The sequence below is a fragment of the Harpia harpyja genome, chromosome 3 (assembly GCF_026419915.1).
Source record: "Harpia harpyja isolate bHarHar1 chromosome 3, bHarHar1 primary haplotype, whole genome shotgun sequence".
NCBI classification, from domain to species: Eukaryota; Metazoa; Chordata; class Aves; order Accipitriformes; family Accipitridae; genus Harpia; species Harpia harpyja.
Genome location: NC_068942.1, coordinates 21,091,230 through 21,235,408, shown reverse-complemented (window position 1 = coordinate 21,235,408; position 144,179 = coordinate 21,091,230). Strand labels below are relative to the sequence as shown.

At 40.6% G+C, this 144,179-nt stretch overlaps 3 protein-coding genes across 14 annotated transcripts in view; 1 reads left to right on the top strand and 2 right to left on the bottom strand.

The window, feature by feature from the left end:
* Nucleotides 1-40,349: 40,349 nt before the first annotated feature.
* Nucleotides 40,350-67,343, top strand: NT5E (5'-nucleotidase ecto). Of its 2 annotated transcripts, none has more exons than XM_052781588.1 (9): nt 40,350-40,418; nt 45,773-45,995; nt 51,178-51,366; nt 55,906-56,103; nt 57,602-57,753; nt 61,001-61,109; nt 61,907-62,056; nt 63,572-63,772; nt 64,651-67,343. In XM_052781588.1, exons 1-9 carry the CDS (start codon nt 40,365-40,367, stop codon nt 64,806-64,808), a joined length of 1,434 nt encoding a protein of 477 aa, XP_052637548.1. In that variant the 5' UTR covers nt 40,350-40,364; the 3' UTR covers nt 64,809-67,343. The 2 variants fall into 2 exon arrangements, with proteins under 2 accessions (XP_052637548.1, XP_052637547.1); XM_052781587.1 differs by lacking the exon at nt 40,350-40,418 and adding an exon at nt 40,829-41,185.
* SNX14 (sorting nexin 14) lies at nt 67,344-128,000 on the bottom strand. Of its 8 annotated transcripts, none has more exons than XM_052781575.1 (29): nt 127,793-127,999; nt 127,551-127,671; nt 126,648-126,724; nt 126,457-126,535; nt 117,430-117,473; nt 110,905-110,992; nt 106,684-106,768; nt 104,242-104,398; nt 103,861-103,936; nt 102,962-103,006; nt 102,789-102,869; nt 102,525-102,639; nt 100,449-100,604; nt 100,038-100,162; nt 98,890-98,948; nt 94,361-94,387; nt 91,271-91,403; nt 85,780-85,981; nt 84,723-84,806; nt 84,490-84,590; nt 83,511-83,622; nt 81,629-81,669; nt 81,358-81,477; nt 73,935-74,058; nt 73,243-73,407; nt 72,106-72,201; nt 71,315-71,406; nt 71,103-71,159; nt 67,344-67,549 (listed from the first exon to the last, which is right to left on the bottom strand). In XM_052781575.1, exons 1-29 carry the CDS (start codon nt 127,939-127,941, stop codon nt 67,511-67,513), a joined length of 2,850 nt encoding a protein of 949 aa, XP_052637535.1. In that variant the 5' UTR covers nt 127,942-127,999; the 3' UTR covers nt 67,344-67,510. The 8 variants fall into 8 exon arrangements, with proteins under 8 accessions (XP_052637535.1, XP_052637536.1, XP_052637534.1 ...); XM_052781572.1 differs by lacking the exon at nt 67,344-67,549 and adding an exon at nt 67,562-69,883 and having other exon boundaries at nt 126,648-126,721; nt 127,793-128,000; XM_052781571.1 differs by lacking the exon at nt 67,344-67,549 and adding an exon at nt 67,562-69,883.
* A 15,221-nt stretch (nt 128,001-143,221) lies between these two features.
* SYNCRIP (synaptotagmin binding cytoplasmic RNA interacting protein) overlaps nt 143,222-144,179 on the bottom strand; it is a 41,915-nt gene continuing 40,957 nt past the window's right edge. For all 4 annotated transcript variants that reach the window (XM_052781581.1, XM_052781582.1, XM_052781584.1 and 1 more), the window contains exon 12: nt 143,222-144,179. This exon is cut by the window's right edge. The gene's annotated coding sequence lies outside the window, so the exon portion shown is untranslated.

Sequence of the window (144,179 nt, the reverse complement as noted above, 5' to 3'; positions counted from 1 at the left end):
TTCTTTCATTCCCTGTGATTTGTGTCTTCATAATTCTTACTGCACTCACTGACAAAGCCATTTAAACCATGAGATCACTTGTTTTCCAACAAATTAAGTCCCAATACTTGCCAATCATTCTGCTTCAGAGGTCAAGGAAGATAAAGTCCTCTCTTCCTTGCATAGATCCTTAAGACCTTTATAATTACATCTATTTGCAAGAAGTGCTCACAAAGCTAACAAGTTCCAAATGTTTCCTTTTCTTAACCACATGTTTGTTTCAAATCACATGTTTTTAATCTGTGTAAACTGCCCACTTTTTATCTCAAGTGTATGCCATCTGAGAGATACCATAACTAATACAAGTTAAGCAAATACTTTTGAATGGCCTACCGACACAGACTATCAAGCAAGAGGAAAAAACACTAATTTCTCATGAGCAGGTTAAGAAACCTGTAGCACCAGTAAGTAAAATACTAATTATAGAAGAGTATCATTATTAAAGCTTCTTACTTAAAATAGGCCTAGCCATGATTAAGACTGAATACACCATGGTAATAGGTTTGAATACCTTGGAGTTAAAATCACATTTACCTAAACAGTATAGGATCATTACATGCCATCTCAAAGTGATCATTCAAAGGTTAAATGCTTATTCAAAGCTCATCTTAAATTCTAGCTGTAGTGAAGAGAGGGAGGGAAACCCTTCCGAGGGTGGGACATCCCACCCTAGACCAGCTGTTTAAAAAGAGCAAGGTGAAACACAGCAGTGCCTGTCTCAGTGATAGAGGCAGTCTAGACTAAACTCCTAGCTGAGTTTCCCACTTGAACACCTAAATTCCGGTGAGAGAAATCCCAGCCAAAAGTAGGACAATCTTTTTAATGGTGCCAGGCAAAGAGTGTAAAAACAAACCAAAGCCAGCAGGTCTATCTGATAGTGAAATACTTCTAGGTCTCTACTTCTTTTAGGTGCATTGTTTGGTCATTCTTGCCTGGAAGAAAGGGCTTTGCAGCATTTTAAAACTATATGTTTTGTTTTAAATTTATATTAAAATGAATATGCTTTGTAGAATTGTGACATCATAAAAGAATATGGAGAAAGAATATGCTTCAACATGTGTCCAACAGTTCTATTGTAAAAAGGACAGTGTTGAAAGAGACAATGTGCAAAACGGGGTAGAGAAAACATTAAACTTCAAACTCAGGAGAAGCAGAATTCCATAGTGTGACCTCTGGTTGATGCAGATTATTACCATCTAGGTTAATGTCAAAGAAACACCCACTAGAGTTTGAAGACTTAAGATGGCCCCATGAAACTTGCTCTCTCAGTAGACATCATTACAGATTCTGGGCATTATTTTATTTTCATAGCATTGATAAGCCTTTTTTCCTAGAACAGTTAAAATACAAGTGTTTAAACAGGTGTTGGGCTTGGAGAGTTTTGAGGGGATTTTTTGGCTTTCCTCATGGAATAGTTAATAGCAAAATGTTCAATAAAAGTTATCACTTACACTTAGGGCTATTATATGTGAACCTGTGTCTTCCTAAGGGTATACTACAGGTTGTTTAACAATTAGGGTTTGAAAAATGAGTCCAGGTAAAATAGGGATAAACCAGAGTCTCTCTGGTGTCTCAGACTGATTCCAGAAGGTCACCCAACAGCAGCAATGGTGTATTTATTTACATGTTAAATTTATGGCATCTTGTCATATCACAGCAATAACCTATTTCATATCAAATGGAATCTGAAGAGATTTTGGCAAGGAAACAACATGAGATCCTCAGGACATGTAACCTGGCATGGTTCTAGTGGCATACATTCTTCCAATGAATTCATGGGGACTGGAACTAGCTGCAGAGCTGGGAAGGAAAGATAAAACGGTGATTATAAAACATCTTTGAGTAACATTGTTGGAATTATGCTTCTAGTCTGAGTCTGGTGTGAACTCTAATGAGGTTTCCCAAAGAAAGTAGGAAATAATTTCTTTTCCACTCCTGTTGAAATAGCTTCAGCAATTTTGCACTTGGCTCTTGCTGCAATGTCACGAGTTTCTATTCTTATCTGATTCTTAGAGACATTAAAAACCTAACAATGCCAAGTGCTTGAAAGATGTCTTCACAAGACAGATTCTGGCACATAGCATTGTCAAGGCTGTCTGGTCTCTCAGCCATTTCTATGCAGTGAATGAAATACTGACATGTAAAGATATCAATCCGAGAAGCATTTTTCCACTTTTAGGTTAAAAGAGCCTTACAATCAAACCCTGCTGTATGTCAATATCGCACAGGCAGCTGTCATTACAACCAGCTCTGTCCAGCTTTATTACTGTGATCAGAGCTTGATATGAAACCTGAAGCCTTTTGCCATACCTCTCAAGAAAAGAAAAGAGAAAAAAAACCAGCCAAAAAAATTACTTAGGTTTCTCAAAGATATAATTGCAGAGTAATGCTAGTCAGCAGGTTTCTAATGAATCTTATCTGCAATTAATCAGTTCCCTCTGAGGCAAAACAAGTCTTCAGACTGTAACAGTAACATTGCTGACTAGAGGAAGAGTTGGTTTTGGGGGGGCTTTAAGACAGTAGGAGTAGAAAACTGTAGGGACTGTTCCTATGGAATGCCATCACCTTGCTGGTACATGGAACTACAACATATGCTTCTTTCCTGTACAGAGAAGTCCCAACTTAAATATAACATTTTTTCCTTTGAGAAGGAAGCTACTAGAAGGCAGCTTCCACCAAGTGATGGGACCTCTCCTCAACAATCTCCTCCTGGCCCTGGCCAAACTGGCCCCCCAGGTCCACTGGAGGAGGGTATGTGACAGCAAGGATCCCAGCAGCTCAGGGGAGTGGGGGGGGCATGACATGTGCACTCCCTCCTCCACCCCATTTCTGAGTAGAGCCCTGCACACCAGGCAGCTTCCACCAGTTCCCTGGGCACTTGGTGTCCCCCACCCTATCCCTTAGCCATCTCTTTCCCAACCCTCACACCATGTCCTTTCAGTTTTCATCAGTTCTCCTCCTGACTTAATTCTTCTTCTTGTGTTTCCTGTTTCTTTGGCCCCTTCCCAATTGGTGAAGACTTGACACTGGTTAGGGCTGGGCATTAGTCCTAAAAGGAAAAGGACAAAATAACCACCATCTTGTTGCTCCAGTGGTTACAGATGCCCTTCTAACTTTCAGCCCACATGTATCTGCATCAGTTTGCAGCCCTGTGCCTTCCTTCCAGAGTTAGGTAAGACTAAGTAGTTCCCAATTGTGTTTATTCTCTGTTGTCCTAACCCACAAAATATATTTACAAACTATTCACATCCCTTCTCAACCTTCAACAGTCAGGCTAAATACCAAATTTTTTGAGTCTGCCCTCCTAAATCAGGCTTCCTCTTCCACCATTCTCTCCACCTGTACCAGTTTGAATCTTTTTTGTGTTTTTTAACACAGGCAGATAAAATTATGTAAGAATTTGGCTAAGGTCATATTCATACCACACAGAAAAATTCCTCTTTTATTTAATGCCTCTGCTAGCAATACTTCTCCTGAGATTTATATTTACTTTTTTCCCAGCTGTGCCACATCCTTGGCTCAGTCAGAAACCTTTGTCTTTCCCTGCTTTCAACTGCAGCTTCCTGCTTCACATAAAATTTAAGAGAAGCTATGGCAATGAATTGAAATGTGTTTAATAACTTCTTGTTTCACTTAATTTAGTCACAATGAAGATTAAATGTTATTTATAGTGCTATTTTAGTTGTTTAGATTAGAAGAATTTCTTATTCTTGAAATTCCAATAACTCAAAAATTATGCCAACAATTATAAACCAAAAGCAGGGTGAAGAGCAGGCATCTGTGCCAGGGTCTGGGGCTGCAGTTCCAGAAGCTTCAGCTTTGCTACTGTCAGCTTCAAAGCCTGACTACAGTTTCAAAGTTGTCATCATCTCACTGCAAAAAATTAAGGCTATTTTAAGAGGTTCCCCAGCTGTTTATAGGGATTCAGATCTCAGCACAGTCAATTCAAAGGTGGGAGCACATGTCTGAGGACATCTTTGGACTCCTCGTATGTGTGTTGGGCTATCCCTCAGTGCAAGTTCAGCATCCTGTAGAGCCTGAGAATTATCATGGAATTAGCAATGACTTGAGCACAGAAAGCCACAGTCACACTAACCTAACTCTGCCATGATAGCTGAAACATAAGTTTCTTTGTTTTTTCCTATTCCTTGAAAAGGTCATGGCAAAATGACTGATTTATAGATAGATAAGCTTTCTTCAGCTGTTGCTGAACCCCTGTCTCCTCCTATGCTTGATATGGCCAGTTAAGCCAGCATCGTGGCTGTGAAGCATCAGTACAGCAGCAAAGCCAGGGATCAAGGCCTTTCATAGATTATGAGGCCAGATAGATTATCTGATTTCCTTTATAATAGAGTCAATAAAAGTCCTCAAATCTATATATCTTGCAGTTGAAATAGCTTTATCAGTGTTATTTAACTCTTCCAGAAAATGCGTTATTTCCTCTATTATTTTACTGACTTGCTTTACTGATCACTGGAGTGTGTGCACATTATGAAGCTGGCCTTCCAGGCCATGCTCTCAATTCTGATTTTGCTTTAATTCAATGATTTTCCATTGGATAAAACAACAGAGCCCTGGGAACATGGTCCGGAATCCCAATTCTGCCCTTGGTCCAGGCACAGCCCACAGTGCAGGGCTAGACTCAGGCTCCCTCCTGCCTCCTGCTCTCCACCTCCCATCATGCAAAATGCAGATGACAGCATGTCAGGAGATGACAGTTGCTTTCCTGACCAGATCCAGTACCAGACTGCGTAGAATTTGAATATCAGCGGGAAATGAACTCCTCTCTTGAGTGAGTGAGAGATAGACTCAAGACTAGACATGAGTGGCTAAATGTAACTGTTCAGGCTGTCTGGGTTGGTGTCTAACAAATCTACATGCCTATGGGGTTGTCAGGCAAAAAGTAGGTAGATTGGGTCACAGCTTGGCCTGTTCCAGAATATTTCTGCCTCACTCCACTGTAAGGGTTAATGTGGATACGGGCTGTAATGAGCTGGCCAGCTCCTGACATGAACAGAATCTGATTGATTATATGCATAGTACACTAACTCTCTGCAGATGATAATGGCCATCCACGTATCATGCATTCAGCAATCACCAACATCTTTAATACAGATGTAAACCTTTGTATTGATGCCAGTTAAGCTACAACGAAGAGAGAAAGAATGTCAGAGAACATTCATTTTATTTCAAAGGGTCACTCCCAGCAGTGCAGCATGCCATTTTGTGCTGCCGTTGTTTCTCAGAAACATAATTCCTGGGAATGTACTGTTCCTAGTTTCAGAAGTAGGGACACAATTAAACTGAGAATTACTGCAAACAGATAAAAACCATTGCAGCACAGCTCTCATTCTTTATGTAATAACCCTTTGATTTTGTGATAAGACACCAAAGTGGACATGGCGACCACTGTGCCCCACTAGACCAGTTGTGATGAGTTAGCCATAAAATGAGTTTCGGTAGGTTTTTCTCACCTTCACTTCACAAAATCCATTTTCAGGTATAAGGCCCTGGAGTTTTCAGAGGTTCTGAATAACCTCAGATCCTCCTGGAATCAATGGGAGACACAGGCGGTATCACAAAAGAAATCTGCAGAAGAATAACTCAAGGAGGAATTTGTGCAGGAAATGGAAGAGTTTTAAGAGGTATGGGTGGAAACAAGGATAATATGCAAAGGCAACAAGAAATGTCCCACAGCAAGAGAAAGGAAAGAATGGTGAGATACCTGCATTTCCTAGTTCTCAGTATGGTGATGCCACATAAAAACATGCACGACAGACTAGAAAGGCAGGGGAATGGACAGCAGGGCTACACAGGATGGGTCATAACACAGACATCTGAAATTGCCAAGATAATTAGGTTGAGCTGAAAAGAGAGAGGGGAGCCAGATAATAGATTCAAATGATATGCTTCTTTGCAATATAAGCTGAGATCAGTACTCCGAAGTGCAAGCTCTACATCATATTGATAAATCCTAACTTTGTGTTGAGCACAGCCTACTGCTAGAGATGGCCTCGCAGACCCTGCCCCTGCTCATTGTCAACCTATTTCGCTCTACGCTCAGTTCTTTTCTCCCTTGCGCCAACACAAGCATTCAGGCAGCAACGCACCAAAGAGCTCACCTGGCTGAAAAGTAAGACACAAAACACAGCCATTCCTCACCTGCCTTGGTTTCCTGATCTAATTCAGTAGGAGCCATTACAAATGGTTCTGTCAGCATAGCACAGGAGTCAGCAGGCAGAGACTGGTACAAAGAACAAGCATTCATGGAATGGGGCATGGACAGGTGCAATGAATTACACCCTTAACTTGACATTTGCTGTTTCTGCTTCATATCTGAAAGAGGGCTTGTGGGCCTGAAAGCTTGTCTGTCTTATTTTATCAGTGAGTCTAATAAAAAATAACAGAGAAGGCTCAGAATTAAAATCTGGAGCAAAACCAGCTCTATTTTGTAACTAAAATAGTTGCTTCCTTAAATAATTAGTTTCACAAAGTTACCTCTGCTTCATCTGCGTGGTTCTGTAGACTATAAGCCAAGTTTTGCAGCAGTTAGAATTAAATCACAGAAATGGGATTGGTCAGAAAACAAATGACAAAGTAGAATAGCTTAAAGGTCAAAGCCCCAAAGAGCTAAGTATTCTTTGAGGAACATTTCCATCCCCTGATGTAGATGGGTGTAACGCTCAGACTTAAAGTCATTGGTAGGAGTGGCTGATTGCATCAGGTGCATGAATATGGTCCTCGAGAGGCCCAAGTATCCCATGACATCAAATTAAATAAATGGGAGGCATGCTTTCTCTTTCACTCTCCGCCTGGTATTTCTTGATTACTTCCTCTCCCTCTCTACCCTCCACCAAATGTGTAAGTCACTTACTTTTCATGTCAAAATGTCCAACAGGGCTGCTTATCATTCCAAGACCAGCTCACACAATATGATGTGCCATCTCAAATAACATGACAGATATTTAGCAGATTCACATTCGCTTACACTGTATTTAGGCAACATCTTCACAGGGGTCATTTAACACTGGGACAAGTGAGATGTTCTTAGGTGTCTGTATTATATGAAGGAGGGGAAACATATTTGGCACCATTATTTTTATACATATGTCATTCTGACAGATCTATGTATTCTGATGATAATTAACAGTCGTGTGTCCAGAAGACAAAGCAGCTACCAATTCAGTTTGTTCAGCAGTTCTTGCTGTATTAAGACAATAAGAAAAAAGAGAAGTGAAAAAAAAATTCCACATGCTGGAAAACAACAGCCCAGGACTCCAGAAAGACAAAGGAATTCAAGTTCACTTAATGTATAAGCAATTCACCTCAGTTTACATTAGGAATTAACCTCACTTCTTCCCATAAAGTAAAAAGGATGCAAACAGAAAAGTATACCTGATGAACGTATCAAGAACTGTCAAACTTTCCACACGTGGAAGTCAGGAGCTCAATTTAATTGGCAAAACACAATTAAGAAAGAAAACAGATGTAAAGACTTAGTGGACTTCTCTATTTGTATAGCTAATTCCTGTGTCTGGAAACACCTTGCAAAAACTATTTGGCCTCAAAGTGTCACATGCACAAATCAGAATTAAGTAGCCCTTCTGTCCCAATGATGTTGTTTCAGGAGACTAAGCTTCAGCATTTCAACTGCTCAGTAAATAAATTTGTCTGACTTCTTCTAGAGCAGATTACTGAAAATAAGATCAGTTGCTCCTTTTTTTTTTATATAAAACTACTATGGGAATTTCAGCCCTCTGTGTTTCCTCCTCAGGAAAGTGTCCCACTCAAACCTGGAATTCTGGCATGGCTTCAGTTGCCTGTATCTCAGTCCAGACCCTCATCCCTTCCACTCAAGTGAAGACAGATACAGCCTTCCTACAGCCACAAAGTTAATGCAGAAATCAGCTGAACACAGTCATCAGGAACACATATAGCACTCATATATAAGAAAACAGTGCTGGTGAACTTCCCTTTTTCTCCTGCTTCAGAATTAATCACACAGAAACTGATGACAATACTGCCCCTGCTGCTGCTGACAGTTCAGTGTGGTTACCCAAACCCAGCTTCATCTGGTCAGATGCAGACATCTATATGGAAACTCGTTGTCCAAGGTAGGTTTTCTAGACAATGGTGAAAAATCAGCATTTCTTGGGCAAAACCTATCTTGTAGGATAAACATCTAAAATAGGGAATTATTTGTATGACCTTAGTTGTCTCCTTCTCTTGACCTTGAGTGACTAGTTGAGATGCAGAAATCTAGAACAAGCTAAAAATAAAATGTAGACACCTTCAGGGCTTGGGATCCCAGCCAGTGACAGATTTTCTTGGAGCTCACACTGTTATTTTTCAGTGGCAATTCTGCCCTCCCCAAAACAGTGGGTAGCAGAACCCACACTGAGGTCTCTAACATTACAGTGAGGTGGAAGCTTGTTCCTCTGCTCTGCCATATCTCAGAGCATCAGTGGAGAGCTCCTTTGCTTACTGCAGGATTTGTTGAGCATCTCTTGTGGATCATTTTCAGCGCTACATGCTAAAAATGCAAGCCCAAATACAGCCGCTGAGCACCAGTATGATATCTTACTCTAACAGCTGTCCTCACCACCACAACTTTCTTGGCTAAACAGAAGGAAGAAATGCCCACAACCAAGAGACCTTAGACAGAATTTAGACACTAACATCCAAAATTGCAGCATGTAGTGCCTTTTACCAGCCGAAAATATGCTTACTTCTCCCCTGAAGTCACATGCCTAAAATCCATAGTTCCCTCTGCCCTTCAAACTTCATTTCGGGATAACCACTGGGAAACACACCAGGATGAACTGCCTGAACAGCTCAACACCTCCCTGAGGCCTGAACCTTGTTCAGATCCACAAACCAAGCACTCTCTGTCAGTCTCTCCTGAGACACTCAATACAGCAAGTGCTCTCAGAAACACTCAAAATGCAGCAGCAGCTGCCATCCTTTTTCAAAACAGCTCAGTTTAACCAACATCATTTCCGCTCCCTCTCTTGCTGCCAGCTATGGAGACCTACCCTTCCCTTTCACCAGCTCTGGCATTCATTTGACCCCTTAGAAAGTGAATTTAGCTCACTAAACTGGCAGAAATCTAACCCAACAAAACAAACAAAACAAATCAAGAAAAAGTGAATAGTTTTCACCACTTTAGTGAGCTAATGGTTCAGACACATCCCAGAGATGACAGAAGGGAGACAAATGGAGCATGTGTCCAGGAACAGGCCTGCCCCTTTCACCAGCAGCAAGTTCGTGGGCTGACTCAGCTGCCTCGTGAAACCTCACCCACAGGAGAGGAGAAAGCCTGTTGGAGAGGCCAGATACACTAAAGAGGACTAGGGGAGAGAGAGTGAGCTCTTTCCAGTCCAGCCACAGTGCTGGAGGGCCCAAGCTGCTAGAAAAGGAGGGCTAGGTAAGACTGCCTTCTCAGAGGAGTATTGTTGACACCATCTGGCTTCAAGTTTGGTCACTCATCAGCTCAGAAACGGAAGGAAAGGCAGGAAAGGCAAGGGAGGTTGTGAAAACCTATCAGATCCTGGAGAAAGGGTACTGCTGGACTAGTCGTGCCTTTGAAAGGGTAATGCTACGGTTGGCTGTGAGCACAAAAAATGTGTCCTATAATAAGAAAATTAAGGAACAATCACATCAAAGTTTACTACAGCAACTGAGGACATTAAGGACTGAGCTGAAAGAAAAGCCGATCTAATACAGTAAAACTGGATGACTTGCAACATTTTCTGGTCAGTATATACAATTGAGAAACATCAGAGAGTGAGAAGTCTGGGTTGACAAAGCTAGTAAATAATTTGTCAAAGAGAAGAACCTGCCCCATGTTAAATCTATGTATGGATATAATTGACCACATTTCATCTTAGGAGAAAAGAAAAGTTGTGGCCAACTTCAAAGGAAACTGAACAAAAGCATCTCTAATGATTAATGAATTAGCATCGTTGAGTAAATGAGCTATTCTGAATGCTTGCCCAGAGGCAGTCATGGGAAAGTTTCCAGAACTATTGTCATTTTTCCTGGAACTCATTGACTTTAAGGACTCCACAGCTGCAAGAATTGTGTGAGCATTTCAAGACTGTCAATTTCACCACTGATTTTCTGAAAAATTCTTCCTGAACTGAATTTTATTGGTTTCAGCTGGGGAATTCATTGCACCGAGCCAGGAAATGCCACATGCCTCCTAAGCTACTGCTCTATTCTTCTTGCACTGATACTATCAGAGACTCAAATTCACTGCAGGGAGAACACTGGGGGCCAAATTTGCCCTCTGATGTATGCACGCAGCTCCCATAGAGCTAATGCAGAATTTTTTCGCCTTTGATGCCTCTTATAAAATGCAGTTTAAAGAAGCCTGGAAGTATTGCATTAGAACAGGGAGTTCACACTATTGGTGGTCCCCATTGTCATTAACACAGTCAGTGGCATTCCAGTGAAAAACACAGAACAACTCTTTTGTTTGTTTGTTTTATAAGCAGATCTTTCAGGGTGGGATCTGGCTTGCTCAAATCCCGCCAAAGATGGAACTTCAGCGTCTAAAACCCACGTACACCAACAGTGATCTACTTTGCCTGCTTTCCAGAACTGCCTAACCTTTCAGGCGCCTGAATTCATCAGGCACTTCCCTCCTCTGACTGCAGACTCCCCAGGCAACTAATTTACAGTTACATGTTCAGCAGAGCCAACTGAGCAGACTCCCAAAAGGAGTTAGAAAGGGTGTCTCACTCCCCTTCCCTCCTCTCTTACTCCCAGACATGCAATGCCATCCCTTCTCTTGTGCTAGCTGCGATGCTCATGGGGCCCTTGCTGTGGCGATTTAACTCACTACACAGCAGAAAATCATCCACTTTGCTGGGCTTGTTTTCTGCCACTTCAGTGAGTTGAAGCAGCTCCCAGCAGTCTCAGTCCCACAGCCAGCCCAAGGTAAGTGGTTTGGACATGCAGGAGTGGGAGTGGGACCACTTTTCTGGTAGTGCTTTTGTCTCATGAAACCAGTTGCTCAGTTGCCAGTCTGTGTTCAGAAGCTCCATTTCCGGGGAGAGAGGAGCTCACTCCAGCTGAGATATCTGCTGCAACCTGTAAGCAGGAAACTACCCAGGATCTACCTCTAGCCCCAGAAAAATCTGAAAAATTAAGTAAGGCCAATGCTACAGTTAATGTCAGTCACTAACTCTTGGAAAACCTCCATCAGGCAATTTAGTTCAGTTGGCTTAGCTTTTCCTTTGATATACAGTTTAGATTTTTTTCTATGAAGTCTAATGAAGAAAAACAAATTAGAGTGAATCATTAAAGTAAATTAAATACATATAAACATAATTTCACATTGAAGGAAACATAAGCAAAGACACGTAACTTGGAGCAGAACTGAAATCCACACCCGTCCGCTGTACTCAGCTCACCTCTGCCTTCCCCCACAAGCACACACCCTGGGTGTGCTGCTCTGCAGAAGCGCCTCGGTCCTGTGTCCAGACTCCCATTTTCAGTAGAGCCAGGGAGCTTTGATCACAGCTCCTTCCTGAATGCATTCTTGTGTGCTGGAGCAGCCATGTGAGGGCCCTTGATGGGACTGAATGCTGAGAGCAGCAACAGAAATTCATTTAGTTTGATGTGACGAAACTGCTCCTCAAACAAATGCTCCATGGTGGTCCCATGGTAGGAACATGTGCAGAAGGCCTTGCCGAAGTAATAATACTGAAGTAATTTCATGCCCCCACCCACTTCCAGGCCTTTCATTAATACAGACCCTGGAAAATTGTCATCCTCAACTGGTATAAATGGATGCAGCTTCTCTGACTTCAGTGAAGCCATGTTAATTTACCTTTCAAATTTGCTGAGGATCTGGTCTTCATGGTCTTACAGTAAACCAGCTTAAGGAGCTTTATTCTGAGTCCTATTTATAAATAAAACTTGTTTTTCAGAAGTTCAACCTTCCTCAAGTCACAAAAATGCTTGCTTTTTTCTAGTCTGTGATTAGAGAACAGACCTACAGACTATCTGTATTTATAAATATCAAAATATTTAAACTTTCTTGTTTCCCAAAATTAGGGACCAAGTTCTGTAGGAGACATCCTGTAAAAGTATTCTTTCCCAGATCTACAGCTAGCCTTCAGGCTTGAATACCTACAAATCTGATATCCATAAATTAGAGAAGCAACATTAACACCTAAAGCAAGGAAATCAATGGGTGAACTTTTACATTACTTTCTGAAGTGCTATTACATTGCACACATTAAGTCAAGTTCTTATGAGCTCATTTGTTAAACGAACAGCTCCATCACTTGCATAACTGCCATCAGTAACCTCTCCTTCATTGCCACATACATACAAACCTCATTCTTGGCAGTCTACTAAACCATTGGCAGCATTTCTCAACAGGTCCAGCAATTTTTCAGGCACAGAGAGGGTCTAGATCCCCATGGCCACCACTGATACAGAAGAAGAGAGGATACAGCAGGCTCCTCTGATGTCAAAAGAGAGTGGCAGTGAATCCACCAGGTGCAGTCTTGAGCAGGACTCACAGATGAGTTTAGACTTGATTTGGGTGGTATGATCTCTAAAAGCACTCAGAATGCAACAGAAAAAGTTACAAAGAGCTTGATGGGACATGTAGGCTGAGATTGCAAACAGCTTCACCTCTTTGCAAGGGGCCAGTATAATCCCATATCTTACTTGCAAATCCAGTATTTGAACAATCGCCTGAAATTCTGAAATTGATGCAGAACATTAAACCCGTTAAGCTGTTTAAGTCTGATGGGATGCATTAGGTGGGGCCAGTTCTCTAGTAACTGGATATTAACTGAAATATATTGAAACAGTGTTTAACAGCTATTTTATTTAATGAAGTACAATCACAACCAGGTTTGCCATTTTTCTGACGCCAGTGGAAAAAATGAGAGCGTTAGGGAATTTCATTGCCTGCCTAGAACACGACATTTCACACTGGAGCAGGATGGAAATCATGCAGATCACTGCCAAGCATGCGGGTTTGTTCTTATAAGATCTCTCAGACTCATACTAATTTTAGAATGAAGAAAAACCCTGCTTCAAACTACTCTGCAATACAAAATTTCCAGTGAGAAACTTCTACTCTCTTCTTTTATATTCATATACGCTATCAAGTTCCTCACTACTACACTGTCAAGTTCTCTAAGCATCAGCATACTGTGAAAGAGACTGGGAACAAACCACAAAAAAAACCCCCAAACAAACAAACCAGTTTTACTAAAATAAAGCTGATTTTTTTTTTCCTGTGAGCCGACTAACATTTTTAAAAACTAGCATGTTATTTTACTTTAGTAAAGAGGTTTGCCAGAACTGCAAAATTTTGGACAGAAACTTGATTTTTTATTTTGGCCTTCAAATTTCTGGTGAGAAATACTTTCAAAGTCAAACAGTTTTAGGCTTGTGTTTTGACCTCTTCTGCATGCTTTCTCCCCAGTGGCCTACCATCTCAATATCCTCCCTCACATCCTAAGCTTCCTAGTAACAAAGAATATCTTTGCACACTGGCTTGCTGACATAATGAGCAGAGTTTTAAACCAGAACTGGTAGAGACTAGAATTTGAAATTCTCAAGGTAGGGTTAAACAAGGGCAGCCTGCAGGAGAGGCTTGAAATCATAAAAGATAAAGTTACACTAAGGTTACAGAAGGCCAAAGAGAGGATGGTGGTCACTGAACCGTATCTTTTCCATGAACAAAGGGGAAAAAGAGCATTGAGCCCAAAGTCTTATACTAAGATCAGAATTATGACTTCATTGACACGGCAGAATTAGTTGGACAATATATAGAATTGGCATATTTATAGGCAGTTACAGTTCATTCAAGCAGGAGGGACAGGAAAAGTCTTACATATTAAGCACACATACACCTTCTCTGAGGTCCAAACAGAGGAAGACCTGCTGCTTTAAGGTCTTTGGACAATGTTAGAAGGGGTACAGGACTATTGGGGCTGTCTTGGATTAGAGCACAGCATAAGATCACTTGGGAAATCCACATGGCAAAGCTTGTGATGATCGTAATCAAAATTACCTTAACTGTATAATTTGGTGTTTGGTAAAATCTGTTAAGATTTTCATTTCCCAACCTTTAGTTGAAAAAGGAATATTGCAAGGCCTGTCTCATCCAAGTTGGCCAAATACTCAAATACTTTTATAGTCAATGAAGAGAGATAAATACTTGACATGAGTTATTAATCCTAGGCTGATATTGTAGAATGGAGTCAATCACTCCTGGATGTGCCCCTATGTATCCAGTGACTGGAGAGACAGCCTGGACATCTGGCCTGGGTACTTAATGTCTAGATGTCTACGATCTGTGAGCTGACTCCTCCCCAGAAAGTTCTTGGAATGTGTCCATCCTGGGGCAAAAGGAGAGGAATTCTCTGGGCTCCACTCCAAGGAGCAGGGAGGGATGGGGTAAGGAAGATGGAAGTGTAACTGTGACTGTGGATTCTTTAGAAGAGAAAGAGGCAAAGAGCAAAAAGGACAATGGACTTCAGGAAAAGAGCCATCAAGAAATGCCATTTTAACAGGTCAGAGGGAAAAAAAGAGTCCAGGAGAACTGGCAGTTCTTTAAAGAAGGAATGATGAGCGCACTGTCAAAAAGCAGTAATTCTTCCAGTCCATGTCTCACTGTCAGATAGCGGCACAGCACTTTGCAAAAGATGTGAGCCTCCTGTGGGGAGTCTGGAGAATATGTCTAGAAATATGAAGAAAATTTGGAATTACTGAAGGACCTCAAGCTATTTAAGTCTAGAAAAAACCAGACTGATTTGCAAAAAGATGATGGTACTTTAAAGATAAAGTAGTGCAAAGTGAATGGGATTAACCAGTTAGCATTAACATGGTTCATTTCAAATTGGTCAAGAATGTTCTGAATTTACAGCAAAAGAGGTTTAGTTTAGACATTAGAGAATTCTTTCTCTGGCAAGACTAGGGAGGTAGTGCAGTGGAAATTCAACAGTCCCAATCCATTAACAAAGAGTTTTAAGAACAGCTTTAATCCATGCCTGCAATAAATGTTGTAGATAATTGCCTTGAGTAAGTGGTGGAGTAGATGAGCTCTCTCAGTCATTTCCTACAGCAGACTATTACTCCATGATTCAGGCAGGCTAATTTTAGCCTAGAGATGCTAGTTCCTCTTGGCTCTCTCCATAGTCAGCAGAGAACAGCTCCTTTAGATGCAGATTGAGAACAGGACTATCCTCACTGGTCTAACTAACATGAATAGCCCCAACAGTTCCCAAAATCTGAGTACGCCCATCCTGGTCCCCTCCCTCCACTACTGCCACAAATAGCTTCATGCTCCTCCCAATACACTTAAGATCTCCCCTTCCTGATGTCTTCAAATGCTAGACCTCAGCCTGTGAATTCCATGTAGATTCACATTCCTTCTCACTGATATCCCTGCCCCTAATTTCCTACTTTTGAACCAGCACAACTTATCAAGAAGTTTTACAAAACATCTCAGACTTCCAGGGGTGTGTATGAGGAATGCCATGGTCTTAATTACAGCCAGGTCCATTATTCAGGAAGTGTGATTACAGTATCACAAGTATCCTTCATCTCCAATCTTTTTAATCAATGCTAAATGATTGGCAGATATTGGCGCTCTCTGCAATATTCCCTCAGGTTTGAAAAGTAGCAACAAGTCAGCAGTCATTCTTAAATACTTGCACAAGAAAACATGTGATCTCTTTGCCTTCCAAAAAAAACCTCTGAGCCTCTTCTGAATTAGCTATAGATTAGTAGGGCACATTGCCCAATAGTAAAAACAAAACGAAAACATAATCCCTGACAGACAGAGGTCAACAATAACAACAGGCCCACCGACAGTCTCAGGTTTCTGCCATTGATAGGTTTCAGCTTTCCCCATACAGGTTTCTTGCAGGTTCAGTGACCACAGAACATGCCCTTGAGCCACCCACTTTCCTAAGAATAGGCTGGCTGCAAAGCATTTTGCCTAGTCCTCTTGTGTGCAGATGCTTCAGTCTCTATTGCATGTGCAGGACTAACTGACAAGTGACAGGGATCATTCAGGGTAAGACCACAGGCACTGCACGAATCTCAGATGCATGTGTGCAACCCCCATCGCTTCTCCCAGAAACAAGGAAAAAGCCCACTGTGGCCACCTGGTCATTTCATAAATTGCTTTTACTTGTTAAGAAGCTCTTGGGAACCCCTTGCTCAAACAACCCTCAGTTTAGAAATCAAGATTGTATCTAAAGCCTCATGAGATAAAGCATAGCACAAGGTGATCCAAAGAAACATGCAGGTTTCAAAATTATCAGAAGAGTTAACATTTAAATCAAAAGTACTACTCAGCCTTTAATATCAGTCTTCTAACTCCAATGTTATTCAGCTTAAGGTCCTCTCTATCATTCGCTTCTGTGTTATAAACTACCCTGCTGGGAGTCCCTAGGTGAGTGCAGCAGATGAAGTGGTAAGACAAGGCCACAGACTGGTATTGACACAAGACAGAATAGCACCAGTACTGAATCCAGCTAATTTGCCATTACGTTCCCACTAGTCTGCTGGAGGACAAGAAGGGTTCTGAATATACTAGTGGGGCTGTAATGATTTGGAAGGAAGCAAAAAGGATGTTTGAATGATCAGAGAGGTCCACAGGTCACGAGTTCTTCCTTGGGAGATACTAAGCAGTATCAAGCCAAGGCAGACCACCGGACTGAAGTGATGCTGGCGGGAGAGACTTGAGGCTTGGCAGAGGGACTCAGCTATTCAAGAACTGTGAAGGGAGCAGAGTGAATGAGCAGCTACAAACTCAGCCACATTAAGAACACTAATTCTGAGTAAGATACCATGCAAAGTTAAAACAGCATACTTGCACACAATCAGACAACCCTACTACGCCATAAAGAAAGGAAAAAAGAGCCTGAAAATGGCAGAGAGAACACGTGCATTGCTCTGTGTAAAGAGCAGAATGAAAGACAGGAGTGATGGTTTGCTGAAAGTAATCAGACAGTGGCCAGAGAGAAGGAACTTCCCAAGAGAGAAAAGTGGAGCAGCACTTGGTGAGGAGAAGGTACACGCAATGGCCATTTTTATAAATGCCAAAACTAAGGGTCAAATACAGAAGTGAGGTCAAGACACAAGAGATTAATGACACTGTCATTATAAACCCCCAGCTGGAAATGGGAGACTGTTCAGGAAAAAAGTAAGAGCAGCAAATAGGTACAAAACATACTAAGAAAAGTAAACAAACCAGCATATGTCATTCAACAGACACACCTAGTTTATTTTTCTGCTCATTGAATTGAACTCCTTTAAACAAGTTAAAATTATGATAAATACTAAGACCCATTCTGCCTAAGAAAACCAACAATGTATTAACATAAGCCATGCCAAAAGACTACTGAATGCTCCATAGGAATGCTATTGAATAAGAATGAATAAGAAATATTGAATGCGCAGAGATTATTATCTTGATGATGCCTCCATTATTCATGTCATGACCAGAGCTGAACATCCCTATAGACTAGCCCTGCATACCTCCCAGCAAACTTCTGTTTCTTTCCTATTCCAAATTGTGAATTTTTGTCTCAGTGTTTTAACAATGTTTATCCATGAAGGACAGATGACACATCTTGCTGAGGTATATGATCAGCCATTCAGTCTTCTGTAAATACTCATCATATTTATGTAATTATAACAAAATTGTTTTGGGGCATTTTCAGGTGCTGGTCTACAGTTTTCCACACATAAATTTTGGATACAAATAGCAGCAGAATCCAACACTGTACCAGCATTTTCAGTAGTCCATAGTCATCAAACTGCCAACCCTACTGCACCAGCAATGCCACCTGTAACTTAAGATGCAGACGTAAATAAACAATGGCGTAAAAGTAGTCTGACAGTTTGTTTCTGAATATGAATGCTACAGAGCAAATCATTGCAGTCCCTTTTCTGAGGTGATTTGGACTTGTAAGGAACAAATTTCTCATGAGTTCTCAGAAAGTATGCAGACAACTCAATGTTAGCCAAAGCTCCAACACAAAGGTAGGCTGAAGCACAGGAAGAGAAGTGTAATAGTAGCAATATATAATTTATTCCAATATCCTAGTTACACTTGTATCTGCTTTCATCTCTACCCAGATATTTTCCTGCACCTTATAAAGAAATGTCAAGCACATTCCTAATCTGGTGTTGAGTGTAATCCGACATTTGGAAAAGTTTGGTAACTAGAAGGTGAGGTCACATACACCCCTGAGAGAATCTGGATACTTCAAAGGATGGAGCTACCAAGCAAGCAGAAATTATTTTTGCAACTTGCACCACAATACCAAGGTCACATCTTTCTCCGTTAATACTGGATGGAAAATAATCTTTATTCAAATACAAATCCTCAAAGACAGGCAGCCAGAGGTCCACAGTAGATAGCAGGGACTTTTCACTTAGCACCCAAAAACATGAGAAAAAAAACCCAACCAAACCCACATACATTTCTAAAAGAGGAGGAAGAGAGGTTCTCCATACAATGCCCCAAATAACGCTCAACATAGGAGGGGAAGAATGGCTGTTTATGATGGCAGAACAGCCCAGCTCCTTCCAGTGGGACCACAAAAATTCCAGTAGATCCAAAGTCTTTCCCTGGTTCCCCCTCGCCATGGCCATGCCTGACCAGCAATAGTGCTGTGGTCCTCACCTTTAAATTATCACCAGGTTCCTGCTCTCCCTTCCCTGAATACAGGCTCCTGCCTCTCTCCCTCAGCACCCTGGCATGGGAACTTCACATACGTTAGTTTTCAGTCTGGCCAGCACTTTCCACACGCACCTCATGCTCTTCCTTGGTAGCACCTCACAGCACCATGGGCCTTCCTTAGCCCCTTTCCCACCGGAGGCCAGCTCTGCACAGACTCCCTTAGCCATTCTTACCCGTCCCTGTCTTCTGGCCCTTTGTGAAAGATCCCTATCCCACTTGATGAGAGTAAATCATTGAGTCATCACCATTTCTAGCCTGTCCTTTAGTAGAGATCAGTTCATCTGCCCCTGCACTTCCACAGCTTCATCTCCATTCCCGTCTTCCCTGCTCACTATTTCTTTTGTGCAGCAGGCAGCTTGAAACGTCATTTTTACCCCCTGGCAGACAAGACAGCATGCTTTGAAGATTTTCCCTCCATCATACTTAATCCAAATCCTTTAGCCTTCTAGGGATGAGTTGGTTTTGTGGGTAATTTGAGTAATAAGAGCACAAACATAATTGTCAACTGAGCCAAGCTGTTCCTAGCTTTCCTCAGTAAAATTCTTGTCCTAAATCACAGCTCCCTGTGTTTTCGGAGCTAATTGCCCACCCTCTGGCCCTGCCTTACAACCAGGATGGAGTCAGTGTCTTACACCTGCCAAATAGACAAAAGATTGCAAGAACCCAAGGGTTCAAAATTCGCTAAGAGGGGTTGTGAAGAAGAGCCGTGCCAGCCTGCTTTAGGCATTTTAACAAACAAGATCAGTCCAATTTATACTGGCCTTCCTATTTTCTCTTTCAGATCTATCCCTGCAGTAGATGAGAAATACTTGTCAGGAAAGATATTCCTAGCTTCTGGTTTGGAGTTGGACCCTATAGTTAATATTTTTCTTTAAATTCCATTGCCTGTTTGACTTCATTCCTGAAGACTTTTTTTTTTTTTTTCAAAGCTTATGAAAGCTGTTACTAAGCGTTCATCTGAACACACACATTAGATCTTGTGTGCTGCCTTCTAGCAGAATGCTTTTAATTGAAAGGAAAACCCTGCCTCCTGCTAGGTTTGGGTGGGCTGCAATTAGTTCCATACTACTTAGTTTTGCCAGAAAGTCATATAACTCTTCTACACAGGCATTCCTACTCTGGTCCAGCTGCAAACAATATGCTGAGTCAGCAAAAATGAGGCAAAAGGAATTTTTCATTGAATTAAGAATCCAGTCTGTCCTCAAATCTTGTAAAATATGTGTTGAATTCCATCTGTCCTGGAGGATCCCCACTCTGATCGTGCCAGCTACCAGGACTCACACGGGACCCACATGCTTGTGGCGACACTGCAAACTGCCCCGCTGCGAGGAGGCTTTGGACTCCATCGACCAGGGGTGTCATCTTGCAAGCTAACGACATGGGGCAGTGTGGGCAGTAAAATACAAATGCCCCCTTATGCCCCAACAGCCATACTTCCATGAAAAAATGTTTCTTCTGTTCCTTACCTGCAAGGAAAACAAAATCCACTGCCCTACTAGTAAGATGCAGTGACTGAAGCCAAGAGCAAAGCGTGCAGAACGTCTGAATTTTGGCAAATTCAGATGCAGACAAATGAAAGCTGGATGAAAACTTTTTCTGGGTACTTCTGGTTTATTTGAAGCCAACGAAGCATGAAATGGTCTTAACAGTTTGTTATGTTTTGGTGTAACATGAGGATCTAGAATCTCTTGACAAGTAGAGTATGAGCTTGAGTTTCAGTTCACTGATTGGTGTTTTTTTGGATTCGTCCAAGAAATGTATTTAAACAGTATGTGCAGGGCAAACCATTTTTAGTCATGGTTGTTCAATAGTACACATCCGAAAGTGGACATAAGATAATAAAAACAACAGATGAGTAATTCTTTAAGTTTAAGTAATTTCCAAAGTGACAATTGTTGTAATTGGGAGATGTTTATCCTTTCCCATATGCCCAGGTATCTGCTAAGATTATCCTACGTTCTAACAGAAATCCCTGAGCCGCAGGTACATTCAGGAGCTCTCATTTGCCTCTACTAAACCTAAGAAACACTTACCTTGAGACCCATGAATTTTGGGAGTTTTCACATCCACGACTTGGATGGGCGCAGTCAGTCTTCTAATACAACGACTACTGCATAAAAATTCAAAACAGTGAGCCCATATTGAGGGCATTCCGTCACAGGCTTCTCTTGGTAGTAACAAAAGACACCAGGTAAATTCTACATTGTTAACTAGAAGTAAATGGAAAACCACTTTTTCATGTGGGAAATGTTTTATGGAAAAAAATCGTTATTTGAATTTTTTCCTTTGACATTGTAGGTTTTCATCATGAACAATTTTTGACAATTTTAAAGGAGTGTTTTAGTTTCACTTTGACTTCAAATATTGTTATCTTTTCACCAAAAACCCCAACATGCTAAATAAAAATAATTTAAAAATATTTCATTCTGAAACACTGATTCAATATGAAAAACACTTTTGGATGTATTTGCTGCAGGGAAATTGAAAATTTCCATTGGAAATAAAATAACACTATAAAAACTCAGCTTAAACAAAATAGTATTTTTGGTAAGAAAATTTTCTGCACTAAATACTGTGGCCAACAGTAATTACAACTTGTCCAAAAGTCTGGGAAAGCTATGATGTTTTTTTGGGACCTTTTAAATATCCCACCTAATGCAGTAATAACGTCACACAGTGGAAGAGTGTGAAAGGACTATAGTGAAAGGCTTGTATCCCAACAGCACCTGATTATAAACAATATGTTTGTTTAACTGACAACAGCTTCTTCCATACCCGATTTTAAATTTGCAGAAAACTATAAACAGATAGCACTTTCACTGAAAGCATTAAATTAGCCAACTGGGTACTCGACTTTGTAATGTGGAGCAATGTGGAGTGATAATGAACACCATGTGTGTGTGATAATGGGGGTTGTAGAAAATAGATCTGGCCAGCTGAGTGAAAAGGAAATGCTAAAGAAGAAAAAATCTGAAGTCCAAGCCAAAACAAGTGACCTAGAGAAGCAAGTAAAGGTTTGTATTTGGGGCAGGCTAGAGGCCTGAGAGATATCAGCAATTCAGCAGGGTATTTTTAAGCATATGCTCAAGGCCCTCCTTATTCGGCAGGAAACTTAAGCATATGCTCAGAGGTTAAGCATCAGCTAAAGTCTCATTGATGTCAATGGGTCTTAAACACATGCCTAGAGATACATATGTGCTGAAGTGCTTTTACAAATAAGAACGGACTGGGGATCAGGGCCTCAGTCCCCTGGTATTTCATAGCAGGCTAACCCTGCAACCTTCTGGCTTTCCAAATTCTTCAGAGTAGATCTCATTTATTATACACATAGGACCAGACTTAAGCGTGTAAGAACTTGCATTACTGTACAGAACTGCCATTGGCCCTTTGGTACTGAAATAAATAGGAAAGTACAGATACATTTATAAAACACCAGTAATTTCTACTGTAATTTGCCCAAAGAATTCTCCTAATGATAACAATGAAAGCATAAAATAAGAAATGCAACTTTTGAGCATGTCATTTAGCCTTTTCATTACTGATGTAAGAAAACTTCCACAAGAATGAATTTAAAGATAAACCTGAATCTTAACTGAAACCTCACTTAAAGTAACTTACTTTGAAAGAGTGCATGGTGCTCTTAATTTTTGTGCAACCAATGGATCTGTACTTCCTTGTGACCTTCTGTACCTGAGCAGTCCGCTTATCAACTGCACAGCTGACTGGGCATCACTGTAACAACAGAAAAGCCACTTTCTCTGCCAATCCAACTTCATGTAGGCAAACTGCAAAACATTAATGTGCACTGACATAAATTTAGAAATCCACAACAATTATTCTCTGAATCTGAGATGGCAGGTTAACATTATGAAAAAATCTTCAAAATTTTTAGATAACTTATGTCAGATTCAACATGGCTTCTCCTTCTTTCTCCTTCTTTAAAACTACATGAAAATATACCATAAAGTGGCAAGGGGAATTATACGGTCAGATTACTAATGATATTAAATATTTTTTCCATGCAGTTAATACAGGATTTGAAATTATCGGTAAAAATCCTTCCTGTGCATTTCAGTGAACCTGAACAACCACTTGGTCTCTACATTTTGTAATTCTCTGAGGATAAATATGTGGTGGAGGAAATGGTCATAAAGACGCACTGCAGGGCCAGCTGAAAACTTCTTTAGGTGGAATCTGTAAATGATGGCTCACTTTAAAACACGCTTATGTGACAGCAGCAAACTGGGGTGCGTCTGAGCAGCAGGACATTGCCAGAGTACTGCTGTATGCAACCACTGTTGCCGCTCTTCTCCAGTGATGCCACAGTAGCAGTTACCACCCCACATAAATTATACAAAAAAGCTGACTTCAACAAACCAAAAAAAGCTAATTTCTTCATTAAAATTTATTAAAGCAGGCAGAAAATAGAATGTAAAGCCCAGTCATCAGCTTTACATGTGCGTTTTCCTTTTGTCACATGACTCTCATGTTTTAAACTGGAGAGCATTACTGTTTGGCATTTCCTGCAAATGCACTGAGGAAAAGCCACAGCAATATAGTGTTACTTCCATAGATGTTAACATTTAAAGACTCACAGAAGTGGCTAACGTTCAATTTCTGGTCAAAATTTGCTCACCTTCTTGCTTTGTTTTTTCAGATGAAGACAACCTGGTGAAAGCGTTCCCACATTCCTCTTTGCACTTTTGCCATGACAAAACTTAGCTGACGTAGGCAAATTCGAGTTCTAAAAACATATATCTTAGTCCGATTTTGTTTCAAGTTCCTGCCTCTTTATTAACTATGGAAGAGCACCTCTTCCTTCTTGCCCAAGCAAGCTGCTGGTTATCATTCCCATCCCTCCGGTCGGTTGAGTAACATATGACGCTGGCCTAGCATAAATACAAAACAGGTTCCTATGGAATCTGAAATACTGTTTGTACATCCTACCACTGACCACAGCGGAACAATGGTGTGCCAATGATATGGAAAAAAATAACTCTATTTGCTCACTCTTTCTGTGCCTCTGTCTGAAATATACCTAGCTCCAAAGCTATTATTTATAGTTATGAGGTGACAACTGAGAGCTAGCAGTCTGCTGAGTGAAAAAATGTTTGCGTTTATGCTTTTCAGAGATATCCTATATATACACGCACACATACATGTGCAGCAGCTATTCATGCTGCATAAGGAGATGTACCTAATCAACTACAGTGCTTATTCAGTGGTATGAAAAGTAAAGGAGTTATTTTATGTGAATTAAGTGACAAAACTTCATTTTTAAAGACTATTCGAAAAGAAAATAATTTTTTAGCAACGCCTACAGCTGCACTAGCATTGTTTAAAACACTGAGAAGCAGTTTTGTAAGTTTTCTGTGAACACTTTTGCCTATCATTTTTAATATAGAAAATCACGTCTTCCAAGTTGCTTGAAAACAATGTTATTTTAAAGTCAAACTTGAGCAAAATCTTTACATCTTTCACACAATCATGGAAATGTTGATGTTGGGGGGTCTTCTGGAGGTCATATAGTCCAACTGCCTGTCTGCCTGCAGGACTATCACCAGCACCAGACCAAGTCAGCCATGGTTTTGTTTAGTCAAGTCCTGAAAACCTTCAGGGATAGACATTCCACCTCCTCTCTGGGTAGCCTCCTCCAATCCTGCACTACCCTCCAAAGGCAAAAGTTTTTCCTAACTTCCATTCTAACCTGCAAAGCCACAAGTTGATGCTGTGGTCCCTTTTTTTTCCACCTGAAGCCATCTAGAAGGGTTTGGCTTCAACTTCTCCATAGCTTGCCTTCAAGCAGTTGCAGGCTATTAGAGTGCCCCATAGCTGCCTCCTCACCAGGCTCTACAAGTACAGCTCCCTTCACCATTCCCTGAAGGGCATGTCCTCCAGGCCTCTGACCGCCTTGGTAGCCCTCCACCACGTCCTCTCCAGCATTTCTACACTCCCAATGTTTCAACGAACCTCAGGCATCACTTCTGTAGTACTGAAGAACAGGATGATCTCAGCTTTATTAGGGTTGCTCAAAAGATTGTCACTGAACAACCCCTTTACTCTCCATGGGCTCTATGGATCAGCTCTGCCAGGCCCAGCTGAGGCAGTTGAAGACACCAGCACCTCACTGTGTGCCTTTCCCCAATCCCAGAAGTGACCACCCCTAGTGCTGAGATGGCAAAAGCTGGTATGTCCCCACACCTCTCTTCAGTTATCTCTGCTCTGGGGGCAGCAGGGGATAGCAGATTGTGGGGGCTATAATGGCTGCTATCACCACACCTAAATGCCTCGCTTGATGTCCATTCTCAGATGGACTTTATATCTGAATTTCAAACAATCTCATTATTCCTGGAACATTTTTCCCCATGAATGGATCATTTCAAGGCAATATAAAAACCAGTCCTATGATCAGATGCAGCGTAAGTCCTATGACTGCTGCCCTTGATTTAAGAGGAGCAGAAATCCCTGCAGAACTCTTTCCAGCAGATGGGCATTTAATAAATCTTGTGAAAGTGTGAGGAAAATATGAAAAAAAAGGAGACACTGATAAGAGAAATACTTTCGAAATGGACAGTCAACACCAGAATTTTAAAGTTATTTTCCAGCCAAGTAATTACAATTGCTCTCTGTCATAATTTCCCATGGGTGAAAAAAAAAAAGTCAAAACCAAATATGTAGTAATCTGCAAGTCTGAACTACAGAAAACCTGTTGTACTGTCCTTCTCAGGGAAGGTTAGAAATGACGTCAAAACAGGAGGGCTGTGCTTTTCTAATCACACAAAGCTTAATGGTCCACATCAGTTCTTGGCCCCTGACTGCCTGGATCTTGAGACATGTTGGGTATTAACCCTCTCACAAGTAGCATGACAGGTTTTGGCCTCTTCATCAACAGTTCAGCTGTGTACTTCCCTCCTTGACGTGGAAGAGACAACTACTGAACAGAAGAACCATATTTCTCGATTCCACCCAAATCTCAGTTCTCCGCATGTAGGGACATTCAGTCCATGTTTCCTATTGACCAAAACCAACTCCTCTTCCCTGTTCCTTTAGATATCTCCCTGTTCAGTGTCTTGTTTAGACTCTCTGGGTTGCTCTCCAGAAGCCATCAGAGCTGCCCAGCTCCCCATAGACTAGGCAGACGGGCTGAGATGGGATTTAGGTATCTGACCGCGGCCTGAAGCAAAGAGTCCAAGTATCCTGCCAACAGGTGGCAATTGCTCAACTCTGCTCACCTTGGCCATCATGCATCCCTGATCCAACAAAAACTCACCCAGTCCAGGCTATCTGTGCCTACAAGCTTCCAGTAAACCTTTGGGAGTGCAGCGTATACACACACACCCCTCAGGCAGCTCCCCCTAAGTGTGCCAAGCCATTAAAAATGTATCTTGTTCCCAGCTTGGAAACCTTTGACCTGCTGAAGAGAAATCAACCTTTGGCATGTCCTCCCTTAAGTCCTCCCAACCCACACTTTGTTTTCATATTCTTGCTATCAGTGAAGACATTTTAACAAGCCACAGAAAAGCTCTGGATGAATTTGCTTAGTTAAAAGCATTTCTGAATCTACAGTGTAAACAGAGAACTGATTCAACAGCACTACTTCCTAAAACCCCAAGTACTCAACGGTAAGTTACATACAGGGAACAAGATGGTTTTAGTCATAAAAAAACCCAACTCTACTCTTATATTGGTATTTCTGTCATCTATATGAGACAGTAAAAAGTAATCAGACCTCTTTTGTGTTATTTGCCCATTGCCTTAGCATGCAAATGAATTCTAGAAAAGTAAAATCTAATTTAATAAGCCTATTATGACCATACGAAGGAGACAACATTCCCTCTTGTACTCCAGGCAACTTAAAAACTCTGAAACTGCCTCTGTATGTTAGCTTTCCAGCCATCAGCTGACACAGGATGGCAGTGGCAAAAGCCAGCAAATTCTCTCCGGAACTCTTCTGGAGACCCATTGATTTGGGCTGGGACTTGGGATTTTGAGTTAAGCTAGATGTCAACCCTGTTTGCACCATCACAGCAGCATAGAGCAATTTCAACACTGTTGAAACCACATGGACGATGAAGCTCAAACAGCAGAGTACTGGAGCTAAACTGAATGGCACAACAGATCTCTGAACACACAGTCCAAACTATGCAACAGGATCTGCCCAATTAAAATGGAAATCTTTTGCCGGGTTCAAGTACCAGCATCAGTGTCAGATAAAGCACAGATGGAAACACTGGGACAAATACAGAGCCCAGACCAGAGACCAAACGAGAACCCTACCGCTGAGGTCTTCAATCATATATGTAAGCAATGCTTGCTGTTCCCTCCGCTTGGATACGCTCCTATTTCTTGCACTGTTAAAAGGAGAGTGTGTATAAACAATTGCATGAAGTTGCCTGTGCTCAAGGAATAAACATGCTAATATGCTGTAGGGGTGAGGCTGGGAAAAAAAAAAAAGTATGACAGGTTCCCCCCACTTTCCATGCCTGTCCTAAGAGTCAGGGGTTGCTATCAGGGCTTATAAAACATTGGTAAACAATATGCAAAGCATCTTAAAGGCCGGGGGAAAGGTTTGGTAGTTGATTTGTTGGTTTTGTAAGTATTCTGTTATAAACTCAGAAATTGAGCTGTTTTCAAGGTTTTGCTTTTGCAAGGAGAAAAAAAGTGCTCCCTTTCAAACAGAGGATAGAACTGCATTGAAAAAAAAGAAATGCATACTTTACGAATGTTTCTCACAGGAAAAAAAAAAAAAGACTATCCTACAAAAGGACATATAAGGCAAAATTTGCAGCGGTGTAAGACTGTATGAAAGGAAATATTAAAGCTCACCACACTTCTCTGCTAAGCACACACCTAACCTATCTGACTGCCTCTCCTCTCACATACAGCCAAATAAGCTGCTCCTAGGTGAATGTTAGTAAGAACATACTATACTATACCAGACACAGCTTTTTGACCTGGACTAACACTCTTATATGGACGCTAAGGACATTGCTGAAGAAACACAGGCCCTATTGTTAATAATTTCTTTTAGCAAACTTCCTCCACAGCCTGAGCTAAGTACCATATTAAATTGTGAAGAAATCACTAGAACTACTATGCTGCAAGTAACTTTTAAATCAAGTGCATCAGTTATACAGTATTTAGCACTGTGCTGTAAAGGGTGGTAAATGGAGGTGTCATAAATATCTGATTTTATCATCTGTTGACTCATAATCCAGATGCCAATGGGATATAAATCATGTAAAGCATGTTTCCAGATTAGGAAAGTCTGACTGTTCACTGTTGTTCTAGCAAACCACATTATTTCTTTGTAGGATCAGGAGTGCCCTCTGATGGTTAGTATCTATTACTGGGAAGTAAGAGTTGACTGGAAAGTGGCACATCCTAAATTGTCTACACAATACAAAGTGTTCTCACTTCCTGCACTATACATTCACAGTCTTCTGTATGCTTAAATATTTCGATAACCAACCTTGTTTTGTTGGAAATAATTTTTTGCATATTTCTCTTTCCGTTTCAGTCATTTATATTGCTACTTAGGGGTGCACACAGACACATATTAGGGATGCAATCAGAGAGCACTGCTTATGCATATATCTAGTTTTAAAAGAAATAAGTTGAAAGAAATTTCAGACATAAATTAGAGAATTTCTACAATAGGCTCCAAGAAAGGCCTTGAAAGGCTCTGACAAATTCAGACACCCAGAAATTCAGATATTCAGCTGAATATCAGAAAACAGGATATAACTGGAAAAAACAGGCAACCTCTCTTAAGTGCTTATGTGCCCAAGAGCTTGTACATATTTTTCCAACTGTATAAGCTAACCTAATAAAACATGTTAACTCTCTCTACACACCTTGCCTCACTTACATCCTTAGAACATCACATCTACAATGGAACTGTGAGAAAACAGGAAATCAATTTATTTTTTCCCCTCAACTGTGACTTTACCTGTCCTTCAGGTAATCAGCATCTCAGTGTTACTTATAATTTTAAATTTTATCACCTGCAATATCAACTGTCCTTTCAAAACAGAGTTGGTGGCTGGAAGGGAGCCACAGACTTAGAGCTGTCTGTGAAGACAACCACTATGCCCACTACATAACAGATTCATGTCTCTCCCTTTAACTGAAGGAGTAGCAGGACTGAAGCTAACGCCTTTGGTGAGACAAAATCTCCCCGAACTGGTATCAACTGCACACTTTCTCTATTATACACTGGAAAAAAAAATGCAAATTTGCAGTATCCAAACCATTATAATATTCATACACTGCATCTTAGGGTTAATACTAGCCTGACCACCTGAATACCCTTAAAAACAGTCAGGCGAAATACTAAGAATTGCACATTGTTTAGTAAGTTACAAATGCAAACATCCACAAGTTTCAGTGCAAAACCCAATACCTTAGACTTGCAAAGGAGGATGGATAGCATCAAGGGATGTAGCTGGGGAGCAGATAGCTGTGTGCATTTTCCCTACTTTTCTATTGCTGCTGCTGATGTGCAAAGGCAGCAGCCATTTTGTTCGTAGGTCTGTTGCACTCTGTTAGCAGAGACAGACACACAAACTCAGCTCTCTCACAGCTACTTTATCTGTTATTTTTTGTAACCTAAACCAAATGTAATTTTTAGATTTTCTCTCTGACGAGGAAAGCAGAAAATAACAGCTTCTGATGAGAGACCAGCGGCAAGCCTTTTCCATGCCAGCTTTTACTCCATTTTTACACTCACTGCAGAACCCTAAATATTTTGAAATATGGCAATACTTGGGAATTATGACTGGAGCGTCCCTTTTCCACCCGGGATGACAATCGACAGAGACTCAGACTGGGATTATCCCGACACTGACCAGGAGTATGAGGCATCTCCTCAGCAACACCCATTTCTAGAGATCTCTGGCCCTCCTGTGTGAAGCCCAGCAGCCTGGCTAGCCCCCACAGGAGAGGGCATGCTGCCGGGAGCTCCTCCGGACCCGTGAGGGCTCTCTCCCTCCCCAGACCCGGGCCCGAGGCAGGCCCAGCCGCGGCCCCAGAGGGGAAGCGCCCGCCGCGGCCCTCGCACGTCACAGCGGCTCCCTTGCAGACGGAGGTTCCTACCGCTAGTTTTGCCTCCTTCTGGAGGAAAAACTACTCCACCTCTTGTCCCTGAGGGGTTTCTCCATCCCGAAGGGGGCCGAGGGGGTGCTCCGAGGCGAGGGTGGGAGGAGGCGGGGGCCCTGCGGCAGCCGAGAAACTCCCGCCGCTGCCCGCCCCGGGTCCGGCTCTGCCCGGCGGCCGCTCCTGCCCCGGCACCAGCCCCGCAAGGAGGGAGCAGCAGTTCCCCCGCTAGAGACGGGGAAGGGGAAACCTCCTGCTGTTTCCTCTCCGCTGCCCACGTCCCCCAGTTAGCCAAACGCTGCCTCGTGAAGTTTCACACTAACGCTCCCGCCTGACATTCCGTCCCGAGGCTTCAGCCTCGGCCGCGGACGCCCGGTCACCCCGGGCTGCAGGAAGGAGGCAGCGGTGGGAAGACTGAGCCACGAGAAGAGCCGGAGCTCTTCAGGGAGGTCGGGGGAAAAGCCCCCCGAGGGGCAGGCTCTCCCTCCGCCGCCCGGGCGCCCTGCCGCGGCTCGGAGCCGCTGTGCTCCGCGTTACGCAGAGCCATCGCCTTTCCCAGCCACACGACGCTCCGCCTCGCCGTTGCCAGCTGGGGCGCGGGGACTCACCGCCGGGAAGGGTGAGTCGACTGTTGCCCGCAGTGATCCACCCCGCGGGGAGGCCCACGCCCGTGACCGCTGTGGGACGCGGAGTGGCGGGGAGGCAGCGGGCGGGAGGCAGGTGTGCAGGGGGCGGTGGAGCGGGCTGCGCCGGTGAGTTGGGCAGCGGAGGCAGGGTCGGCGCTTGCAGGGAGCCTTAGGAGCGCCTAAAACTAGGTGCGCCTCGGGAGCGCGCAGGGCAAGGGGCGTTGGAGCCGGGGCGCCCGCCGCCGCCTGGCGCCCTCCGTGCCCGCAGAACCGTTAGAAAAGGCGGGAAAACGGCCAGGGAGGGAGCTGACGCCAGCGCCGCCATTTCGAGGAAGCTGAGGTGCCGTGCCAAGCCTCGGGGCTTTTCTGTGTCCTTGGCACCTCCCGGGACTCGATCCAAGTCTGTCTGAGTCCACATCCTGCCTCGTGGCCTAAATGCTTCTCCGCATTTATTTTGTACTCTCTTGCATTCATCCCAGGCGGGGTTGTTGTCACCCACAGGTCTGCTGTTGTTGGTGGGCCTCGTCAGTAAATTGCACATACCCACCCCTGGCAAGGGGTGGTGTAGCTGTGTAGGAAAGGTTTATAGCACAGAGCTGGAAGTCCTGCTCTAAAACCAGTCCAAGAGGCAACGCTATAAACATTTTTGTGAACCAGTAATCTGAATAGAAAATAAACCAGGTCCACTGAAAAATGGAAAGGATGTTTTATTTGGAGCTTAACACTTCTCCACCCATTTCAGCATAAATTAGCTAAAATTCCAAATGAATGTGCACTTCCAAATTAAAAAAAAAAAATTTCAATTTAAAATGTGAAACAGGTTATGCTGGTAACTCTTAGCATCTTTTCTACACACTTTTGAGTCGAGATTAATGGGAACTGATCCTTTTAGCCTGACATTTTGATCCAAAAGTCAGCACTGTTTAGTGGAATAAATAATAATAATAATAATAATAATAATAATAATGATGGTGATGATGTCACCAACACTATTTGGCATCACAAGTACCAAGAGATCCCAGTTCTCTTCTGAAATCCCAGTGTCTCTGGTATCTACACTTACCAGTGTGCAATACTTACTGTTACTCTTTAGCTATAGCGGTAGCATCTCAACAGGCAGAATAAGCACATAGCTGCTTAGAAAAACTGTTTCTGAAATGTGAGATGGATGGTGAAAGGGATGAGCTAGGGGCAAATACTTGTAATTTTCTAAGAGGAGTCTCCTGGCAGTCATGCTAAGCTGTATGGGACTAGCTCAGAAACAGCAGCTGGTTTATAAGTGTGCAAAATAATATGGCGAAAGAAAAGGTCTACTGGGTCCTTCCTGTGTTTGTGGCCTTTGGGGATCAGGAAGTGCTTATGTTATGGGCAGCATCAGAAGGAAAGTACCAGAGCTGGAGCCAGGGAAAGAGAGTTACAGATTTTTGAGATTGTTCTACAGTGAAGTCTTTATCACTTGAAATTGTCCTGGGCTTCTGTAGAATAAAATACTGCCTTTTGTTGCTGCATAGCACTGGAGGCGCAAAATTAATGCCATTTACACTTTTAAGGGATCGGGATATTACCAGCTAAGTAGTATGATACCACTCCTGTGTGAACACATGGTTTAATTTTTTAATCCAAAGTTTGACTGGACTTGCTCTTTATAGATGAGGCCTTTCAGATCCTGCATCACCGTCTCTGCCATAAATAAGGAGTCAGAAGTGCAGTATTGTACTTTTGTTTTGCTTGTCATTCCACTGATGGAATCTTGCTTTTGCTTTGCTGACAATTCAGGTCAAACAGGAATCAAATGTATTAGATATGAGAAATACAGAATTAAACACAGTCCAGAAACAGAACTCCATGGACCAAAAGCTAGTAAAGTCCCTAGCCACTGGGATGGATGGACTTTAATTTGTCAATAATTCATCAGCGTCATGGAGGAGACGTATCAATAATAAAATGGTACAAAAATACTAGTCTTGTTGCCTTATGGACAAATTGACCTAGCCAGTCCCAACACCTTGAATGAGGGGAGACTGACATGCAAACCACAGTGTACACATCTTTACCCTTCAGGCATGCCGAGGTGATGGCAAGATCAAAGAAGCTTTTGAAATGCCAAGTTCTGAGAAAGGAAATTGGGAAATATAACTCCAGAGTTAGCTGGAGGGGGCAGGGATGAGGGTCATGTTAGAAAGTGTTAACCACTGTAGAGAGAAAAGAGACTCTTATCCCAGATGGTGCAGACATTTCATTGTTGAAATATAACTGCGACCAGCCCATGTTATAAGGTAATGAAATCTGTCACAACTTGAACATCAAAAGTGGTCACAGGCTATAAAGGAATGGTGTTCATAGGAGCAGTAGGGACAAGAAACGTTGGACACTAGAGGCTGTGTCTCTGAGACGCTGTAGTCAAGAGGATCAGAAAGGAGAGGAAGGAAGAGATTGTCTTGCTGACAGCTGCCCGAGGATAGGAGCAGAGGACAAGTAAGATACTGCTTCCTTTGTAATGAATCCAAGATGTACCTCCCTAGCCTGACATTTGCTGAGTAAACTGAGTTAGTTACTCAGACAAGTCCTTTCGGTCCACTCTGATTTTCCTATACATTCTTGCTACATTCTGTTTTAATTAGACCAGTTGAGTCCTTGATTGTTTGCAAATTTCATGCAGACTTTTTTCCTTAGCGGTGCTTCTAAGGAAGAGGAGCTACAGAAAGATGCCTGGAGCCTATCATAGTTGGGATGTTTGGTCAAAGGGGCATGGACTATGGAGACCTCTCTCACAAGAGATGGCACTTGTAGAACTGAGGTCTGGCAAACACAAAGGAAACACCTGGATGGTCGGATGTATTTCCACCCCTTCATCTTTTTTTCCTCCTCTAATTTTCTTATATCTTAGGATTTGAGTATAATGGAAGCCAAATCAGAAAGAGGGATGTCAGTCAGTTTTCATGAAAACCAGTGCTGCAAAGTAGAGATGATTTGTGCTAAAACTAGTTGTACTGAAAAGTGCTGAATACAAACTAATTGCAGGAAAATAAAAAATGCAAGTGACAAACTAGCCGCATCCAGCAGAGTGCAGCATCACCCTAAATGAACAGTGCATGAGCACAACGGCTGTGAACTGTTTGCCTTCTGATTAAATAATAGGTGTCAGCTGCAAATAAGCAGATCTCCCAGAAAAAGAATTATACCTTTCCCTTTATGCGTTTTGAATAATACTTAGATGCTTTTAAGTGATTGACTGTATTTTTTCAACATAATTGTTTTGGGGATGGAAAGTAGGAGAAAGAATCTGGGACTGGAATTGGAAGTGGGAGCCAGGAAGATCCAGGCTGGGTGTGGGGAGAAGTGGAGGATTAGCCAAAGAAATCAGCTTGGTAGTAGGGCAGGATATTGAAATCAAATGAACTCAAAGGAGTGACAGAGTGGAGTATGAAATGAGAGGTAGTACAGACAAAGAGAATGGGATTAGTACCTGGAGCCAGAGACAGGGAAAAAAAACATGCTGGAAGAGATGAGACAGGAGGGATCAAAGAGGGAAGGAAAAAGCAGGAAGTGTATTCTGTTAACCAGTAAACAGAGGCCTTGGGATGCGTATGTGACACTATTCTGCTTCCTGCAAGTCTCTGTGAAACCCCATGTCTGACCTAGTACAGTATTGCACCTCGAAGGATGAAAACATGCTATCGCTGTCTGCCATTTTGGCAGGAGTCAGCAGGAAGAGGTCTATACTGTGGATTTAGAGGTTCCAAACCAACTGTGGTACCATGGAGATAATAATATGCTGCCACATGATAGAACTTCTGGTTTTGTTTTTGTTCTCATTTGCTTTTTTAAAAACCCTAGGACATTGCAGGCAAAATGATTTTTAAAAACCTTGTTAAGGTTGTAGAGTCAAATCTAGGAAAATCGGGCAATGCCAGCATTAAAACTGTTTTTACCCAGTCCCCTGTGAAAAGGCATTATGATGGGGTCTTGAAGTACATGGCCACCTGCTATTTCTCTACTGGAATTCTGTTTCATTCTCTGTATGGAAAAAAATTGGTTTAGAGGTGATCAGGTTTGTACAGTGAAGGAGGGTGCTTTCCCTTCCCTCATACCTCATTTGATGCAGAAGTACAAAGGACATAAGGCATGATACAGGGGTTTATAGAAGGAAGGATGGTGTCATGGTTAGAGTCACTGGACAAACCCTCAAGAACAGCACTTCACTTCAGCACCTCTTCACCTTTGTAGGCTTGCCATGGTATTTGGGAATTCACTTGGTGAAACTTTTGCTAGTCACTGCTCACTTTTGTTTTCTAAGTGGTAATCATGTCATCTGGTGCTTGACTTGAGGATCAGTGGTCTGCAGTGTGTAGGACTACCAAAGGCTACAACTGAAGTTGTACTGTGCTTGAGAAAAGGACTACACCCACCCGAGTACTCTGAAAAGCCATGTTTTAGGAGACTGAGGCTGGGGAAGATGACACTTCTTATCTTAATTTCTGTGCATCATAAATCCCTGATTTGTGAAACAGTGATGACATCACTACGTTACCCCAGAGGGGTGGCCTTGGAATTGAGTAACTTTCTGGTAACACTGAGGTACAGCAGTGAGGGGTTCCATAGTCCATCCTGCACAGTACATGAATCAGAAGTCCAATTGAAAAGCATATTTTATGATCTTATAATTAAAACCTGATCATAATACATATGCACAATAAAGTCAAATTAAGATTGTATGGCCAGTGTTGGTTGTGAGATTTCCTGTCTTCTAAGATTATTTTACATCTTTATCCTAATTTTATATACCACTATGATGCATTTTATGTGAATATAAGATTGCGTATGTATGTTGAGAGGTACACTTACATCCTGTATGCACATGGGATTCGTCTGACCTAACTACAGTCATCTAGATTTGCTCCAGTCAATAGAGATTTTATTCTAAAGTAGGTGCCCATGACAGGTAGGATGCCTGTCTCTCTGCGTTAACTACTTGTTAGCTGTTTCCTAGGAAATGTATTTAAGAACTAGGTATTTTGCATCATGGCTTAAAAAACAGTATGATATTTCAGATTGTTAGTGACAACCAACATACTTTATTAATGGCAGGTGCAAAATATACAACTACCCAATTTAACAGGTCAGGCAAGAAGAGACCCAGCTAGTCTGTGGATTTGATTTCTAAACTGTATTTTCTGACCAAACAGTAAATGCGTAAGTAAAATCCAACTTTGATCTCAAAACATTTTTCAGATTTCTACATTATCTTTCCCAGACCCTTTTTTCCATCTGATACTTTTCCCTACCCAATTAGTTGTTTAACAGCCTGCTCCGTGTACTCTTAATCTGGACTGTAAACTCTGGCCTAAAGGCTCTTTTTTTATGTCCTGCCTCAGTAACACCTAAAATCTGAGACACTTCTTGGGTTGGAATCCAAGCACTTCTGTAGAACAGGCAATAAATACTCATAATACCAGTATCATAATGGTTTCCAGTCAAGTAGAAATGAAGCACTATATGCCAGAGATACATGGCTGAATCTAGGCACTGCATCCAGGAGGTCTAAGCAATACTGGTGAAATGCACTTTGTTTACAGTGAACTGTGGCGTGCAGGCACCATGGGAATGGGAACAGAGGCTGAGGAAGTTAAATCTGCTTTCAGCAGCAGCACAGGGCTCAACCAACCACATGTGGTTGCTGTTTCATTCTAAGGGAAGAAGTAATGACTGTTCCTTACCAGGTGGAAGAGATGGTATTAGTCACTGGCCCCTTTCTACTCCAACTCTACTGTGGGAAGGAAGGAGCCTTTTTTTCTAGAGAGGGGTTTTGTACATTTCTGACTAGCCATACTGCTTGAGAAACCTGTGTATAGAGCCCCCCCAAAAAAATTTATGGGTGGTAGATAGTGACTCTCCTTTTCCCTATCCCCTCAATCACATGCACAGAGTAGTTAGTGAATTATTCTCAATAAAAGCAAAGAACTTCACCTTTTGATGTTATTAAAGTAAAATCATTATACCAGAGATAAAGCAGTAGATACTACTTCAGTTAATGCCATGAGTCCAAGAACAATTAGTGATATCAAGAAAAGAAAGAAATATAGTTGCATCAAAAGGGACTGAGTCTGTTTGGACTAAGCATTACAATGAAAATTCATACTTGTAAACACAGGAGGGAGAGATATGGGATGAAGATCCCCACTCCACCAGGATGGAAATGAGAATGATGTCCAAAGGATTTACTGAGGGAAGGAGCAGCGTGGGGGATTGTTCTGTCTTCTAAGGCATACCTAAGAGCCCACTGCCACAATGGTGGGAGTATACCCAAGGAGGAAGTGCATCTTGTTCAGCCCTGGAAAAGCAATGGCAGCATGTCTCAGAGGTTATGTGAGCTGGGGCAAAGTGAAGCCGTGCATGGAGGTGATGAGCTGTATGAGAAGCCAATGACGTTGTTTATGACACTGACAGTCTTCTGAAGTCCGCTGAGACAGTTCATTGTTTCCGGGTTCTCACTCTTGGGTAAGAAGTGTCTGACCTCAGTTTAGACTCTCAATCGTCCAGCTAGAAGGATAGCAGAGAAAGCCCCTTTCTATGTAAAGGCCGAAGAGGGAAGTCTGGTTATTCCTGTAACACCTCCAAGCAGAGAACTGCCAGGGACCACCATTCCTAGCAGCAGAGTTGATTGCTGAGCCAGAGCACCCTGGAGTGCTTGTGGTGGGGCATGAGAAATTCCACCTCTGTGGGACTTGTACCCAGCTGGCTGCCAGAGTCTGTGACAGCTCTTAGTCATCCTAGAGCCAGCCCCTGAAAAGAGGGCTCCCTTGGCCTCAGTGCCCTGAGATCCTCTAGAAGCCATCCAGCGCAGATGAGTGGCCCATTCTTGACCCATTCCAGAATATTTTGAAACCAAATATGTTGCAATGCCCGCTGCTGGGCTCTGCAACAGAGATGCCAGGAAGAAATACAGTGGCAAAAGAAGCCTTTTAGTGGAAGCCCTCTGCAGAAACTCCAGAAATTATTTCTAGTAACATTTAACCCAAAAAGTCAAGACATATTCATTATCCTTTGTTCCATGCTGGCTTCCAGAGTAAGACCAAGAGCTCATTGCCCAACAGCTCTGCTGAGTGACCTAGAGGAACAACACAGAGCAACCCACTTCCTAGAGGGAAACCACAACGAAGGAGAGGTAACACCCATGCTCTTTCAAGGTACTGATGGCTGGCTGTGTAATTCACCCTTGCCCAGCAAAGGTTTGCAACACTTTAGCCCATGTCAGAACCAGTCCTGTGTGAGAGCTTTGGAAGTGATTAAAGAAGCTCTGGAAGAGCATTCCTGAGATACACGCCAGTGCTGAATATGAAGACTGATCTCCACTGTCACGGGATGTGCCACTGACATCCTGGAGCATGGCTTAATCGCTTCTTTCAGAGGAGCAGAAGGGGAGAAAGGAAGGAGTCAACTAACAGTTATGCATGAAGCACTTTTTTCCTCTCTTTAGCCCTCTCTCATAGACTTGTTAGACACACACTTTCTGGTGCTCTCTTGTGTTCTCTAGCTTCAGTTCCAGCAGCCTCAGGTGTATTTCTGTGCATTTTCACAATGTTATACTTTTCCTTAAAACATTAGTGGTAGGCTGGAGAGGCTGCGATAGTAGCAGGATAAGGTACCTGGTGGACATCCTGTTTTAGTAGCACATCCCTTGGCTCAGATATCGCTGCTCTGGGCATCCTGGCATGGTTCTGGAGTAGGCCTTTTTAGCACAAGGCTCATCCCACATATTCTCCCTCTTCTTGCCTTAATTAATATCCAGGAAGCTGCTTCCCAGGATAAAGGCACTGTCGTCAAAGAGCCCTTCCCACAGCAAAAGGATGCCTATTTATGTGTCTGATCACCTTGTAAATGCATGTTGCATGGGATGAGATCTTCGCAGAATCAGAATGAGAAGCTTGATAAGGGAGATGTCATGAACGGCCAAGGCCAGGAGGCACAAGAGGCAGGGTGGCCCCCCATTGTCCATCCCTGATATGTGAGGTGCAGTGTCTTTTCAGGACAGCCCAGGCTGTTTTTGCTACACCCTCCCAGACCAGACTAAAGCATGTTCCGGACATGAAGAGCTCTGCGCAGTTTGGGGTAGGGCTGTGCTGTAGAAGCCAAAGACAATATTGTGTATGCAAGAACATTCTGCTTTCTCTGGGTTTTTGCCATGTCTCTGTGTTTGCACAGAGCTGTGGCGGGCAGAACCGGCATCTGTTTAGAAATGGTGTGGCTGGGGACAGTGATTGATGAAGAAGGAAGACAAGGCCAGACAGATACTAACGAGGTAAATGGTGTTTGGTGCACACATGCATGCAAGTTTGGCTATCCAGAAGCAGAGTGACTGACCAGAGTTGTCTTTGTTTTTGACACAGCTGACTTCGTAGCAGATTTGGGCCACTTGGTAATGCTGGCATTGCTGTTTGTCTAGCAGGTTCAGAGCAGGGCCACTGGATCAGGATGAAGTATCTGTGACTGAACTCAGGACTGGTGTTTACTTTCTACATGTGATGAGCTGTTTAAACTCATGAAGTCAGTGGAGATCTAGGCAGTACAGGAAATGCACTCTAAAGAGCAATCCAGCAGACCAGTCGTGGCATATGACACTCAGTTGCCCAAAAAGAGACATCCAGACATCCAAGACAGCCACATGAGGCTGGCAGATAGGACACAAGACCTACACAAGATCATCTTTCTGGAGGGAGACCTGGAGACCACCAAACAGCACCAACACCTTTGTTTAGGTGGTGAATCCCAGCCGGTGTTTCTACATCAGGGTGACTGGATCACTCTCTTAAGTGCCAGCGACTGTCCTGACGAGATTTCCATTGGCCACAGTGAAAACTTAAGCAAAGTAGAGCGCATGTAGGCACCTACTTGTGGATACCTAAATGTGTCTTTGGCTCTGAACTGAATCCCAGCCAGGCTGTCAGCACAGGCCAGTGGAGGAAGGAAGCACAGCCAAAGGGGATGCGAAAAGGAGGAGAGGAAGCACAACTCCAGATTTTGCTAGCGCAGCTCATGCCATTAGGGATTACCCCAGGCTGGGGTAGGCAGTGCACAGCGCAGTCAACCAAAGGAATGACAAGATACCACGCAGCTGTTTCAATTCAAGTCGTGTATGGGAGCACAGGGACAGTGGTGCATAGCCATCACAGAAGAAAATATAGGTTCATTCACTTTCCAGCCATCTGAGGAGACAGACCAAGTGAGTTCAGATTCCATCCTGCAGACTTTGGGTACCCAGGAAACTGGGGCATGACATCATCCAGCGGAAGGGAGACAGCAACTTGTACAGTCTCTGTAATGCTGTAAGAAACGGTCACTTCTCTACACAGTGGGGAAGCTTCTGTTTTTAAGAAGAAAATCAACCAGTCAGTCACTGCTTACAATGTGCAATTGTCCAAGAGTTGCAAGAAAGTATGCAGAAGTTACAGCACTTCAAAAGCTAACTTTGAAAAATTTCTTTCTCCAGATAATTTTGTCATTTAATAGCAGTAGAAGATGTGGACCCACGGTGGATGTATGAGTTAAAGGAGCAGTCAGTTTGATTTCCTGAAGTGGTGATCAGCCCATGCCGTAGCCCTAAAGGACTCTTTATTTAAGGCATTGGTGGGTTTTCCCCTCAGCTTGCATATGCCAAACTGTGACTAAAAGCTTAGCATTCAACCATGGAAGGAAAATCTTGAAAGCGGTTCATGGATCTACGCTAAAAACACTAGAGCTATAATTAAATCAGCTCTTAAAGTAGTGTAACTCTTCCAAGGGCTGAGATAGCACTCTTTATTTTAAGCGTATTTGGAGAAAGAGGAGGAGAGAGGTTGAGTGGAACCCTTAAAACAAACATTTTCATGCAAAGGTTTGGGAACTCCTTTCAGCGTACTAAACATTCACCAAGGCTTCCTGTAAGCATTGGAGTTTGTCCTTTCGCTGCTGGCTCAATTTTCATCTCGTTTGACCTCCTGCAGCCGCCTGAAGGCCCGTCTGCAACCCGGCGGCAGCTGTGCCCTGGGGAAGGACGGGACGGCGGGGGCTGGGGCTCGGAGAGCCCCGAGGACCGGCGGCCAGCGCTGTCGGCCGCCCCGAGCCCTCGCCCACGCCCGGCAGACGCGGAGCACCTGCGGCTTCCGCGCCCGACGGGCGGCGAGGGCCCTCTCTGCGGGCGGCTTCGCGGCCAGAGGCTCCCCGGGGCAGCGCGCAGGCTTGCGCGGGTTGCCCGGCGGCTCGCCCGCTCCCCTCCCCGCCCCGCCGCGGCGCTCGTCGTCCCTCCTCCCTTCCCGCAGCCACCCCCTCTCCCGGTGCCGCGGAGCGGCGCGGAGCCCCCCGCGGCATGGCGGGGCGGGCGGGCGCGCTGTGGCTGTGCGCGGCGGCGGCCGTGCTGGGCGCGGCGGCGGAGCTGCGGCTGACCCTGCTGCACACCAACGACGTGCACGGGCGGGTGGAGGCGCAGGGCGCGGGGACGCGGAGCTGCGCGGGCGCGGAGGCGGCGGCGGCGGCGGGCTGCTTCGGCGGCGTGGCGCGGAGGGCGGCGCGGGTGGCGGCGGAGCGGGCCGCGCACCGCAACGTGCTGCTGCTGGACGCCGGGGACCAGTACCAGGGCACGGTGTGGTTCTCCCACTTCAAGGGCCGGGAGGCGGTGCACTTCATGAACCTCCTGCGCTACGATGCCATGGTAAAGCGGGCCGGGGGCGGGCGGCGAGCGGCGCGGCGGGGGGCTCCCACCCCCCACTCCCCACCTCGGGTGCTGGGTCTGTTCCTCCCTTTCCTCCCCTGCTGCCGTTTCTTTTGCATTGCCGCCTTTGGAGTGCGTAGCATTGCATCAGAGAAGGCTGTAGGTTAGGCTAAAACCGTGGTCGAAGGCGGCCGGGAGGTAAGCAAGGAGAAGAGGAGCTATGTGATAGGTGACGGCCGAATAAAGTCGTGAGCTGGCAGCCCCACGGGCAGCCAGGGACCGGGAGCCAAGGCTGCACAGAGGAAAAGACAGTGATGCAGTGGCAGAGCTCCCTTTGGGAGAGGCAGGGGCTTGAGGCAGGCAGGGGGCTGGACGGGCTCTGTTAGGGAGGGGTAGGCAGAGGCATGGAAGCGAGCCCAGCAAAAGCTGGGCAAGGAGCCTGCCCTGCGATGGAGGGACTAAGCTCGGCCGAGGCTCGCAGCCTGTGCTGCTGGCTTCGGTCCTACGGGAAGGGACAGGTGGCACATGTTGGCAGCGCTGTTTTGGAGGGTGAGGATTTTTAGTTTTCATCAGTCCCACCCTGGGCGTGTCCAGTCCCACCAGAGCTGTGGTCATGGTGGGGTGTAAGGGGCTGTGTGCGACTGGCCCAGGGACTGTAACTCTGAGACTGTGCCAGACCCGCACCTTTACTCTGTCTCTTTTGGTCATCTGAGTGCTGAGAGGAAAGTAGAAGTATTTGAGACTGATATTGGGGGATGTCACTCCGTGTCCTTAACTCTTTTGTCTCAGGGCAACAGCCTGTTAATATATAAAGAATTATCATGCCTTATTTTGCTTGTGTACAACCCCAGAAAGGAGGAGAGAGATTAAAGTTATGTTTGAGGGTGAGTGCTGTTTGAGAGTGACTGCGTGTTTATTTCATCCCACTTGACAGCTTGAGGGGAAAATCTTCAGTGCATATCACATCCTCTGTCTTCATCTTTTTAGCCTTCTCTGGAAGGGACTGCACTTTCCTTTCCCCGGTAAAAATGGCTTCATCCGTTTCTTTCCCTCTGCCTCAGAGCTGCTACAGAAGGGAAAGGGATGCCCTAGTGCACTCTCCTTGGCTAAACACACTTCATACCAGACAGACAGGTCTGAGAAGGATACTGCTCCCTGTTCACATGGCCTAATGAATGGTTTTCTAACCGTAAAACTAACATTAACAGGGTTTTTCCTCCCGATGGTGATGGGGAGGAGTGTGTGCATTCAGGACTCACCCTCACTGACATCTAGGGAGCACTTTGGGGTTCTGCAGTGCAGAAATAGCTCGAGGTGTTTTTTCCTACCTTTCTTCCCAAAGCTTACTGCTGGCTGTCATTTCTTGTGATCATATCACAGGACGAAATTCTTTCAGGCAAAATCAGCAATGTTGAACTAGTGCTCAGTTTCAGCAGCACGTTATGTAGGAAGCAACTGCTGACTGTTTAGGAGATCCCATGAGCTTTTTCATCAGAATAAGATTAAAAAATGATTCCACACCATACTGGATAGCCAGAGGCTTGTATTGGATGCTAATGCCTTAGGTGAAGTGGTCAGCCACTTGCTCTCTGTGGAGGTGCTGCATATTATAATTGGAATATTGTCAGTGGATAGAAGGGGATAGGATAGACTGAGAAGCTACAGAGTCTTTAGCACTTTTCTCTGCTACCCAAGAGCCTGAGGACAGATGCCTAATGTTGGGCAGGACTGCAGCATCCTTTTTGGTTCTTCTGTCCATGGACCGTGGGGGCCATGCAGTGGGGATGGTGGCCGGGGGTGGGCACAGGGAGCAAGGTAAGAGCCACACTGCAGAAGGGTGAGCAAGTGTTTCTTTAAGCAAAATTTGGGAAGTCACATTCCTAACAGAAGAGGTGGGGATTACTGAATTGGTTAAAAGTGAGATACAGGAGTAGGAATACAAACAAGCTGAAAGAGGGAATGTGAGTCATAGAAGTTGTTACAGGGTGGGGGCAGGAGCCATAGGAGGATTTAGGGCAGCCAGGCAGAGTTAGAGGTTTGTTCCATGAATGGGACAAATTTCCTTTTTCCTTTTTTAGGTTTCCTCTTTTCTCATTTATGCCCATTATCACCTGAAGCCTATTTTCTCCTGTTTAGCTAGGTATTGGCTTCCAAATTTTCTTGGCACTAGCCTTGCTCTTTGGTGTAATTAACACCAAAATCCAAATTAAGTACCACAAAGGCAGTAATTGGAGGGGTGATAGAAGTCTTCTAATTTTATTTTTAAGTTGCATCCTTCTGTTAATTTGTATCCTGATTTTGCAATATTTTTAGCCTGGTTTCTTGTGAAAAGGAGGATTATATGGTCACATGCTGTGTGCCTGAATATTTCTGTTTTTTCCCCCTTGTGACTTACACTTACGTTGGCCAATGGATTCAGATTTGGTGAAGGTATATTGCGCAGGTACAGAGACCTAGAAAGAAGCTCTGGACATGAGGGTAGTTAGGTAGAGTACAGGAACCGAAAACGCTCCACATCCTCCTCCCAAAAGGAGGAGCTGCATCAAAAATAAAACTATTATTAGCCACCAGTGATTTCTCATGTACAAGAGACTTTATAACCACCCACACCATGGGAAAAGTTTTGATCAAAGCTTGTAACCTAATGGACGTGAAATAATCCAAATGCAAGATACAAAGCCAAGAGAAACAATGTTTCATAAGTGGTTGGTTGGGGGATTTTTTCCCAACAAGCTAATGGCAGTTATAGCCAATTCAAATTCTTATTTCATTTGCAACCTTTTGGGGGAGGTTTAATTGCATATTTAGGAGGAACAGAAGGCATATGCATCAGCCAAAAGGAAATAGCTTGATACCATTCTGAGATGCCGTACCAGTCCATGGATGTCTTTTAAGAACATCAGGCAGCATCTCCTTAGAGTGTTATTATTTCTTTAATTATTTTTTACAGCAAATTAGACTGCAGTTAGAATACAGTTAGAAATGGAATATAATTGGAGTGCATTGTGTCTTCCCAAGTCAGGATTTTCTTAAAGATAGTTCTCGGTTCTTTTGAAAAAGTGCTGCAGCAGCATGCAAATAATTTGGCTCATTTCCCGCGGTGTGAGTAGTGTTCTCACTAGTGTCAGAAGGAGCAGTTGGTTGCCAATGCAAGTTACTGCCGATACCCTGATTTTTCCACAGGGCCATTGACTACCTGCCTGAGGGAATTAGAGGAGTCAGGAGTCTTTGTCTCCTCCAAAAGGATGACCACTGCCCATCAGTTGATTGAAATACTGAGCTTCCATGCCTGTAGTGGTTTCACGGTCTTGCTGGGGTTGGAACATGATCAGGGTTAATGTAATCTGTTTGGGGAATAAAAGTTGGAACAAACACATAGGGGTTGTTTATCTAAGTAGACCAGAGAGGTATATAAGTCTTTTTAGATGATGAATGTGACTTTTCTCACTTAATCTTCAGAATGAAATTATGAGCACACTTTTGTCTGGAATTTTTGGCGCACTTTTGGCCCACTTTTGGCCCATTGGCTTTAGCACCCCTTTCATGCTTTGCTCCAGTTGCCACCTGAAAACTTGTACCAGGTTACCATGTACCAAGTTACACTATTACCACATTTCTGTAGATATATCTTTTCCCTCATTAACACCTAAATATGCTACAAGGTTCTTGTGTATATTGTGCTTCTGCAAAGTTGCTGTCTGTGGAGGTTTTGCTGGCTATTGCCAAACTTGCAGGTACAGGCATGTGGCAACTTAGGCCAAGCATGAAAAAGGGGCGAGTAGGAGAAACTTCCATGGTCCCTTAAGGTAAGTCCGTTTTTGTCTGCTTAACCAACTTAGAACAACTAAACATTCTCATCTTGTTGGTATTACCTTGCTAATAAATAAACTGGGCTGCTCGTTTTGTGTGATAGTCTTAGCACTTCACAGTGTTAGGCACACACCTGCATGTGTGCACACACACCTGCTATGGACTGTCTATGGAGATTCTCCCTAGCTGATAAATGTTAGGGCTTCCACTAGGTAATGATACTGATGATGGCTAGAAAATTATATTTTCTTGTTACATGTTAAAGCACACAAGAACTCTTACAAATGTGAATTAAATATGTTTAAAAAACTGTAGTCCAAGCACAAACTCTTAAAATGCATGTTTTGTTTAAAGATAACAAATATTGTCATTGGCATTTAACATATTCTTCAGTATTTTTTTAAACAATGTATTTTCCGTACACAAAATACATGTTTTCCTTTGTGGTTATTGTTAATCCTCTTTCTTGCAGTTACAGGATGAAAAAACAGTGGGTTTTAATCTGGTATATGATTACACTTATTTAGATAGGTTTTAGATTTTGACTTTCACATCTGTATTGATATAAGAGAGTCTGAAAAGCAAAAACCTAAACCTAAAAAAAAAAAACATTTCTGTGTTCGTGAGAAACAGGAATGTGCTGGTTTAGACAAGATAGGGTTTTCTTCCCTAGAATATAGACTTTGTTTTCTCAAACATACCTTGTATACTATTTATGATAGTATTTAGACTGAATATTGGTGGTAGGGTCTTATATTTTCTTCTTCCTTTTCACAGGCTTTGGGGAACCATGAGTTTGATGAAGGTGTGAGTGGATTATTGGATCCTCTTCTTAAAAATGCTAATTTTACAATCCTGAGTGCAAACATTAAGGGGAAAACCCCATTAGCAAACGAAATGATGAATTATGTTAATCCTTTTAAAATAGTACATTTTGACTCAGAATCAGTAGGAATTGTTGGCTATACTACAAAGGAAACTTCTTTTCTTTCACAGCCAGGTATGTTTTCATTAGTATATAAGTTTATATCCTTTGTTACTATTTTATTACTTGCCCACTTGTTTGAATCCAAAGATGAATGTTTTCAGCTGAAAAATGAGAAGTTTGTTGTTTTATCAGTATTTACTTGTATTATTCAACTTTGTAACTGCCTGATTTTTAAACTGGAGAAGGCTTGTTAACATTAAAAGCCATTTTCATACAGACCTGAATTATTTAGCATCACTGAATTATCTAAGAATAAAAGAAGGTCAGTGAAATTGCAGGAGAGCTGGGGGTGGGGTTTTTATTGTTGTTTGGGTTTTGAAATTTATATTTTTTTATATTTTATTGTTATTTATCCATTTTAACAAATGTTAAAACATGAATACAGCTTGTCTCCAGAGTGAAATGTGTTCAAACCAAGACATTTCTGTGTGTGTTGAAATTTTGCTCTTGGATGCCTCCCTGCTCAAGCCCTAGTAAAAGCAAGGAGAGCTTCATATGCGTTTTTGAAGCAGAAGTTGCCCAAGATGTTTTTAGCCTCTCAAATATTTCCAGAAATTAGACTACAGAAGGAACACCCATTCAGCTTTTACCACAATTGCTTCATTCATGAGTAAAATTAGAATTGATGAGGAAAAAGACTTCTCAATTTCTGACTATTTTTTCCAAAATTTAAGGGGTTTTGGTTTGTTGAGTTTTGTTTTTCTTTAGTAAAATAAAATAGTCTACGGGAATGAGAAACACATTTAAATCAGCTGTAGGAGATCTGAGTCACTGCCTGCTCAAAGCTCAGCCCTCCTCTGACAAAATCAGACCTTCTTCCGTGGTTTTTGCAGTAGTGATGCCCTAAGGACTGGTTTAAAACATTTTCCACGTTGAAAAAGGACTTCATATTATTACTTCTCTTGCTATTGCTTAGTAATAAAGAAGTAATGCATAGCTTTCTTGAGAAAAGGAATATTCAATACGTTGAGGAAGTATTAGAATATAAAGGTGTTCTTTCTATGCTTTTTAATTCCTATGCTGCATGTTTAAACTATCAGGAAGTGGACGTCTGAGGTCAGAATAGACTTCTGTATCTCACTTCTATTTTACAGTGGTGTGTTTTTGGAGTCCGTCCTTTGTCTCTCCCAATGAAAAAGTAAATTGATCTGTATTTTGTGTAGGCAATAGAATTTCACCTGTGCTTGAGGGCATGAGGGTAGATATCATCTGACATCATGCTAAGTTTGAAAAATGGACAGATGGCCAATATTGTTCTTCATTAAGGATTAATAAAATAGATCTCAGCTCTTCTTCCAAACACCTGTGTTGGTGCAGTAAGGTCATCAAATTAACTGTCTTGCAAATAAATGTACTAGAGGAAAAGCCAGATAGTGTTGGAATGATTCTCTGAAGCATTTAAGTACATTTCTAGTAACATCTAGACATCATACTGAATGCCTTAGTATGCTAAGACATTATAACAGAGACCACAACTAGAAAAAACAGTGTTAAAAGGGAAGGCTTGTTAGGTCCATAGATGGAGCTGAAGCAGCCCTAAGCCAAGTATATCCCACAGTGTAATTGAGCAGCAAGCAGGGCAAATTCTAACAGCAACATTTATAGTGATCAGAGTTTTTATAATTTTCCACTTTGCCTTCTCAGTGTGTGGAGGAACATTTGGAAGCTTTGAAAATGTGAATTTGGGATATGTTAATATAACTCAGTGACTGTGTATCACCTGTGACCTAGCAATCCTTCAGACTGATAAAATCATGCACTGTGGGTCGGTGGCAAAATAATTATCAACCTAATTCCTTAATTCAACGAATAAGATACATTGTGAATTTTAAATTCAGCACCTTGCTTATCTCTACACACTTCTTCAGATGATTCAGTTTTCTCAGACTCTGCAGCAATTGCTTTGGCATGCTGTACACTCTTAGGGCATTCTCAAGGCAAATAGGAAGCTTGAAAATGCTGAAACATGTGAATGCCTACAGGACTACATTCCGTGGAAATCTTTTGAGTGTGATTTCTTCTATTGTTAAATCTCAATAACTTCCACACAATTACAAAATTACAACTTGTACTTTTCATAGTCTGCTTAAAACAGCTATCAACATGCTTGAGCAGAGTATAAAGCCCTTCAATCTCAGTGTTTCCATTGTGAAGGAACAATTAATCTCTGCTGAAGGTACTGTTAATGTTACTGTTTAGAAACCATAGGGATGGGGAACTCTTAGCACAATTTATAAATTACAGCCAATTGGCAGTTCTTCTAAAGTTCTCCAGCTGTATACAGCTATCTCAGCTGAATGCCCAACCAGTTTTTCCACATCCTGCAAGGTTTGTTCATAACTTGGCACATAGACTGAGTTGTCTATGATTTGCTTTGCACTGATAATCCCAAGGCCATCTTTCCAGTGTTTGATGGTACCAGCTCACTTGCTTTAGTTCTGCTATGATGTTGTAAACCCCACAAAATAGTTAATGTCTTTATCTGTCCTCAGAGATGCTACATACACATTTGGTGCTGTGAAATAATAAGTCTCATTTTGTCCACTGTCTTTTCATATAAGGTGGAAACCCAAAGCTGCTTACTCTGTAACCCTACAGGAAGCAAAATATTTACTAAAACTATCAATTTGGCAGAGTTTTCTAAAATGGAATTTTAAATTCCATTTATTCCACTTTATTCTGGCTAGCTTGCATAATATTTTTAACATGCTGCCAGTTCTTTCTCCTCGTTCATTTATAGCACAGTTTGGATGTTTTACCTGAAACTCTACCCCATCTAAAAAGAGAAGGGGATGTCACATCAATTTATGGCCTTGAAAGAGAACTGAAATACTGACACGAGCAATAACTAACTCTTAAATAACCACTTTATTTCAGTTCAGATTGTTTTGAAAAATGTGCAGTTGAGTACTAAGCTTTTTGCCTGGTTTCTTACAGAAATGAGCTCTGTGTAATTGCTCTTACAGTCCCCTGCTGTATAACTTTTGAACCTTTTGGCCCATTTCAGCTCAATTAGATCAAATGCTGAGATGACTAGGATATGAAGCTGTGTGAGGTGCCACGGCTGGGTCACAGAGAGGGGGTGCAAGAAGCCCCTGCAGCCCCCAGGCAGGAATCCCTTTCTGAGGGTGAGGTGGGCAGCAGGCAGTCGCTGGGTGGGTGAGGTTTGTTTGTTTTAGTGTGGGTTGAAGATTAATAATAATATGTCTTCAGTGTATGGTGCATTGTAGGCTGCAGTGGCGTAGAGGGGTAAAAGAGCTGGTGTTGATGGGAAGAGCTTCGTTATCATGGGCCACCTGGCTGCATGCCATGGGTGAAGTTAGCCTGCAGGCAACTGCATACTAGCACAGGTAGTCAGCGGCTCGCCCTTGCTTTTCGTTTAGAGAGCTTTTTATAGAACTGGTCCCCGGACCATGGTGTGCATGGCCACTGTAGCTGGTCCATGGGTGGTGAGATGAGCATGGGAAGGGCCTACGCTCAAGGAGCATTTCTTGGACTTCCCCTTTTGCCAGTAGCTCTGCATCAGGCCCAGCTTCTGTCAAGCATAAGGATGTACAAGGAGGGGCTGAAGCCAGTAGCTTCCTTCAGCCTGGAGAAGGAAGGCTAAGGAGGAACTAAGTGCAGTCTTCCATTGTCTTAAGGGGGTTTATAGAGAAGACAGAGACAGACTCTTCCCAGAGGGGCACAGAGAAAGGACAAGAAACAATGGGCTCAAGTAGTACTACAGGAAATTATGTTAGGATGTAAGGAAAAAATTTGTCACGGTAAGAGTGGTTAAGCCATGAAACAGGTTGCCCAGAGAGGCTGTGGAATTTCAGCTTGCTCGGACAAGACCCTGAGCATCCTCATCTGGCTTTGAGTTCCTGCTTTGAGCGGGTTTTGGACTAGATGGCCCCCAGAGGTCCCTTCCAACCTCAATTAACTTATGACTCTTTGATTCTAAGAAGAGGTCCACAGGAAGAAAATGTGGGGATGCACTGCACAATTCACTCTGCAATGTGCAGTACAGAGATTCCCTCTGGCAGTAACAGAACTATTCAATGGGTGTGGTGGTGAACCAGTTTATGTAACCCTCTTTTATCTCTTCCATTGTAGCAGCTTCCTCTTCATTTCCTGAGACATGTTGCACTGGATTGTGAATTTGTTTCACTCCTCCCTTTATTATGAAATAATGTAAATCTTTTGACTTTAAAAGCATATTGCAAAATGGTTTGATCAAAAAGCTCTGCAGGAAGGAGAGGAATTAGGTAGAGAGGGAATTGGTAGAAATGTTACTTGGTTGTCTTCACCGGAAATTTTAGGATTACAGTTTGTTGACTCTGTTTTTAAACTCTATTCTTAAAACTTTGTCAAATAAATTAGCCTCTTATATAGGGAGTTGTTTTGCACAACCCAAAACACTGTGCCCAGGATAAAAGAGCATCTTTGTCTAGGGCTCTTCTGTTTGTCATGCTAGAATAATATCAGCAGTCACAGAAACGTTGCAGAAAGATTGTGAGTTGCCCAACATTGTGGTCCAGAAAAGGTTTCTCCGTTCTAGACTTTCTGTTCTTTATGTTCTCGTTTCAGGATGGTAGCTCAATTGTGTGCTGTGCTGTATTGGTATTACTGAGAGTGGTTCACATTAGGTGAGATAATTTGTGTAAAAAGGCAATTCAGAGTTTAGTGCAGGACTTTGAAGAAGCTGCTATTTAAAGCCTGGGGGGGAGGGGGGCGGGGGGAGAATGAGATGAGTGTGGAGTAAAAAGAGAGAGATTTAACTCAGGAGAAGATCTTAAAGAAATAAAATTTGGGAAGAAAAAAGCTTTATAGTACAATACAAGTGTTTATACTCAAACACTTACTGACATATTTAGTTTCCTTTCTCTGCTTAAATAATAAAAGCCATTCAATTTTTGATCCCACAGTTGGTGTCACTGGAATTTTTTTATGGAGTTACAAACTTGTTTAGTATGGGCAAGTACATACAGCTCAGTGCAGGAATGTTGTATTAGTCTAAGCACACAGGTGCTTCTGAGAGACTGGACAACATCAGATCAGATCAGGAGTTTGAACCAACTAAGGGCATTTGAAAGCCACTGACATTCAAAGTTCTGATAGTTATACAAAATAGTATCCGATATCAACTACTTTTTTTTTTTTAAACTAGTAATGTACTTTGTAAATACATTCATGTTTGTTTTTTATTTTTAAGGGGATGATATAATCTTTGAAGATGAAATTGAAGCACTGCAAGTACAAGTCAATGAACTTACTGCTATGGGAGTGAACAAAATAATTGCGCTAGGACATTCTGGTTTTACTGTGGACAAAAATATTGCCCAGAAAGTGAAAGGAGTGGATGTTGTAATTGGAGGACATACAAACACATTTCTCTATACAGGTATTTTACTTCTTACTAAAGTGTTGCTTCTAAATCAAAGCTGAAACTGTTTCTCTTTAAACTCGGAGAACTTTCACAAATACAGTTTACTTCTGGCTGTACTGGGCCAGATTCATAGCTGGTACCTACCCATAACTACCATGGAAGAAATTAATTTAAAACAGTCTGTGAGCAAGAAGTGCCCTAACTCACTGAAATGTTCCTTAATGCTGTGGATGTTCAAGGTGATCTGTACAAAGCAGGACAGAGGAATAAAGGTAGTAATACTGGTAAATTACTACTGGGTATATTGTACCTATTTCAAGCTCACACATATAAAGGAGTAAATAAGATGTTTACATTTAAACTTGTGTGTGACTTAACCAAAAAAATCAATCATATAAGACTTCAAAAGTGATACAGATGTTGATTTTCTGTAGAATCTAATTCTGTATTCGTAGGTCTCCATTAGCCCTGCCATTAAAAAACTTTTCCCAAGTTTCCTCTTTTTCAGTCCCTCTTTTAATTTCTGACTTTATTCTTCTTTTCCCTAGAGGTAGACATCATTCTAGAGATAGACATTGTTGATCTGACTTCTTCCGCAGCAATGCTACTTTAGGCAAAACCTGCCATCAGCAGCTTCTCCGGTGCTGCTGCCTTCCCTGTGCCAGTGTGTAAGGACACAAGTAGAAGAAAGGCTGGGTTTTTTTAAACCATCAAAGATAGCTCATTAAATTTAGCAGAAACTTCATTAATTGGTTGAGACTATAACAGGAACTTTCTGTAATTTTCAGTGAAATTTCCCTTGTGCCGTAGTCACAGGGGTAGCACCATGTACCCTAGGAACTTAATCACTGTCCATTTCATGCTCTTCTCTCCCTGCTCATCTCCTCTCACTTTCTCATGCCTTTTTTGTCTCATCCAGGCTCTCACCTTTTACTGTCCCACTTGTTAAAGAGAAACAATCACATGCTACATTTATACATTAAACAGTTTGGAATATCTCTTGAATTTGGCCCTAGGGAATAACTTTGATCACTAAGCTGGAGCCACAAAGCATTTACACACCTAGCTACAAGTCAGAGGCCACAGACACTTAGCATAGGGGTGCAGCAGAGAAGTGACCGAACTGGAACAGATGACAGGACCATCCATCCCAACGTCTTGTCTCCAAGAGTGACTGAGGGGGAACGGTGAGGGAAGAATGGACAAGCCTATGGAGATGCTGTACTCAAATCTGGCCCCGTCTCCTACCAGCTTGTGGCTCAGGGACTTCTCAAGCCAGCAGTGGTGTCTTGGTATTTACTAGCTCCCACTGGAACTTCTCTTCCCTGAACTTGCCCCATCTCCTCTTGACTGCCTTCAGCCTTCATGACAGCCGGTGGCAGGGCATTCCACCACTGACCTGCACGTCCTGCAGAGACCTTGGTCTTTTGTCTGTGTGCAGCCTGCTGCTCATTGGTGGCATTTTTCAGCAGTTTTACTGAATTGTTTTTGAGATGGGAAAACCAAGGATGCACACAGTATTCAAAGTGTGCATTCATCGTGGGTTTACACAGTGGAATCCAGATTCTTATGCACAGGCTCGTTAGTCAATGCCTGTAGAGAGTTTGTGCCTCAAAGTGGTAGCCGTAGTAGTCAAAATGCCTTATTGGTGTGCTGCAAAGAGGTGCCACTGTTCACACTTTGAAATCGTGATCTGAAGTGCTCCAGGAGTTGGGGTATCTGAGTTCATATCCTGTCTAGATCTGTAGTTCACATGCACATCTCTTGTCATCCCAGGGAGTACCCCACTGTCAGACTTCACTAGGTCAAGCTGTTCCATCTCTCCCCATTTGAAGCTGTTCAAGATTCACAAGGCCAGAGAGAGCACACAGGATGGGACTCTGCAGCCTTCAGGTTAATGTCCTCAGCTGGGAGTGGGTTCTGGTCCCTTTTCCAAAGGCTGTACTGTTTTGATAAAACAAGTCTCTCTTACTTTTTTATTAACACTGGAGAGGTGAGAAAAAAAATAAGAAGAAATATCTGGGGGAGATACACCAAAAAATATGTATCCACTTATCTAGTCAAAATATGTTTTTTGACAGAATGTGGTCTGAGTCTATAATTTTTATTCCAAGTGCTGAGAAGCACTTGCTAGTCTGTCCAGGAGCACCATGAGTGCACTTGAGTCAGAGCCGTCAGCCAACATTCTCAATGAAATAGCCACATCTCTGGAAGTGATTTGACTGCAGAGTAAAACATCTAATTTTAAATGTCTGCGTGTGTGTGTCTATGTGTACATATAAGCTCTCATTTAAATCAAGAGATGTAATCAATAAATGGCAGCAGAATTTGGGAGAATGTTTCAGCTCAGTCTAAGTGGAGACATACCAGCTGGTCAGCTGAATCTCTGGCTGTCATGGGAGTTGAGAGACATACTGCCCATTCAGACACCTCCATAGAGATATCTTAATATAAGGGCCTAATCTTGGAATAGTCCAACCTGTCTGTCTCTAACACATTTGCAAATCTCCAGTTTCTCCACAGATTATGTGGCAAATGTTGTCTTGACTCGTTCAGGTGTGCTTTGGGTTTGTAGAAGTGATTCAAACACTAATGGTAATTTTAGGCTAGAGCATTTTAATTTCTGGTTTTCATCAGAAAGGATGTTCTGAGAACGTAGTGTGTTGGCTAAAACAAGGTGAGAAAATAGGAAAGTGTTACAGGTTCTTCAGTTACCCGGTGTGAATTTGTGCATTTGTAATGAAACAGCATCTCACAATTTGACTGAGATGCGTGCGTGAATTCTAATGCTGTTTTCTTTGGCAATAAGATGCACTGGAAAGTCTTTTCATTTCAGAAGGAACACATTTGTCTTACAATGGAATAATGTCGTAGTGATAATTAATCCTGCAAGAAGTATCAGTATCACAAAGTATTTCTTTGAAAGCAAGAAATGAATAAGGCTCTGGACAAGCACTTAACCGTGTGCAGCTGATGTAAACTAAAATGATGACCAGAAAGCATGACTTTCTCTTGCTAATGCTCTGTTTATTCGAGGACTACACAAGGGCAAGAGATCAAAACTGATTCCTTTTTCAGTTCCAAAAAACCCAAAGCCACTTTTGCGTCCATAAATCCTGCAGTGTTCTCATTAACTACAGGATTTCTTAAATTCTTCCCACAATAAATATCGAATAGTGAAGATGCACCACCAAGAAACCAACTCTGTCAGCCAGGCTGAAAGTAGAAAAACTGGTTCTCTGGTAAATTTGTTTCAGCTTGTAGTTTGTTACAGCCATTCTCCCTGGAGTAAGAGGAGGGATCAGAGATAAATAGGAATAATGTTGGAATTCTACAAGGAACATTTGTCATGCTGCTTATCCCAGGATTTCATATTAGGTAAACAACTTTAAATGGAAGGAAACCAGTTGTTCTGTGAGCAGTGGAAGTGAAAAGCCTGCTTTCTTCCAGATTCATGTCCTCTGTGCCTGCTTTCCCATGCTCCTGTCCTGCTGGCACCCCAGCTCTCGCTGACACACGGGTGGGAAACGCTGCTGGCTTTGGGACAGGAGCGAGCAGCAGGCTTTGGCAGGGCTGTGCCGTGGGGCCTGCCGCGCAGCACGTGATGCCTCTCAGAGCTGCCCGACCTTGGTCTTGGCTGACGGTGGGGTAGAAATACTGACGGGGAATAACAGGAGGGAGTGATACTACTCAGATAATATTATCAAAGAGATACAGGGAGAAGGCTGGTACCCTTGAGACAAGAGCTGTGCTGCATAGTTTTCTCTGCCACTTTCCTCCCCTGTGTGGTTTCTAAATCCTGTGGTAGCCTATGCCAATTGAGCTGAGATCTCTTTTCTCTGTAAATGCCTTGCTTTAATCTGTCTGTTTCCAAGTCCTACATCTAATCACCTTTCAAACTTTGCAGGTTGATAAAGAGTTTTAAAACCATGACCACATAACTCTAATGCTAATGAAGTTTCCTTCTGCAGAGGGTTTGCAGCCTGTTGGAAATTTTGGAGGCTGTTTGGTGTAGTGAAAAAAAATCAGTTGAGTGTATGCACAAATTCACAGAACTGCTTGTAGGTATTCCAACTGCGTATTATCAATAAAAATATATTAGACTTTCATATCAAGAAGTCCTATGTATGTTTTACTAACATTCTCATTTTCTATCTGATGCAGAATAATGTAGTGTGAAGGCTTAACAATAAACTTTTCAGCCAGAGGCTGGTGTGTGTGTGCATTAATTACTGAGAGGTTTAGATTGAAATAATTGGAATGAAAAGTTCTTTTGTTACTATTGTGACATGATGTCATGGAGGAGTGTGCTGTCACAACTTAAAAAACACTGTGGTGGTTATTATAGCTCATGTCCTGAAAACAACATTGTCTCATATGAAATAACAACTGAACAATCAAATGTGTGCTTGTCATCCAATACATTCATTGTTGTTTCTGCTTAATATCCTATTTGCTTTTTTTTAAGGCTGAGAAACATTTGAAATGTCATTCTAATAATTCCTTGAAGGTCATATGAGCTGAAGACCTGCTTTACATGTTTGTTTCATGCAGGCAACCCACCCTCTACTGAACAGCCAGCTGGCCCGTATCCTTTCATGGTTGACTCAGATGATGGGAGGAAGGTGCCAGTTGTACAAGCTTATGCTTATGGAAAATATCTTGGTTACTTAAATGTTACATTTGACAAGGAAGGAAATGTAGTTGAAGCAGTTGGAAACCCCATTCTGCTGGACAGCAGTGTTCCTGAAGGTATGTGGACTAGACATTTGAATTTGCCTGCAGCACTCTACTACAATTCAAGTGTTATTATGTTAAATACACAGTACAATGTCAAAGAAGAATTAAGCTTTCTTCCTGAGCTTGCAGTTCTCTTCTGTGTAGGGTTGTGTTACAATTGTACCCATTTCCCTCTATTTCTCTTTCTGAACAGTGGCCTTTGAATATGTACAAATTCGGTGTATGTTTTTGTCCATTTAAAATCACTGAAAGTCCATTTGTAGGAACTCCAGTGGTACACTACCTTACCATTTAGCACAGCCAATTTAGCTAGCCTTGTAATTATGATTTAAAAGATTATGAGGACTAATTTACACTCTTTTGCCAGAGGGTGGGTTCTTCAGAACAGAGTTTAGGGCAATATAGGAAAGTGGAAATGTTCCAGAAAACAATTTGAATACTCTGGCAATGTGCAAATATAATATATAAACCCCACGTCTTCCTGTTTTCAATGCTGAGTGTGTTCAGTGTTTCAGCTCTGAGACATTTAAAGAACTGGGAGGAGGAGAGTCTTTCTGTTGCTTTCTGTTTGTAGCTCTGTCTGAGCTCTGTTACCTGTTTTTTGTCAGCTCTGTAATTACCCATGGCTGGTTCTCTAGTCTTTGTTTCTTGTCCAGTGTTTGCTGCATGAAGCTCTGAGGTTTTATCACACTTTCTAGGTTCTACCAGAGTCTTTATAAAATAAATCCTTTAAAAATTACTTGTTCATAGATACTCTTATTTACTATGTTATTCTCAGTGATCTATTTATGTAATGAGATGATGTAAAGAGACTTTACATTCTCTCTCTGATGCCAGGAAGAGTAAAAGTTCAGATACATAGGTGCTCTCGTTTTACAAATTATGTTGCTGACAGTTACATGGCAAATTGCTTAAAACGAATAGCTGATACAAAACATTTGTGACATTATCTGTCTGTATATACAAGTATCTTTGTATCTGTTTTTTTTTCCTGAAAGAATTAGATTTGCATCTGGCAGAGAGATATACATAGAGAATTAATTTCTATAAAGGGTTTATTCCTTGACGTTGATATTAGAGCTAGTATTCCTTTTAGCACTACATTAAAGGGGAGGAAGCTATAAATAGAAAAAAAATACTATGTCAAATAAAGACCAAGCTCACTTGCATATTAAAAATTCTCTCACCTGTCAAGGTAAGTGCTACAAGCCCCATCGGTCAGTGGTCAGAGAGAACAGGACTGGGTAAAAATATTTTTAAGTGTTATAGAAGAGATAGCCTTGCCTAACAGGAATAGCTTGTTCACTTCATTGTCCTGTCCTGCCTGCTCCCTTTCCAGGCTTTGTTTGAAGTGAGTGTAGATGTCATGTTGCTTGAAGAGCCTTTAGGGAAAGTGTAAAATTTTAGAATCATGAAGAACAGGGTTTTTTCCTAAGCTTTGTATTCACTGAAGTGTCACTAATATGAGATACGTGTGATGCTTATTTTACACTTCTATACTACTTTATAGATGAGCACATTAAAGAAGAAGTGGAAAAATGGAGGAAAAACCTGGGCAATTATTCTAAAGAGATTGGAAAAACTAGCGTTTACCTGAACGGTACAAGCCAAGCGTGCCGTTTCCAAGAATGTAACATGGGAAATTTGCTTTGTGATGCTGTGGTAAGACGTTGCCACCACAGGTGGCAATCAAATCTAAGTGTTACTCCAGAGCTATCAGATGAAATGCTCCCAGGCTCCAAACTATCAGCGCACAGGCTCTGTGCCGCTTTCCAACACCTTAACATCTAGCACGCTCCTAGAAAGATCTGGCAGAAGCGAGGCTGTAATGAATCTTCCTGTGTAGAGTAAGGAGCGGTTTGTTCTTTGTGTATATCCTCCTATAGAGAACGGCTTGTTCACAGCTGGCTGAGGCTGCAGTTTTGAGACATGGCAGTCTGATCTAAGAGCCCATTTCTCAAGCAAGGAGGAGAGCTCGGCTCTCCTGCCCCTCTCCTGCCCTGCTGTCAGCCCCCTGCTCACAGCATTTGCCTTCTGCCCTGTCATTACTCACTGGGCTCTGCTGTCACTTTTTAATGCACTAGGCCAGGAAAAAGAAATCTGGGTAGTTTCCTGCCATGTTACTGATACGAATTGTCCCCTTGAAGAGCCCAGAAGGTGCCAGCTGAAGCAAAGGAGGGGGAGAGGCCATACACAAGGCTGGGCACAGAAGAGGTAAAAACCCCCAGCCCAGAGGGAGCCACTGGCCCCTGCTGCATCCTGACAGGTATCACTAGGCTTTAACAGTCACATAACACCAGAAGGTCTCTTTATGAGAAGTCACTTCCAGTTCTTAAACTAGCTGGTTTTGATTGTTTTACTGTCCCACAGTGGTACCATTTCCTTTGGGTGCTCCAGGGAAAAATGTTCACTAATGTGACTGTTTCCAGAAAATGAGCATTGCTATAAACGTCCCGCCGCATTGCGGACAGGAGCCAATTAATAATCATGAGTTTTCATTTAGATATGTCTGCAAAGCTATTTATCCAATCCATGTGATTCCTTTTATTGTAATCCTTAAAGTAATTCTTAGTTCATGGGATAATTTCCAAATTAGATTAAGATTTGGGTATTCTGCATACAGTTCTACTAAAATTGCAGCACCTTGCTTTTTTTTCCTGCTAGACTTTTTAATATTTTTATTTGAAAAATGTGATCAAATGTTTTGGTACTTTTCAAGCTTAAAGAAAGTAAGTGTAATCTTTCAGAAGTCTGTAGATTTTCTTGCTATACATTTTGTCTTGGGAGGTCACATTCTACTTTAGTTAAATAGATGTCTCTAGACAACCACCTGCAGTCATCAGTAGATACATGGATTACCCTTCACGTTCTTTGCCTTGCAAGTTCTACACTTGCTTTCCTGTCCACTGCCATGCATTCAGGGGTATGAAGGTAAAAAACAGACCTGCCTGTTCCACAGACTTTCATATTTAGAGTTGTCCTGGGAAATGCAGAGATTGCAAAACGTAGAAGATTGATTGATTGAAAGGTTGTACTGGGTCAAAACAGAAGTCCATTTAGTTTGGGGATGCTTCTCCAACAGTAGCCCAAAATCTCCGAATAAAAGGTTTACGGACCCAGATGGCATTTTACAAAGGACTTTAAAGGAACTCAGACATGAAAAGGCTGTAAAATTACTAACAGCACTGTGTGAGCTCTTGTTTCAAACTGCCTCTTCTCAGGACTGGAGAGTTGCAATCCATTCATTGATTATGAGTTATGAACTTAAGAATATCTCATGGATCTGGCCATAGGGAATAACTTTGATCACTAAGCTGGAGCCACAAAGCATTTACACACCTAGCTACAAGTCAGAGGCCACAGACACTTAGCATAGGGGTGCAGCAGAGAAGTGACCGAACTGGAACAGATGACAGGACCATCCATCCCAACGTCTTGTCTCCAAGAGTGACTGAGGGGGAACGGTGAGGGAAGAATGGACAAGCCTATGGAGATGCTGTACTCAAATCTGGCCCCGTCTCCTACCAGCTTGTGGCTCAGGGACTTCCCAAGCCAGCAGTGGTGTCTTGGTATTTACTAGCTCCCACCGGAACTTCTCTTCCCTGAACTTGCCCCATCTCCTCTTGACTGCCTTCAGCCTTCATGACAGCCGGTGGCAGGGCATTCCACCACTGACCTGCACGTCCTGCAGAGACCTTGGTCTTTGTCCATGTGCAGCCTCTTGCCCCCTGGCTGGATGCCCGCTGGAGGCCAAGGAGTAGTTCTTGCACTGGAACACTTCGTCCCTGTCCAGCCTCTTCACACACTCATGATTCTCAAATATTTTCCTTCCGTTGTCTCTTTACCAGGTCAGACAGTCTGAGCCTACATGATCATTCTACGTTCAGAAGCTTTTCTCTGTCTTTGATGATCTTTGTCACCCCTCTCTGAATCTTTCTTAGTTTTTTTACCCTTCTTGAAATGACAAAACACACGGATTCCCACCCAGCCTCCACATGCCCTTCTTGATTTTATAGACTTCTGTCGTGTCCTTCCTGTATTCCTTTCTTTGTGAGACTGAAGAGTCATAACCGTAGTCATTCCTGTACGGAAACCTATCCCTCCCTTCCATTATCCTTGTTTCTTTTCTCAGCCTTTTCCTGTTCTACTTACTTAGTTATTTCTGAGGATTAACACTGTAGGATTATCATCCCTATGCAACTGAGTAAATCCCTGGTCTCCATTTTCTTTACTGCTTAGAATGCCATAAGCAAATATTATCTTGTCCTTGCATTTTGTCAGAGTCTTGCCACTGTTGGAGACAAGATGCTGTGCAGAGTAGACTTTTGGGTTTGATCACGTATGCCTGTTTCCTGTTCCTCCACTCTTCCACATCTTCCTAGTTTGCCAAGACCATTTCAAACAGTAAAAAACAATCATCTCAGAGAAGCTGAAAAATCTTAATTCCCTGAAACATAAAACAAGGGCTAGATTTATTTGGACATTCCCCTACATGTTTTTAACACACAGCTATATTTAAGGTCCTTTTCACTTCTTAATTCTCCAAATATGCTCAAATCATTTGTCTTTATCACAATCGCTGGAATAAAAAAAATCATCCTTCCTTTGTTCAGCTGGCCTGCCCTGGTCATGTCGTATACACGCAGACTATGGGAGAGTCCAAGAGTTCCTTACAGAAAAAGGCAAATTTTTTTTTGTTAAAAGTTTAAAAAAGCAAAATACTTATTTTAATGTGTTTTGCCTTGTTGTTTTTTCATAATTAAGTGTTTTACAGTGGGGCTGAAGGTAATGTCAAAGAAGATATAAAACGTTTCTGTCTCTTTTCAGTCTCAGATTGTATTGGGTGTAAATTTCCAGAGCCTAGACTAAGTGAAGATTAAAAATCAGTTTAAACATTCTCCTTTGGTAGCTTTATGAGAATATCGGACGTCCAGATAAAAAGTCATGGAACCATGTTTCAATGTGCATCCTGAATGGAGGTGGGATACGGTCACCCATTGATGAACAGACCACTAATGGTATGTAAAATTACAAGTTGAATGACAACGTTATCAAGAAGGAAGAATCAAGTTATCGTGCAAGCCTGAACAGTGTTAGGTATGGGCTTGTTTTGATGGGATTTGCACAGTGTTTGGAAGCGATTTCAAACTTTCTGAAACGGTTATCCATTGTTGGAACACAACTGCACTCAGGCTGACATTAACAGAAGTTACTAGCATTGTTGTACGCAATGCTTTTTATAATTTCCCTCTCTCCTTACTGCCCTGGAACAAAAAGAAAGACAGTGGATATTCACCTCCTACTATAGAGGGTCATCCAGTATGGTTGCTGGGAGCCTTCTGTAGTCTGCTGTAGAATAAGTAAGTTCTGGTTTTTTCTCAGTGCTAAGGTTTTACAGTTTTTATTTTCCTGATGCCACATAAATGAAACCTGAAAACAAACACCTTTTTCAGTTTAGCTAAATCTTTCTGTAGGACTATGTGAGTAAATGTTAAGCAATTGGAAAAATTGCCTGACTTAGTAAGAATAGCTATGTTTCTTCATCTTAGGTTGGTGGTTTGTAAACTCTTCTAATAGAGTTATTTGAATAGCAATACACGCAGTTACAGATTTATTGGCCTTGATACTTGCTGGATAATAAAGATGCAGCTTCTTTGATTGGGACAATATATATGATTCTCACCTCTACTGGCCCTCGTTTTCTTAAATTGTATTATTTGCCATGTTCCTTGTCAAAAACATACTGTTAAATGAACATAAAATGATTTTGTAAACTTGAAAAAAAAAAGAAGTAAATAAAGTCTCATTCTCCCAGGTAGCATTACTGTGGAAGATTTGCTGTCTGTTTTGCCATTTGGAGGTCGTTTTGATTTGGTAAGGGTAAAAGGCTCCACTCTGAAAGAGGCTTTTGAGCACGGTGTGCACAGATACGGAGGAGGAAGCGGAGAGCTGCTGCAGGTTGGAGGTACGTTTTCTTCCTTCCTCTTCTTGGTTTTCCAAACGAGCCATCCCTTCTGTTGGCCTTGTTTGTATTACACCTGGAAGCCTCTTTAAGAATAGAAATCAAATTCACCATACATCCGAGCCCTGTGCCTCACATGTGCCAGCTAACTAACACTGTTTATCTTGTGTATGTTTAATTGAGCCACTGCAGAACACAGGCCATCGCTGTTCCCTTCAGCAGAGACAGGATTCCCATTTAGTTCAGTAATCTGTAAAGGCAGCAGTTTAACACTTCAATTAACTACAGGAAGATATAATTGAGTATAGCTGTTAATACAGTAATAGCTACAACAAACTCCTGTTTTCAGTTCTTGACTGGCAGCCTACCTGAAACCCCAGACTGGATGTCTCTGCCAATTGTTGCCAAATTTCAGTTTATCAAAATCATTTTGTGCCATTGTCTAATGATTGCTGACAGTTTTGGAGTTAGTCCAAGTGGGCTATGGAATTGCTCCAGTGAATTTCTAAATATTTTAGGGATGAACAGTTCGTATTAAAAACACGCATTGCAGCTCCCCATATATTTATCCAGATGTGTACTAGGCTACAGTCACGTTTATTCCTGGTCTGTGATGCAGTGCAGATTTTATTGTTTATTTAGCAGACAAGCTAAACTTCAACTGCAGGGGCTGACGGATTTTCCCCACTCCATGCCTCTCCCCCCACGTAGCCTGGTGATGGGGGCATTACTCCCACCATGTGATTTAGAACCCCCACATGCCAAGGACACAACCCACGTCTCGCACTTTGACCAGTAAGTTACCGCTAAGGTAAAGCAGCAGGAGCCCCTTTGCTTGCTGTCTTCTCACAGAAAAAGAAGATAACTAGTAGCTCTGGAAAGGGTTCAGGACAGAGCGCCAGGGCTGGAAGAGCCTCTGTGCTTTGGATGAGCTTTAGTGGCTGCTTGATCAGCAAATTCTTGGCAATGATGTTCTGGTGGGCCTAGGTTTGACTGAGGAAGGCTCACAGCTAGAAACATTACTTCTCCTACAGTGAGTAGAAACCACAACTTTCAGTCCTGGCTTGGCTTTCTTTTTTCAGGACAGTACTTATTATCCATAATAGCTGCTAAGTTAGGGTGGCTGGCTGGCTTTAAAAGAAGTCATGTCTGCCAACAAGCCAGGGGAATAAGAAAGCATATGACTACAGAAATAAGGGAAGGTATTTTTATCTTGCAGTATCCTAATCCCATGAGTCGTAATTTCCTTCTGTGGAGTAGCGATGAGAACAGATGATCAGATAAGTAACTGAGGTAGGACAGTGCTTCAGCAATTCTCTCATCTCATGAATTTTCTTGCATAGTTGAGCGGCGTGCAAGGAAAATAAGGCATTAACTGGTGTAATTCAGAACAATACAACTTCTCAGTCACAGAAGCTAATGTAAAGAATCAGCTGAAGATGATGGAGGATGCTACTTCTAGCCCTGTATGTTCAATAGGCACTGCATGAAGTGGCATTCAAATGTGTATTTTTGTAGGCATCCACGTGGTCTATGATCTCTCCAGAGACCCAGGAAGCAGAGTTGTTAGCTTAGAAGTGCTTTGCACAGCCTGCCGAGTCCCAGCCTACGTCCCGCTCCAGATGGATGAAATATACAATGTGACTCTTCCGTCCTATATGTTATTTGGAGGAGATGGCTATCATATGCTGAAAGACAAAAATCTGGGATACAGTAAAGGTAAGTATGGGCACCAACAGGGTAGCAGACAAACAATTCCTAAAAGTTAAAAGATCTTTCTATAGTACAAGTCTCAGACTTCTTGCTTTTACTGGATAGATTCAATTTGCTTCCAGTCTGACTGCTCTGGATTGGTAGTTTTGGTTGTAGCCAGCAACCATTCTTTTTTCAGTTAAATCATAAGAGTTTCAAAGAGAAACTGAGCCTTATCAATTCAGCACTGCTTAGAGAGCAGTTCTAAGATCATGCTAAACCAGAAAAAAAGCCAAGACCACACAATAGAGAGTACATACTATGTGTACTGCCTTGCACTTGTACTCATTACTGAACAATGCATCAAAAGGAAAGGTGCTATTTTCTTTAGACCTTAAATTTCCACTGTACAGAAGTATTTGCAAAGACAGAATTGTCACCTCTACTACTAAAGGACATGCAGCTCAGGCGAGCAACACAGAGGCTGAGGGGAAAGATGCCGACTTGCTCTGTGGGAATTAGCCTGCCCCTCCAAAAGCAGCGGGACTCTCACGAGTTCTGCAGGCAGCAGCACGCAGGGTGCCAACAGATGCTGCACTAGGGAGGCAGAAAGGAAGTGTTTTACAGTGCTGTCTTAAGATCTGCTATAGCTGCACGCAAACTTAGAAATTCAGCATTCATACCAAAAATTCTGGCTACAAACCACCACAGATGTTTTATCCATGCATAAGAAAATTCTCCACACCCCTGCCCTGTCTTGGTGTATACTGATTCAGCATGGCAAACTGTAGAAAACAGTTTGCTTTAAAACTTGAGCTAAAACTGCAATTTTAGACAGGTTCTCAAATTTTGGTTAACAGCTAGGCTGCTGGAGAGAACACTGTTTTGTTTGTTTGTTTGTTTAGGTGAACCCGATATTGAGGTTGTTTCCCGTTACCTCCAGAGAATGAAGAGAGTTTACCCAGCAGTTGAAGGTCGAATAAAGTTTTCTTCTGGCAGTCTTATTGAAGCAAGTCTTACCCTGATTTCTGTATTGTCCACTGTAACGTTCTTGCATACTTGATTTTTGCTCACTATGTTTTTGTTTGGAGGAAGGCAGGAGGAGAGATGATGCTGATGAAGGGAAAGAGAACTGTTCTCTTTTCTTACACCTTAAAATGAATGAGTGTTTAGGTTTCTGCATGTCAACAGTAAACAGCACAAGCAATTGGCTTTAATCTGGTAGAGTCATTGAAGCACACAGTGCAGAACGAGTAGACGGAATTCATGACTTCTCTTCGTTTGGATCAGCAGGTACCCGTAATTCAGTCTGAGGTTTCAAGAAGCAAAGTTCCAGTGAATACTAATGTTCCATCACGAAACAACCACTCGCCGAAATGGGATATTTTTATTTTTTAAAACTCTTTTAAATGCTGCTTTAGATAGTGAGTTGATTAAGAATCTGATTCCAGTAATGTAAACAAGCTTCTAGAAATGGTTTTATTATAGATGCATATACCTTTCTTTGATCTCCACTCAGGGTTGAAGCTTTCAATCTAATAATTCTACATTGCTTCCAGTCATATTTATCATACCTGCACCAATGCCTGTAAGAGCTGGATTAAACTCAGTGTCATTAAAAGCATGAGGTCCATTTACAAGCAATTAAAAAAAGTTTTTCCATTTTACTTTTGAAGATGCAGCATCTCACTTATGTTTTCCATTAATAAAGGATGCAATGAAAGCTTGATTTGATTTTGGTAAATGTTAACAAATTGAGTATATATACTTCACTATTGAATATGACCAGTTTGGGGACTGCATCTAGAGTGAGAACACAATCTATGATTATGTTTCATAGAAATATGCTCAATTTTACACCTTTTTCCAAAGACCAAAGCACAGAACTGCTGACCATTACTCTGTATCAGTGTTCAGAGAGAATGTCAGATACACGCATGGACTCCTGCAGCACTGTGGCATCCTTTGGCAGTAGCCCAGTAATGGGGCTCTTTACAGCATAACCTGCCTTTATGATAATTGTGATCACAACTCAAAAGCCTGTCTCTTCTATGGGAGGGCTGTGTTTAAAAAATACACAGTTGTAAGAGATAGGCTAATGAGTATAAAATCAGAAATCGGATTAAAGGCTAAGTGTACATTGCTGACACTTTATCAAGAAGTGACTGCTTACAAATGAGTGCAAACGATGATTATTTTTCTAAGATTGTTCACATTTGGAATTTTGACATCAACATGTTTCCTTGCTGTTTACTGCTGTATTAAACGGATTATCAGTGTTTTAAATAAGCCTGCTTTGTTATTCTGGAAAGCGCACTATAGTCTTTTACAGACCAAAGCTACTTGCCTCTTAAATTTACTGCACCTGCAGATTTCAAGGAGAAAGTGCATTAAAATATCAGTATGCTTAATTTTTAAGACCTCATTAGCTTCCACAGAAATTCAAGAGTTGTGCATGAAAAGATCTGGACTACACAGCTGCATTAGGTAAGCTGTGTTAGAACAGGGAGACAAACAACAACTGACCTTGACACACCACTAGTTATAACATGGCATTGATGATTTGTCAGTACCAGTCCCTAAAGTTATTAATTTACAGAATGGTCTTCCCAAATCAACACAAAACCAGTAACAGAGAGTGCACTTATGGACCGAGCTGTGCCTGCACGCCAAATTTAAGGAGTTGTAACAACTCCTTTGTCATACCTGGAGAGAAATAACACTTTTACCTTCTTTTGGCAAACAGAAGGAAAAGGTATGCAAGAGTAATACAGATAGATAACGCAAATTGTACTGACAAAGGACACTAATATGGGCATTAGATTGGTTGGTTTGTAAAAAAGGAGAAAATGGGTGTTGTCTGAAAAGAAAAATTGAGGAATGCCTATTAAAATATCTCTGTATTGTTCTGTGAGTAAAACAACTTGTTAAAAATCCACACATGAAAGTCCTTTTCAAAGTCTCTTTTATAAAGGCTGGGCCAACAAATTAAGATTTACAGGAAAAATCTTCCACACATTTTTATACTAATAAATTTTTAGAAAATGCTATGAACAGACTCGCATCCTCTTTCCTAAGCCTGTGAAGAGGATGTCAGAAAAAAACCTGACAAACCAGATAAGAAATTGCAGAAAAATAAAAGCTAAGGTAAAAGTCAAAACCACTCTTCACACCCTTCAGATTATTATTTTAAGAGTGCTTTAGATTTGAAGGTCAGATATTAAATAAACTGAATTACACACATGGTTTTCCATGCTCATGGAAAGCATGGAGGCCAAAGATAGTTCCGAGATGATTTGTATGCAATAGATTCAATCATGTAATTTTGTTTTAAAAAAATTAGTAAGATTTGTTAAGACAGTTAAAAATAACTTCACGGGAGCATTCTACAACTTCCAAACAATTTTTCTATATACCCTTTAAGGAAGACAACTGTAATTGCTCTTTTAGCAAAGCACACATTGGCTGATCTCCCAGCTGTCTTATTTTGTGTCATCCTGTAATTTCACACACAGAGATTTGGGGGAAATTTGACTTTTACTGATAACAGCTAAAAAAGATTTTAAATAAAAAGTACAGATATATTATTTACTTGTAATTGGTATTAAATTTTAATGTCTTTATTGCATAAAGAGATTTTTTTTTTAGAACTTAGATTTTATGTTATTTACAAGAAAATATACAATGCAAGGTTAAAATGTCACATGTCCATTACAATAGTGCACAGCAGAAGTTTCTACCAGGTGTTCACCAAGGTCCCTGCATTCACATCCAACATGACACAGAGCTAGCCTCCTTCGGACCCTGTTAAACAGTAATGGGAGAAAAAAAAAAAACGAAGTTTGAAAATGCATATTTACATATAAATGACTGAACCGAGCTGCAATGATTAATGGTATTTGAAAACATCCACTTGAAACCAGAGTTAAGAGAAATGAAGGCTACTGCCTTCAGGTTTTTAATACCCTTTCTCAAAATAGGTATTTTCTTCTCTCTCTGGAAGTTCTCACCTCCCCCATTCCTAACTGCTGAATACAGTTTTCTTAACACAGCAATTTTCTGCTCTGGAAATGGCACTGGCATGCTATTTTTTCAACTGGATTTCTTTCCTTCCTCTGCTAGGAATGTTTCTCCTCTCCCAGCTGCCCCTTTTACTTGTATCCTGTCTGACAGACTTCCAAGGGACTGGCTGTACAGTGTATCAAAGGCAAAATTCATAATAGGCATTTTTCAGCTATTATCCTTAGAGCTTGTTCATTTACGCACGCTACCATTAAACACAGCATATATCAAGTGATCCAGTATATATCCGACTGGTACGTGTAGCAGGATATACATTCAAGTTACCAGATCTCAAGAGTGGGGAGCAGACTGACATCCCCGCTAATTAAAATTTTCCCATTTCTCCCATCGCTGTTTCCCCTGCCAAAGGAACAGCGTTCAAAACAAAACTTCCAGGATGCTCAGTTTTCCCTTCAAGTGCTGACTGACCTGAAATATTTTTCTGTTCTTCACTGTAACTACAAATGCATTTTGGTATCAAGCAACTCAAAAAGGACCAGTCTCTGTTGAACAGAGAGAACAGTCACTGGAGTGATTTCCTCCTCCCCCCAGTAAAACTGGTAACTAAGCAAGAACCAGTCATTATTTTTAAGTTTCCCCATTACAATTGTTTGGAGGAAACAATTCTCTTCTCAAGTGGCTTCACAGTCAGTTTGCAATGATTTGGGGGAATTTTTTAGATTTTTTTTTTTTTTTTTTTTAGAGCTCCAGATGAGAACCACTGCCCTCCACCCATACCCTCTCCACCTTGCATTTCCCTTCTCATTGTGATCCCTCCTCAGCTGCCTCACTCAGTCCATCACAGACCTAGGACACTCATGACCAGGTCCCACTGTCAAACATCACAGAAGCAGTACTTTCTTTTGTATGACTCTCAGTAGATCCAAGGTAGGAAAATAGCTGAAGTTCCTGGATGGAGTATTTTCTGTTCCTTTTCTCTACTGAAATCTGGGCCAGAGAATTCCCTCACTCTGTTCCCATCAGCTTCAGTCACAGGGGACGGGGGGGAGCCAGCCCTCAACTCTGCTGTTTCACCAGGACCAAAGGTAGCACTGGAGGTCGCTCCTCAGCAGGTGGTCAGGCAGTGTCACAGTTACATGGAACAAAAGGATGGATTAAGAAGTTGTACAAACCATAATCTGGATTTAAATTAAATAACAAATCTTGATTTGTTTTCGAAGAAAAAATATTTCACCCCATTAAATGTACACGCTGTTACGGAATCACAGCATGGTTGGGGTTGGAAGGTGCCTCTGGAGGTCATCTGGTCCAAAGCTCAAGCAAGGCCACCTAGAGCTGGTTGCCCAGGACCATACCCAGATGGCTTTTGAACATCTCCAAGGATGGACGCTCCACAGCCTCCCTGGGCAACCTGTGCCAGTGCTCGGTCACCCTCACAGTAAAAAAGTGTTTCCCGATGCTCAGAGGGAACCTCGCGTGTTTCACTTTGTGCCCACTGCCTCTGGTCCTGTCACTGGGCACCACTGAAAAGAGCCTGGCTCCGTCCTCTTTGCACCCTCTCTTCAGATGTTTGTAAACATTGATGAGATCCCCCTGAGCCTTCCCTTCTCCAGGCTGAACAGTCCCAGCTCTCTCAGCCTTTCCTCATAGGAGAGATGCTCCAGTCCCTTCATCATCTTTGTGGCCCTTGGCCGGACTCTCTCCACTATGTCCATGTCTCTCTTGTACTGGGGAGCCCAGACCTGGACCCAGCACTCCTGGTGTGGCCTCACCAGCGCGGAGTAGAGGGGCAGCATCACCTCCCTCGACCTGCTGGCAACACTCCTCCTCATGCAGCCCAGGACACCATTCATTCGCCGCCTTTGCAGCAAGGGCACATTGCCAGCTCATGATCAACTCGGTGACCACCAGGACCCCCAGGTCCTTTTCTGCCAAGCTGCTTTCCAGCTGTGCTGTTCCTCCCCAGGAGCAGGACTTCGCACTTCCCTTTGTTGAAGTTCATGAGGTTCCTGTCAGCCCACTTCTCCAGCCTGTCGAGGTCCCTCTGGATGTATGCACAACCCTCTGGTGTATCGGCCACTCCTCCCAGTTTTGTGTCGCCTGCAGCCTTGCACTCTGCCCCATCATCCAGATCATTAATGAAGATGTTAAACAGGACTGGACCCACAACTGAGCCCTGGGATACCTCCCTAGTTACTGGCCTCCAACTAGACGTCATTCCACTCATCCCCACCCTCTGGGCCTCACTGGTGCTTTAAAGACTATTTAAATGCTTAACACACAAAGCCTTTAGTTTTTTTCAGCATCAACTGAAGAAAGACCAATGTTCCTATATATATATTATGAGCTGCTGAGATACAAAAACGGTTCAGCAGAGTAAAACAGCAGGGCTAAGTCAGGTGTTTTTTGCAGCACACAAGTCTCCAGGCTAATTCCTTATTCCCTTGGTCGGTTGGGTCTTTTGTTTGTTTTAACTGTTTGAACACTGACGTGAGGAGGCCAGCTACAGAGCTGATGCACAAAGTAGGTTAGACTTGCTAAGCTGGCCTCATTTCAGCGAAAACAACGGAAGGTGCCCTAGCTTGTTCTGACATCTAACATTCGTTTCCGTTTATCATGCAAAACAAATCACTGCTGGCACTCTGCAGTTCTCAGACACTGGGCTCATGCAACAAACATCTCTTGTGAGTGAGGGGGTTTTTTGTTTGTTTTTTTTTATATCTAGTTAATTATCTGCTATCTCCTGCTTACTGTGAAGACCAAACTGCAAAATTACTATGTAAAACTCTGTGAAGGTTTTATATACGTAAGTACAAATATCAGATGGATCACAAACCTAATGACATGCATTTATATAGCATTTTGTCCTGTGAATTCTTTCTCCTTTATCTGGATAGTTGGAGTTAACATTGCAGTGACTAAACTAGAGGTAAGAAACCCTCCTGCCAAATAGCCTCAAGAAGAATGCTGAAGCTCAACCTGACCTCTGCATGCAGAATTCACTTCCTAAATCAGGAAATGCATAAAATAGAGTGGAGACAATTAATCAAAAAGAAAGGCACAGAGATCCCGATCGCTGATTGCTCTGTCCAATTCTACTGAAAGGCAGCTCAGACTTGCTGTATGCTAGACAAATGGAACTGATTTGCAAAGAGCTAATTAACAAAAATGTAAACAATTCAGATTTCAATGATTTCAACATATGAGTAAACTACAGATTTTCCCCAAAATTTAAAATTAGTATTACAAGGGAACAACAGCAAAAATGCACCAATGACCAGACTCACTAGCAGCTTGAAAAATTCTGCAGCTCTTGAACAGAGTTAGCACATACCTTACTGAGCTCTGGAAAGAGTTCTTGAATCCCGATGTCCAGCAGAACATAAGTTAACTAAAAGAAAGTAAAGAAAATTAAGAACGCTCCAAGGCAACACTACTGCTTTTTATTTTTAACTCTGAATTAGAGCTCAATTCTCTGCTATAGCCATACATTCACTTCAGGAAATTCTGTGCCAAAAGGCAAGTTCCTCACGTGTTACGAGTTACCTGTTTGTTGAGCACTGGTTGCTGCATTCCATCAAACAGAAGCCTGATGCCTTCATATTTAGCCTCTTCCCCAATGCACTTGCCTATTAAGTCTAGATCAGATACCAACAACAAATACACAAGTCATTAGGAAGCACTGCAAAGCAGCTATACAGTGCAGTTATAGAACTCCAGTAATTAAAAAAAAAAAGTTTAAATTAAAGAAAGAGTTCAGGTTTTATCCATCTAAAGTGGTAAATGGAAAAACAAACACTCCTTTGGTTCCTCCTTTTTTCTTCCCTTTCCTTCAGGGCTGCACAACTAAGTAATTATTACACTTTTTATATTATCAATGTATTGTCCTGATGCATTGTTTAATAAACCACAAGCTGAAAGTTTTTAATTACTTTCTGAATAACCTAGTAAATGGGCTCCTCTTCCCTAGTTTATACAGTGTAAGGAGAGCTCAGATTTATCTTCCGGCTTCAAGGTGTGCCTTTGACTCAGTTTTCATCTGGATAAAATACAAACCATAGGAGCATTCTAAAGATGAAGAGCTTACAGTATAAAGTATATTTGTAAAGCTCTTGATTTCCATCATGTCTTTATTGATCACTATGCTACAACCTTAGTCAGCAACACTTAAGTGACAAAACTGAACTCCTGGTTTTTTTACACCTAGTATTCCAGTCAACTCAAATCTCAGCAGCGTAAATATTATTTGTTTTGGAAAGCTAATGTGACTGTATTTGAGTTATATATCTGCTTGAACGATTAACCATACTGATATAGAGAGTCATGAAACACAGAACCTGGAATGTATCTCATCATTTCTTCAAAAGTCTGCTTTGCTCGCTTCTGTTTATCCTGGAGAGAGCGAGGTTCAGTGTTCTCACAGAACACAGCATCTGCAGCGAAGACACATTGAAAATAACGTCTTTAGGCAGCTATACATCACTGACACTTAAAATGTGTTTCGGATTATGGCTTCGAAGTTGAGCTTCTTTTCTGTATGATCTTGACTGGAAGGGAATTCTAGCCTTGCCAGATAATAGTCTTTTGCTTACATTAGCCTGATCGAATCCAGAATACCCCACCTGTGTGGAGGACAATGATCTTTTGCCAATTTGTTTCCATTCTTTTCAGATTTTTAAAGCATTATCTTCTAGGTTTGGATCAATTCTATGTTAGGTTAGTTATGATCTCCTTACTTACAATTTCCCTTATACTTTTGAAACTATAAGCAGTATTTATAACTTGTGCTAAAACACTGCCTGGAATTGTCAAAAATTTCATATTTACCTATGAATGAGAAAACAAGAATTGCTGTTCATCAGAAATATTAGGCACTCAGTTTTGGTTTTAGGCTCTGAAAGACTTACTCCTTTCTTTTTTTGTCTTTCACAAGCTTTCTTTTACCAGAGCTTTGGCCAGATGTGTTGTTTAGATCACACTGTAGTCAGATAATACTTCTCTACAATTGTGAGGTCATTTTTCAATTTTTTTTCTAACCTTTCTCCCTTTCCCTTATTTGAAGGTCAAGAACACTGAAGCCCTCTCAAAAGCCCACCACAACAAAGGAAACAAAAAAATTAACAATAAAGGATAGTGATGTAGCACACAAGTGAGAAGTAATTTAAAGACTGCATGAAATATTTGCACTCTGATATAATAAACCACTTTCATTCTGTTTTTCTTGTTCTTTGTGCACCTTAGCAAATTACTATTCATAATACTTTTTTCTGTAATCATCATTGACAGACAACACAGCTGGCTCAGCATCTTTCCAGAACGAACTTTTGGAATCTTTTATAGGCCCACTTGATCTTTAAACCTCCATTAGCTTTAGTCAAGCATTGCAAAGTTTAGTGCTTGGAAACTTAACAGAAGGGATTTCAAATATCAAACTAAAGCAGTATTTTCACATCAAAGATGTAACTTTTACTAACCTCGCAGCAGTGTTATCAGAGAAACCAACCGGTGCTCCTGAAATAGCTGTTCTAACTTATAATGCAAGTAATAGTCTGTGTACAGTTCCAATGTGTTTTTGAAGAGAATTCTTCCTCCCATCAAGAGATGATGCAGCCAGTCAGGAATGTGAAAAACTACCCTACCTGCAAAGTTACAGTAACACACGTTTATAAGGTTCTCCTAATACTGATGATAAAGGAATCACTTATTAAAAAAAAAAAAAAAAAAAAGAAGAAAGAAAAAAAAGCTTGCAAACAAGCAAGTAATATTTTAGTTTTGTTATTGCAACGCTGAAAAAAAGCGGTATTCTCCAGATTGCTTATCAAATACTTCCTTTAGCTATTTTTATTAATTAACTCCCAGAGTGTACAAGCAGCCTAGGAACATCTGAGAAAAGGGAAGGGACTTACTCCCATAAGCTCTTACTCTGAAATGCAGAAAGAAAGAAATACAACAAAACAACTGAGTAATAATGAATGATAAATTATGATATTTTAGCACAGCAATAAAGTCTTTTAAAGAATGACTGTGTTCCTAAGTTGTATATTGTTAAGCTTGCAAGTGCTGAATTATGTTTGAGTACTACAATAGAATTTTAGTTCTTACCAAAGAATCTGAACTTCGTATTTGGCATGAAGTATAAGAATAATTAAGAGAAATCACTCCTTACCAACATACATTAAGTAGTCATAGACTCCTTCTACAGTCATCACTTCCATGAAGTAGTTCTGATTTTGTCGTCTTTCTGTATTCTCAGACCGGTTTGCATTATTCTTGAATAAATCATTGAAAAGCTAAAAATAGACACATAAGACTGAAAACACTATATTCAAAGGCAAAAGGATAGCCATCAGTTCTTTGTTGTTCTGTTTTTGGGGTTGTTTTTTTTTTTATTAGAAGTAGCTTTTTTCCAGAGCTTTCAAAGAACTAATCGGTTTTCTTTTTTTTTTTTAAAAAACTCTTCACTTTCTGGGGCAGGGGGGAATAAAGAGCATGTCACATGTTGCCAAGATACCCGAGAACCAAAATACCTGGATTCAGAACAAATCAGCAGGGTTACCAAGACATTAATTTGCGAGCCTTTTTGCTCCCAATACCTTCATGTATCTAGACTTTTATCACAGGCTTTGATTCCTTTGATGCACCCTATTCTGTCAATGAGGGGCATAAAGGATATGGAGTTTGCCAGCCTTAAATGACAGGGCAATCCTACGACATCCTGTTGGCTTCCATTTCGAAATAAATACAATGGTTTCTGGACAAAATATCCAACTTTTTACAAAGAGAAATCCCTTTTTCCCCTGCCAACTTCATTATTTATAGCAAAAATTTCATGAATCTTTGTAAGTTACCGAAGTTTGGGTTTCTTTCCTTTTATCCCATTTCCCAGTTTATTCCTTTACCCTTCTATTTTCCCATGTTCCCCCACCACCACCACGATCCCTTCATTTCCTTTCCTTTGGTTCTTCCCCAAAAGATATCATTATAATACTTGTAAAATCCCTGCATCTCATAAGGAGTCCCATACCACCTAGGCAGTACTCCTTGCCTGCTGCCCAAGTCTGCGGGCTCCAGCAGCTGGAAAGGAGGAGTTCTCCGAATCCTGAGGCTCTCCACATTTAACAATACCTAGCAATCACCATTAACAGTTTATTTTAAATTATCTTATCCCCAAAACTGTTAATCTAAAGATAAAAAAGAATTTATACAAAATACTCTGTATTATGAAAAGATGCTCATGAGCTTTCTTATGAAAAGAAAGCTCAAAAGTTTATGCCAAGCTTCTAAAAAAATATCGCAGAACTAGAAGCAAATGCAATGTAATTATAGTGTTGCCTGGGCTGAGATGATTGCTACTGACACAGATTTTTCTGCATCACACCCAAATTAAAAATAGTTCCAAGAAACGGGAAGTAATTTCCTTATATATGGTTCACTTTCTGTAGAGCAATTCTCCCTGAAATAAATAAGGCCATAAAACATCAGAATCACAACAGGCTCTGAATCATGCGAGTCTCTAAACAGAATGCTCTGCACTCTTAGGAAAAATTACATCAGGAAATCTGGCGAGACTCAGGTTTTGACTTGTACTTCTTTAGGCCCTCTCTTTTGTTAAGCGCTGAACTGCTGGCATTATCTTCACAAAGTTCACTCAAACTAAACAACACTAAGTTATTACATAAATTACATGAAAGAGCAAATATGGTTCATGCACTGGTGGATGACTGGTATCCAGGAAAGTAACAAACCTAAAAAGAACACATAGTTATTCACGCCTACTGTATGAAAGAGTCCCTGGTATGTCGTTTAAAAAAAACCTGTATAAACCGAAGTCTATATCCTTCTCAGTAGTGAAACTGGGACACTGGGAAAAATCTTAGTTGAATTACTGTAACTTAAACAAGAGCCTCATTTATTTTTCAGATACACCCCACGACCTGACAGAGGCGATACATACTGAGCCAACTCAAAGCAGCCCATTGTGCAACATAGATATGGGCTTAGAGGAGTGTGTACAGGCCAGACTAAATCATTAACAGCAGTCCGGTAGGTGATCTATGAAAAAAAATACCAAATGTGAAGGCCATCTCCGGGCAAAGCTTTTTGACTTCCAAAAGTTATTTCAACTTTCACCCCAAGCAGTATCTTTTGAATGTTGCATGTACCTCTGCACATGGATAATCTGTCCTGCACCTTAAGTATAATGGTTCCTTGATCATTGTCAAGCTTTGAAAGCTTAGGCTCTTGCACATGGCATTTCAGAAAGCAACAGCAGACCAATGCATGCCAAAATTACTGAACTAAAGAGCAGTGTTTATAAAGTATATACTTTGCTCTATTCCAGTACAAGCGTGTATTCTACAGTCATTAGCAATGCATGTCTGAAGGATGCAGCAGCCGTAACACGACGTGGCATTACATCTCTACTTAGGTGTTTTGCGCTTTCCAGAATTTTGACTCAGAGGAAAGCTGGGTGAAAAACATACAATTGGATATCTAATACAGAAGTTGAGATTATATTCGCAAGTCAGATAAGCACGGGATTTTGCTTTTAAATGTTTCTGTGCATGTTAATATTTGAGACGTGATATAATGTTCACTGTTGTAATTAGACTAAAAGACAAACGAAGACAAACTCCAATGCTATCATTATTCATATCTTTAAGATTAAACAGTAACTGTGATTATAACCATGAAATAGTCTTAAAAGGCTTGCAATGAGGAAATTCCATGGATTGGTACTAGTTAAAAATGGAAGCCAAGCTCTTGAAGCAAGTGAAAGATAAAAGGACTGTATTAAGAAAAAGACCAAAGTAACCTCTTGTACAATAGGCTAGCTATTGTACCTCGATGGGAAAAGCTAGCAAAAAGAGTATGAATGCTTACATTAAGTGCCTAATAGAAAAAAGTTACTCAACAGTTAGTGAGTGCATATGCAAATATATGCGCATACATTCCAGCATAGGTGTGAAGTTTATAAAAGCAATACCACGATTATGAACAATATCCACAGCCAGGGGCATGAAACCCTCCACCGTTTTTCCTGCTCATTTGCCAAGGACAAACAACTATACCAAAATGGTAAGAAGAAGGAATGTACATAGTGTCTGAACCACATCAGTTAATGTATTGAAAAGCGACCGTGTCTTCCTCCAAGTAACTATGCATAAACATACATTATACTGTTGGTGTTCCAGAAGCAGTTTTTATTGCTGTTGGCAGATCATCACAAGCCAGCAGAACAATGCCTTTGTAGGCATATTTTGCAAAGTCTGCATCAGCTGAGAAGTCCTGACCTATTCTAGCAAGTCTGACAAAAGTATGTTCAGAAGATGATCAAGCTGCTTACAGACCTTCAGAATAGCAACATAGCTGGGAAAGCCAGAAATCCTGTTTGTGCCCCTAGGAGGGGGGAGCAGGGTTTTTTGTTCGCTTGTTTGTTTTAACCAGGGAGGTTGGTAACTCTTTCGATGTAGTGGATCTGATACAGGATAAAATCCAATTGCTACTGGCTGCACTAAGGTTGACTACCCATGTCCATTCTGCATTTTTAACTGGAAGTCTTCCCACTAACATTTTAAAACATACAAACATGCACACGCACCAGGAATATTCAAAAGGAAGCAGCATGCAGAAAATCTTTCGGAGAAGTAAGCACATTTCTGATTGAACTCAAGCTTCCACCTGCCCTGACAGACTTTCAGGCATTTCTTATTCAGCCTGTTGATGAAGAGGTAGCCTGGGTGTACCCTATTTACAGCAACAGTTGGCAGCACAAGCACCAGGGAATGTGTACTCTCCTCTCAGCAGATTCCAACGTGTTGATACTAGAATAAACAGATCTGAGTCAGACATGGTATACGGGAACACTGTGGCAAATACAAGCATCAGCTGGAAATTGACCATTTACCAAAAAATTCTGTGTTGAAGAACTTTCTTGCTATGAGATAACATGCTCTTCTCACAGATGGGCACTCAGCGCCAAGGTTCTCTCTTCAGCTGCCTGCCAGACCAACTCATTGACTCCATACAGGCAGCTCACACAATCCTGGTACAGACATTCAGTATTCACCTCCATCACCAAGAGGTAAGGGTGCCAGGTGACTGCACAGTGCTCATATCTTCACAAAGACATCACGTGGCACAACAGAAGTGAAACTGCAGAACTGAACAACTGAAGTCTATGCCATGTGTATTTGGGGGGGTAGGGTGGGGTGTTACCTCAGCCTACCTTTGGTCTGGCCTTTGGACTGAACACCCTTGGTGCCTGCATCTCTAGACAGCTTAGTTTCATCTGAAATAAATTCACTTAATGAGTTCTAAGATAGCTCCCTAGTACAAGAGAAAATGCGATAAGCAGAGATGATCAGGAGATTTGCTTCCAAAAAGCATCACTGATCTGAACTAAAATGGTCTGGCAGATGAAACCAGTGTGGCTTACAAATCAAATCCAAGAAGTAAATGTAAACAGCACAGTGTCCTGGCACCTGACACAAAGCTTTTCACAAGCATGGGCTGACTTCAGAAAGAGAAAACTGTCTTCCAAAGAAGGCACAAGCACCCCAACAAATCAGCAAGAGGGATGAATTTCACTATGTGCATTAGAAGACTCAGCAGAGACCGTAACACAGCACAACCTGGGATATCAGATCTCTAATAATTACAGTTATCGTGTGAGTAAGTGTGTACGCTCTGGCTAAAATGATAGATGGGAAATAGTGAGAAAGCAGTCAGCGCATGAATTCTTTATGCATACATGCCTCTGCTGGTCAAAAGTGGTAATATAATTTGAGCATAAACAGGTTCTGACTATTTGATCACAGAACTGTCTGGCAGCATCCCCCAAGGCAAAGTGTCTTTCCTGAGTGCCCATCATTAAATAATAATCATAGCTCTGCAGGAGATAGATTGGTCTGAAACTTTCCATCCATCTACAGCAAATGGCTCCCCAAAACAAAACAGATTTATTTTGGGAAAGAAAAAAGAAAATCTAAAATATATGTAGAACCAATTACTTATTCATAAAACAGGTGACTAGAATAAAGTTGCTTAGAAAAACAGTGAACTCACTCTCACAGTAGATAGTGAGGAGTAGAGAGCTGGGGCTAGCCTCATCTTTTTTGCTCTCTGCAAAGAAACTCGCTATCTCATTGACAAAAGCACCTCCTACAGGGTAATCAACAGTACTAGCAACAACTTTGACTCTACAAACTTCTGTCTCCAATGGAGTGCGTACATTGACAGTTAGTCAGCGGTGGTAAGGAGGCTTCCCCCACAATACTATTTCTCAAAATGACATTAGAAAACAGAAGGCAGTAAAGATCTATGTTTTGTTTAAGGAAACTTCAGTATTCCAAAACGAAAGCCAAAGTGCAGCCAGCTCTTTGCTATCCTGGGATCACCACGGTTGAAAAGATTTGGGAAAACCTCATTTCAGAGCCTGAATTTCTGTACACATGTTCATTTACAAGAATGACAGACTGACACTTCAGAGAATGAGTTTGTATTTTAACTGAGCAACACTATACACTTTTTTTTTAACCTTTTACAATCCAAAATAGGTTTGAACATCACTTTAAAGAATTAATTTTGATCCTTTAATAAAGTTTTTCAAGCAAAACACAAAAAGAACCTTGTCTTCATAGGAATGCTTCAGAGTGCAAAGCTTGTTGCTCAAATATTTTATTTAAGCATGCTAAATGTTTTAAAAGTACTAACTTCAGTAGTTCTTGACAGACTGCAGTAAAGAATTAACTGATTGTTCATACTGTGCTGTAGTATGCTGTCAGCTGTTTTACAAAAAAAACATTTGAAGTATTTATGCATGTACTGTTTCTAGCATAAGTCAAAAACTCTACATCTGATTTTTAAAACTACTGATACATTTATACCACTCTGACGAGACAGCAATAGCAAAATATCTTAATCTTGGAAATAGCGTCCAAGGTAAGAAATGGCTTGAAATGAAGGATACTAATTTTGTTTGTGTGCTCATGTAAGCTAGCACTACAATATTGGCTGTAGTAATTCAGACTTCAGGTTTATAAGGTGAAATCTAAACAAATTAATAGAATTAACTGCCATTGTACTTAATCGATATAGAAGTTCTGTAGCTGCAAATTCTGTAAGTGTCATAACACTATAAAAACACCCACAGTGAAGGAAATCAAAAGGTCCATTTTTTCAACAGCCCATCACCAACAAGAACCACAAATGGATCCTGGGCCTCTAGCTCTTGCAAGAAGAGAATGAGCATAGACAGTACTTTTCACCAATGATCTTCCAGCCTCCAACTGTCTTCAACCAAAAAAAGTTCAAGAGCTGGCTGCAGTTTCTCTACAGGTATTCACCCTGAATTTATTTCCTTTTTGTGAATTTGTACAGTCTCACCTTAGAGTTGTTTAAACTTCTAGTATTCAAAACATCTTTTGGCAAGGAGTTCCACAACCTACTAACCATTGCAAGAGTTACCACTTTTTGTTTTGAACCTGGCTCCTACCACCTTCATTTAATCCATCTTAGTTTTTACACTAGAAGACAGAGGAAAAAACCTCTATCCCCTGTCCTCTCATGCTATACATTATTCTTTAGACTATCATACATCTCCAATTTATCACTTTGCAAAATGAAATGTCCCAGCTTACATAGTCCAGTTTCAACTCCTCTTCCCAAAGCAAACGAGACAGCAGAAAAGCATATAGTACTGAGTTTTCTTTTAGAATCCCTCACATGGCAAAGTGTATGCGCATCAAATATTTTGTCCCAAATCACATCAACTCTATAACACTGAGCTTAGGTCTCTGAAATCCTAGTCCAGAAACAATATTCCTCTGTAAATTCCACAAATACATTAACACTCTAAAGCAGTCTAACACAGAAATATAAAGACCAGTGTCTTTTTAAAGCCCCTGAAGCTAACATAAGCCTTTCAAGTAAGTTTCACCAGGCTCCAGCCACAAATACAGTAAGATTGATATAGGAATGTTATCCTATAGTCAAGTAAAAGGTTAAAACTGGAAGTGCTGGGCTTTAACTATGGCAATGATAGAGAGAGAAACTACAGTTAAGTTATATAGTTAACCTATTATGTACACCAGACATCAATGAACTGTATAGTAACTTTTTAAAGGCAGATAAACAGATAGCAGCCCCTTGACAATTTTGGCTTGTAGCACTTCGACAAGCCACGCTTTCATCAAACACTCAAGCTCTTCACTTTGAAAAGAAAGCTCCCTTATGGCATTAAAACATTCCCCATTTTACGCCTCTGCTTTCCCTTTTCTCCTCTCTGTACTTCCCAGGGTCTGTACTCTGTATCCTCATCTCCAAATCCAGTAAGAATTAAAAAAAAAAAAAAAGCCAAAATGAAAAAAAAAAAACCACAACCCTCAAAAGTCATTCAGACTAAGATATTTACAAGACAGAAGATGACAAAGCTCTCTGCACTACTAATCTCTCTCATGTGAAAAGACAACACAGAATAGGTAAGCTGTTATATTTGTGATTTTTTTTCTGTTTATTCTTTGCATTTTCTGAGTATGGTCAATTTTCCCCACTCCTGTAAAGTGGGGAAGGAAGATGATTTACTGTACCTTCTTGTTGTTTTCAGAAGTGGGACTCAAAATGGTAAGTTCAGGCCTACTTGGTTTAGGCTTGGGAGATTCACAGGAGTTGATAAAATTCATGATGAATGGCTCCAAATGCTGACCTTTCTGAAATGAGTGAAACTGTCACTTGCATAATTATAGAAAGAAAAACAAAATACTGAGTTTCCAAACAAATTTTTTACTAGCCTGTAAGTTAGTAAGCACACAAAATTAGTTCTCGAAGTTAAAATGTTGGCAACCTGGAAGACTTACTCACCTCTTTCATCAGCTTTCCTGGAACAGATTTTATAATTTTACCTATAATTAGAAACAAACAAATAAAAACTTTCTGTTATCACTGCCAGATCTTAAAGACATTTTGCTCTGCTACATTTTATGTACTCATTGTCTAGAATTTAATTTAAAAATACAATAGTTTTTGAAATCTGTATTTTTTTTAATTTGGCACAATAAGCTATGAAAATAAAGTCTTCCACATATACAGCTTATAATTTAATGCTTAGTACTCTTCAAGAAAAGATACTCAAAATATCTTTTTATCAAAATATAAAAAATATACAGGTGATTATCTGGAAAATTTTTTTTAGAAAAAGCAAAGTACTCTAGATCTGCCTTTAATTTTTCTAGAGGCTCAAACATACATAGCTGTAGCACCATACCAGTAGTACTATATGACGCCAGTATAGGCATAATTTTCTGTATTTAAGTTATTCATCCTTCATAAACATTTATCACAAAAGAAATCACAAAAACTGAGATTCTCCTCTTTCCCTGAAAAGATCAGCTAATCTGGAGAGATTCTGGAAGGATCCAGTCTTGAAAATACTGGTGACTAAAGTTTTACAAATTGGACAGGCTACAGCTGTGGCCTTAAAAATCAGCTCTTCTGTCCTATTAAGGCTATCAGGATACAGCACAGTAACTTTGAATGGTGAAAAATGAAAGTGTCTAGGATTGGTTTTATTTTAAGCACTGCATTTACAGTAATATTTTTCTTATCTACATGTCATTAAATTTTTAACTTACAACAAAAATTATGTACAATGATCAAACGATCATAATAAAATTGCTCAGTCTCACAAAAAGCCCTACTGAAATGCCAAGGCTTGTTAAAATGATGTTTATTGAAGAGAAGCATAGTCTCAGACATGAGATGCATTACAGTAAACACCATCATTGTAAGCTTTTTTTAACAATGTATAGCTGGATCTAGAGGGGAGGTCTGAAACAAAGCAAAACCCTTCAGCTGGAGGATGACCACCAAAATCTCATTGCAGAACTCACTAAGCACACTAAGAGAATGGCCACCTCAGCAGGTTCACACCATGACTGGGGGAAGCAGAAATGCAGTGGCACAGTTCAGACATGGCTTTCCTGGACACGCTGGTGCCAGAACCACAAGTGCTACAATACATGAAGACAGAACGGCCGTGAGGTTGACCTTACCAGCTCAGGCCCACTATCCCGAGACAGCTACATTGCAGCCAAGCTGTAAAGTCACGCTGCAGTCTGCTTTTTGGATTTATTATCAACCGTTACATTACACAGCAAGAATTTCTCAACTTCTCGATTTCCATTTGGCCTGCCTATATCACACACACCACTGCCTCAAATGCTACTAAGTAGCTCATGTTAAAACAGATCTAGCTAATACTAGAAATATTCAATCTAGAGATCTAGCTAATACTAGAAATATTAAATATTGCAGTTTTCAGATTAAAATAAACAGATTTTAATCAACTAACAGCCAAAGGTACTTTATATTAAATCGTTTATACCATCACACCTGTAAATAATGACTGACTTGCGGAGATTTGACCCCTGACAATACCGTAAGTCTTCTTAAACTATGAAATTTGTTACAGAAATCTTATCACCTTGCTTGGTGACACAAAGATTCAAAAGCAACCACTTAAATACTTTTTTCCATAATCTCAAAATGTCCTTTTTCTTCAAGGAAAAAGTATCAGCATGTCTTGCTTGCTGAGCTATAATATTAAGGGCTGTGAAGGAGCAGAGTTCTTATTTCCCACATCCGTATCCTTACACAAGAGTTACCTATTCATTACTACTATCATTCAGTCATGGCATCCACAATATTACTATTTGTCAGCATAAACAACTAGCGTATTACATACCAAGATTCACATCAGGCAACATTTTATCAAGAAACTGAGTCTCTCCTCCATTAGGGGACAGGAAGTCAGCTAAAAGCTGGCTGTTACTTAATTCTGGATGTTGCAGAAGTTTCTTTGAGACAGAAGGAAAGAAAGAAGTACAAGTACTTTAAAACTAATCTTTAAAAATCTGTTTCTCTATAGCAAAAAGATACTCAAAGAGCACTATATTACCATAGATACTGTCATTCACAAAAGATTTCTGTTTTCAGTCACATGAAACAAGTTTTATTTTCCCACTTGAACCCTTTCTATAACTGAAGTTACTTGGTGTCGTGGTTTAACCCCAGCCAGCAACTAAACACCACGCAGCCGCTCACTCACTCCCCCCCACCCAGTGGGATGGGGGAGAAAATCGGGAAAAGAAGCAAAACCCGTGGGTTGAGATAAGAACGGTTTAATAGAACAGAAAAGAAGAAACTAATCATGATAATGATAACACTAATAAAATGACAACAGTAATAATGAAAGGATTGGAATGTACAAATGATGCGCAGTGCAATTGCTCACCACCCGCCGACCGACACCCAGCCAGTCCCCCGAGCGGCGAATCCCTGCCCCCACTTCCCCGTTCCTATACTGGATGGGACGTCACATGGTATGGAATACACCGTTGGCCAGTTTGGGTCAGGTGCCCTGGCTGTGTCCTGTGCCAACTTCTTGTGCCCCTCCAGCTTTCTCGCTGGCTGGGCATGAGAAGCTGAAAAATCCTTGACTTTAGTCTAAACACTACTGAGCAACAACTGAAAACATCAGTGTTACCAACATTCTTCGCATACTGAACTCAAAACATAGCACTGTACCAGCTACTAGAAAGACAGTTAACACTATCCCAGCTGAAACCAGGACACTTGGAAATAAAAAAAATAGCAGTTATTCTTTTATTAGCTTTGTATCATTAGTTTTAGAATATTCTTTACTCCAAAAGTTTGTTTGATACCTGCAGATATTCCTGAAACTCCTCTCTCTTAGATTTTAAGAACTCGTAGTTCTTGGGGCCAATGATTCTCTTTGAGGGAAGCTGAGCATCAGGAAACGTGCCTAAGATAACAAGGAGATTAAATTATTCTTGTAATGCAGCAAACATTGATTTCATTATTTTAAATTTCAGCTCAGTACTGAATGATAATCACAGCAGTGGGAAAGTGGCTTTCCAGATGATGGAGAACATACCGTGAAATTCTGTTAGCTTCGACTCAAGCACGTAAAATTCAAGATACCGCCTGTAGACAGACCAGTGTTCAGGTTCATGCCCAACTGGGGAAAAAAAAAAATACAATGTTAAAAACAAACCAGGCTTTATGCCACTTGAGAGACAAATTAAGCAACTGCAAATGTATGCTGGATTATTGTAGGAAAAACCTCAATGATACTAGTCCCCCATATTGCAGTAACATTAAAAAAAAAATCCCAGCCAAGTAATTTAAGTGTTAAATTAAAATTCAAAGCTGGTAGACAGATATGGTACTAGCACAGAAATTATCATCTCATTTAGAGGATCTCTAAAATCTAAAAAATGGAGTGCTGCATAACTTCAAAGTTTATTAGGGCTGACTATGTTAGATCTACTTTCAAACTTCTAACCAAATGATTTGCAGAAATACTACTTGTTGAATACAGTCTTCTGCACCATCAGCTTGAATCCTGATCATTCTTCCTCCTGGAAGATATCACTAGATAACTTTTAAACAGTTCCTGCTTATTGTGGAAGTATTAGTTTGACTAACAAATCTATGCAGACCTAGGATGATGCTGTTTTCCCCACTCAATATAGACGTACTGCTATCTAGATACTGATAAACTACCTGCAAGCCAGGATGGTTCCCAATAAGCTAAAACATTTTCACTTCCTAAGAACTGTATTTTAAGGTTACATAAAAAGTTATTTACTGTTCATTATTCCAAAGTTCAGAGTGGCTGAAAGAAAAGTATGCCAAGTATTTATTAATATGAATCATAGGATGAATATTTTTGGAAAGAGAAAAATCTCAATCTTTGGCATGAAGTCTAAATGCAGCTGATTTGTGTTGAGGAGTCAGTTCTTAACTTGCAAATAGTACATGAGATCATTTAGCCCTCAAACACGTTTCCTTCAAATTTTCAAGTTATTGTTTCAAAATTAGAAGAACATGTATGCAAAATACACTGCAACAGCCATCAGAATACAGCATACTAGAATATTTTGAGTTCATTTTTAAATGACATTTTATTTATCCACAACATTGCGTACCTGCCCTTCTATCATTTCTCTCTACATCAATGCAGAACACAGGAATTCTCTCCTTTCTTTCTTTTCTTTCCAAGGAGGGATCGTCAAAAAAATCTACATATGGGATGCTAATTTTCCATGCGGCAAGGTTGCGAGGTGTATTTGGGGTACTAACAGCCTCCTCAGGAGAATCATCTTCCATCACCATAACGCCTTCTTCAATCTGTAAAGATTCACACATCAAGATCTACAGTTCTATTTTAATTGGTTCAGTCTACCTTTGCAAAACTTATATATGATAATGAAACACAAATCGAGTCTTTAAGTATGTGTCACTAAGTAATAAAGGAACAAAAAGACCATTTCATTAATGGAGTTTCCATGTAGAGGAACTTCTATTTTTAGATCCAGTGCAAATTTGAAGTTAGCAACTTTTAGTGAGATCTGAAAGTTTTTATAGCGCTATCAAGTTCCGTATCTGATACTTCAGGGAAAAAACAAAAGGGGGAGAGGGAATAGAAGTGCTAAAGGAGACAGCTGGCAGAATGCCTCTGACACAGACTGAATGCTACAGGAAACAGCTTGGGTCCAGCAGATTTAGATGCACTGCATTTTCCAGCATACTAGGACCCAAATTGACGACTTGAGTCTACTAAGTCAGGCCAAGAAGCTATCTAAACACAAGAGACAGAAGCCAACAGTGCACCAAGCTAGCAGGTCTCCCACTCCCACAGCCGAGTGCAACAGAGTATGTTGTGGACACGTGAATCTGACTTGCTCTGCAAGGTGCAACACAACCACGATTGAGATTGAACTATTCCCACAGCCCAGAGCTATTTTAAGCAAAGCCATCGTAAGCATTACTGCATTCCCCATCAGCTCCAGTTTCAGCAGCACACTCCCAGAAACAGACACACCAGGGAGCAGCATGGACCTAACCCTTGCTGGCTGCACGTAGGGCACCTCCAGTGCATGGAATTCATAAACTCAGACTCTACGCCATGAAACACAACGCTGATTTTTCCATATGCAAGCAGACCTTAGAAGCGGTGCCATGTGAATGCTGAAGAAATACTTTCAAACTTGAACTGCAGCCCCAGCACCACACCAACATTCACTTTATGCTCCCAACACTGCTCATCACAGACAGGCTGAGCTGCCCACAGGTAATGAATCACCAAGTACCACACAGCACACCGAATTCTCAGGTCCCCGGCAGTGACAAAAGAAGTGCTACAAAGGACCATAAACAACAGAAATATTATCTTAAATATCTAAAGTGAAAAATCCAAGCTTCAACAGCTACTCTTGGAAAGCTATTTATTTATGCAAACGATGCTTAACCCGATTTCATCTTCACCACACAGAAAAAAAGAATAATAAGAAAATTACCCAAAGTAATGAAAATTATTTTTGCAAATGAGAAGACGGCATCTGTGAGAAGGAAGAGTAGGGCCGGCCTTAGACTCAAATAGGACTCAAAGCGGAATGCAGAATTTGTGGGGAGATTACCCCTCACTAAAGATGTGCTGGAGAAAAGAGTTCTTCTATTTTCACAAGTGTAGGCAAGCAGGCGAAAAAAGAGTAGTCCTATTTCCCTGAAAAAACTGAAATTGTTTGAATCTAATTTAGTCTGCTGCCACACTGCAAGGGCTTCTAAAACACGGCAACCCTGCAGGGAGGCAGGCGCTGCCTGGCAAGGAGCAATGCCCAAGCCCATCGTCCTGCTTCCAGCCTGCACCCACTGCAGCGGTGGTCAGCACCCCGCTCTTCCCAGAACAACATACAGAACTATTAATTATGTCGAGACAGGTTAGAGTTAAATGACAATTCAGAAGTACATTCTTTTAGTAAGTCTCACAGAGACTTGAGAGTACTGCCCCTTGTTACAATAGGAGATTTTAACATAGGAATTTACAACGTGAAACCATAGCAAACTGGAAAGCATGAATCCCACTTTCAAGTTCTTCTCCCTTAGCTTCATAATTTAAAGCCAAATTCCCCTCAAAGGCCAAACCTAGGTGGTTTAACAAGTTTTGCCTGTATTGGGATAATCTAATTAACAGATTAAGGCAATACAGTATCCCTGAAATAATTTTGGCTGTGTCTGTGCTACAATACTCACATTATCATGACTCAACTGCAGCTGAAACATAAATGGTTCAACACACGTGAGTAATCTTTGTTCAGTTTTGTTTTGCCTTTGCATAGTACTGAAATGACCCTCAAACTCCTTACAGTGTGGACCACTGTCTTCCAAAACAGACATCTGTAAATCCACTGACTGAATCTCTTCAAAACACCTTTTTGCTTCCGCTTACCCGGTTTATTCAATGAAAAGAGAAACCGTGACAGGCAAAGAACAGTATCAGTTGCCGCTGCACAGAGACCACACTCAGCTAAGGTGGTTCACAACTTGAGGGCTAAATCACAGGCTGTGCTCTTTCACAAAGCAAACAAAAATAACCCCAGCCTGGAATGAAAAATTAGGGCTAACGAACTGCAAGACAAACTAGGATAGAAGAACGGAATAAATAGGACAGATGCTCTCTGAACCACAACAACAGGGTTGTCAGGTAGCTTTACATCTACAAAGTCTTCTGTATGAGGTCTTACCCTCATTTTGCCCCTTCCCCAGGCTTTACGTGGTTGTCACCACTGGCTAGAAACAGCAGAACAATGTTTCAGGATAGTAACTCCAACTCAACAACAGCTGAGTTTCTGCAGACGGGGCAGCATGAACTGGGTGCAATTTGCACTCACTCCCGCACCCTGTGAGCCTGAGCTATGGGCTGCCAAAATTAACACTTTATAATCTGTCCTGACTAATTGTGTATATTTGCATTAGCACTAAATATATAGCCTCCGCTAGGACCTCCTTGCAAAAATGCAAGATCATTCTAGAAAGACTCAGGCTTATTTGATTCTGTAGTTTTTGACTAAACTAAATGCATAGGCATGGACTGGATCAAAACCTCAACTCTTGCCTACATTTTCTGATTCCTTCTTTTCTTAATTTACCACTGCTTGCAGCTCTCATCTCCTACCATTTATTTAGTTTCATACAGGGCAGAGTTAGGACAAGGCTTAGAGCAGGTACGGGTCAGTCGTTTCCTGAACTGCTCATAAAGGGGCCATAACCTCTTCACTCAGCCCTTTGGAGGTTGTATTGGATCGTCAGCAAAGTTTCACACGCTCATAACCTCTTTTCACCAGATCTCTCACCTGACTTCTAGGTAATAATCCCATATAAATTTGCAGGCTTTTCCACTATGAAACCACAGCACCTACATTAACTGTAAGCCAGGAAGCATGAATTTCTGGGGTTTTTAATTCTCTTTCTAAACAGATCACCAGCCTATAATAGTTACAGGTTGCCTCAGTCTCTTTCCATTTGTTTTATCCAACAAAGCCACAAATTCAAGTCTACAGGTCTTCTGGATGCCTTGAGAATAATACCTGTGCTTTAATATGCAGAGTATCTTGTGCTGTATTTAAAATTTGGCTGACAAAGATTGAGTGTGGTTTCATGGAATTACTATTATCATGTCAGCAGCTTACAAAGCTGCTGCCCAGAGCCACAGAAAGCTGCTAACACATATTTCTAACCCTACGTGATTTCCTTAGACTAAATAGATGTTTCCTATAGGCTTTAACAGCAACCAACATGACTTTAGTCAAAAAAAAAAAAAAAGCAAAGACATTGTTCAGTTTCTGTCCCAATGCACAGAACTCCATTTCACTGCCATTCTTTACATTTACCTTGAATCCACCAAGCTTACATTAACACCAATTACTTAAATACCTAATCAGGATCTGCGTAGGAGGAAATAACTCCCATATCCTCAGTACATAAGCTAATCAAAAAGTTGCTAAGTTGTACACTGCACTACCACCATCTTAACAATTATACTGTCATTTCCCTGATCACATTTTTCTTGTCCCAGAGAGCTCTTCCTCTGACCCTGTGATGCCTGCTAGGAAACTATACCTCAGCACTTATTGTGACATTATTAGTGTTGAATTCAGTATATTCAGTATTCACTCATGAAGTGAAGTCACGGCTCTGTCCAGCTGTTCAGATGCACAGTAACCTTAGAACAGTTTAGTGTTTTCTTTTCCCATTTCTTCTTCCCATCCACACTTACCAAGTGAAGGGACTTAGGTATTTTCCAAATTTTGTCTATGGTGATTTTAGTAAAAATGTAGTATCCTCCCTTTATTTAATGAAAGGATTTGAGACTATGCTGCACTTAAAACTTTCCATTCTTGCCTAAGCTAAAATCATTCTGCCCAGTCAAAAACCTTCCTTAGTAAGGATTAGACACTCTATTGTCTGTCTCCCTCACTGAATTCAGGAACTTCTCACAAGTAACTTCTTGTGCTATGGCACAAAAACATATTCCTTCTTTGAGCTCCACTGCTTCAATTATACTTCTACTAATTCCTCTCCTACAGGGGAATTATACTTCCACGACCTTTGGCTAGCAGAATTTACAGCAGCAATGCTGCAAAATTAACCCATTTTCATTAGAATCTCATCTCAAAAAGAGACAAGTTACAACAACAAGAACTGTCCAAGAAATAAACTGCAACAGTTCTGCCCCCTGAAAGGCATGACACATATGAAGATTTAGCCTGTAGAGAGAATAGCTTTTTTTTTCCTCCTCTTAAAAAAAAACCAAAGCAACCTAGAGTTCTAAGTTGCTGAGTCCTTCCCACCCTCTTCTGAAAGCAATTCTGAAAAAGGTGAATAATATAAACTCATGCTTACACTTTCATCTTTAGGCTGTGGAAAATGAGCTAGCAGTTTATCGAGGTGATAAATGCTTAAATGTGTTGTTTGTTAGGAACAAGTACAAAAGGTTGAATTGGCAGACACACTATAAAAAATACATGACTACCAATAGCTTCTGACTAAGTCCCTCCTCTTCCCTTTTTAAAATTTTTCATTTGTCCCCCAACTGTGCTTCAGATACCAATGTCCCATGCAGTAATTCTACCATTAGCTCTATTCATTGCTGTTTAGCATGAAAGAAAAACATTAGTTCAGTGAGACACCCAACACAAATGAGAAAGGACTATTGGCTCATGATCTTTAGAGAAAATGCTGCATCACAGACTAACTTGAGAGCAAGTTCTCCACTCTTTCTCTATGGTTTTAAGGTCTTGTGGCAAGCTTCAGATGAAAAGCCATGCATGCATACCTTATTATCCAGAATTATAAAATGTCATGGTAAGTTTTTAGAGAAAAATTCATTGCTTACAAAAATGTCTGACACCGCTATTTTTAATATTTCTCTGTACTAAAGCAATAAGCTGCAAGGCACACTAACTGGAGTGTGGCCTTGCCTTGTGAATGAATACAGGGAAAACAAGGCAAGTTAATGAGAAGCCAGCACACGGAAACCCAGCAGTGAAGTAAGACAGAGGTAAAGGCAGAAACAACATTTTCAAATAAAAAAAAAACACTAACAACAAAGACTTAGACAAATTTAAAGCTTTTACTCACAAAGTCATCTTCACCTTCATTTAAGTTATAGTTAGGCAACATAGCTCCTTCCATTGCAGAACTCTTGAATACACCTTTTATTTTGTTGCCTATTCTGCTGATTCCAAATGATTCCCCTCTCTTCTGTGTGGTCCTAGGATTACAGAAGCCAGAGTTCACAAAGCAAGGGACATTACTACACAACAGCTCAGTAGGCCATTGCACATCACTTACAGAAAAGAAAGACAACTTCATAAACAAGTAGCCAATATATTTACAATTCCACTTAAATTGAAATTCATTTATGGCAAATTTGTTCTCTGATCAATCAGCAAAACTTCTTAATTACACTTTTAAGAGATATGGGATTCCCATATGTTTAACCATGAGCAAACATTAACACTTAACAATAGTATCCCAGAAATGCAAGACAGAATAAACAATTAACCATGCAAAACAATTTTGTTTTGACAGCAGAAACTGTCATATGCTACAGGCACGCACACCAAGAAGGTCCCTAACTCTGTCCTTTTCCATGTACTTATATTTAAATATTTATCCACTCTTGCCAAGTACTGTAAATGGTGTAGTTAGATGCACTTTTTTACATAAACATCCCAGAATTTTACAAGCACGTATGATACAAGATAGATCTCAACTTTTAAGCATTAGGGACAGACAAAAAGAATGTGAAAGGAGCAAGACTAAGCATGTGAGAAAGCAGATGCAACTGAAGAATCTTGGGTTTAAGAGCCAGTCTGACTGAAAGATGAAGACTTTTTAAAGTCCTGCCACTTAGGACAAAGCATCCAGAAAGCAACAAGGTATAGAAAAAGAAAGATAATTGGGCAGGAAGTGCATTCCTTACTGAGAGAACAAATTTCTTATGCCCTTACACAAGACTTGACACTGAAGATTATTTCTTATGTAGAAATGCTAGTAACTCTGCAAAGAAAAACGTTTTTGTTGAATATGGAATCAGCCTAAGGTTACTTATGTTGATTCAATAAATACAGTTGATAGGTAAGTTAAAAATCAATACCGTGAACTGCAGAATCAAAGACTCAAAAGAACTTTATAGATTACTGAGATTAAAAGCACAATTAGTACTTTAGAGTACCAAAAAATATCCCAAGTGTTTCTTTTTCCTTTAAAACAAAAAAATAGTACCAACAGAACAGCAGAGACCAGCAGGTAAAGCATCTTCATTGCCCATAAAACCATGCTGACAGCATCAGCTGTTGACTCAAAACATGCATGTGCGTGTTACTAATGGCCTTCCTGTTTATAATTTTACCCAGACTGTGTACATCACTAAAATTGTGTAAACAATCCACTATTTTTCCAAATATTTTGCTTTTTCTATCTCCTATTATTATCAGCTCCAAAGCAGACAGGCACCATCTATCTTATTTATCTCTGCTAAACAAAGATAAGGTTGCTTGGCTGTTTGTACTCTAAATCCATGTTTGAACAATTTTACTCCATTTTAAAACAATTTCTTCTATATGCTATTGTGCTGAACTGAACTTGGGGACCTACCTGATTCTTGTTCAAGAGCTTAAACACTGGGCTAGCAAAATACAAACCTTATTCAAACAAAACTAGACAGCTTTTCTAAAAGGTTAACACTTCAGACCTCTGGCTTGACTCTTGAAGAAGTTTTCATCATTCCTGTGAAAACTTCTGCAGTTCTCAAGATTTTGAGCAAAAACATTAATTTGCATAAGCTCAAAGATTTGATAAGAGTACTCCAGGCTCAGATCAGTTCTTTCCTGCTCTGATCCGCAGTACTGAGCTGTATGGGGCCAGGACTAAACCTGATAGCTAGGAACCACCCGTTCCTGCCCTAATGCTGAGCCCAAAGATCCCACCTAATAAGTACAGAGCAATCACTAAACTGGAACAGGTATAAAGTAACAAACTAGGATGGGATTCTCTTCACAGGAAGAGACACAAATTCAGAACACTGGTGAATAAGAGGGTACACAGACACATGGTGGACAACGCATGGAGAGAACATAGGACTGGTTTGGCAAAAATCCTTGAGCAAGCACACAGAGCACAAACCAAATTAGATGAGCATGGGAAAAAAAATTCTGTGGATGTTAGCAGAGATGGACAGACAACAGGATGATCAAAATTTTGAAGAAGCTGAGCAAGGACAAAAAATACATACAAAGAAACAGTTATCAGAATGAAAATCTAATAGAGATCAATGAACTGCACTTACATCTTAAGTACTTCTTATTGCTCAACACTCTAGCAAGTTATATATAACTCAATACACTGAACTGGCACATAAAGATAAAAAGTGTCTCTATACCTTGATAATGTTCCCTCAAGACTCAAGAATGTATGAGTAATATATGAAATACTAATGCTCTGGCAAATTCTAAGGAAAAGCCCATAACGAAAAAATTGTTTTCTGAGTTTGGATAGCATGTATTTGAAGAGGCATGAATAACGAGAAAACAAACCACTGAACAGCTATTAAGGCATTAATAGGTGATCACAGACTACCTAGAGCAAATTTTAAAAAATAACATAGGTTTTAATCAAACCTATAACAGTCACAAGAAAAGCTGCAGAGAACTAATTTAGGGAATTGCTGGTTCTGAGTGTTTGATAATATTCAAAAAATGGTTATATTTGCATGCAATGTTAGGCAATGGTCATCTGGACACAGCTGTGCAAGATAAAACAAGCAGTTAAATGGATAAAACCTCAAACAGGATCTGGAAAAGTGACATGGAGTAAAGGAAATTTTGGAGCAGCTAGCAGTCACAGGCCAACAAAAAAAAAAAAGCTTCAAGTTATGCAAATATATTTCAAAACTAATAACAACAGACAAATCATTAACAGCAAACAATATTAATATATTGCAACCTTGTGAAATTAGTAATTAAGCAATTTCTAAACACTCATGAAGAGGACATGGAGAGTAAAGCTTATTGTGCGGAAAAATGCAGTTTAGTCCAGACAGGACATTCACATGTTTTTTACAAATAAAATGGACAGTTAATTGCTGTTATAAAGGCTGTATGATGCAGTCATGATAGATGCAGCGTAACTAACACAGAACATTTATCGAGTGTTAGATAGACTTACCGGAAGTCATCCAAACTCAGGCTACTTCTGCAACAACAGGCACATAAATTACCTCAGAGCCCAGGAGAAAGTAATGTTAAAAGAAAAAAAAAAAAAACCCAACCAAAAAACAAAACAACCCAAATTTGACAGACCTATCCCAACAAAACTGAATAGGCTTTGACTATCACTACAGATTAATAAAAAACATGGTACAATTAGGAGTTCCTGACCTAAAATCCTAAGAAAGTGAAATGCGAACGGTACCTGCACATTTCATCACCACAATCTTGACCTTTGAATTTAAAACCTCGGTTATTGAAACTTTCAGGTCTTCACTGACATTCAGCACAAGCAGCTACCAATTTATAGAGAACAACTTTCATTCTTACAGTTACCTGTAGTGCCAAACAGGCAGCTAACTTTTTCTATAACCTACATTCAGAAGTCATGTAGGAATATAATTCATTTGGCCAATACAAAGAAAAGGCTGTGGACTTATTTTATGTAATAACACCACCCCCACTCCCCTGTGTTAGATATAGTAAAAACCACTATTAAAATATTTCTTTTTTTTTTTATTTCACAGGTTTTAAGAACTGTCATGTATATTTGACATTCTACATAACCTGGCACATGGGACCAATACCTCAGCCATAAACTCAATAATTCCAACAGAGATCTTTAAATGGATTAACCATAAACATAGTCATCCCACACAATTTTAATTCACTGGAGCTACTGAATTCTGGACAAAAATATTAAAACATTCAAATTTTACATTTTGTTTTACAAGAGGAACTGATTCTAAGGCATCTTACACTGTCTTTAGTCATGTTAACCATGAAACTGGAAACATAACCTGTCAAGTTGGAACTGATGGTGACAAAGAATTACACTGCACGCAGCTGTTTACAGACTAAATTCTGTGGGTTTTACTCCTAACCACTCCCCAAAATTGTTAATATCTTTTCTACTTGGTTCTTTACTTGAATAATGTTTTAATTTTATTGCTATCCCAATGATGAGAAATCCGGATACATCTATTTCTGTATGCGGTCATGGTGTGTAGAAAATCAAGGCAGATAAACAGCTATGCAGAAATCTGGGAGTTTATATCACATAACGGCTTTTCTGTTTTTGTTAGACTGCCAACACAGAATACCCTTAAGTAATGCAGTAATGTATTACAGATACATAAATATGAGAGAGGAAGAGGGAATTCTTGTCCTCTCTTCCACACACCCAAAATTAAGTCACCAGAATTGGAACTTAAAACATCAGTTTTCATTGGCCACACACATTAAACATTAGGTGGAAAATATCAGTTACAGTGTTAAACTGTTGACAACCACAGCTAGTTATCAAGTTATCAGAATATCGTCAATGTGACTTCTTTACACTCCAGAAATACTTGGGATTTCTCATCTATTACCTTAGCAGTTTTCATAGCACCTTATTTGTCCTATCTGTACACAAAAAGCTATGATTATTTTGTACAGTTCAAAGAAGTCATTCAAACCAGAAATTACACAGATAGTCACTTTTTCCTACTTTCCCACTTGTATTTTCTAGAAACTGCTCTATAATTTTCTTGTCTTACAGTAACTGAAATCTTTCAACACATTACCCACATGTACATTCCACTGGAGTTTCATATCTACTACTTGATCTTTTTAACCAGTGGTATCTATGCAATACACATGCAGTACCCCTAGCAAAGCATCAAAGATATGGAAAACAAAACTCATCTCTTTGCATATAATTACTCTCAACTGGAACTAATGCTAGAATAGGGAAGAGAAAGCTGGGTAAGGTATGTGCATATGGATAACATCTGGAATAATTCCATAAGTAACCTTTTTTTCCCCCCATGGCAGTGACTGTCTGAACCAGATTCTGCAGAGGGAAACTCCAAAGCAACAAGGCAAACTACTTTCAGATAGGATCTCAGATAGGACCTCTGTTTCATGGAAATAATCACTAAGGCACCACTTCAGGAACATACAGTATAGACGCATAGAATTGTTTAGGTTGGAAAAGACATTTAAGATCATGTAGTCCAACCATCAACCATGCCTACTCAACCATGTCCTGAAGTGCCTTGTCTACGCGCTTTTTGAATACCTCCAGGGATGGTGACTCCACCACTTCCCTGGGCAGCCTGTTCCAACGCTTGACACCCCCTTCAGTAAAGAATTTTTCCTAATATCCAATCTAAACCTCCCCTGGTGCAACTTGAGGCCATTTCCTCTCATCCTATCACTAGTTACTTGACAGAAGAGACCAGCACCCACCTCACTACAACCCCCCTTCAGGTAGTTGTAGAGAGCGATAAGGTCTCCCCTCAGCCTCCTCTTTTCTAGACTGAACAACCCCAGTTCCCTCAGCCGCTCCTCATTAAGACTTGAGCTCCAGGCCCCTCACCAGCTTGGTTGCCCTTCTCTGGACACGCTCCAGCACCTCCATGTCTTTCCTGTAGTGAGGGGCCCAAAACTGAACACAGGACTCGAGGTGCGGCCTCACCAGTGCCCAGTACAGGGGAACAACCACCTCCCTGCTCCTGCTGGCCACACTGTTTCTGATACAGGCCAGGATGCCGTTGGCCTTCTTGGCCACCCGGGCACACTGCTGGCTTATACTCAGCTGGCTGTCAGCCAGCACCCCCAGGTCCTTTTCCAGCCCCTCCTCCCCAAGCCTGCAGCGCTGCACGGGGTTGCTGTGACCCAAGTGCAGGACCCGCACTCGGCCTTGTTGAACCTCATACACTTGGCCTCGGCCCATCAACCCAGCCTGTCCAGATCCCTCTGTAGAGCCTCCCTACCCTCCAGCAGATCAACCCTCCCTCCCAACTGGGTGTAACCTGCAAACTTACCGAGGGCGCACTCGATCCCCTCGTCCAGATCATTGATAAAGGTATTAAACAGAACTGGCCCCAATATTGAATTTGTATCATAAACCAGCATATATACTCAGGGCATTCAAATTGTTCTATAATCTGTAAACCAGATACATTTTCAGTAATGCTATGGATGCTGTTTGAACTCCAGGGGAATATGTTGTAACAGTCCCCAAACAAGATTTGCTTATCTTGTAGCCAGAGATGTATTTCAAAAACTCCAGGTAGAGACTGCCTGTAATTTCACCCTTTCTGTTTTGGAAAGCAAAGCACCAAGGAGGTGATCTAAATGTTTTCACACTTTAACTAGATTTAAGAAGTGTATGACAGGATACTTTCAACCTTTGACATGAATAATTTTGGGAAAGATACCAGAAGGCAGACTTAAACATCTGGATGAAACGCTGTAGCCATCTTCAACAGAAGCTGGAGTGTGTTTTAAGGTCACCATTCCTAGTGGAGTATCACACAGGAAAGAAATGCAGTTTGGTCTAGCTGCCTTCCACACCTCTTTGCTAAGAAACAGAAGCTTGTCAGCACCAATCTGAGAAGGCACTACACCAAAGCTTGAGTCCTGGATCTACAAGAACTATGAAGACTACAAAATAGATGTCATCAACAGAGATATATTAAAGAGAATGATCGTGTAGTTTTCAATGTTAGCAGAGAAGAAAGGGATCTCACAATAATACACCTCACAGCAGGCTGCAAATCAGGAGGGCTGCTGCTAGGTGTATCTCTAATGAAAGCAGAAAAGGTTAAATAATTTGCTGTTACTTCTCTAGAAGAGTAATCTAAGATGATAAACACTAGCATTTCGTACAGTACTGTGGATCTTATTTCATACCAAGAAAGCAAGCCTATCCAAATTAAAGAGTGTCTCACTGAAGTTTTCCTTCTTTTGGCTAGACCATAAGAGCAATTCAGCTGGGCTAATCTATGACTGAGCCATCCAGCATAAAATGAAAGACAAGAAATGATGAGACCTCAAGCTTACTCAAGCCAACCCCACGATGGAAGATCACCCATCCATACCACAGGAGATGCTCTTCTCCTTCTCCACAGGCCCTAAGGAGCCTGAAGGTAGTCTGAAAGTATATAGCCCAAAGCCAGAAACAAGGCTTCTGACGCTACATTTATGCAACAAATGGGGAGAGCTGGGGGACAGAAAACATATTTGACCTAGGAGAAATGGCAAATCCTCCTTGTCACAACAAGAGGAGATTCCCATTGCATGACCAGGTTGGTTAGACACAGGGTCCACTGTACCTATCCCTGTAAGACCTGAAATCCAAGAAGACTTTGCACCAACCAAATGGTATTATCTATATACAGTCAATTACATCACCACTTTATTTCCACATTACCTTATTTTCACTGTACATTTATTTTTCCCTTCCCCCTTCTCAAATGTTGAAGTCTAAATCACTTTTTAAATTCTTTAATGTAAAACACTTCAAAGCGAAGAGACATCTTGTATAACATTACTTGCTCCTTTAACATGTAATTTGTCCACTTAAAAAAAAAAAAAAGTAGAGCTAAAAATTTAGTCACAATTAGTATCAGGCAGTAGCAAAATTCCTATGGTTTAATATTTTGATGCTTTTAACTAAAAACCGAAGAAAAACACTTAAAATTCTACCATACTTACCTGTTAAACTTTGAATTGCGTGTTGGTGACTCTGCTCCTCTTAAAAGGTGTCTGAAGTACTACAACAGACAAATAAGGTATCAAAGAAAACACTGGACTGAGGTAAGGGCTACTATGCAACGACATTGCAGAATTCAGGAAACAAGAACAGAAGTAAAAGGCAAGATGACCATAATCTAGCAGTTAGAATATTCATCTGGAAAATGACAGACCAAATTTGCAATACATGCTCCCAGGACTACTTATTTTACTTTACATAGTCTTGGGATTAAAAAGCAAAAACCAAAATGGAAATAAAACTAAAATTAAGCATCAAAATCCACATCTCCTCCTTGTTAAACAATCAAGCATTTGAAGCATTATAGCTATTACAGTCAAGATGACCATCAATACCCTTTTTGAGAAATACACTTTATTAAGAATAACGCCAAGTAACATAAGTACCCATTCCCAGGACAAGTCAATATATTCTGCCTCAAATAAATGCGTGAAGCTTAACATGCAACCTGACTTACACGCACAAACTCTAAAAGAGAAAAGAATTCAGACTCACCCCTGCATTTAAAGAGTTTCCTATTAGAAGGCTTTTGGCAACTGTCAACCCAGTGTGGGGATTTTTTTTTTTTTTTTAAACTTGCATTCAGATGGCAATCATAGAACAATCTTAAATGCCTACTAAACTGCTTTGAATGACTGTCCTGAAAACAGACACCTGACTGTTAACTGCTGGAATGCATAACGCTGAAGGTACCTAACTACAACCTTTGTATCTTCCTTTAAGTACCATTATATTTTAAAAAGTAAATAAAGAGATTCTTAATAGTGCTCTATGTCTATCACGCAGATTATTTTTGTACCAAATTTGCAATCATAAAAGAAGGGGTGGAGAGGATTTTGTAAAGCAGTAATACATACAAATTTTTACATCAAAAAATGAAGGGTTTTTTTCTTCTGCTGATGTTGTGTTGAACTAGAATAAATTCAATTTTCTTACTGAGATTGGTCCCAGCTCTGGCATGCTAACTAAAGTGGAAAATGAAGACATATTTTTCAGTTCCACATGCACATGAGTGTTGTAAATAGGGTATCCTAAAAAAAAAAAAAAACAATTTTGATTTAAGACTACTCTTCAAATCTTTCACACTTACCTCATCACTGTGACAGAACATAGGAGTAAAAACATTCTCAAGTAGAGATAGTACATGCTCATAAGCTTCAAAAAGACACCTCATAGTTTGAAGTTTCACAACATCCATATACGGACCTTCAGCAACTATAAAAAAAATTTATAAATATAAATAGATCTATATATATGGGCATATAAAATTAGATCTTTTCTGGTCTGAGTTTGCAATTGCTTTGCAAGCTACTGTAAGTCTGACAAAAAATAGAAATAAACTAACAAAACAAGGCTTAAGCACAATATAGCAAGGGGGTAACAATTTTTAAAACTATGACAAAAGTAAAGATTGATCACATTTAGATGAGTAATTCTTCACTTTATTACAGAATGCTGTTTAAATTCCAGTGTAAATTATTCCTTTCAAATTCAAACTTACTCCTTTGAATCTCTTCCACAATAAAAGGGTCAAATCTGATTTTGTCAATGCTTTCATCCAAACAATAAGTTTTGTAAATTTTCTGTACTTCCTCATGAAGAGACATCTTTTCAGTATCCGATAGTTCTGGTCGCAAAATTCGGTCATTGAATTCCTCTAAGGCGTAAAGGAAAGAAAATGCATTTGTTGATCAACTTGGCAAACAAATAGCATCTTGAGCAACCTATAACATCAACTCATTTTCCAGAAAATATAGTAATTTGTAAAACTTTAAAATTAATAGAAACAGAAGACATCTCAAAATCTCAGGTAATAAGGTAGCTGCCTTCTTATTAACTATAATTCAGATTTGTTCATAAAATTTTACTAAAAATATATTGCAATCCAAACTAATTGTTCCTTATCACGGTAAGGATAAATCCATGAAGCTGTTCCTGGTAGAAGAATGAATCCGAAGAATGATTTTTTTTCTTCCTAAATTACCACACTGTAAATTGTAGTTTTCTTTTAGCGTGATTTCCAGTTCATGCTAAACACACACAGAGCCCCAACAGCCCTTTATATCAGTTATCTGCCTATTCTACTGCTATTTCATTCCTAAGACCCAACCCATCATAATATTTTCAATAATGTCTTTAATATCAGACTAACTTGAGAATGAATGTCCCCTGAGAAAAACAAAAATCCTATTCAGCACAATTATGGTGCAATCCTATTGATTTATTAGCCCACCACGTTAATAGCATGACTACTGGCCAGAAAGAAGGGTAAATAAGGTAGCATTTGATTCATTTTTCAATAGACAAAACCAAACTTCTTCAGAGAAAGTCTACCAAGACCCTTCTGGGATTTTTTTGGTTTATTTTCCTCAGTAAGTGCTTCTTATTCAAAATATTTCTATCAAGTGAAGAACCGCCAAGAGTAGACAGTTTGGGACACCATAACTTGAGAGACCTAAATCTCATTCTTTGTTTTATCAGCCAATATACAGATTTGCCACCTATGAGAATGCAACAGAAGTTTAGAAGGAAGAAAATGCTGAGGTTTACCCAGAAAAAAAAGACTGATCATGGGCCAGAGTTTGAGTAACCATTCTGCTAGAGGAAGCAGCTCTAAAGACTTCTAGAAAGGTCAGCTTAGAACCCCCTGCAGGTACCACCCGCACTAAAAAGGTAATCGCTTTGTTGGTTTTTTGGTGAGGAGTTTGTCTGACAAAAAGCCAACATGTCTGGAAGGATTATGAGCACGTAAGAAGCTGCACGTGCAGAGATTATTTAAATTTCTCTTACGTAGTGATTAACGATTTCTGCAGTATTTTATGAGATAAAGTCTGTCTAATTTAATTTCACGTCTTCCTGATATATGTATGGGCTTGGGATATGAAGACACACCCATTATTTCCTATGCAACATGGAAATACTTGTTCACTAAAACAAAAAAACCCTATTACTTTGGTAAGCCAGTAATTAACTACTAGTTGACCAAAAAACTTGAAATAAACCACTCCAACTTACAGGAACTTCACAGAAAACCTTATCATTGGAAAGCAGAGGACTTTTCAAACAACACTTGTATAACAGTAAACCCAAATGCATGCTTTATAGCCAAGGTACACGTTTCTGAATAGAAGGTTTCAACACCTTTAATGTTCCTGTTAACATTTCTGTTCTTTACAGAAATCAGAATTTTAAAGCAAAAAGAACATGAGAAGCTTTTCATGACAAACAGCTCATTTTAGTAATATTTTAGTAACCCCATATTAAAAAAAAGGCAGCTGTACTTTCTATCAGTGGCCAGAACTTTTTTCTTACAAGAATATTCTATTTTAAAATGTCCAACCTTTATCAATAAACAGAAGTACATTTAAGACCTACAGTCCACACTGACATTAATGTTGCCAAGATTAGCATTCAAGAATCAGGGCATATTAAAATAAGTGAACACAGATCCTGAAAGGTAATCTTTTGCTTAACAATGCTGCCTAGTTTTGAGACTTCAAATATTCACTTCAACGTGCAAACGCTTAAAACTTCTAAAGATCATCAAATATACCTCAGCACATGTATGCAATCTTACCTACAGTCAGGCAGAACTGCAGCACATGGACTGCCCCTTCCTGTTTCAGGAAGTTCATAAACCGAAATAAAAGGTCTTGCTGATCTCTGATCTCCTTTAGCTCCAGTTTCAGGACCTTAGTAGGTTAAAAATGCAGTCAGCCAATTTTCAAACTTTCAGTGAGTACATAAGTAATGTAATGCAAAGAGTTGTAGAACAAAAACTGCAGGTAAAGTAAAACACTTATTCAAAACAGGAAAGGAAATAAATGTTGCCTTTGCTTACAGATGGTTTTTTATTTCTTGGCTCTGCAAATTTCTGAAGGAATGGAACCAGTGAAGAAGTAGGTTCAGTTGCTTTCTCAGGCTGCAGAAAAAAAATGACAAGAGACAACTGGGTAAGAAAGCTTCCTTAATGGCTGAACAAATTACTACTGTTCTAACTTTGTCAATACTCACTGGACTATCATCAATGAAGATCAGCAGCAAATGGTTGACAGTGTTCTGCAGGAAAACACAATACAAAATTAATATTAAAGAAACTAAAAAAATTAGATAAAAATCACTTCACTACTATGTTATGCCCAAGTTTAAACCTGTGAGTATATTAATACTTTAAGAAAATCAAAGCCTGGCAACACGTTTGAGAATTGACCTTCAGCAGTCTCTTCAAGTATTTGCAAGTCAGGGAATTTCTCAAGAGATCTGCACAGAAACATTCTTTACCCAGTGAAGGAAAGCTCTACAAAGTATTTTTACTGTTGGTGCAGATCTAATGAACTACTAATACTTCCACAGCTACAGTACTTTCTGCTTGCAGCTAGATGATACCTTCATAAGTACTGCAATTTTGCCTATTAAAATACATGCAAAAATAAAATCAAAGATGGCAGTGTTCCATCTTTAGCAATAAATGCCCTCTTATTTGCAGAATTAAGGACAAAAGAGTTTATTTCAATACAGCTGCAAAAAAGGCTGGTTTACTTAGACTGCTATAAAGATACATACAGCTAGAGTTCAAGAAATCGAGCCCTTGTTTAAATGTAGCTATAGCAATTTGAAGGTGCTTGTACTAGCACAGCATTCTCCCATTTGACAGGAATTGTAGTCCCTCATTAAAAATACATTCTTAAGAGATCATGCCAATACTTTATTTTAGTCAGTTCAGTCAGTTAAGCACTCAAACCAGTTATAAAGAACAAACAAAAACATTAGCCACGAGATTTTTTTTTTCTTTTATCCCATCAAAATGCACAGCAAGTAAGTCATTGTGCATGATTTGCTTTACCACAACATACTTAGTAGGAAAACAGTAATACTGAATAAATTAAGATTATTCCTGTGCTCCAGAGTCTTACAGGATCAGCTAAGAAATCCATTGAGGGAAGGAAAACAGAACCAGGCAGAATCTCTCTTATCAGAAGAGCAAGGGATCTGAAAAGGGAAAAAAAAAAAGTAAGAAAGAAAGAAAAGAAATAAAAATATCAGAATCAATACTAGATTACATAATTTTCTAAGTAAAATTTCCAATGCCATTATATTTTACTAGGAAATATTTTAGTATTTAATGATACCTTAAACATGCTACTTTTAAGACCAGTCAAAGAACTCATAAGCAAAGGGAAAAGAAGGAAGGATGAGGAGGATGACTTTGGAGTTCATTCTTTCACTCACCAAAATTACTGTACTACATAGTATGCAGATACTTTAAAGAATACAATTATAAGTAATTTCTATACCTGCACTCTGTTGACTTTGGGGGCAAAATATAAGGAAAAAGAAGTTCAGTAAGTTTTCTTAAGTAGTGAAGTTCATCTCTTCGGCTTCTCAAAGCAACATGGAGTTCTGGTCCATATTCTTCTAAAGCAGCTTGCTGTAAAAATTCTGCATTTTTTACTGCAAGTACAAAACAGTATTACGAGTTGTTTCAGCTTTTTCCTATTGTGAAATAAGAGGCGACTGCATTTCATTTGAGCTAAAAAGTTAATACTTTTAGTACATACACAACTGCCAAAGGCATACAATGTAGAAACTTTACCAAAGAACCTTGGCTTAGACTTTGAAGCCTGGCTATGTAAAAATAAAACCCCACACTGAAATAAAAATTCCTTCACCAAACAATTCAGTTTGCATGGTTTCCAGAATGTTTTCTCATTTATAGTTATTGAAGAACTCAACATTTTGATTCTTCCAAAAAACTGCACTGCCCAAAGTCTGCCTCTACTTGCTCTTTTCCTGACCTCCTTCACGGCCTCCTATTTATTGGACTTCTACCTGTTGACTTGCCTACAACAAAATTTTAAATCAACTTTTATTCAATCCTGTTATATCTGTTTCCTGCTTAAAACATTTAGAAACAAACATGAAGGAACACGTATTTTAAACACAGCGTAAACCAAAACCAAAACCAGCATGCAGATCTGCAAGAGCGCTGCCTCTTACAAGTAGCTGTATGGAGTTGAAAGAATAATTGCTTTATCAGATTAAAAACTATACATATTAATAAGAAGCAACAATGTTATATTCCCTCATATCACTTCAAAGGCAAGAACTGAGCTGTAATAAATCACACCTAGCTGCACTAGCAATCCGGCACAGCCTCATGCCAAGAACCACACCACGCACAGGTCAGGTACCTAATACATACCTGTTATCTAGAAGGTTAAAGCTTGTTTCCAGCACATTGAATTTAGTACAGAAGCCTGCTAGCTTGTCCTTCGCAACCAAGAACCATGAGTGGTATCAGCTGGTATGGGGGATACAGGAATGCATGCTGCCTGATAAATCTGCCTAGCTGGTGTCACTAAAAGCAGAGAGGAGGAATGCGCTCTCTGGCAAGGACAGGTAATGAACGAATCATGGAGGTGTCTGTGCAAATAGTGAGGAATTACTAAGAGACGTAAGGGTGAGAAGAGTAGGGAAAAAGGAAATGCCTCCTAAAGCAATCATTTGAAAAAGGATATAGAAAATAAACAAACAGAAAAGGCTAGGCTCAACTAGCAACCAAAGCAAGGCCCGAAAGCTGCCTCTGAACCATGTATTACAGGTGGCTGGTTTAGCAACATTTACTAGGAAGCGCTACTAAAAGTCATTTTCAGCTGCTATTTCACATATCTGCCCTCAGGGAACAAGTCTTTTACTTTAAAACACTGAAGAAAACAGCTATATTTTCAATGCCATACATTTAAAATCCAGTTCTTTTTTTGCTAAAGAAAACTGTTTCCAACTCCTTAGTAGAAATCAAAGGACACAGGAAATTTGGCATAAACAGCACCACAAGATAATCTAGTATCTTGAAATTGTTGTTGTGCCATGAAAAACATCTAATGTGATCACACTATGCCTCATTATTCATGATATTCATATCCACTACTCACAGGACCAATGGCATGTATTTATGAATATGAAGCAGATGTTTTGAGGGAAGGGAGGAAAGTTCATGACTCCAGTGAAAGTAAACATCTATGCTTAAAAGCTGAATGAAACCACATTTAGTAGATACAGCATTGTGGAACACAGCCAGTGAAAAAAATTAAGATAACTATTTTCCAACACCACGTGTTCTATTTTCCAAATATTCCTTCAATATGCAGTTTTAATATAATTTTTACATTAGGCTCGTGAAGATATTTTTATTTGGATAATAATTAAATATGCTACTGCTCAAAGTCCCTGCATGGCTTATAAACATAAACCTAACTTCTCAACATATTGAACTCCACTAACTGCTCACGTTAGTGTGCAGATGTGAAATCATTCTAGCTATAAGAGTTACAGGTACAGTGCAGTGCATGGACATGCAAATCCTTTCATTTATAACTGCTCATCTAGAATACACAGGAAAAACTTCAAGAAGCATTGCTAAATGATCCCGATTGCTCTGAATAGACAAAACCCACATTCCTGTTTACCATACAAATAAATTTAGTATTTTAACATGGGGAAATGAAAATAAAAACTGAGAGATTATTTGTAATGTAATTTTTCCCCTATTTGTCTTTGCAACCTCCAGACAAAAAATGCAAAAGGATCACTTTTTTTTTTTTTTTAAAGAGAAGGCAGTGAGGATGAAACTCTTTAGCAAATATAGTAACAAACAAAGTAAAAATATAAAAACAAACAAAAAAGAAACATTTATACTTGCCCCTTGAAACTGACAACGTATCAAGTCTTTACATTACCTTTCTGCCTGGCCTTGGCTATCACTTCGATGTGTTTCATTGCTGCCTTAAGCATTTTCTTTGTTACAACAGTTGGAATATCCACCTAAAGAACAGTTTTAAAATGAAAACAGAATTGTTCTAGGTTTTTTTCCCCAAATTTATTACAGACAACTATCAAACATACTAATTTGCTTATACGTCCCCATTCTAACCATAAAATGAACCCTTAAGAAACAACCCATGCATTCTCCAGATGAACTGACAGTATGCTCATTCTTCTGGGCAAAGCATATAACATCATGTAGAACTAAATGCCATAAACAATACTGTTAACACATTTATTGTCAACCTGTTCCCATTATGATTCTTCCATTGCAATAATTATAGTAATGCAGCTTGATTTCCAAGTCACAGTATATGAAGCCTAGTTCTACATGAAGATTTGACCATCAACAAAAGCAAGTTAACTGTGCTCTGCTTCTAGTACTGTGTACCTTAACCCTCAGCAATCATGTCCACAAGGACTAAAAGCAAAGCAAAACCCTCCTCTCTATACACATGCAGAAAAAAATGTCACAGGTCAGGTGATGGCAGAACCAAAATAAAGTTTGAGTTACTGAGTCAAGACGACTGTTAGTGCCAACAATGATATCATGTGATCATAAGACGAACAAAAAGCATGTATGACTTAATCAAGGATTACATTAGATTCCTGCGTTTATACTTTCCTTGATGGCTATGAAAATGAAAGGAGAATTATAGAACAATTCAGGCACAAATGGACCTCAGGATGTTTTAGTCCAACCTCCTGCTCAAACCAGGCTCTGATTAGGGTGCTCAGGGCTGTATCCACCCCGGTGTTGAAAACCTCCTGAGATGAAGACAGTCACCTCCTCACAGGTCAAATGCTCCAGGCCCAACCATCTTGGTGGCCCCCTGGTTGAACTTGCCCCACTCTATCAATGTCTCTTTTGTAATGGGAAGCCCAGAACTGGATGCAGTATTCTAGCTGCTGTCTGAAGAGCATCAAGTAAAGGCAGATAATCACCTGCCTTGATAGATTGGCTCTACTGTTGGCGTTCTTTGCCGCCAGTACACACTGCTGGCTCATATTCAGCTTACTGTCTTCCATGGGGCCAGGCCCTTTGCAGCAGAGCTTCTCTCCACAGCCAGTCAGTCCCCAGCCTGTGTGGTTTCAAGGGATTCTTCTTTATAAGCTGCAGTAGTTTCCACAGAAACTTCTCTAGAAACTGATTTACACTTTGCATGCCCTTTATTTTAAGCAAGAGCAAAAGACGTCTCAGAGAAGCAGAAACATAGAGTTTCAAATGTTCAAAATTTAAGACTTCTGAACAAGTTTCTTTCCTAATGGAATTTGTCCTTCCTCGATACTAAGTCAAATAAAGACCTTAAGTAATGAAACAGAAGCATAAAAGTGCTTCTTGCCAGACAAAGAAAGAGACAGTGTAATTGCAAAGGCCACCAGAGCTGAGAGAAAAGCTGGTTTTTTTATTCATTTGTACAAGGAGAATAGCATGTATTCCTGCACCCTCCCCAGTAATATTTGAGGTGCATAGCTATGACCTGACCCGGCCAGCCCAGACAAGCTAGTACAATTGACTAGAACTGCCTCAAAATAACTAACTGAATTAAGGTCAACTCCTATTTACAAGCAAGAAAGCAAGAGCTTCTGCTCATCAATGGAAAACCCTGTCCTTTGGGACTCACATTTCACCAGTAATTTCAATAAATCAAGAGTTTCCTATGGAATGTAGGGATAGGGGAGTGTTTATTTCTGCAGAGATAAGTCAAAAAGCACAGCAAGCAAACTGTCATTGACACTGGAGCAGACACTATTGACTTTTGACAGAAATTTCAACCAGATGCAGGGCTAGCTACACCACACCACACAAAGGGAAACCCTCCACTTTCCCTTGAAAACCCATAACCAACCCAGAAATGGCCACAACAAAGAAAACGCAGGGCAGGGGAGAGAGAGAGAAGTATTTCAGCATATATTTAAGAGCTGACTGGCCTGAAGTGCTCAAAAACCATGCCTCAAAAAATCCACCTAGGCAGCCTTAAACAGAAAACAAAGGAATTCTTTTCACTGAAGCAATTCGTAATTTTAAGTCTTAATTCAAAAGCAGAAGATTCTTTGGCAAAAAAAGTATAAAAATAGAAACTAAAAAAAGGAAAAAAAAAGTCTTTTTTCTTACACATAGTAGTTCTTGAATTTAGAAATTTTATCTCTATTAGCTAGAAATATTGCTTTCAAGCATTTAATAATAAATACAAATCAAATTACAGCTGGTTGGCAAAGGTATAAGACTATTTTATTTCGCAATTGGTGACGAGTTGCTCCTCAAATGAGGTTATAAAGGACACTTTATCAGAGCTGAAAGGCTATAAAACATTCTGTCATAACTCTTTTCAGCAAAATACTGATGCTTTAAGCTAGGATTCCTAAAATGACAAAAAGTTGGTATTTTATTTGCAACTTGCACATCAACTCTGATTTCTACACACAACATTTTCAGTAGTATATGCATCACAGCTATTAATTGAAGCTGTTTGAATCTGTATGTGGGTGTGTGCACACACAGAAACACTTGTTCAGCAGAAAAAAAAAGTATGAGCTGAAAAATATAGCATAGCATGAAACACCATGCTCCCCTGCATGGCCGAGCATGCCAAGTTTCAATTTTGTTCCAAAACCCAAAGTTACTATGAGTATCATTTTGCTTGAGATATCTGTACCACTTCACACAAGGAGACAAAATAAATCGTACTATTCTGTAGGATGGATACAAATAAATCTAAACATTTGTAAAGAGAAATGCATTTCTGTGATGACCTTTATTTTGTAGTTCCCCTGACAGTGCTTAATACTTGTACATGTGTTGAGTTTTTGTTGCATGTACTGTCTACCCAGATACATGGAACTGAAGATACTACATTTACTTCATTACTGTCAAAGGCAGATATAGTAAATTAACACTCTACTTAAAGATGCTATAGCTGATCTAACATGATTAATACCTTATTACACGATCAATAGAGGAGACATCATCATTTTCTGAATCAACACTGGATCTACAAACAATGCAACTGACACCTGCATGTATTACAACTCCAAATTAAATTTTAAGACCTTGCTCTAGATTTTCACTTTGACAGATTTACTCCACTTTCACACCTCCATATAATGTCTGTGCTACACAGACATTTCCTAATCTTCCCCCATATTCATTTTAAAAAGCAACATGCTTGAGTTAGAGTAAACAAGAAAGTCATCTGGATTTGATATATTACAACGACAGAATCAAGCTGTTAATCAGTCATGACAGAGTACATGTACAACTTGTAGCTCAAGAAATATTGCTGTTACTAAGGAGGGGAAAAAAGAAACACATTTACAGTAGTTGCTCCAACAGAGGGGCCAGCACTGAATAAATCTGAAAACTGAGTTAGCAACTCTTCCTGCTTAGAACAGCCAGAAAGTTGGAAGCAGTTCCTGTAAAACAGGCTTGAAGCACTTTACCAGAGAAGAGAGTATCTGTGCTAGTATAGTAAACACAGCAAATAAAAAAATTTAGCCTTCAGAATGTTTCTTAAGAACTACATTAATGTAAGAATGATACCTGTTTTAGTTCTTAAATGACAGTCTATTCTTTATAGGCAATGCAAGGACCTTGTCTGCATTTAAAAAAGTCATGCAAGCAGAAGCTATGATACAGGTACACTGCTAACCATTTTCTTATAGTTCTTTTTCAGTAATTCTCAAAACTGTTTCCACTTGGATTAAGTCACTAAAAGACAGCTAAAAGATCATCCCAAGGTTTTAATAATGTCTTGCACTGGTGTAAAAAAATATATTCATTTGCAAGAATCATAGAATACTCTGGGTTGCAGGGGACCTTCAAAGATCACCTAGTCCAACCCCCTGCCATGGGCAGGGACATCTTTCACTAGATCAGGTTGCTCAAAGCCATGTCCAACCTGATGCTGAACACTTCCAATGATGAATCTTCAAAGATGGTTTATAACCAGGAATGGGATAAGCTCCAGAAGGAGGGATCAGTTAATGCAAAGAAGAAACTTAGATGGAAACTGCCTATACTCGCTGTAAGACTTATTTTGGAATCACCATTTAAAAAAAAATTGAAGAACTCGCTACAAATGAGTATCAGTTATTCCTGATGGAAAACCAACGTTGATACCTTTAAGTCACCTTACCTTGTGAATTCTCCGAACTAATACAGATGCAAAAAAACGCAGCGTGCCTCTCAGTTCATCCACTGAGGATTCATCATCAGTAATATTTCTGCAGTGTTGTAAAGCATGTCATGTAAGAAAACAGAATAAAATACATTTATATTAATCCAACCACAATATATTTGGTACTACTAAAAGCTGGAATAAAAACATTCAACAGTGAGACTTCAACTGGTATTAATTGAAATGAAAGCTACCAAGTGTGGGCAGAGAGTAAGCAGTCTTCTCAAGCAAAATACACACCATTCCCACTATGTTTGTGCACACAACAATGGCTTAAGAAATATGTCAGTAAATTGGAATTATGTACCAATTCCTGCTCTAACATACTGTCTGCATGATTTTGACCAAGTAAAATCTAACTTAGTTTCCAACATGTGAATGTTTCCTAGTTCAGTGGCATGAAGTGAAACTGAATTAATACCGGCAAAGCCTTTGGAACAAGAGTACTGCAAGCACATACCCCAGTTAAGCTAGTCAAAACTGGATTTTCCATATTGCATACTACAAGACATTCTATACGCCAAGATTTCAAATAATTTTCTTCTGTTTTAGTACAAATCTGGCTTTGTTAACCTCTTTTGTTTAAGTTTTATTATAAAATTGGTAGTTTCTCATGTAGCTTTTAATGAAATAGGTACATCCCCTGTATTTCAGCTCAGGCTTTTCCAATAGAAAACTTTCACTGGTATTTTTTCAACAAGTTCTAATACTTAGATGCCATTTAATACAATAATATTCTCTCTTCCAAATATAAAATTGGGCCTATTTCTGGTCTAAATAGAGATTACAATTTCCTAGAAGAGAAAAGAAAGCATAGCACAGGAAACTGACAAATGACAGAACTTTTTAAAAAATAAGTTGAACTACTTTTGATGTAGCATGAAATGTGAAACCATCAACTACAAAGAAAACAAAACAAGAACCTCAACCTATTGCTACTTGGAACAGAATTTAAATTATTTAACGTGGTTTCTGCTTGGAAACAAAGAAATAAAGGAGAAATTAAACAGGTTCCCAAATCACTATGTCTAAATATCATCTAAACTTTTTATCTGGCTTGCCAGTTTCCACCTGCTGCAATAAAGTATCTTCAGTGAAAAGCCATGGTAAAAATACTTAGAGTTGATTCAGGAAGAAAAATACCTAACTCCATGTCTTTTTTGGGAAACCGAATGAAAATGGGAAACACATCAAGTCTTAGATGCAGAAACTGCAACTAAAACTGAGTGGAAAAAGAGACCATGATAACAGCATTCCACAAAATGCAACAGAAAGAATAAAAAGTCTACCTGCATTTAAGCACATATGGACATCAGATTATGACTAAAGATATTGGTAAAACTGCATTATAATAGCTGAGTAATGATACAACAAAGAAAGTTACATTCTGCTTTAGCTAATGACCATACATAAAAATCATCACAGTTTGCAATGATAAAGGAGTTTGCATATGTAGTAAATACAAATATTATTTGCATTAAAAAAAAAAATTCAGTACAAGCAACAACAGCACGGTTGAAAAATAAAAATTTTATGCCTATAACATCATTTTACACTACTCGGCATCCCATTTTTTAAAGCAATGTTAGCCTGGGTTATATAGCATTCAAACGCATGTTGAAGATGAACTGCTGGGTACAGATACTGGTGACCTGACTGTCAAAGTATGCAACTAATTGCATGAAAAAGCACCTTAAAGAAAGCAGCCTGGCATGAGGAATACAACCATCCTCTAACAGCTAATCATATGCAGATAAGAATACTGTAGGGGAAGGTTTGGTTTGTTTTAAGATCAGCAGCTGACATTCTGGAAGCAATATGGTTAGCAAATACCCACACGATCAAAAGCAGCCAAGGGATTAGCAAACAAATTGTATGACTGTATTACCAGTATTTGACAGACAAAAAGATACATGAAGTCATTTGGACCAAGGAGTTGTTAATTTATGGACACTTGGATAACCAGTATCTTGGCTAATTCTACTTGGACATGACTTTATGCCACGTACTTTCACAATGCGCCATAGGTTTGCAGAGACATTCTTTTAACCACCAGCATACTGAAGACGGGTGAAAAAAACCATCAAAAACACATAAAATCTCAAATCTCTAGTGACACAGTGGAAGGTCCAAATAACTTGCTTGGAAACATCTTAGAAATTGGCTGCATCTTCCCAGAATTTGAGGAAAAAGTTAAAAACACAACTGTCAGTGTAACGGAGAGATTTGCTAAAAGAAAAAGGCTCAGTCTGTTAATTGTAAACAGTTACTGAGTCCAATGTCTCAAAAGAGATACACCCAACTGCTATTGCAGGAAAGCCTTACGGGATCTACTGATAAATGAAAACCATATACAAATACCAAAGTGATTTTTTTTTCTCCGTGTGTCAATTACTCTTACGAAATTTGGCCGACTCCTATCAAAAACATGTAGAAAATAAGTTGCAAGCTGATAAAACTGTAAAGCTATGTTTTGTAACTCAACAGAAATCCTGAATTTTTCTTGCATTACTTGCATTTAAAATAGAAGCAGCTCCATATGTGGAAACACTAGTTTTAGTCACTATCAAAGAAAAATGTTTTCACAGTAATGTATCACAAAAATGTGGTAATTACTGGATTCTAATCTAATCTGAGAGAATTGGAGTTGCAGTTAGCATCAATGACCAAAAAAATGCAGTAAACAGAGTGACTCATTCAACCTTTAAACTCTCCTATTTAAAATGAGGCTCGTATAAGCAAGATATTATAGTTTTATTGTACAGTGTACACCATCAGCAATAGACTCGGAGCAGTGATTCGTAGCTCTACAAACTTGGATTACTTACAACTATGCTCTATTCTTCGAATATAGTTGAAAAAATTCTTAAAACACAAATATTTAAATATAACCAGTATAAATACTTTGAAAAATACCAAAGAAAAAAATGCTCATAGGTATAACTACCTATTTCAGTAGAGTTCACTGGATTTTAAGTACTAATCTTCATTCCCCTAAACCAATCCAAGTTTAGGGATGTTTCCCTCTGAATTTTAACATGCTAATAAAATATTACAAATTCTTACACAGTTTATTAGTGAAACAAACATAAAACACAGCTTTTCCCTGCTTATAGCACTTTATTTCGTGAGCAATAAATGTATGATTTTATCTTGCAACATACATTTCTGGTAAGTGTTACACTTCCCAGGCTTCTGAGTGAGATACGTCATGTTACCTCTCTAATGTCCAGTGTGCAAGGTGCTGCAAGACAGCATCAGCTGGCAGGGCACAAAAAAAATTAAAATAAAACAAAATACAATTAAATTAAAAAAAAAAAAAAAAGAGAGGTAGCTTCTGCACAAATTCCATTCACTTGAAGGGGGGGGCAGCTAGCATAAGGAATTATGCCCAGACTTTTCTGCAAGGGAAGGCAGCAAACTGTTTCACCAACCTAGTCTGGCAAGTCTGAATTGCCTGCTGGTGGTTACCCACACTGCTGAACAAGGATAGTCTGGATGCAAAGGCTTCTGATTTGGCTCTGTGAAGAATTATCCAGAGTCAGTGAGGTTTCTTAGCTCAGAAAAAACATTTCATGAATGCAAGAGTCCTTTCTCGAGGGTGAGCTGAACGACGCAAACAGTGCAGGTACACCTAAGTAGGAAAGGTCAGAACTAATATGCTCTACACGACAGATCTCAAACGCCTGCACACAGGCACACAGTTCAGGCCTCCCTGCATGACTGTTGCTGGAAATACTGGAAAGCACAGAAACACCTGAATGTCTAGAGGGAATGAGACCAGATCTGACATTACTACTGTTAAGCTGAAACCAGTAAGACTTCCAGGACCAAGTTGCTTCCTGCAGAGTTACTCAGATATTCACTGCACTATAGCTCACTGAACTCCCCGTACTTCAGGTTCATGGAAAGCTTGTTAGGTCTGATCAGCATGGTGTGAATTTATGGAGCTAGTTCAAAAGCCGGAGGTGCAGCCATGTGTGATGGGTTGACCCTGGCTGGACGCCAGGTGCCCACCAAAGCCGTTCTATCACTCCCCCTCCTCAGCTGGACAGGGGAGAGAAAATATAACAAAGAGCTTGTGGGTCGAGATAAGGACAGGAGAGATCACTCACCAATTACTGTCACGGGCAAAACAGACTCAGCTTGGGGAAAATTAACTCAATTTATTACAAATCAACCAGAGTAGGGTAATGAGAAATAAAACCAAATCTCAGAACACCTTCCCTCCACCCCTCCCTTCTTCCCGGGCACAACTTCACTCCCAGATTCTCTACCAACCCCCCAGCGGCACAGGGGGACGGGGATGGGGTTTACGGTCAGTTCATCACACGTTATTTTCTGCCGCTTCATCCTCCTCAGGGGGAGGACTCCTCACACTCTTCCCCTGCTCCAGCGTGGGGTCCCTCCCACGGGAGACAGTCCTCCACGAACTTCTCCAACGTGGGTCCTTCCCACGGGCTGCAGTTCTTCACGAACTGCTCCAGCATGGGTCCTTTCCACGGTGTGCAGTCCTTCAGGCACACACTGCTCCAGCATGGGTCCCCCACGGGGTCACAAGTCCTGCCAGAAAACCTGCTCCGTGGGCTCCTCTCTCCACAGATCCGCAGGTCCTGCCAGGAGCCTGCTCCAGCACGGGGTTCCCACGGGGTCACAGCCCCCTTTGGGAACCCACCTGCTCCGGCGTGGGGTCCTCCACGGGCTGCAGGTGGATATCTGCTCCACCGTGGACCTCCATGGACTGCAGGGGGACAGCCTGCCTCACCATGGTCTTCACCACGGGCTGCAGGGGAATCTCTGCTCCAGCGCCTGGAGCATCTCCTCCCCCTCCTTCTGCACTGACCTGGGGGTCTGCAGGGTTGTTTCTCTTACATGTTCTCACTCCTCTCTCTGGCTGCCGTTTACATCTGTCCCAACTTTTTTTTCCTTCTTAAAAATGTTATCACAGAGGCGTTACCACTATCGCTGATTGGCTCAGCCTTGGCCAGCGGCGGGTCCGTCTTAGAGCCGGCTGGTATGGGCTCTCTCGAACACAGGGGAAGCTTCCAGCAGCTTCTTACAGAATCCACCCCTGTAACCCCCCCCGCTCCCAAAACCTTGCCACACAAAGCCAATACACCATGTAAAACTAAAGACAGTGCAGAACATCTACACAGCTCACTAGAGGGCAAGACGTAGCAGAATTTACGCTGATTGGCTCCATACCAAGTATATTTTCCACTGCACTTCTAATTACACATTATTACTATCACCACCATATGATGTGTTCCAGAATTCCACTGTCTTGGGTGTCAGAGATGCAAGTAATATGTGGAATCCAAGTTTCCTTGTCAGTCCAAAACAAAGACATTGAAGACACCTTCCATCAGCCAAAAAATCCTACCTAATTTCAAATTATGACATAGAGAAGATGGTTCCCTTATATTCATCACTTTATCAAACAGCTCAATGGCACATGCTCTAGTTCTCCGTATTTGAAAGTTAAAAACCTTGAGTTTCCCAACTTGACCATTCACAATACGCGGTGCTACAGCTCCCTCTGCTGTTTGCATAAGCAGTTAGGTTTTATACTTCAGTGTATTCATCACAAAGATAGATGTGAGACATGCAGGTACCGGCCACAATTAAAAACCAATCAGGCAAAGAAGTCTGCCCAGAAAGTTTTAGATCTCAGAGAGACAGAAAACAAACAGTGTAGAGTAAAAGAAAAAAAAGTATAAATTTCTTTTAGCACAAAACTGAACATTTCCATCCAATGAAAAAGTCAAATGCAGAATTGAGGCAAAATGTTGTTCTAACACATTAACGCCAGCATGATCAATTAAAACTATTTTTAGTATCTTCTTACAAAGTACTCTGAAGCACTAATTAATATATAAAGGTACAAGGCAAAAAAGCAGAAAAAAGAATTAGCCATAGTCTTTCCTTTATACGCTATTTTAAAGTTATTTACATAGTACTACTCTATTCAACTTAGCATAACCACTCGCAGCCTTAAAACTCAACAAATCACCAGACGTTCTGCAACGTATATTCAAAATACCTTTTCTATATTAATTAAAAGTATAATTTTTGGTTTTAAAAAACTATAAAGTGATTTATTTTTTTAAAAAGCTGTACAGAAGATCAGTATGCCTCTAATCTGGAAATAAATTTCTGGGGATTTTTGAGTTTTCACGTAGGTTTTAATGAAGCCAAATGTATTTCTAAGTAAGAGTTATTAGAAAATTAACATATAAAAATGAATAATCTGTAAGTGGTTTTAGGATGAAATACAAATTTCAGAACCACCTCTATCATGCCTAAATTATTAAAAACTCTGTTCTACTCTGCTAAGTGACAACAAAACGATGAAACTGTAGCACTTAAAAGTATGTTTTTACTAAAGAAATAGAAATGTTTATTTTCAGGTGACTATTTCTTAAACAGTTTGACAAATATTTATGATATTCAAAAATAGTAACTTTTAGGTAAAGCTCATACCTGTACCATGGATAAATAAAGTTTTCCAGCACCAACTCAAGCACCTGCGCAGAACAAAGACAGCTGCATTACTAAATAAAGTTTACCATAAATCCCTGTTAGAAGAGTTAAAAACACAAACACCTTCCAAAACTCATAGAACATAATTCATACATCACAGAACTTCAACATACAAATGTGTACATTGCAATCCTATTGACAGATCAATCATTTTGCATAATACTCGGTACTTTGGGCAAATACCAACGAAGTGATGGTTTCATCAGATATCAATGTGAAACAGCTGCCACTAGTACTATCAACAACATAAGCACAGCGCTGTGGCCACTGTTAGGCGAATGCTATGAAAAATGTAATCTTACCTCAAACAGCCCTTCCCTAATTTTTCAGATCAGTCCCCGTTCTTTTCTGATATAGTGCAGAGTATCACACAGGCACAGTCACCCATCCTACACTTCTACACTTCTCTATCCTTTTTCATCCAAACCTCTACCTTTTCCAGCTCTCCCCCACCCTCAAAGTGGGACAGTCAATCCTGTATGCTCACCACTTACAAAGAAAGGAAAAGAAGAATCCTAAAAAGCAATTCCTAGGAAAGCCATTCTGCTTTCTCCACATCCTGCACCACAGCTTTCAACAAAGCCCACCTTGTGGTCCAGCCACCTCCTGAAGTCGCAACCAGAGCACTTCCCAAAGTCCTTGTCCTACGTGTATCCTCATGGCCTTCTCCCTCCTGTTCCGTAGCCCCTGTATATCCCACCTGCATATATCTCTGTGGAGAATCTTTTCCACCCTTTCCATCAAACCTGTTCCTCACAGGTCAAGTCTGTGGTTGTCTTTTCCATACCAGAAAACCTAGGTTAATCAGGAAGAACCAGTGCTGTTGCAGCCATGCCACAGGCATGCCCCGGTTCAGCTTGGCTTTCAATGTCACAGAAGGAAGTGAGACAGAGGAGGTGACAGACCCTGTGCAATCAGCGGGCTGCCACCACCATATACACAAGGCGTACTGCTAGCCGGACTGCAGCTTTGACACCTCTCCTTACACCTACACAGAAGTTTCAAGTTAATGCTACAGTCCTTGCACCATGATTAGCAAAAAGAAGACTTCCAAAGGGAAGGGGAAACGCCAGACTGTGCCAAGAAAAAAGAAAAAAAAACATGAGGAAGGAGAAGGAAGGATGAAATTTTCTTGAGATTTCTCCTCCTTCACTATAACCCCAAGACATACTCCATACTGCCTTCTCCTGTTGCAACCTATCCCTTAATTTGAATCATTGCTTTAAAGATCAGTTTGTTCCAGGCAGCATCAATGCTGATTAGGGTAGGAAGACAGAATACGTGTGTTGCTACGTGAGGCTGCTGTGCCATATTCTATAGAAGGAAAGGTTTTGCAGAAGAAGCCACAGTGTTCAAAGAAAAATGTAAAGTCTGTTTGAAAGCAAAGCTGAATGTAACAGCTGATGTACAAGTGTCACTTACGAGAATAAGTACTACACTTCTTACAAGATTTGCTGCTGCACTCATTCATGCTGCATACACTGCAAGAATTCAAGACTTCCTGGATTTATACTATCTTTAGGGCACTACGTGCCTCTGCTCTACTCATGATTATAAAAGCACACTGAGTAAAATGCACATGATGGCCTTTTTAATTCCTCTCAATTATTCAGACTTGAGCAGTTGATGAATACTCTTTTTCTGTTTTCACTACTAAGAGTATCACCTACTCAAATTTGATAAGATACTCTCTCTTTTGTAATTGTTCCATTTCAGTGATTTTCCTCCCTTTGTTTTTAAGGATGAAGGAGAAATTTTGTTCCTTCACCATCTCTCTGAAGGGATGTTTTCCAGTTTGAGGTAACTTTAGATGTCTGTGTTATGGACCATACAAAGTCATCAATGTCTTTGCTCCTACCCCTATGTGCTACAGCAGTAATAGATCCTGAAGTTGTAATATGATCATGCGTTGATGATGGATGGGTAAGCTAAATTTTGTGTCCCACCCCTCCCCAGATCTCGTACTTCCATTAAAAGCGTGGTGGAAGGTTGGGGGGAGATGACAACAGATGCTTTACTTCCCAGTCCAGAAGAGATCAAAAAATCCCACAGAAGCTTCTTTGGAAGTTTATCTTCAGACAACAGGAGGAAGATCACATCCAGTTCCAGTCTGCAAACACAGACCATTGGCCTTAAGAGCAATATGTCAGACTACTCAAAACAATTTCCCTGATGCCTAGCACTGCCAGTATACAAACCACCAACTTACTCCATAGAAATCTCAGTCTCACAGGTACTGCAGCATTATTTTTGTTCATGCAGAGTTTCTAACAAAATATACCTCTTTCAGGGCTCAAACTGCAGACTGTTTCAAAAAAGTGCTTCTCAAAACCAAAGGCCAGCAGAAAAATCCACACTGTGCACATATCTATTAAAGGATCCCTTTTCTTTCTTCCTCCACTTTTGCTATGTGCATCCCGAGCAAGAGCACAAGACAGCAGATCATCTTCTGCTTGGAAGGGAAAGTGCGCTTGGACAGCCTTCAAGCACAAGGCAGTGTACTCAAAGGGAGTACAATGCACTCCTCTTGAAAGAGCTTTCTTTATCCATGACTACTACTTTGGAACTGAAAGCCTATCCATCAGGCTTTCAGTGCCTGTGTCACTGCAATTTCAGTTCATCAGATCATAGAATCATAGAATGGTTTGGGTTGGAAGGTACCTTAAAGATCATCCAGTTCCAACCCCCTGCCATGGGCAAGGACACCTTCCACTAGACCAGGTTGCTCCAAGCCCCATCCAACCTGGCCTTGAACACTGCCAGGGATGGGGCATCCACAGCCTCTCTGGGCAACCTGTGCCGGTGCCTCACCACCCTCACAATGAAGAACTTCTTCCTTACATCTAATCTAAATCTACCCTCTTTCAGTTTAAAACCATTACGCCTTGTCCTACCACTACAGGCCCTTGTAAAAAGTCCCTCTCTGGCTTTCCCGTAGGCCCCCTTTAGGTACTGGAAGGCTGTGATAAGGTCTCCCTGGAGCCTTCTCTTCTCCAGGCTGAACAACCCCAACTCTCAGCCTGTCCTCACCGGAGAGGTGCTCCAGCCCTCTGATCATCTTTGTGGCCCTCCTCTGGACTCGCTCCGACAGGTCCATGTACTTCTTATGCTGGGGGCCCCAGAGCTGAATGCACTACTCCAGGTGGGGTCTCATGAGAGTGGAGTAGAGGGGGAGAATCACCTCCCTCGACCTGCTGGTCATGCTTCTCTTGATGCAGCCCAGGATATGGCTGGCGTTCTGGGCTGCAAACACATATTGCAGGGTCATGCTGAGCTTCTCATCAACCAACACCCCCAAGTCCTTCTCAGCAGGGCTGCTCTCAATCCACCCATTGCCCAGCTTGTCTTTGTGCTTGGGATTGCCCAGACCCAGGTGCTGGACCTTGCACTTGGCCTTGTTGAACTTCATGAGGTTTGCACATGCCCACCTCTCAAGCCTGCCAAGGACCCTCTGGATGGCATCCCTTCCCTCCAGTGTGTTGACTGCACCACACAGCTTGGTGTTGTCAGCAAACTTGCTGAGGGTGCGCTCGGTCCCACTGTCCATGTCACTGACAGATGTTAACAGCGCTGGTCCCAATACCGAGCCCTGAGGAACGCCACTCGTCACTGCTCTCCACTCGGACATCAAGCTGTTGACTGGAACCCTTTTGAGTGCGACCATCCAGCCAATTCCTTGTCCACCGAGTGGTTCATCCATCAAATCCACGTCTCTCCAATTTAGAGACAAGGATGTCATGCAGGACAGTGTCAAATGCTTTGCACAAGTCCAGGTAGATGACGTCAGTTGCTCTTTCCCTTACCCGCTAATGCTGTAACCCCATCATAGAAAGCCAAGAAATTTGTCAGGCATGATTTGCTCTTAGTGAAGTCACGTTGGCTGTCACCAATCACCTCCTTATTTTCCATGTGCCTTAGTATAGTTTCTAGGAAGATCTGCTCTGTGATCTTACTGGGCACAGAGGCAAGACTGAGTGGCCTGTAGTTCCCCGGGTCTTCCTTTTTCCCCTTTTTAAAAATGGGGGTTATGTTTCCCCTTTGCCAGTCAGCGGGAACTTCCCCAGACTGCCGCGACTTCTCAAATATGATGGATAGTGGCTTAGCCACTTCATCCACCAGTTCCCTCAGGACCCATGTATCCATCTCATCAGGTCCCACGTACTTGTGCACCTTCAGATTCCTTAGAAGGTCTTGAACCTGATCTTTTCCTATGGTGGGCAGTTCTTCACCCTCCCAGTCCCTGCCTTTGCCTTCTGTGACTTGGGTGGTGTGGCTGGAGCACTTGCTGGTGAAGACTGAGGCAAAAAAGTCATTCAGTACCTCAGCCTTCTCCATATCCCGGATAACCAGGTGTCCTGTTTCCTTCTGGAGAGGGCCCACATTTTCCTTAGTCTTCCTTTTATCACTGATGTACCTATATAAGCTTTTCTTCTTGCCCTTGACGTTCCTGGCCAGATTTAATTCTGTCAGGGCTTTAGATTTTCTAACTTGATCCCTGGCTGCTTAGGCAATTTCTCTGTATTCCTCCCAGGCTACCTGTCCTTGCTTCCACCCTCCGTAGGCTTCCTTTTTGTGTTTCACATGCTAACATAACTTGTTGGCACTCTCTTCACCCATAGTCCAGAGGCTTCTAAAGCCACTAGAAGAATTGTTTCCAACAGTAAGAGATCTCATTCTTACTGCTAGCGAAGCCAAACACGTGTGGTTCTGAGAATCATCTTCCTGTGGTTATTAAATCAGCAAGGAAAGAAGGAAAGATGCAAGACCTGATGACCCATCCCACTCTGGATAAGGTCTCCTTGAGATTCGTCCCATGTTTGCAGACTTGCCAGCATTTCTCTTGTTACCTCCTGCTTCCCCTGGAAGTAAGGGCTTTATGGTAATGCTTCCACAGGACAATGCCACGCAGATAACCCCACTAGCCAAAGGCAGCATGCACAGAGACAGACAACCAACTCAAAACGTGCTTGAAGTCCACATATCACTGGTCCTGACATCAGAGGTCAAGACACGTTTTACTAGAACCCAAGTTATCTATATGGCCTTAGTAAAAAAATGCCTTGATCCCAGACACACAGAAAGCAGCCCCTATTTGCACATTAACTAAACACACGGCACGGCAGAGGCAGTTTTGTATGATGCTCCATTGCACCAAGGTGCTGTACTGAAGCTAAAAGAGAGCTACAGTGTGAAATCATCCATACTGCAAAATATAAGCACTCCAGGAATAATAGGCGACTGACTGCCAGTTACTGGAGTTCAAAGCATACAGTCCATGCAGTTTTCCCATGAACCCTATGAGCCTTCCAGGCTGTATCAGTGTGATTCTCTAAGTCGGAAAAAAAAACTGTCACATCATCCACTGCACTTTCATAAAGCACTAGGAAAGCAGGACATGTGTACCCACTTCCATTCCAGCAACATCAACAATATTATTCAAGCTCAATTGCTCACACTACACACACGTGCCAATAAAACAGATAGGACATCTCAAAGAATGACAGCTAACGACAAGCAATTTCCTTGTCTGTAAAGTATTATTCTCCAGTTTTAAATACAAATTATGAGTCATTTCATTTAAAGCCTACCTATTTTTTAAGCATTTTGCAAAATGACTGGTTTGACTATGTGTGAGCAGTTTTGAACTGGAAAGAGATTACAAGTGTAAAACCAAATGCAGCAGGTAGCAATACAAGCAGCAGCTGAAGAAAAAACAACAATTATTTTCTAGCGTGCACTGCAACACTGCAAGCTAGTCAGACCTTGCCACTGAGACAAGCTTTCTGCAGACTGCCATAGAACAGACCCCAGTTGTCAGGAGGAGGAACTGTAGAGCTGAGTGATTAATGATTCAGTAGCAGGTCAGAACTACCAGGCCAAATTAGATTGGAAAGGAGCAAGGATTTGATAAGTAAGCCACAAAGACAATTTTAAAAGCCTTAAAAGATGGTACGAGTAGATAGCTGAGACCCCTTCCTGGGGTTAGAACAAGCGATTCCCATTAAGAACGCATGCAGGCCACTGGGCTGCTACAAGAGTTCAGGACTGGCAAAGAGCACGTTCAGACAACTGATTTCTTGTCATGCATTTGTCCATTTCTTACTTTTAGAAAAGAAAAAAAAAAAAAAAAAGAAGAGATAAAATTCTGGTCCCATAATCAAGTCAAGAACCTGAGAACTTAAGAATTAAAGAAAAACTTGTGAGATCAATAGACAGCACCTTGATCCACTAAGGCATTTCTTTCATGACGCTGATCAAGAGTAGCTGAGCAGCATTCCGCAGATTTGACTTGCAACTATCCCTCACACAGCAAAAATGAGATTGTAGGGAAAGAGTTGAGTTCATTTACTGAATAACAGAATTAAATGCTCCTTTATACAATCTGTAGCACCTGAAATTACATACAACAAAAAACTGACCAACAGATACCACATCCTAATTCAAAAAGAAAGAAAACATTGGGGAAACTAACATAGAGCACAATGGATTAGAAACTGGAAACAAAATTATACTTAAGTCACTGCGCTATTTTTGTGCAGGATACAGCCCAAACTATCAAATATTGATAAATGCATGGTTGAGGTAGTTTAGAGTTCAACTATAATAATAAACATAAATGAAGGGGGGAGGAAAGTTCAAGCACAGGTTTTTCCTGTTGTTCTAAACCATGTACAGCAGCTACATAACTAAAACAAGAGTGCAAAGGATTAAGAATTTGCTAAGTGAGACAAACTGTCATCACAATCCAAGAGAGAAAAAACCATACTTGTGAGAAAAAAATGGATTTCTTGTGATTTAAATATGTATTAAATTATTCTGTAAGCACTTGAAAACACAAGCTTAAAGACTATACAACTAAATCAAATTAGAAACATTTGGAAATGAGAACATCTCCAAAATTCTTGAACCTGCAAAGGAAGAACTAGAAAAAATAATCCAGAATAATACAATCCCGGAATTGTTCCAAGTATTTGAAGAATCTGCTTTTCAGAAGCAGGCTGCACTCTGCACTCCTTTAGAATCTCATTAATCTTAATTCAGTTCTCACTGTAGCAGCCTCCCTCTAATGTATGACTAACCCACAAAAGAAAATAAGAGCAGCCTCTCCTTCCAACCCGAAGCAGGCTATCCAATTCCAGGCACACATTACGTGCTGCATCCCCAGTGCAGATGGTCAAGAGGAATACGGCATGGGCAGAACCCCTGCTACCCTTTTAACCAGTACAGAAGAGTTGCAGTGGGGAACAATGCAATGAGATTTCTCATCCCAAATAGTATCCTACACAAGTGAAAATAGTGGCTGAAACAGACTGCTTCTTTGGGGCCACTAAAGCCAATTACCCTGGCTCACTGCCCCAGGAGGCACAGAACTCAGGTCTGGTACTTCCCTCTCGTTAAACACCCAAAGAAAAGAAAAGAATGAGAAACACAGCATAGATATACAAAAGCCATGTCTACACTGCTAAATAAAGCAGGGCCAGGGACATGCCACTGAAGCAAAAAGAGACAGCAAAGAATAGCCCACACCACTTTGGTTAAAGCAGAATTACAGCAACAGCAATCAAATACAAAATGCCAATGTGCAGCAACACATTTTAAAGATCTGTCTTAGAAGATAACTATGGTATCTACTTGTATCTCTTATGAATAACATACCACAAAGAACATTTTTAGCACTAAATTCCCATTTAAGCTAAAAAGGAAAATTTCAAGTTCTTCAGCGTTTACCATATCCTTTGGTAAACTGTCACAGCTATTTACTACCCAAACTCCTAAAAATATTACACGCACAGAAGCATTTATTTTACATTCTATTATTAAAACAAGAGGTTTAAAAAAATAAGCCTACTGAAATGATATTCGCAAATATTGTTATTTTAATACACTTGAGCCCCAACTTATTAAAAAAAATTAATAAAGTAATTTTAAAATAATAAATGCTTGCTTCTTAAATTGCAGAGGAAGTCACTACATTAAACCAAAGGAAGTCAACATGTTGTTATCTGTGGTTTTTTTAAAAACATTCCTCAACTGTCCATCCCTCCCTTCCGTTGAGGTTTTCATCCTTTTGCCGTAGGCCATGCCCGGGACACCATCACGCACAGCTGAATTAAAGTGTTAGCTTATACCGTAAATGCACGCAGCTTTGACTTCATACACCATGTTGTTAATTGTGAGAGCTGACATGCAAGAAACTTCTCACTTCTGATATGCCAATTGTTCATCCTCCTACCATAGAACTCCAAAGTTGGAATTCTAAATAAACGGAGATTAAGCTACATATGTGCCTGCATATTTTCCTAGCTTTAAAAAAGGACAAAATATTATCTGTTTAGCTGCCAATATATTCCATCAGTTACCAATCAAGGTAAAAAAAAAAAAACCCAAAGAAAAATTGTTCTTTGGACAATTTTTCTCTTTTTAAAGAGAAAAGAACAAAACAAAATTCCCGATTTACAGTCCTATTAAAAAACAGGTATTTATGCTAGTCTTCTTTGAGTAAATCCACTAATCTCTTTTTTAGACAAATTTTGCTACAGCTTTGTCTGATGATTTTAAATAGCTACCATCACATTACCATCTTCACTACAGAAATTTTGTAGCTGGAGCAAATAATCTCTTAGCCTCCACTTCAATGAACTAAGCAGACTGAAATCTTTAACTTTTCAAGAATCGGACATGTTCAATTGTAACTGTTCTTTCTTATATACTTCCCAATTTACATAGATGTTTCTTCTATGTTCTAGACACTCTACTACAGGAACAGTCACATCTGTGTTAACAACTAGGCCATCTCACCTCTCTGCTCCCAGCATATATTCTTTTGATTTGACTTTTACAGGAACAAGTCAGCATATGTAGGAAGTACATCTGAACTATCTACTGAACCAGAAGCAATAGGTCTAAGAGATATGTAATAAAAACTTGCTGAATTTCAAAGTACTAAAGAAATGAAGCAGCAATTACCTCCGAGAGTGATGCATCAACCTTGGAAGGCACTTTCAGATCCAGCCATGGCTGATAGTTCTCCAGAAGCAAAGTAGGTCTGTAGGAGAGCATGGAAAAGTTGATGTAACAATATTTAATTGAACACTTCCTACTGCTATGTGCAAAATGTAAGAAATACTAAGCTTACCGGTGCCACATATTTAATTTACCTGTGTCTCTTGCATTTGACCTTGCCACATACAGCACAACTGTGACCATGGGGAAATAGCTCCGGCAATTCTAACTGCTAAGAGAAAATTTTTGGAGAAGTTTACATTCTTCAAAATGATGACCCTCTTAATATAATGATACATTCACAAATTTCCTTTTAGAATATGCAATTGCAGAGAACTGAACAGCACAGAGACAAAGTTGTTCTCCCAGCAGGAAAACAAGATAACAAGGCATGGTGTGAGAAACAACTGAACAGAACAGAAAAATCGCTTCCACTAAAACATCCCCAGTCAGCTCCCCATACATCAGTTAGTCTACTAACAGGCCAGCTGGTTTCTCCACAAAACTTGCTTTACTCATAACCTTGGACTATTGCAACTATAACGTTTTCAGTCCAACGAAATTCTACGTTAAACCGTTTTAAGTTAGAAAACAGCAATTTCATTTGGGAATGTGTTTTTTCTTTGAAATGCATCACCACTTAAAGAAGTTTGACTCCAATCAGCAAAGAAGACTTAGCGCTGCCTTGCCAAAGGAAGAGCATCTTTAGAAAAGAAAAAGCCTCGATAAAAGAGAATACAACTACGTAATATCTCAACTACTTGCTACTCAAATGCCAAAAGCGAAAAATGAGTGAAGCAGAAAATAACACCTGTGAACACTCCCAACAACGGGTTTTACAGCCACACGTGGATTTGACAGGACTATGCAGAAACGCATGAAGAATCCAAAGTCTTAATCATTGTACATTTGCTACAAAACGTCTATCAGTTGGCGGACGTGAGCTGCGCGGAAGTGCAGTGTTGTTGAGAGCGGCTAGAATTACACAAGAATCGCTACCCGGCATAAATTATTACTAAATCTAAAGAAAGTGCAAGAACGTTAACGGACGTGTTTACCTTGGGCTTGTATTTTATTGTAAAAAGAATATTGGGCAAGAGGGAATCCGGCCCCAGCGAGCAGTAGAAGGTGACAACGCCGGCCACAAACGACCAGAAGATCATTAAAACGTGCAGATACCTTTAGATAAATAGAGAAGACGGGAAGATTACTGCGTGACAAGGTACCAGCGCCCACACCGGGCAGGGCCGGGCCGGGCCGGGCCGGGCCCGCCCCAGCCCTCCGGACCGGGCCCGCTTACCGGTTGAGGAGGAGGGTGGCGGCTCCCAGCCCCAGGAGGAGGCAGCAGAAGAGCGGGTACTGCCGGCAGGTCTCCCGCAGCACCTCGGCACCCCGCGCCCGCTGCCGCAGCCGCTGCCCGGCCGCCCGCAGCCAGCCCATGGCCGGCATAGCCAGCCGGGGGCCGGGGAAGCCGGGCCGGGCCGGGCCCCGCCGCTTCCGCTCCCGGCGGGCACGTGACCGGCGCCCCCGTGACCGGCGTCGTCAGGCGGGCCGGGCGCCATGTTGTACAAGGGGGGCAGCCCGAAGTGGCGGCGGCGGTGGGAGGTGGGTGAGGCGGCCCCGGCCCCGCGGGCCAAGAGCGCGGTGAGGCTGCCGGGCCGGGCGCTCCCGCCCGTCCTTACACCCCGCACACCCCCACACACACCCCTTCCACCCGGCGCCGCAGCTCGGGGGAAGGGCGGGCGTCGCGCTCCGGCCGTGCGCCGCTAGCGCTGAGGCGGCCGGGCCAGAGCGGGGTGGTGGGGGCGGGCGGGCCGCCCTGGGCCGCGGCGAGCCTCGGCCTCGCTGGAGCCGGAGCGCCCCGAGACATGCGGGAGCCACGGCCTTTGCTGCCTGCCGGGGGTGGGGGGGGTGGGGAGGGGAGGGGAACGGGCGGGCCCGGCGGTTGCTGGTCCCGCCGATGGCCGCCGGAGAGAAGCGGCGGCAGGGCCGGCCCGCGGCTTGTGCTTCTCCGACGGGAGAGGGGGAGCGGAGGAGGACGGGGGGCCCAAGCCGGGTCGGATGCGGGGGAAGCTCCCGGAGAGATCCTCCCGGCGGCAGCCCTCCGCTGACGCGCTCGGGTGGCATTTCCAGCTCTGCTGCGTAACATAGCGTGCTAAGCCCTGTAAATAGAAGATCTCTGATGACAGAAAGCTTACCTAGTTATAAATACTTAGGTTCTGGACAACTGGGGCTTCCCAGTGCCGAGCAGCCAGAAACTGCTATATCTGATTAAATGCTCTATACTTAGGTGATGACTGAACGAAATCATTTAGTGACTGGGACACTAAAACCACGTAAACACCTCTCAAAACTTCGTAGTTGCTTGTAAAGAAAAGGAACAGGGCAGCAAGCGTAACAGAGCCCTCGTTAACATCAGTAAGTGTACAAGGTTAAGACATTGCCAATACACTAATTCCGGAATGTAGTTTTTTGCTACTGAGAACAATTTAAAGCCAACTTCACAGGAATAACTGCCTTTAGCTACAGCACAAGTCACAAGCTTCCAACTTGCTTGAATGCTTTCAGCAACTCTGTACTCAGGAAGCCCAAAGTTATATGACACTACTGGTTATGGGAAGATTAGTTCAGTGGACAAAATAAAAGTGCTTAAACAACTTATGGAAAATCTTACTGACAGAGGGGCTTCACAGTTGCAAATATGAAAAAGACCTGCTCAGGGAGAAGCACCTGCTTTTAATTTTGAGTTGATTTGAGAAGTTGCTGTTGCCTTCTATGTTCACTTGCAATAGCCCCACACAGGCATATTTGGGCAAAGAGTACGTGAGTGCATATGAAATACTTCTGTTCGCAAGAGTTGTGCTCACAAATCTTCAGTGAAAATCCCGCAACAACACTGCTAAGGAAAAGTCAGTATCTGGAAGGTGAGTCAATATCTAGAAATCAAAAGCTGAAAATAGCTTTCAGAATCTTTGCTCAGATGTTTTGTCATTTTATGCAACACTTCCCTTGACCTCTAGAGCAGGTGAAATGCTGCAGTTTGACTTCAGTATGCTGACCTTTCTCAGAGAGCTCGGCAAAAGCCCAGGGTCAGCTTGAATTTCTTTAAGAGTGTCTGCACAGCGTTATTTCACGTCAGTCCACGTGCTTTCTATTAGAAAGAAACCAAACAAATAGGGTGCATACACACAGCAAATCTCCATGCAGTCTATTCAGAGGATATTAATTTTCTTCAGAAGATGCATTTTTTTGCTACCTGCTTACTTTATCCTCAGCTTTACTGCTTGTCATTTTTAGTCATTTATTTTGCAATGTTTTTAATAAGGAATAACTTTTAAAAATCTGTAATTCTTAAAACATTTCATAAAGATGTCACAGCATCACATATCTCTAACACAGGAAGTGACTTGCACAGCAAACCAGCAGGAAAAGAAGTCAAACTTCTGCTTCCATTTGTGTTCTCTACTCTGGGTAAAGTTTCTTTCATTTGTAGCTTCATTGTTCAGGGTTATGTTTATTTAGTGTAAAATTGCCACATTCACATTTGGCACTAACTGCACCTTATCATCTGAGAAGCTGTGTGATTTCCTTCAATTCACAGAAGTGTCTGCTGGGCAGACACTACAACCACCTGCTTCATCCCATCCTGCTCTGCTGGAGGTAGCAGTGTTAGCATTGCCCATCACCCTCTGTAACCCTCAGCCCTATGACTACTCAGATTGTTCTGCTTATACTGAAAGACATAGCTGAGGCTTGTTTTCCAACAAAATAAAGTATGGAAGAACAAGAGTGAAATATTGACAACACCAAGCTTTTCAAAATTCTCTTGGTTTTATGTGAGAAATAAGAACTTTATCCATTCCCCAGCAACAGAGCAAGTCTTTCTCTCTTCACCTAACTGGAGAACTGAAAGGGAAAACATGCATCTGGAGGGGGGCTCTGAAGCAATGTGGCCAGGACTGGGTTATTCTGGAAAGCTATATTTTATTTTAACACTGAAAATGTAAAAGGATCTTTCACTTATCATACAAGTCATCTTATGGAGTGAGTTCTCCATATTATTTTTTTTTAAGTAGCAACAGAACATTGCATATTCTAGCATTGAAAAAATACATTGGTGTAGATTTTCAACATAAATTAAAATACAAAGCTAAATTTGTTGGCTGACTGGTATCAGTTATAAGGCTGAGACGCTATTTACCAAAGTGCTTTTTTTTCTTTAGCTTAAAAAACCCCTTGTTTTAATAAACCAGGCAGTGTACCACAATACACAGATTCTCACCAGCTGATAGCATTTAATTTACTCTGCAAGTCTGCTTTTGCTCTTTTCAAGGCATTATAATTTATCTTTTTCAAAGATACAGTTGTCCAGGCTAACTTACATAATGTAATCCTTCATATTTACCCAATGAGGAATTGATTTTCCTTTATAAATTATTCCCCACAAGTCCCTGATCATTTTTGTGCGCCCTTTCCAGAAGTTTAAACAGAAGGCTTCATATTAACCTTTAATTTCAACCATTTGCGGAAAACTTTAGAGAACATTATTTTAAATATTTAGCAAATAGCTAAGCTTAAATAAAAAAGGGAAACTGAAGTTGGTGACTCAGATCCCAAGAAAATTAAGCATTAGCACACACTTCAGACTTGACTTTTAAGTTCAGAACTTAAAGGGCATCCATCAACAGTTACTGGTTTCAGTCTGTGAGATAATTCACTAGTATGCAAAAAACACAAGGTGAAAATTGACATTTAGTAGGGTTTCTTGGCCTTTCTGTATTAAAGGAACACTGAAACTTCAGAGGAGAGTAGAGACCAACTGACACACATTTCTGGTTTGGTTTGGGTAGGAGGATAATTAGCATTTAGGTAAACAAAATTAGCTTTACTGGTACAAATAGTCACATTCATTTGTTAATGAGTTAATAAACTGCTAACAGATTTATGGCATTCCGGACAAAATCCCACATAAGTTGTCTTCTAGAAGAATGGGGGAGCTCAGCTGCTCCAGAACAGCAAGAAGCAAAATGGCAGGCAGAAGGGAGAAATTATTTTAAAAAAGACGGGCAACATACTTCTTAAAAGATCACTGGTCTCCACAATTACAGGGGGATGAATTGCCAACTGATATTACACAACTTTAAAAATTTTGTTTCTTTAGAAACAGATTCAGCAGGCAATTGAAGTTGAAGGGGAAGGGCTAAGGGGTTTCAATTTTAACAGGCCACCCAAAAATCCATTACTTTTTTTTTTTTTTTTTTAAGAGACTGTAAAATACAATTCAATTAGAAGACCTGAAAATACCTACCAGGTTTTGTTTACGACTGAAGTAATGAACTCAGTGACTGGCACCGGGCAATATAAAGACTTACAGGGAAGAAAGGCAGGGAGACTGTTCTGGTAAGGAAATTCAAATAAAAGAACCCACTTCAAGTGAGACAGTTTCCAGAGGGTCAGTTTAATATGTCCAACAGGAATGATGCTGGGCAAACCAGAGGTGCTGAGGAACACTGAACATGTTAGAATTTCACCAGGACAAGCAAGGTCCATTTGGGAAAATGTACCACTGGGAAGAAGGGAGGGGGCAATGTGCTAGAGGCAGTTTTGCCTCGAGGAACTTGTAACTCTCAAGGAGAAAGTAAAAAGGGTCAGAGCAACACTAGTATATATACAGAGCTTTTCTTCAAATTGTTTACATGAAAAGGATTTTTCTGAATACATTCTTCCACAGACTAGATACTGGAGAGAATTTATATTATGTATTAGAGATGAAAATTTGTCCTGTCATAAACTACAGTTTATGGGACATTAAAGGAGAAGGATATAGAGCAGAAAGTTGCAAGGTGGGTGTAGAAGATGACTACAGACAATAAGAAATAGAGACCTGCAAAATTAAAACCAACCAAACAAAAAAAAACAACAGCAAAAAATACCATTATGGAATATGCATAAAGAGAGGCACTAGACCTATACAGAAGACATTGGAAAAATGCTTAAAGAAATTAATATTAGGTTTGTGGCAACATTTGGCAAAGGTATAGTCTATGGAAATTTTGTATTAGCTCACCTGAGCAGAAGATAAGCTCTCTGGATATGCACCTTAATCGAGTATTAAGCGAGGTAGCTGAATTGGTCGGTATGTGCAGGGGAAAGATTTGGAAAACACAATTCCTTCCAAAAACCTAGGCTGATCAGGGAGGAATGGGAGAGGGGAGGTAGCTGGATGTGAAGAATTTGTAACAAAAAGTCTGTGAAAGAGATAAGGAGCTGCACCAATGCAAATAGTTAAAACAATGCCATAGCACATACTTAAGAGCTCAGTCTAAATGAAAATTAAGCTGTTTACTTACTATGGGGATAAAGAAAACCCTGCCCTGGATACACATTTCATGAAAATAGCTGTGTCAGGTCCTGAAGGGAATTTCCACTGCCCAACTCTGAAGTCAATGGGGGAAATTTTCAAGTAGGGAGTTTGAGGAGGAACTTGAGCCATGTTCCCTTGTTTCAGCTGAATTAAAAAGTGTCAAGAAAATCCTTGTAAGATGACATGTGTTTCTGTTAAATTATTCCAGTGTTGCAACACCTATGCCTCATAACTATGATGAGACCTTGAGAATTTAAAGCTAGAGTAAGTTTTTCATCATAGATACTTGACAGATTCGTAGAACAGCTGTATTGGATCAGCAAAGGTTCAACTAGGTGAGCATCCTGTTTGTGATGATGGCCATCAGGGGATACATACCTAGGAGAAAGTTGTAAAAGCAATAATATAGTAATACTTCCCCAGAACATTCTTTTACACTGATTCGCAATCTTGGGGATATCTTGAGAAATAACTCTTTTCCCAAGTTTCAAGTTGCTTTCTGAATAGCCATGAACTTCAACATCCACAAAAATCCGCACCAAGGAGTTCCACCACTTATTTACGGCTCTCCAAACATTCATGTATTTCATTTAGTATTTTGTAAGACAGTGAAAAATCATTCCCTACTCAGCACATTTGCTGCTTATTTTATCAAAACACACTGGCCACCTGAACAAACCATCTTTTCCAAAATGAAGGTTCCTGCTCCAGTGAATTGTTCTTCACATGAGAGCACTTTTGAACCCTTTATCATCTTTGTTGTTCTCCCTATCCTTTTCCAATTTTATCATCTCCTGTTTTGTAGTGCTGGAGTAGGGACAGGCTGCAATGGGGGGGAAAAAACTGTTCAACAAAATAGCATTTGAAATTATTTTTATTAGTAGAACTAGTGCCTTCTTAAATTATTCCTTAACTATTTTTTGCCCCACCTCACGGCATTTTAACATTTTAGCCTATGAAGATTTATGATCCGTTTTTCCTCATTTGGGTACAGCTCTAGTTTTTGATGCATTCATTTTTTTCACCTTAGAAGAAAAAACAGTGAAAAAAAAATCCCGACCTGCAGTCTTCACATACTCAGGAAGTTCTAATCAACACACAGAACTTGTCAAAAGTGGGAAAAAGACTAATTGTAACTAAAGGCTGCTGTAGTAAGCCAGCTTGTATCAGAGACAGCTTTCTACTGATACTAACATGTCCACTGGATGTGCTGATAATGACCATGTAAACCCACACGTAGTGATGAGATCTGTGGGGGTTTTTTTGGTGACTGGCAAGCTGGTATCCTGCAGCCCATTGATTTAGCTTCTGTGGATACAGCAGTAAATGCCTTGAGTGTTTTTGTCAGGTCAGAATTCCACAGAGATATTTTTAGTTCGAGCAACCAGTTTCTCCGACAACATGAAGTATGTAAAAGCAGTATAGGGTAAAAGTTATTTGTGCTTCAGTTAAGTCTTTCATCAAATGCTTTACAGAAATTGTTACAGAACCAATTGTATAACCAGGATATTGTTTTGTTTACCATTTGTTGGCTGAGGGTGTACGGAATCAGTTTGACATTCTCCTCCATTTAAATGATGTACTGCAAAAACTGAGGCATTTTCAGAACATTTAAAGAGAAAATAAAAAGCAATAGGACATAAATGTTATGTTTCCATAGCAAGACTATTGAATGCACGACAAAAGCAAAAAAATTCTGATTTACGCTAACAGGCAGAATGCACAAGATGATACTATGAAAGAGCCTGCACAGAGGGCTGTTCCTCCTCATACATAAGAATGAGTTTTGAGGCTCTTTGAAAACAACTTTTTGAAGCACATGGGCAGCTTGCCTGTATTACTTATTTTCTGGTATAACTGGAACATACAGCTCCATGGTAAAGTTCCACTACAAGAGGAATATGATAGTTTTAATGAGAGAATTTAAGAAGTGGGGCTTAGTACCAAGCTCTGCAAGGCCAGGCTTCTTTACAGCTCATAGCTGATCAATGCTATCATTATCAGACAGCTGTGCAAGTTCCTGAAACCTTTTTCCCCACCTGAAGTGCTGGCAGATTTAATACAAAAGTGATCTATTATTATATACCACTTCACCCCTAGCACTTGCATTAATGGTGCTTCTGTAGAAGCAGACAAACCCTCCGTGGGCTTATCAGCAGACATACCTTGGCAGCACAGAAAGCCACAGTCTCTCTTCCGGAGCAGCGAAGAACAGTTACTTGTGATTCCTCCAGATGTTCTGCAAATGCAGTTCCTGGTTACGGTGCACACCTGCCACTTGAACAGTGGTTTTCCCTAAAGTCCCCTTTGGGGAGGGTGAGTGCATGCTTAGGCAGGTGAGAGGACTTTGAGCTGTTTGGAAAAGGCACAAATTGTGAAATCAAGAAACAACAACTATTTGGGAAGACTTAGTTTTCTGCAAAACTCCATTACTTAAAGTTTTGCTTTGCTTTTAGTTTTCTGTTTTATTTAAGTAACTAGTATGCTAGCTAGGAAAGGCACTGGAGCTAGTAAGGTCTGATATTGTATGGGGGACTATTATTAACACTCAGTATTATTCTAAAGCTTCCTACATCAATTTCTGATTTGTGACTGAATGACTTGCTACTGTATAAGCTACCTGGCTCATCTTTGTTGTTCTACAGAAGTATAAAAGAAATGGTTTAAAATGCTAGGCGTGAAGTTTTTCCTCTTTCACAGATACATACATGGTTTTAAGTATATATTAATAAAGGGGCATTTTAATATGAAAATCAGCTTACCACATTTCATATCAAACTGTAAGGAATAACATTTTCTTCCCTTTAAGGAGCTCTGAGTTCTCCAGTCTCATCTCAAGTTTGGGGTATTCTCTGTAGGTCCAGTTTGTAGTATTTCCCACCCCCATCCCCTGGCATTGCAAGTGAAGATTAAGGTCTTTGGGATTTCAGTTTAAGACAGCTCGTAACACATCACACAGAACTGGGAAGCCTCAGATAGACCTCAAGTTGGGGTCAGTACAGTTCAGATGCAAGAGGGAAGAATTTTGGGGGTTTTTCTCCTTGAGAAAGTAGATCTTGCTTCAGAAGATATCAAAATGGAAAAAGGATTCTCCAAGATCATCCAGGTTCCTAGAGGCTCATGTATGAGTCTCATAACCATTATTTATCTAGGACAAGTAGTAAGTTCTCCACTGATGACCATTCAGCTTGGATATTGTAAACTGTAGATCAAGTACTAACCTATTACCATACTGTGGTGCAGTGTCTACATCCAATGTGTTTCTGGGATATATTATGGTCAGGAAACTTGGAATACCAGTCTCGATTCTGAAAAGCCCATGTATCTGGTGTTCTGGACCACAATGGTGGGGACCAATGCCCAGCTGTGCTCCCCTCTCCATATTCCCCTTCAGTTGTTTGTTAGGTCTGGAGAAGTCAAGCTACCTATACAGTAAAGACTCTCTTCTTCCCTGAAGCCCAAGGGCAATAGTTAAAAGCCAGCAAAAGAAAACAACAAAATTGAAATAATGGATTATCTGGAGGACCTGTTTTGGCAGTGAGGAGACATGGAGTTAGTGCATTCAGTCCAAGGTGTCTTAGTTCAAAGCTGCTCACCTGAGTTTCACCAAGAACTTAGAACATGCACCGATCTCCATTGGATGCTCACTTCACATTACTTGTACAGTCAGGAACGTTCCCATCTCCCATTGAGTCTTCAGAGATGCTGCTCACCATGCTCACCTGCAGAGAAAATGACAACTTTTCCCCACTGAAAGGTGTCTATAAAAACAATGGTTCTGTAGCTCCTGAGTGCTGATGAACAAGATACAAAGCCTTACCTATACTCGATCCTCTTTTAACTCAGTAAGGAGACACCATCCTGACAAAATAAATTTGGCAAGTGTATTCTACCTTACCACATTCCTTCTTCAGCCTTCTCCTACCTTATGATCTGATACAGGCTTTTGCATTTGACAGCCTTAGAATAAAATGCCTTTTTTTTCATTAAGGAAGTCTATTTTCTCATATTAAGACATGTAAACTGCAGCCTAGACTTTAAGAAACTGAACATCTTCAGACAAAATTCAGCAACCTTCATACTGGCTCTTAACTCTTATCTCTTGAGGTCCCAGATGTCTATTTCCAAGCACATACTGTTCAAGTACCTTCATTTCTGAGCACACGAAGACCACCTCCAGTGTCAAATACACCTATTTGGGCTACCTGCACCACCAGGTCTTTAGTGAAAAGTCCTGGCCTACTCCCAGGAAACGATCAGGCACTTCTCTCTCTCAGGATGCTGCGCTTGGATTGCATGCTTTTCCAGAAAAAAAAAATGCAACTCTGTACAAGAAGCTGGTGTACTCAGGCCCATCCTGAATTTGAAATCTGCAAAGGGGCTGCCGAGTTGTTATTGATTCACCCCAGTTTTACAAGTGGAACACCTGTTCTCACTTTGTCCCCTGCATTGAGACACTCAAATCAAGACTTTACATGCAGCTTTGCTATGAACACCGCATTCCTATTAAAAACAGTTTTTCTCAGTTACCCTACTTTTGTCCACCCTTTAAGGGATTAAGGGCAGTTGAGTGGCAAACATGTTATACCAGTAAAAGATGGAAGAACTCCTCACCTATACTGAAAAAAGGTCCATCTTTGGAACATGTGTATCAGATATTCAAGACTGGCTCTTGCTTCCCTGGGGCTGAGACTATTAGTTCATCACTTCAAAACAGCATATTTACAAACAGCAGCTCTACAGTATCACTCACCTCTCAGAACAGGACATTTGAAATGGCAGCATTAGGTATAGTAACAGGGGGTTTTTTTCACCATTTTTATATTTTGCTGTTTTCAAAACCTCCTCCCTTACAGGGATACTTCCAATTTTCTTCTGAAATTTCTACCAAGATAAAGTGGCCCAGATGATTATGACAGCCAGGACAGGATCTTCTTACCTTTTGACATGTAATCCAAGGACCCTGTGTCTGCTTTCGACCTGATGTCTGAATCTGGACAAGATCCATCACCTGACATTCCCTTCGCATCGCGCTGTGGCTGCTAGTTGGTGCCTGGCTTAGAGTGTACCTACCTTTCACAGGAAAAGGATAGACTGATTAATAGCAGGTAAGATCCTACAAAGCTAACACAGCTAAATGAAGTTGTTCTATGCTGTGTTTTGCCAGGTTGTTTCCCTGGCTATTTTGCCTTTAACCCTAGACTACAAACTTGCCAGTAGTGTAGTTCAGGCACATTCAGTGGTGGTCTTGTGCCCACAGATAGATGATTTCTTTTCCCAACTGTTCCATCCCCTTATGTTTTCTCAGGCAGAAAACAAGCATATGCTTTGTTAAGAGCTTTCCCAAGTGGGGAGTGTTTGTGATTCTATCACTCCTAGGTCAACCTTTTCAATACAAGACAAATATACTCCTTTGTATTCCTCTGAGGAGGAACTCCCCTGGTTGTCATCACTGCTTTAGAAAAAAACCAAGGTATTTACAGAAGACCCTGTAAGTTCCCCTTTTCACAGGGAGGGACACTTTTTGCCCTTCAAGATATCCACGTCAAGACATGTCTGTTCTTTTTTAAACTGAATGTTAAACACAATTTTAGTTTATTTGTGAAACCCGAGATCTCTCTACATCATTTTTAACATGTGATGGAGAGGCAGAAGTTCCAAGATTATCACATTCATCTCACTTGCCCCAGATCTAAGAATTCAACACCTATCACCTATTTAACCTGAATCTAAGAATTCAACACCTATCACCTATTTAACCTGAATGCCCTTAGAAAGTGTTGCATATTCAAGTCCTCTCCTAAACACCTTTTGCTGTCAGGGGAGGGGGGGGTGTTGCATTCGTTTTTTTCCAATATATGCATTTTTGCTAGATACAGGGATTCCAAGATAGATTGAGTGTCTGTTTAATAGCAGGGCCTTTCTTCACAGAGTCAAAAAATTACCATGATTCTAAAATACGTGCCTTGATTACTGGGCTCTAACTACACCCAGCCATCTGATCTTAAAACCATAATTGCTAAGATAATGCATCCTTGTATCTTTAAACTGCATGCAGAATTTGAACCTTCCATGTTTTTATCTTCATGTATTAAAGTAGAAAAAGGTTGCTTCAAAAGGACTTAGAAATTTTAGAGATGCTTGAAACACATTATGCATGACTGTCTCTTGTTCCTCCAGAGACTACAAAAATCAGAGTGGATCATCATCTACCTGCCGCTGTACTGGAGTTACTGTCCTAGTTGCTCTTTACTAACTCCACAGTAAAACTACACAAGCATTTCAGCATACTTCAGTACCAAATAGTCTGCTTTAGCATAGGCCATCATTGAAGGTACTTTGAGCCAACATTGCCGAGACATGACCACTACCCGATTTACCTCAATGCCATTTGTACCCATGTGGTGAGAACACCTTAACGCACCTCAAAGCGCATTACAAACTCGGAGGCTTCACTTTTCAAAAGCTTAGTTGCCAATGATTTTTTACCATTAACCTGTATATTCCTCCTCGCTCTTTACTCAATGAAAGCAGTACTCTTCAGAAATGTTACACTGAGGGCAATAAACTCTGCAAGTTTAGATACTGCTACTAAGAAAACAAAACTCTCTACTTCCTATTAGAAATCTGTACTGATTTCAACAGTTAACCTAAGAAAAGACCAACTACCTCAAAGAAACAACTATTGGGCCTGAGACTTACTGATCAGTTCATGCCATACAAATACTAAGATCATTTTCTTGGACAGAAACATGACCACCTGAATGGCTCAGAACATCAACAAACCAAACTCTGTATATTTCAGATTAGTATACCATTAAAAAAATGCTAAGTGCCATTTATTATACCATTCCCATTTTAATATCAATTCTATGCAAAACCAAGTTGCAAACAACACACACGCACACAACTTACTTTAAATCCAATGGATTTAAGACCTTCCAGATCCTTCTTAATTTTAACTGGAAGATTGATCTCACTGGTGTCAATACCATAATGGGATTTTTTTAAAAGAATTTTCTGAGAGGTTGTGTTAGCATTATGAAAACACAGTGGAACAAGGCAGCAGAGATTACTCAACTACAAGAATCCAGCTTCCATTGTACTCACTGCTAAAGATTAAAGCCACCTAAAGCTTGTGGTACCTTCAGGACTTCCAGTGAGCAAAGTTACGACATTCCCACACACACACTTTACATTCAAGTCTAGTTTTCCATTAGTACGAAACCTGCAGCATATTTCTTCATTCGCAAATTCTGACAGATTTTAACAATGTACATGCTGCGGTTTTCTTCAAAGTAGCTTTTACGCATACCACTAATTCAAAAGCAAGCGTAAACTAACATACTTCTGTAAAAGTGTAGGTAGTATGAATAAAGGACAGTTTCACTAGACTAGTTTGTCAAGTTACATATTGGTCACTTCTTGGTGAAAGTACTACTCACATACATATCAGTGATTGTCACTGGAGGTTTGTCTTCTGCTAAAAATATCAATTTAAGCACACATACAAAACTCAAAAATCCTGTTGAAAAGTGTGGATTGGAAACAGGTTAGCTTGTTAGAACAACTGTTTGCACTGGAAGAAAAAAGGTTTCATTGCACTATCCAAAGGTAGCCTTTGACCACAATCTGAAACAGGGACAAGTCCTTTGATAGCCACTTCAGCTTTTCCAGATGCAGGGACTACGTATTTTTTTATCTGTCATCTCAAATGCTGTATTATTAAAGATTAAAATCACCTTCCAATTGTGATACATCTGCATTATGAAAAGATTTAATTATAATTTATTTTAGGCTAGCTCTCACCAGTGTCTTGTAATACAGAGCTTCATTCTTAAGAATACTGAAACCGTACCTTAAGAGAAGCCCTAATTTACTAATGGGTATCTCCAAAATTGCCTTTGTTGAAATTCTCACACAGGAAGCTTTTTAATCCCAAATTAGCTATGTTTAGTAATAGTTTTTAAATAACACTACTAGTGACAGAATTAGGTGCATTCTTCATCCCACTAAAGAGAAAAAAAATAAAATCTGAAAAATGTTACTTTAGCTGGCAGAACAACTGGAAATGCTACACTTGGAACCAGGAACTCAGGACCCGATATATTCAGTTCCTGGCTTTCAATGACTGTGTTCACGGAAATTCCCTTTAACTACTATGATTGCTAACCCATCAGTTTAAAAATACATACTGAATTATCTATGAAACATTTTGGAGATTTTTACGTCTAAAGTATTTAACACGTAACAGTATCAGATTGCACTCAACAGATTTACACTCAACATTCACTTAGCACTTTAGTGGACACACTAGAATTGAAGAGTTAAACCCCACGACCTCCCTAATAACTGCAGATAAGGAGTCAACTGAACAGTCTACCGAAGTTGGATTTTAGGTACTGCAAGTCATTTAAGTACTAGAATGTCTATTTTTACTTACCATTGTCTTCTGTGCAGTCAAATGGCATAGGCTATTCTACTGGCTGGGTAGCAGAACTAAGAATGCATTTCATAACTTCCTTAGTGCAAAGAAAATAAGCAGTAAGATTCAATGTCTTTTCTACATGTCAGTGACCAAAACAAGTAAACTTTTATTGTCACACTAACTGTGCAAACAGAGATAGTGAACTGTCACCATTAATCAGCCAAATGTATCAGGCTAGAGGGAATCCAGATTTCTGACACTGCAAGTCTTACCTAAACAACTGTCAAAAAATAAGTGTTGGCTCTGGAGTAAACACTATGTTTCATTAACATTCAGGAATGAAACAACTCTTGGAACCGAAGCATATCTTGTGATTCAAACTTTAAATATTCAAGCTGTTTTTAATTACCTATTACCTACACACTATGACTCTCTTTTCTAGACTGTCACAGATACTTTTTTCCTTTTTTTTTTTTTTTTAAAAAAAGCTTTTACCAGGTCCCTGGAAGTCTGACCATCTAAAGAAGCTTTCACGAAGATAGCTTGAAATAATCAACATCACCCAATGTTTCCAGATGAGGTCAGCTGTGCAACATCCACTTGAGAGCCGGCCATTTAAAAATATGTATATTTGTGGAAAAAAAAAAAACTAGTAACCAGTTAACATTGGCAAGAAAAAGATATCATTACATGAGACAATCACCCCTCTCTCCAAATTCCAAGTAAACTAACAAGCTAGTCCTAGTGGCACTTTTCAACAAATCTGTCTATTGTAACAGTCAAGGCAAAGGAGCACCAGAGAAAAGTCACTCTTTCATTTTATAACATGAGTAAGTATAATTAAGACACTTGCAAAGTGTTGACTAGATGACTATGTGAAAATAGGTGTCCCAGGAAGAGTTTAACATCAGAGCTTCTAGGAAGCTTTATGTTTGTTTGCACTAGGTGGCTGTAAAGTAACAATCATTTATTTCTCCTCCCCCCACTACCCATACTAAGGATCAAGGAATATTCAGCTCGACTTCCTCTCCTGTTACCACATATCATTTTTCTCTGACAGAGCAAATGACAAAGTACAATCTGGTGTTTCCTCTGCCCAACTAATGCAACTAACTAGCCCCAGCCAAGAGATGTCATGTGCTGGTACCGGAGTTAATTCAGCAAGACACTCGGCAAAGACAGACTTTTAAGTCTATCACAGCCAGTCATAAAGTTGGGATTCATAAGCTTCAGGCTATGAACACAAAATCAAGCTCTAACTTCACTGATGTCAATTCTCAGAACACTACCTTGTAAAGTTTACTGCCTTATTGCCTACTTCCAAAACCTGCTATTCCATTGTAAACAATATTTTCCACTAAGTTTTCACTAATGCAAGTGAGGGAGTAAGAGTCTTAATTTTGTCAAATGTATCAACTTGAACACACTCTTTTCAGAAAATGTTACACATGTGTTCATGTCCATGTTGCCTTTCAGTTTTACTTCTTTAAAAAAAAGAAAAGTCTCCCCTCACTGATGTATGGAAGCATGAAAATAACCGCTAGGCTGAACAGAAAAGTTAAGCCTCTGAAGAATTATCAAAGGCACAAGGGGAAAAAAAGAGTTGCAGCCATATAACGTTTCTATCCTGAAATATTCAGTTGGGAATCCTACCTTCAGAGGAGGCTAAGTTTATTTTAAACTGTGTCATACCCCTCACCCCCAACAAGAACAGAATTAATATTCCTTATTTATGATTTTAAGACAGTAGAGTGGTACAATGCAGAAATTCAGAAACTGGTCTTAATATCTATAACAACAGCCTTCCTCCAACACTAAAAACACAAACTTAAGTTCTGGGTCATAACAAATCTCTTTAAGAACTAGAAAAAAAAAAAGTACAGTTTTATGTCCTGTATGAAACCCTTCAAACAAAAATGAATATTAAAACAAGAGTATAATTTAAAAAGCTGTGTATTGGAGTGTTTATAAACCAGAAGTGTTAAGCAGCAGCAGCAGTTTCCAATTTCTTATTAAATTCAACTAGATTTGAAATTTAGGAACACATTACAAACCAATGCAGAACTATGCTAGCTCATACTCAAACCTTTGCAGGTGTTTCAGTAAAGAAAGCCTCCCATGAGAATAAACAGAGGCAGCATAATACATTAAGTCAACACTTGCCTTCAACATGCCAAAAAGAATGTGTTACATGTCCATTTGTCACCAAAGCACCCAGTAAGAGATGCGTTATTGCTGTAGAACATTTCAAGTTTACCAACACCCAAGTGCAAATAAACTGATGTTGTATATATGCACTTGCCCATTCTCACCAGTATTTCCACTTAATAATGAATGGTTTTTCTTTACACAATCAAATTTAAAGCTTTGAAAATAACAGTTTTTTGATTTTAGTTTTTTTCCACAATATTAATCACCACATGCAATTTAGTTTTCTGATCATTTTGCTAAAAAACTGCACCAATATCAGAACAGTGCAAATCATATTTAATTTTAAAAGTTATAATGGCTTGAGTTCATAATTAGAGGGAACACTGTCAAGATCTCGATATTTTGCTCACTCACCATTGCTTGCATTCCATTAAAAACAAACACCTTCCTGTCAATTTTGCTTTTTTTTTTTTTTAAACAGTAGTCCCCCATGCTTTTATCAGAGCTGAAATTAAGGATATGATCCACAATTTCAACAGATGTAGTGCCTTAATAGCAATGTTTTTATGCAATTCCATCAACTATTATAATTCCATAAATATATTCCCCCCCCCGCCCCCGACATTTCCAGACTAAGAACTAGTCACTAGCACTTGTGATCCCACAAGTGTTTTAAGTTTTTCAGCAATGGAGAGATTTCAAGATTAAGAAATCTGAGGACTTCCCCTCTCCTACAGCCCCCAG

What these genes read in the sequence shown, in the direction of transcription:
- NT5E (XM_052781587.1), top strand. Translation starts at nt 40,844, where the DNA reads ATGGCGGGGCGGGCGGGCGCGCTGTGGCTGTGCGCGGCGGCGGCCGTG. An exon ending in TTCTTTTCTTTCACAGCCAG is followed by an intron (nt 45,996 to 51,177) that starts GTATGTTTTCAT and finishes TTTATTTTTAAG; the next exon opens with GGGATGATATAATCTTTGAA. An exon ending in ATTTGCTTTGTGATGCTGTG is followed by an intron (nt 57,754 to 61,000) that starts GTAAGACGTTGC and finishes CTCCTTTGGTAG; the next exon opens with CTTTATGAGAATATCGGACG.
- SNX14 (XM_052781571.1), bottom strand. Translation starts at nt 127,941, where the DNA reads ATGCCGGCCATGGGCTGGCTGCGGGCGGCCGGGCAGCGGCTGCGGCAG. An exon ending in CAAGAAATAAAAAACCATCT is followed by an intron (nt 102,640 to 102,788) that starts GTAAGCAAAGGC and finishes TAACCTACTAAG; the next exon opens with GTCCTGAAACTGGAGCTAAA. An exon ending in GCAGTTCTGCCTGACTGTAG is followed by an intron (nt 100,605 to 102,524) that starts GTAAGATTGCAT and finishes TTTACGCCTTAG; the next exon opens with AGGAATTCAATGACCGAATT.